This window comes from Camellia sinensis, chromosome 6, assembly GCF_055761805.1.
Source record: "Camellia sinensis isolate YWXY chromosome 6, ASM5576180v1, whole genome shotgun sequence".
In the NCBI taxonomy this organism is placed as follows: Eukaryota; Viridiplantae; Streptophyta; class Magnoliopsida; order Ericales; family Theaceae; genus Camellia; species Camellia sinensis.
The window spans coordinates 174,424,840-174,569,018 of record NC_138966.1 but is presented as its reverse complement, the minus strand read 5'-3'; the positions used below and the strand labels follow the sequence as shown (position 1 = coordinate 174,569,018).

The 144,179-nt window shown below is 38.8% G+C and overlaps 4 protein-coding genes, 1 long non-coding RNA gene and 1 pseudogene across 16 annotated transcripts; 4 read left to right on the top strand and 2 right to left on the bottom strand.

Moving 5' to 3' along the window:
- The first annotated feature begins 4,226 nt into the window (after positions 1-4,226).
- On the top strand, positions 4,227-6,939 carry LOC114274641 (glutathione S-transferase L3-like; annotated as a pseudogene). Its single transcript, XR_014333932.1, has 8 exons — positions 4,227-4,606; positions 4,788-4,848; positions 5,022-5,108; positions 5,750-5,848; positions 5,923-6,025; positions 6,107-6,183; positions 6,629-6,724; positions 6,880-6,939. The product of XR_014333932.1 is annotated as a glutathione S-transferase L3-like (transcript).
- A 550-nt stretch (positions 6,940-7,489) lies between these two features.
- On the top strand, positions 7,490-9,345 carry LOC145793055 (uncharacterized). The gene is made up of 3 exons (XR_014333555.1): positions 7,490-7,601; positions 8,616-8,670; positions 9,257-9,345. It is a non-coding gene; the product is annotated as an uncharacterized LOC145793055 (long non-coding RNA).
- A 31,613-nt stretch (positions 9,346-40,958) lies between these two features.
- Positions 40,959-97,615, top strand: LOC145793837 (uncharacterized). Its single transcript, XM_082876709.1, has 2 exons — positions 40,959-41,186; positions 97,418-97,615. The coding sequence occupies exons 1-2, from the start codon at positions 40,983-40,985 to the stop codon at positions 97,613-97,615; spliced, it is 402 nt and encodes a 133-aa protein (XP_082732835.1). The 5' UTR covers positions 40,959-40,982.
- Positions 97,616-105,532: 7,917 nt separating this feature from the next.
- Positions 105,533-121,400, top strand: LOC145793053 (uncharacterized). 10 transcript variants are annotated; one of them, XM_082875445.1, is made up of 18 exons: positions 105,533-106,068; positions 106,511-106,570; positions 106,691-106,769; positions 107,251-107,398; positions 108,129-108,252; positions 108,867-109,047; positions 109,439-109,459; positions 109,657-109,805; positions 111,939-112,034; positions 112,959-113,089; positions 113,183-113,306; positions 117,198-117,359; positions 118,570-118,643; positions 118,717-118,810; positions 119,580-119,716; positions 119,808-119,888; positions 120,429-120,534; positions 121,098-121,400. In XM_082875445.1, the coding sequence occupies exons 1-18, from the start codon at positions 105,958-105,960 to the stop codon at positions 121,167-121,169; spliced, it is 1,950 nt and encodes a 649-aa protein (XP_082731571.1). In that variant the 5' UTR covers positions 105,533-105,957; the 3' UTR covers positions 121,170-121,400. The 10 variants fall into 10 exon arrangements, with proteins under 10 accessions (XP_082731571.1, XP_082731570.1, XP_082731573.1 ...); XM_082875444.1 differs by having other exon boundaries at positions 109,439-109,558; XM_082875447.1 differs by having other exon boundaries at positions 105,719-106,068; positions 107,239-107,398.
- On the bottom strand, positions 113,970-114,855 carry LOC145792546 (uncharacterized protein At3g52155, chloroplastic-like; the record flags this gene model as incomplete). Its single annotated transcript, XM_082873211.1, has 4 exons — positions 113,970-114,187; positions 114,294-114,367; positions 114,415-114,694; positions 114,732-114,855. Coding segments are annotated over 4 exons (696 nt in total), but the record flags the coding sequence as incomplete, so codon positions are not given.
- Positions 121,401-122,939: 1,539 nt separating the features above from the next.
- LOC145793051 (heterogeneous nuclear ribonucleoprotein 1-like) lies at positions 122,940-127,842 on the bottom strand. Of its 2 annotated transcripts, XR_014333553.1 has the most exons (3): positions 127,291-127,765; positions 123,936-125,263; positions 122,940-123,423 (listed from the first exon to the last, which is right to left on the bottom strand). XR_014333553.1 is itself a non-coding variant. In XM_082875442.1 (2 exons), the coding sequence occupies exons 1-2, from the start codon at positions 127,510-127,512 to the stop codon at positions 124,061-124,063; spliced, it is 1,425 nt and encodes a 474-aa protein (XP_082731568.1). In that variant the 5' UTR covers positions 127,513-127,842; the 3' UTR covers positions 123,691-124,060. The 2 variants fall into 2 exon arrangements, 1 of the variants encoding a protein (XP_082731568.1); XM_082875442.1 differs by lacking the exon at positions 122,940-123,423 and having other exon boundaries at positions 123,691-125,263; positions 127,291-127,842.
- Positions 127,843-144,179: the final 16,337 nt, after the last annotated feature.

Below are 144,179 nucleotides of genomic sequence, written 5' to 3'. Positions count from 1 at the left end.
GTTGTTCGGTCGGGGTAGATCGGGCGCGCTTGGAGGGGCATGATGAAGAAGGTTGTTGAGAAGGGAGGGCCACAACGGCAGGCTGCGTTTGGCTTGGTAGCGGTACTTCGAGTCTGTTAGTCTCGATTAGAAGTGCCCTTACTCTGTTCCTCTTAGCCATTTCTTCTTCAGCAGTTAGGGGGATTAGTCTGATTTCTGGCAAGGTTGGGTCCGGTTCTGGGGCCTCCTCTAGCAGAAAGTCGGTCACTCTCGCTTTTCAGCGGCCGCTATATCTGTAGGTCGGCTCGAACTTTAGCAGCTTTGCCCAACTACGTTCTGGATACCGTAGTGCGGCGCGCAAAGTCGCTAGATTGGGGTAGCTGTATAGAGAATGGAGGTGGACAGAATCTGCGAAGAAAAAACAACTGTTAGTTCGGTTGAAAGATTGACAAACCGAAATATAAAATAGCACGCAAGAAAACCGAAGTAAATTTACCAAGTTCCCCTTTTTTCCAATTGATACGTCGGCCAGGAATCTGGGCTTGATGATCCTCAAAGTTCCCAGACACCCAGAAAAAATCGTCGTCGTTTAAGTCTTTATCCGGTGTATTCTTTATTATTTTCTCACGACGGCGACATATTCTGAGATAGTATACCCAGCCGTCTTCCTTCGAACCAATGGAGTATTGGTGAAAGATTTCGGCCAGACCAAGGTTGAGACCGGCTTGCCGGTTTAGTTCGACTATTCCCATTATTATGCGGTATGAATTGGTGGATAGTTGGGTAGGGCATAGTCTAGTTTGCCTAAGAAACTCGCAAATTAAAGGTTGGACTGGAAATCGTAGTCCGGTTTCAATAATTGACAAAAGGGTGAAGGGGACAAAGCCTTCATTGCCCCAAGGTATGACATCCTTTTCGGCTAAAATCAGGTGGACGTCATCAGGTATGTTGTAGTCTTTTCTGAATTCGGCTAGGCCGCCCGGAGTGTCTACTAGATACCTATACTTCCCCATTTATTGTATAATTTATGAATAAATTAAAGTTCGGTCCACAAGATTGTCTCAGTAGCTCGGTTGAGCATGCAGAGGAGTGCTTGGGCAACCTAAGTCTGCAAAGTAGAAAACAAAAGGGTTAAGCACAGATCATCGGACCGTGCTACAAAATAAAAGTACAAAAAATAGGAGCCCTACTTCGGCTATGTGGATGCTACAGGTTCTAACTCAGTTTCTGCAAACGTAATTTGTAGCTCGGTTTGAGCAGGGCTTTGCTAGTTTGGGCTCGGCAGGCGTCTAGACATCTCGGTTGAGGAAACGGTTCTGTTTGAACGGCTGATCGCCTAGGGGCAGCTTTCTAAGTTCCATCTAAAAAACTAAGAAAGCTGGTTTAGCCCCAAAGGCCTAGATCGGTTGGAGTTCATGTATCTCGATATGCTAAGTGCAAACCTAGTTCGGTTGGTTACCTCGGCTAAGGTCTATCAAGAAGTGGTTCGACTTATTCAAAGCTATTGGTGTAAACACAAGTGTTATTCCGGTTGTATGCTGACTAGACTTTTACCTAGCTTAAACAGTATCCTAGTTTGGTTGCATCATGATTTTGGATCAAAAACCTGTTTCCTACAGGATATTACATATACTCATGTGTTCTATGAAGTTTTTTCCATAAAAGTACAGAAGCAAAATAGAATGGACATATATGTTTCGCAAAAACATAGAAAGCAAAATACGAAAACAAACAGAGCAAGTAAGATGTACAATACTAACCAGAGGAGGGAGCAGGAACTGAAGATGGAAGCAAAAAGCAGCAGTTCACGAGCTCTTTCAGAAAAATGAAGAACAATGAAGAACTCGAAGGAAAGGAAGAAGATGGATGGCAAAAGTGGAGGGACTCTGGCCTCAGGGTTTGTTTTTGTTTGAAAGCCCAAAAATTGGGCAGGACTGTTCAAAAAACACGAAGTACGAAGACGGCGTGACAGCCGTCCTCAGTCAATCCGAGCGTGCCACGTGTGATTAGAATGGGAAGCGTTACAGTCGCTGTGATTGAAGAGATGTTTTGACCGGACAAGCAGAGCCCGGAGTGAAAGTAGCTCGGTTGGAAAGGCTAAAGGTTTTTTTTTAGCCCGGCTGGAAAGGCTTAAAAATTTCAGCTCGGCTGATAAATAGGTAATCCCTATCATGCTGTGCAGATGGAATTAAGGGGCAATTGAGAGGGTAATTTATGTGACAATTGGGCCGAGCTAGGTGATGGGCCGTTATGAGCCACAGTATAAAGGGCCGAAGTGAAATGGCCATGTAAGATACTCTGGTCGTGCGATATTTTGGAGTTAGTCCGGTCCTAAGGACGTGAAGCTAGACCGGTCCGGTAGAAGATCGAAGTTAGATCGGTCTAAAGGTTCCTTGGAATTAGACCGGTCTCGGAGTTACACCGGTCTCGAAATATTAGTTCGGTCTGACCACGCCTTGGGTTGTGCATAAGGAGCCGCTGTAAGAGCGATAAAAGGAAGAGTTAGTTCGGCTTACCCTTCGACTGTACATAAACATATTTACTTCGGTCATATTGGAGTTCGGCCATAATAAAACCATCTCATTTGGTTTAAGCAGTGAGGGGGGTGTTAAAGGATAAGCATTATCCTTCAGGAGTATGAATCATAGGAGGACTCTACATGGAGGAATAGAAGTCCTACTAGGATTGTGCCACACGAAACCTATAAAAACTCACAAACATCACCTTGGGAGAGGTAACACACAACTTTGCTTTTTGAATACACAGAGCTTTTGTCTATTTGTCAAGTTTACTGACTTAGGCATCGGAGAGGTTTCCGGCACACACCCGCCGGCTAGCTCACGTTTGTGTTTTTAGGTGATAAAGCGACGACGTACAGAGGAGAGTAGACTTGGTCAACAGGATTATACGAGAAGGTTTATTTCTTTTTCGTACACCATCCAAACTTTATCATCTTGCATGATTCTCTCTCACCGCCCTCTAAGAGAGAGATATATTTATTTTTAAAACCACTTTTTCACCACCTAATCCCCTTCTTTCTGTCTCTAACAAATATCCTTCACCACCCACAAAAACATCATCATAACGTCTATTCCATCATCATTGAATCCAGCAAGAAAATCATCTTTTTATCCCAAACCCCATCTGACCATAATATATTTTGCAGCGTTGCTGCAGACCTCTAATTAGAGGTGCAGCCGTACAGCTCTAGTGAGCTGTCAAGCAATTAAACAAAAAAAAAAAAAAAAAAAAACACAATGAAGTAAAAGACAAAAGAAGGGGAAGAAAAAGACAAATTAGAGCTCCATTAGTGGTCTTTTTTTAGAGGTCTGAATCATTTTTCTATATTTTATCATGTATAGTGTATATAAACTTTTATATATATATATATATATAAATTGAATTCAATCTTCTTCTTTTATTATTATTATTATTATTATTTTCCTTTTTTTTTATTTTCTAAAATATCAAAATTAGATTATACCAATTTATATAAACACACCTAAAAAATATATACAGACACATAAAATTATAAAATACTACAAATTAATAAAATATTAGTGATATAAAATAATTTGGCCAAAATGGGTGAGGTTTGGGATTAAAGTTCAATCTGATTTTCTATTGAGAAATTCAAAAAAAATGGCATATTCACTACAAGAATTTACACAATTGCCGACCACTTTTGCCAACCAAAAAAATTTTGGTCGCAAAAAAATGACATTTGCCGACCAAAAAACATTTCGTAGCTAAAAGTTGATACTATTACCGACTAAAGTACTTTTGTTGCAAAAAGGTGATTTTTTGCGACCAATTTAAAATATTAGTCGCTAAAAATGATGTCAGGAGGTGAAAAATTGGGCGGGAACAGTAAAATCTTTTAGCGACTAACACAATTTAGTCGCAGATATCAAAACGACGTCGTTTTGATATCGAAATGCACTGGTAGACAATGGCCGACCAAATTTTAGTCGTTATATGTTAAGATTCTGCGACCAAAAACAAATTTAGTCGCTAAAGGTGAAATATTTTTTTAGTGGGATATATATCACCGCCCCTGTTCTTGTTCTCTGTTTACAACCATTTGTTCAAACCTGTCACACAGATTCTACTTCACTACCAAGCCTCACCTCACCGCAGACCACCACCACCAGCACAGATCGCCACGACCACCGCCGCAGATCCCCACTGCCGTTGATGATCCTCCTCCGTCCTCCGCTGGTGCCTCTCTCTCTCTCTCCTAAACACCCACCGCCGTCGATGATCCTCCTCATCCACTAGTGCCTCTGCCGGATCCGAGAAGATCGTCGAAATCTAAATCAAATTTGAATCCTAGGCCGAGATCTAACCGTCGTGAGCGATCCACAGCGACGCAATGGCTTCCAAATCCTACGACAGGATCGCCGATATCTGCAACGACCTCATCTCTCTTCTTATCAAACCCTACACTTTCTCCTCCTCCTCCACTAGTGCCTTTGCCGGAAACCAAACAGAAGCTTGATATATCTGTGCATTTTTCGCTCCAAAATTTGTTTGTGCCTGTCTCCCGCAGATGTGTGCAAGAAGTTCTTCCACCTGCTCTTGATTCTACTTCAGACCCACTTGCAATCTTCGATGGGACGACAAGGTATAAGGTTCTGAATTAACGCACTTTCTTTTGGGTTATTTGATTTTGATTTTTTTTTTTTAGCATTTCCCAGTTGCATCTATGTGTTTGTTTCAATATACCCATTTGAAATTTTTGCTATTTTTTTGGACTTGTTCATGTAAAATTGATTTTGGGAATTTTTGAATTTCTTGATTTTCAGGCTATACATTTCCTACATATGCCCGTAAGCCCAACGTACGTGGATTACCCGAAACTGTAAGGTTGTTTTCTAAACTGTTCTTGCTCTGGCTTCTGCTTAATTTGCTCTCTCTCTCTCTCACACACACACACACACACACACACACACAGAGGTTAAGATTGTATATCATTTGAATAAAGTGTATTTGTTTTGGACACATTTTCATTTATTTGTTTTCTTTATTTTGGAAAACAGGGATTGCAAGAGAAGATAAAATTGGTTCCTATTGATCTACAAAACAGGCCAACTTGGTACAAGGAGAAAGTTTACCCGCCGAACAAGGTGAAATTATTCTAATGCAGTCTGTGCTTTATGGGTATTTCAATGAATGATGTACATGAAATTGTTCCAAATGGTTTTATATGATGCAAAATGAAATTCTCTGAAATGTCAAGTAGAAGAGTCAAAGTGAATTACAATAGAATGGCTCCATTGCTTGAATATTACAGATTTACAAAAACTTGATGGCTTAATTTTAAGTGAAACTTGTGAGAATTTAGAAATCTTACAACTCGGTTATGAGCCAAACAATGGATAGTTCTGACAAGAAGATGAAATTGAGATGAGACAAATAGGTAGCTAATAGTTGTGTCAGTATATAATACACACTAGCGGCGGGTGCACACACAATGCGGCGTGCAAAGATCTGTAGTTTATGATGAGTGCAAAGCTCTGTAGTTTATGATGAATAGAAACCGTCCATGTTTGAGGAGTTTTAAATATTTGAACGCGTTTGAATTTTCACATGACCATTCTCAAACTCATCAATTGTTGGGGGCATTTTTGGAAAATCAAAAGAGCGTGACAGAACTTTCATGTTCACACCAAATAACATGTACACATTATATAATATATAGATATATCACTTTCAGCCAATGTACCATTTTCTGTTCACGAATTTATAACTTAGTTATTTTGTGCAGGTGCCATCTTTGGAACACAATAATGAAGTCAAGGGAGAGAGTCTTGATTTAGTTAAATATATTGACAGTAACTTTGAAGGCCCTTCCCTCTTCCCCAATGTAATATTTTGAAATTCAATTTTTTTAACTCTTTTTCCATCCAGCGAAATCGAGCTCATACTCTGGGAATGCAGAATCCTGCCAAGAGACAATTTGGAGAGGAGTTACTGTCATACACAGACTCATTCAATAAAGGAGTGATTACTTCATTCAAGGCAGATGGAATGAATGATGCTGGTAAGTTGAACACATACTGATTTCAAGTTAGTTAAATATTGAAAATAACCATAGGTAAACAATAGTTGTATTCTGCAACAGATGCTTCATTTGATTACATTGAAACCGCACCCTCCAAATTTGACGATGGACCCTTTTTACTCGGCCAGTTCAGTATTGTAAGTGGAAACCTTATATTTGGTTTGTCCCCCCCCTTTTTTTTTTTCCCTCTCTCAACTACTTGTCTTTTCTTGGAGTTTTATCAAATACTGGTCTCAAGTCTTGTTGTCATCAAGGTTTTAGAGGTAGATCTGCAAAAGTTATGTCATTGAAGAGTATTTGTAATTGAAGAGTGACTGAAAGAAAAGTTATGTCATCCTTCATTCTTGATAAGATTAAGTTTTTAACGCTTTACCTTATTCTTTCTGTTGAGAATGTAGACAAATATGTTTTGGAATTCGAAGGTGTTCACAGTCTGACACCTTGTATCTGTTTCGGCACTTGTGTCTGTATCCACAAATTATAGGCTAACAGTTCTTTTTTTAGTATTCAAGTCGTCCGTTTTACTGTGGCAAAACTTCATTTGTTTATAATTTGTATGACCTTGCTATAGTTGATTTTCAGGTTCAAGCTGTCGCAAGGAATCATCATGTGCCACAAGTTCTACTTAGTGGATCCTTTGGTCATACAATAGTCATGGTAATGGAAATGTTTTATTGGGTCTGTTTATTAATTATAAACTTCAAAATTATTGTTTTCTTGCATTTTGCTTCTTTTTTTTTTCTTTTTTTTTTTGTGCGCGCTTGTGTATTCACTTTGCTAAGTTGCCTTGCCTCAGCATTATTTTGATTAAATATATGTTTATGTGATTGCAGAAGGATGGAAGGATACCTTTTCATACAGGATTTAAGTGTCAGCAGATGTTGAAACTGTAGCATGGGATCCACACACTGAGCATTCATTTGTGGTCTGTGTTTACACTGTATTTATCTTGAGCTATTTTCATTTTTTGTTTTCCAAGTATGCAAAGGACAGGGGATTTCATTTTAGAGTTTCAGTTGAGTTTGGTTTTGTTTAAGTAGTTTCAGTTGAGTTTGGTTTTGTTTTAGAGTTTTTAACTGATTTGAGTATATACGGATGGCAGGAATTTCTGTTGTGTTACCTTATTATTATGGTGTGTTCCCGTTGAGAGGTAAATTGCTTAATGTGAGGGAAGCAAGCCATAAACAGATCATGGAGAATGCTAAAATTAGAGCATCAAGCAGATTCTTGGACTTCAGCATGGAAAAACAGTATGACAGTGTGAAGACTTTGACATATGGTCATTTGAGGATCATGACTGATCAGGTTTAAAACATTTAACTTCTTGTTTTGTTTTTTCTTTTTGGTTTTATCTCTATGTTGATTCATTACTGAGTGTGGATGCATTTTAGTTTGTTTGCTGATGACTTGGTTAAAAGTTTCAATTTTTATGCATTCACAGGACCATGATGGATCACATATTAAAGGGCTGTTGATTAATTTTATTCATTCATTTTGGCCATCATTGCTAAAAATTCCTTCTTTCTTAGTTGAGTTTATTACACCGATTGTGAAGGTATGTACTCCCTGTCCAATCTTACTTTGCATGTTTTTTGTCTGGGTTTGAAGCAATTGTGATTAGTGTGTTATGATAGAAAAAGAGGAGACTTTCACCTACCTCCTCTGTGGTTTGGCAATTAGGCAAAAAACCCCTAAGGTTTGAGAAACCTACAATTACCATGATGGAAAGCTAATGGACCAATGGCAAAATGGTAGAAATATATGAAATAAAAAGAGAATAGAAAAAATATATGGTCTACGGTTGACAATTTCTAGTTTATGGTGGCTTGTGATGTTACGTAGTTGATGGTTGACAATTTTCTAGTCTTTGGTGCATGTATGTTTGGTATCATATGGTATATTTATAAGGTGGTAAGTGTCTTCCTTTTTTTTTTTATAAAAATTGTTCTGTAACATTGAATAAGCATGTATGTCAAATATTACATCACAAAAATAAGAACAGAATTAGGAGAAATGGGAAATTTATATATGGTTGGTTTTGCCTCACATTTACAACAAAAAATATTCTCACCATTGGCCTTATAGGCCAAGTGGTACCTGGGTGTTCTCCCAACCTTGATGTTTCGGGGCTCGGATGCTCAAGTTTCTTTCCTGTCTTGATTAGCCTAGAAAATGGGTAGGATCCTGTATTATTGATTATTTAGTTTATTAAAATTAGAAAAAAAATTATGATAAAAGGGGCCAGAAAAATGATGCATTTGGAAATATTTTTGGAGTTTTTTGGGAGTCATATCACCTCATTCAAGAGCTGCTGATATTCCCGATAAATGTCAAGTTGCAGGCCATTAGGAGTCCAATTTGTTATTGGTATTTAAAATTATCGTCTTCTTGCTTTGTGGTTTTTTGTGCCTTTATTTTTTTGTTGGTTGTACATTTGAATACCAATTTGAATCGTTCTTTTTCAGTTTCATTCTGTTGATTTGTTACTAGCTTTGCTCATTCGCTGACTCTATAGATAACAATCTTTAATGTATTCACAGGCATAGTATTTGGTGTCTCATTTTTGCAGAAATGTCGTTTGGGGAAGCAATCTTGCAAGGAGTTACCTGACAGCTCTAAAGATGGTATCAACCTTGTTCTCACTATAATGCTTAGTAGTTTGTACATTGCGTTATTGATAAACCATATGAAATTTAGCCCATCTACTACATTTGTATGTTGAATTTAAGGTGATCTTCAAATCAAGCTAATAAAAATAAGTTAGAACTACTTGAAAATTTAAATGCACACAAATGTGACAGCACAGAAATCCACCCAAAATTGGAAATGTCTAGGCATAAAATATGAAAATCTTTAGCATGGGGTACCTAAACTTGTACTTGGAACATGAAATTTCACGGAGGGGCTATGGAATTATTTGGTTTTCTTTTTCTGCATACAATCTTTTGACCTGTCATCTCCTCCAGTGCATAACCTGAGAACTTTTTGTCCTTTGGTATTAGGCATCCTTATTTCCATTAAGTTCATATATTGAAGGTCTGGTTTGGGGTGTGTGTGGTTTATGTGGGATATGAGGGAGCATATTGTTGAAGAGAGGGAGCAGATGAATATCTGATGCATCAGGGAGTGAAACGATGGAAGTTTCATGACATTAGTATTAGTAATTGAAATTCGTATTGATTCATTGCTATTGTGTAATTGGAATTACAGCGTCTTGCATTGCTGAGAGTCAAGACACTGGTTCATGTACAACATCATCGTCAAAACTAGCTCAAGATTTAAATGAGTATGTTACACACTTTTTCCTTCTTTTTTAATTTTTATTTTTAGCCAGTCTGAGACACATAAGCACTGAAGCCGAGCAGTACAGATTTAAACTAGCTCACTGTAATACCTGTATATAAACCTAAATTGACCTTTTGGTAACTAGTTTTGAGCTAAACAAAGCAGCACAGATATATTGTTGTCAATACGTGGTGATGACAAGTACCTAGAATGCTTCAATTTACAGTAGCTCTGTCCCCTGCCTTCGCAATTTTTATTTATTTATTTATTTTTTAATCTGGGCAAGATGTGTTTGAATTTCATGGCACATTGTTTTTCACATAATTTGATTAATCCATGAAAGCCTTGCCCCCCAAATCCCTTATTAGATCATGAAGAAAGCTGAAGTATTTTTATTTCTTTTCAAATTTGAGTATTGTGACATTGTTTGATTGAGCAAACCAAATAGGATATGCTGTGAATTGAACATTTGGGTTCATGCCTTGTCTTTCAGGAGGTAATGATACTTCTCACTCAGCTGAAGCTACAGCCCGCAGAGGATCAAGTAGTTTTGCTCGCCCTGACGTTGTATTGTGTTGTGTTGTTAATGAATGTGTTTGAATGTTAATGCTTCAATTTAGAGTTGTATTGTGTCGAATGTTAATGATTCAGTTAATTTGAATGATGCTTTAAAATTATAGGTTTATTATGGATTGAATGAATTATTAGGAATTACAGGTGTATTGTTTTCCTGTTTTGGCGACCAATTTATTAGTCGCGACAAATAAATAATTTTTTTTCTCAAAAAATGACAATTGCCGATCAAGAGTTTTGGTCGCAAAAAATACATCTATTGCCGACCAAAACAGCTCTTGGTCGTGGAAACTCACTTTTGCCGACCAAAAGTTTTGGTTGCGAAAAGTAACAAATGGCGACCAAAACCTTTTTTGGTCGTGGAATGTCACAATTGGCGATCAAAATTTTTTGGTCGCGGAATGTCACGATTGGCGACCAAAATTTTTGGCTGTTGAATGTGATAATTGGCGACCAAACTTTTTGGTCGGGAAAATTTCACTTTTCGCGACCAAAGTGTTTTAGCGACTAAATGAATTAATCGCGGTAATGATATATTTCGCGACCAAAAATTTGGTCTGCAAATCCGACTTTTCCTGACCAACCAAAATTTTGGTCGCGAATTACTTTTGCCGACCCTCAATTGGCGACCAAAGTAGCGACAAAAAAAATTGGTCGCGGATAACTTTTACCGACCAAAAATGGGCTTTTAGCGACCAATTTTTTGGTCGGCAAAAGAGTTAATTCTTGTAGTGATTCCAATTTTTATCATCGGGTGGTCAAAACAATGTGCCCAAGTCTTAGGGCCGGTCAAAATGGGGTGTCTACAGGGCCAAGAAAGAATTGGATTCCATTTAAGGGTGAGAACATAAGAAGAGTATAGTCTTGTAGATGCAAGAAGTACGACCATAACAACAAGACTTGTAAGGAGACATTGTCATGAAAGACGTTATTGTTTTGTAATAAAAGTATGAAAATAATGTAGTACTTTTGCAACAACAGTCCATTTTTAATGTGTTGTTGAATAGTTGTCTATCCAATTTACTGAGTTGCTGTGTAATTAATTTGACACTTTAATATATATTTTTTAATATTCTTGATTAGTTTCATATAAAAGAATTTGTAATGGACCTTGTTTAGTAGAAGTGAAGGTTTTGAGTAAAATTTTACTTTGAAAGACGATAAAATGTTATTGTAAAAAACAATATAGATTTAGTATGAGTTTTATTGTAAAACATATCCAACCTATATCAACATATGTGCCCTTTTTATTTTTAAACTTTAAAATGATATAACTTTTGATCTAGATGTCGGTTTTTAATAAAATTAGTATTTTAGAATCCTGTCATGAAGATCTATCAAACAAGATTCAGGTTACTATGAAATTTCTTAAAAAAAAAAAAAAACAAAGTACCATCGAAATTGACATAGACAGTAAAATTTTACTATCATTATCAAAGTAAGGCAAAATCGTAGCATCATTCAGAGTAAAATTTTACTCTGAATCAGAGTAAATTTTACTATGATTCAAATTAAAATTTTACTGTCGTTAAGCAAATCAGCAATCAAACTTTATTTTCGTTAACTAGAGTAAAATTTTACTGTTACAAAAACAGAGTGCATACTAGATAAAGGAATTATAGTCGAATTTTATTTTAGATTTATGAATAAATAAATAAAATAAAAAAAACTCTCAATTTTTCATTGTAATATCTCAATTTATCATTTTTTTAACATATGTGAGGTCATTTTATTTCAGATATAAAGTTATTGATCTCAAACATGAGTTCATAGGCATCAAATTTGAGATGGTGATAGTTGATGGTAAAAATAGTGGTCGCCGGCCAACGGTGAGGATGAGTGATGCTGACTGATGATAGAGATGGTGGAGGCGATTGTAACAACCCCGACCTCTGATTAATGTTAATCCATGAACTAGCAATTAAGGTGGAATTTTGAACTAAACTGCATGTGTGTGATGCATTGTCTGTGTCTATATTTGTTAGGCGTAAAAAGATCTGTTCACGTTTTAGTTTCGGCTTGCGAATTGAAGGCCTTATCGGCATCCGATTTTGAAATTGATTTAATATATGGGTTATGTGGAATTTATAGGATTTTATGGTAGGTTCAATTTAAAATTTGTTACGGAACGATTAAATAAGATTAATTTAATCTCACTTAATTGCCTATGACTTTAATTAAATGGGCACCATTCCTTTATGAGTCCACTCATCTCATTTCCTTGATTTCAAAGCACTTTAAGCCTATTCTAGGGGAAAAACGTGAAAGAGGAAAAATGTGAAAGAGGAAGAGTAGAGGGAGGTTGAGCTCAAATAAAGAATTGACTAGGAGATTGATGTCAATTTGAAGCTTTGGGTTAGGATCACACTTGAAAGCAACCTTAGGTAAGAACTATACTCTTAAACTTTGTATTTAAGACACTAAGTAAATGAACTCAAGAAAGTTAGGTGGTCAATTAAGCTAAGATTGGTGAATTAAAGCTCAATACATATATGCATGTGTAACTCATGGCATTTGAGGTTGTTTTCCTAAAGAATTCTTGCATCCATGTCATAATCCTAGCTTTGTTTTAGAAATTCTTCATGTTCTATGTCATATTGTCATAGTTGATCATGTTTTTGGGTTGAATATTGCATTTGGTCATGTTTTGGGGAACTTTGGTTCAAAGAATTGCATGCATGTTATGTTCATGAATTAATCTTGAGTTTCAAGTTGAATTTTGCTCAATTGGCATGCTTTTGGGCCACGATTTCTTGAATTAATGCTTTAAACATGTTGTTTTATGAGTCTCTACGTGTTTTACAAAGTTTTGGGCCCAGAAAATTGAGTTTGATGCCTTTGGGGTTGAATTTGAGCTTGGTGATCAAATCTGAAAATTTCAGAAATTTGATCCACACTCGAGCGGGGAATTTCACGCTCGAGCGTGAACTCTAAGTACATGCACTTCCGCTCGAGCGTCGAGGGTCACGCTCGAGCGTGAAATGCATATACCCAGAAGTTTGTGTGTTTTGCAGTCCCCTCGAGCGAGGGAATCCGCGCTCGAACGAGGGTCTGAGTCTCACGCTCGAGCAGGGGTCAAGCGTTCGTTGAGTGTGAAAAACATACAACCAGTACTTTTTCAAAGTTTGCAGTCCGCTCGAGTGGGGAAAGCGACGCTCGAGCAAAGTTTCATTGTCTGCATGTCCGCTCGAGCGAGGAAAACCATGCTCGAACGTGGACCTTATTTTCAGCAAGTTTTGAAAAATATTGTCCAATACAATTTGCATCCTCATTCCATCCTAGGCATTCCTAGACCATATTTAAGACTCCATAATGAGGATTAAAGGTTATAAACGCACTAAGAACAAACGAAATAAGTTATGTACATTTCTAACGTGTGTTTCAGGTGTGTATCTGTTATGTTTCATGTAAGTCACATGCCGTATACCGTTTGACTAGTCTACTCCGTTTGTCTGCCTCGAAGCCAACTGCGAGTAATAACTTAGTAAAGCTATGTTCAACCTTATTAATTTTTTGTATGATGAATTAAGATCTGTTTTCTGAAACTATATGTTCTGAATAATGAATGATTGTCCGGTTTCTGATATGTATTCGTGGCATCCTTAGCATCATGTGATATCTGTTAGCTGTTACCCGGTATCAGAGGTTCCATCATGGAACTTAATATGTCTGCAATCTGTTACCCATACCGGAGGCTCCATCATGGGGCTCTACATGTTTATTCTCTGTTACCCGGATCCAGAGGTTCCTTTATGGAACTAGTTATTCATAACCACCATGTGTCTGCATCTATTCTGTATCTGCTCTGTTAGCGCTAATGGATGTACCACGTATGCTTACGCAAGACTTATGACTTCTGTATATGATCTCGACAAGAATATGAATATGAATTTGTTATGAAAACGAATTATGATTTCTGAATCTGTATGGACTCATTCATTAAAACCCTTTACTCCGTTATTATTTACTGGGCTTTCGCTCACTGTTTATATTATGTATATAGGTGAGCCGATGCGTGATCAGGGTCAGAGTTGACGGCCCACGTTTCAGTTTTGTCGGCCAACCCTTGCGCCTCCCGTGGAGGTTCCTGATGAAGTTCGGTTTTGTGGCTGTTTTTGTAATCTATATTAGACTTACTGTTGTTAAGTTGTGGGCGAGATTCTTGTCTTGAACGCCTAAGTGTGTTGTATATATATATCATGTGTGTTGACTTCGCCCGTATTTTATAAAAGTTTCAAGCTTTACTGTCTCATCTACGTTATCACAGCTCATTGGACCTTGTCTATTTTGTATATTTGCTTCCGCAGCCCATATATATATGTTAATCTGTCATGAGGCTTCTGGTAATCCAAGGATTACTAGCCGGTTGCGATACTAAACCTAGAGGGGCGGGTTTGGGTCGTGACAGCGATGAAAAACCATCAACAGTGGAGTTGATAGGGAAGGAGGGAGGGAGAGAGAGAGAGAGAGAGAGAGAGAGATGTAAAAGAAAGAAAGCTTCTCTGACTTGTGATGGTTAATTCAGAAGTAACGACCGGTAGAAGATGATGAAATCATTCAATAACTTCGAAACATTCGACAATGGTACTTGAAAATCTCTCATTATGCTTCAATTGACAGTTTTTGAAGAAGGGTTTTCCAATTAAAGGTTTTGAACTTCGATAGTTTTCAAACAAAGAAAAAGAACAAAAAAGACAAACAGCTCAACTGCTTACTATTACCCATATATATGCAAGTGCATTCCTGTGTTTTCATCATATTTTTTAATTTGAGGGACTTTGATACCATTATTTTATTCTGTGGGCTTCACACAAAAAAAAGCCTAATGAGAGGAGCTTTTCACCAAAAATCTCGTAAATGAATACATAATAAGTTTTTTTTTTTTTTTTTAAATGATTCAATAAAAGTTAGGATTTTTTTTAAAAAAACTAAATAGTTAACTTTCCTTTTCAAATTTCTAAATGGATTAATTAACTTTCCTTTTGAAATGTGTAAATTAAGGTATAATAAGATTTTTTTTTTAATTTAAAAACTGATTAGTTAACTTTAAATTGATCAATTAACTTTCCTTTTGAAATGTGTAAATTAAGGCATAATAATTTTTTTTTAATAATTCAACAAAAGTTAGCCAATAGAAGATTTTTAATTATTTAAAAAATAAGATTTCTAGAAAAATAATATGAGAGTTTTGAGCTTCACAAGAGTCTTCTTATAAGAAATTCTATTTTCCTTAATACATAATATAAATATAAGATCAAAGGTACAAAATTATAAAACTTATTACAAATTACTTATTCCTATCTATAATTCATAATTTTTACAGGGTAATGAAGTTAGAATAATTAAAGATTATATTGCGTCATACTAAGACCGTGCCAATATATTTATCATACATGTACCAACAATGCTATATCAAGTAGATTGTGCATTGTACGTGACATTTGTATTAAATATAGATTGATCTAAAAAATGTCTATACTTTTTAGAAGGTAAAATATACATATATATTTATATAATAAAGCATGATGGTTTTTGAATTTGTCCAACACACATTTGTCCTACTAGGACATTTGAACGGTTCAGATCTATTCAATTTATAAAACAACGACTGAGATATATTTTTCAAAAGATATCCTACATGTACATTTTCTATTTCCCGCTTCTCTCCCTTACTTTTTCCTTTTCTCACCCATTCTTCTATGATCTCATCATCCCACATTCCTCTCTCTCTTTTTCCTTTTCTCACCCATTCTTCTATGATCTCATCATCCCACATTCCTCTCTTTTTTCGTTTTATTTTTTTATTTTCTCACGTTTTTATTTTTCTCTCTATTTGTTTTTATTTTTCCCTCTTTTTTGTTCACTTATTTTTTATTCATATTATATGGAAAAGTCTGCAATCCCAGAATTAGGAACCAAATTTTACTCTATTTAGTGGAGATTAAATTAATAAATTTTATAGTACACAAATTAAATGAATTTGAACAATTAATTATTATTTTTATTTATATTGACTACATGATGGACTTCATAAATTTAAATCTCAAATGAATCTTCAACATCTATATAATAAAGTAGGATGATTTTTGAATTTGTCCTACACACATTTGTCCTATTAGGACATTTGAATGGCTTAAATCTATTCAATTTATAAAACAAGAGCTAAGATATATTTTTCAAAAAATATCCTACATGTACATTTTCTATTTTCCCGTTTCTCTCTTACTTTTTCCTTTTCTCAACCATCCTTCTATGATCTCATCATCTCACCTTCCTTTCTCTTTTCTTTTTACTTTTTTTATTTTCTCCCATTTTTATTTTTCTCTCTATTTGTTTATTTGTTTATTTTCTCTTTTTTATTCAATATATTTTATACATATTTCCATACAATGTATGTATGTTCGTATGCCCATAATACACTAGGACATTACGGGCATACATACAATTTCTATATAATTATATAAACAAAAGCATTATTGTATGTTTGCCAGGTAAATCCATCCATCTAGCTATATATTGTATAAGTAGAAATGAATTTTCGTGAGGAATTTTATGAGAACTCCAAAATTTTATAATAAATTTGTGAATTTATCAAATTAAAAATTATATTTAAATAGTATTGAGATTACAGTTATATTCTAATCCTAACATTATTTATACTGTACCTTCAGACACGGGCATACGCTAGTATATATATAATACATACGTATAATATTTTTATTTTATAACATTTTATAAATACATAATATATATGTTATTCATCGATTATAATACTAACTATAATGTTGTCAATGCAGGAATGCAGATAGAAGACTTATAACAATTGAGATTCTAATTATAATATACTTTATTTATTTAATAAATTTTGAATAAATATAATTAATTTTTATTTTTACTACTTCAAATTATGAAATGTCAATATTTTCTTTCATAAATTTTATACTAACAATTTAAAAATATATTTAATATAATAATAAATAATTATTTTAAATCTCCTACATAACACACATGATACACCAAGTAATCGTTAACTACCGATTGATAATAACTATCTGTTGGGATGTGTAGACGTCCCCGAACGTCCCGGGAGAAAAATCCCGTTTTGTTCATTGGGGCTTACTACAGTTCGGACTTAATGTCACGGTCCTGTATCTAATCTCGTAGAGTGCAATGCAAGACCGATGAATCATCAAAGAGTCCAAATCCGGCAAATCGTTTTGAAAAGCTGATTTTTTAGAAAGAAGTGCCAAACATGGACTGCTTTACCAGATACAGAGTCGCCACCTAAATATTTTATTTTGGGAGAATTTAGGAAACCCTGACTCGTACCTAAGGCCATGTGTCCGTCATCACCAAAGTTGCCTCGGCTCGGGAACTTGGGTACAATTGGGGAAAGTCATTTCATGAGCATCCTAGCTCGTCCGATCAAAGATCGGCCACTACTAAACATGATATCGAGTTTTTGAAAACACATGTGCTCTTATTCCGGTTATTAACCTAGAATTACTATGTGATGCACACAACATACAAGTATAGACTAGATTGCCTAAGTTGGAACAAAGCATCGCATATCCGTTTGTTTTGAAAATGAATTGAAGTTTGCTACTCGCAAGTAGGCTAAAACACGGGTTTCGATGAATTATTCCAATTCAAGTAATCCAACCTTCACCCACAGGCATTCAGGCAGTTATATCACATAAGCACATAACCTCATGGTAAGCATGCTATCATGGCAGTCACTCACACACATGCAAGGGTGATAAAGCATAAATACTTACCGAGTACTCCAAGCCAAAACAGAAACTAGTTAGTAATCAATGCGTGATCCTAGTTCATGTTAAGACGGCTAATGCAACACATGCAAAATGCACCTAAGATAGGCTCGACTATTCTAAACATGGCATATGAAATGCAACAGATAGCATGTATTCAACTTGAAATTGAAATACAATGCAGTTAATATGATGCACTGAGCCCGGTGCATGCAAGACAGATGAATGGATGCAAACATGCGAACATATAGATGCTAATTATAGATGCTAATTGAAACATACCCTAAAAATAATCATCATAAGTAGGTAAATAAAAGGGAGAAAGACGTGGGGTTGAAAGACATACATCGAACGCACGCACACTTATTACAACGTTACCCTCCGCGGAGGATCCGAATAATACAAAACCAGATGAATAATGAACTACAGCTAATTATTACACAACATTAACTAATTAACAAACTAGCTAAGTAAGCATGTAAACTAAATGAATGTGACTGCCTCGGCTCTGTTTTGGATGATAATGGATGCATGCATTCTCGAGTCGCCTCGTCGAGAAATCCATCGCGATGCCTCGTCTCGCCTTTGTGTGCAATTTATTTCAGAAACTTGCACGAAGCTCCAAGAGGCTGAAACTCCACTCTGGGAAGTTGTGGGAGGGCTGCCGACCAGCCAATAACATGGGAGACCACTGCCGACCACCCCTTTGTGGTGGAGACCAAAAAGGGTGGTCGGCCTGCCAGAAAACCTGGTCGGCCGACCACTTTCTGCCCCTGGATTCTGGTTTTCTGCAACACAAAGCAATAGGGAAGCATGGTGTAGACACCCCATTTTTGACCGCCCTTAAGACTTGGACGCGACTGATGGTTTACATGGTGGAAAAAGGTGTGCAGGGGAAATGTTCAGTTTCTTCGGCAAGGAGAGAGTTAAATCTCAACTTCATATCCCTTTTTGGACCAAAACAATCTTGATCAAAATATTTTAGACCTTAAAACCCTCTCTTTCAAAAAATTTTTGAAATAAAGTTTTTACGATGTTCCGAGGCTCGCATTTTGTCAAATGTTGCGCTTTTCGGTAAACCGAGCAAGGACAAAGTGGAAATGAATGAAAGAGAGATGAAATCTTTGAAAAATATTTCAAAACACCTTGTCTAGGGATTTGGAGTTGAAGAAAAGAGGCGAAGAGAGACGAAAACTAGTTTGGGAGAGGTTCGGCATGAATCCGGGCAGGACCGAAACTGCGCGACTCCACCGAAACGGGCATAACTCTTTACACAGGAGGAATTTTGATGCGAGGTTGGTGCCATTGGAAATATAACTTTTGGGGCTTCAATGTGGCCACGTGGAAAACCAGAAAATCAGATGGCCGACCAGCTTTTTTGGTCAAAAGTGGTTCAGCATGAATCTGGGAAGGAGAGAAAACATTTGCGCGGTTTCACCGAAAGGGGCCTAACTCTTTGCAAAGGAGGAATTAAGATAAGAGACCACCACCGTTGGAAATTTTACTTCAGGGGCTTCATTTGTCACTCAAGAATCTCCTAAGGACAAATCCAGGTGGGGGAGATATGGTTGGTTGAAGTCCGGTTGGACCGAATCTGCGCGACTTCACCAAAACTGGCATAACTTTTTGCACAGGAGGAATTTTAATGCAAGGCTTGCGGCATTGGAAAGCTAACTTCAAGGGCTTCATGGAAGACCAGATTTAGGCCTTGAACCTTTTGAACCCTGGTCGGCCAACCAGGGTAAGTGGTCGGCCGACCACTTGAACTAGTCGGTAGCTACCCTTTGTTTTGTCTCTCTGAGTGTGTTCCAGCTGTGTTCCATTTGACCCACTGTCCGAGATTTGAGCCCTTTGTTTCTCTTCTTAAGCAAGCTTTGGTCCCTTTTCTTAGTTTGGAAGAGAAGTTTGACCCTTTGGCCAAGCTTCTTGAGGAAGCTTGACCCTTTTGGTTTAGCTTCCTCAAGAAGCTTGACCCTTTTGGTTAGCTTCCTTTAGAAGCTTGCACCCTTTACTTGAGGCTTCCTAAAGAAGCCAGGGCCTTTTGTCTTCTATAAGACAAGTTCTCAACTCCATTTTGCAAGGTGAGAAAAGATTTGGCTGGAGCATTGCATACTCCCGTCCATAACTCTCCATTCCAAGCTCAAAACACCGTTTTTCTTGGCCATTTACACTACACCTCTAAGCCTAACACCTCCAACATCCATTCCAGCACCTTGAAACTCATTTTTAGAGGTTCAAAGCTCACTTTCTTGGTCCAAGGTTGGCTGCATTGCTGTGCTACAAGGGTAAGTCCTCATTTCCCCCATTTTTGCATTATTTTGTTCTATACCTTAGCTCCATTTGAAAGCATTTTCGAGCCTTGGTGTAAACTAAAAATAGTCTTATTTTGAGCTCCTATTCATGTTTTTTTAAGAGTACTTTTCTGTTTGAGGTCTCCTACCCCCTTGTATGCTTTATCTCTCTTTTAGGGCTTATTTTGCATGATATATTAGCCTTATTTGTGAGCATTTTTGGACCTCAACCTAAACTGAATAAAGTTTTTTTTTGACCTCCTCTTTAAGTTTTATTGAGGTCACTTTTCTGTTTGGAGTCATTTTCTTCCTTGCATGCTTCATTTCCCCATGCTTTGAGCCATGCATGTGAGCATTTGCATTGGCCTTGTTTTGGACTCTTAGCCACTGAAATCCAATGGATTTTCAGTGGCCTTGATGTGTCTTTGAGCTCCAAAATCATAGAGGGGTGACCCTCTCACCCATCATTCTCTTTACTAGCATTGTTGGCCTTCCAAAGGGACTCTATTTTGCATGCATTGAAGTCATGTTTTAGGCCTCATTTTGTGGGTTTTAAGGTCTGCATAAGCTCTGTCAAGAGCCCATTTTGCCATAATTTATGTCTATGATGCATGTGTAGAGCAATCCCATTCAAGGCCTTTCAAAGGGACCTTTCTTTGCATGTTTCCGAGACTGATTTCAGGGCCTATTTGGTGGATTTTAGGGCTGTCATAACTCATTTCCAGAGGTGGTTTTTCCTTTTTGTTTGTTTATCATATAGGTGTAGAATACCCCCTTGCATGGCCTTCCAAAGGAGCCCCTCATTTTTGCATGCATAAACTGAGTTTCAACAGGTATTTGGGCATATTTTAGCATGAAATGCTTTTTTTTTTGGTTGGTTGGGTGAGCCTTCATATGCTTCATATAGTTGTAGAACAACTAATGGTTCACTAGCTTTTTTTTTGCATGCTTTATGGACCCTTGATGTTAGCACTTTTTGGCCATACATTGAACTGATAATGTGCTTATTTTGGACTACCCTAGTTCTGTTTTTAGGCCTCATGGTCGAATGATGTTTTTTTTGCATGCTTGTAGTTCAATACCCATGCTTAACTTTGAGTTTTGAGGTCCATTGCATGCATGTGCTGAGGTGTGTTCATGTTTTAAGGTCATTTTTCATCACATCTCAGAGCTAGTTTGAATGCCATATTGCCATGTTTTCATCTCTTTAAGTGTGCTTGAGAGTTGTGCGTGAATGCCTTGTTTACCGACCAATGAATGAGCTTCATTTATATGCATGTTAACCCATCATTTTCGGCCAATTTCCCACTATTTCAGACCTGCCTAGGGTCTGTTTGGGGTTAGTTTTGCCTTTGGTGGATTGCCTTGGGTACCCCTAGTGTAACACACTTCACTAGTTTCGGTTCCTGGGCCCCCCTAGCTTGCATAGTGTGCCATGTTTGCATGATTCGGGACCATTGTTTATCATGTTTCAGAGCTGTATCATATGTGTTTGTATGCTATCCTTCATCCCCTGTCATGCTTTGGTAGAGTGGCATTTGATGCCTTAGGTTCGGTCCTTGATATTCGTGCATGTGTGCACGCATTTCGGTTGTCTCATTTTCATCTAATGGCCACTGATGTGAGTGTGGCTGAGGTCCACTCATGTTGGTGTAAGTCCATTGTGCATTGTGTATGCCATTTCAATTCATAGCATTGTGTATGCTAGGCTGCATGTTACAGCATTGTGTATGCCATGTTACATCGAGCATTGTGTATGCCATTTCATAGCATTGCGTATGCTAGGTTGTATGTTAGTCGCATTGTGCATGCCGCCTTATTTGCATTATGTTTGGGATAGGAGTTAACCCAAGAACGAGAAACGAGGGACGTTTCGTACTCCGAGTGACAGAACGTGTCTCAATTCCTGGTCGCCGACACTCCGGATTACCCATGATGGAGTTTAGGTCTCGTTGTGTTTTTATGTGCATTCATTTCACATTGAGTCGTGCAATTCGACTCCTCGGCCATCATGCATCGAGATGCGTGATTGGTGGCACGAGGATCGATGACTACACTCCCTGAAGAGTTGTCATGCATACATGTGTGAAAATACTTTGCCATGCCCCTTTGTTGCTCTCTGTTGCAGCAAATCAGAAATCAGCAGCTTTCTGGAGCTTTGCACAATATTCCGAGAATAATTGCAAACAGAGGCAAACCGGGGCATCGCAACGGATTTCTGTGCAAGGCAACTCAAGCATACATCATTCATCATTCGGAACAGAGCTGAGGCAGTCCATGGATTTACGTGCTAATTTACCTGCTTTCCTAGATTAATTTGTTAATTAATTAGGATTTTGTATTTATTCGGACTGTACTATTTATTCGGACTATATATTATTTATTCGGACCTCCGAGCGAGGGCAATGTTGTAATAAGTGTGCGTGCGTGTGATGCATGTCTTCCAACCCCACGTCTTTCTCCCTTTTATTTACCAGCTTATGATAGTTAGATTAGGGCATGTTTCAATTAGCATACTTACGATAGCATGTTTGCATCATTCATCTGTCTTGCATGCACCGGGCTTGGCGCATCATACTAACTGCATTGTATTTCAATACCGAGTTGAATACATGTTATCCGTTGCATTTCATATGCCATGTTTAGAATGGCCGAGCCTATTGTAGTTGCATTTTTGCATGTGTTGCATTAGGCATTTCTGTATAGCTAGAATCATGCATAGATTTCTAACATAGCTTCTGTTTTGGCTTGGAGTACTCGGTAAGTATTTATGCTTTAGCATCCTTGCATGCGTGTGAGTGACTGCCATGACAGCATGCTTACCATGAGGCTATGTGCTTATGTGATATAACTGCCTGAATGCCTGTGGGTGAAGGTTGGGTTATTTGAATTAGAACAATTCATTAATTGTGAGTTTTTAAGCCCACTAGATAGTGGCAAAATCATGTTTTCTAAGCCCACCCGAGGGTGGCAAATCCACGTCTTAGCCTACTTGCGGGTAGCACCATCAAACCATTTTCAAATAAACAAACATGAAATGTTTTGTTCCAATTCAGGCGATCCAGTCTATACTTGTATGCTGTGCGCATCACATAGTAAATCTAGGCTAATAACCGGAATAAGAACGCATAATGTTTTCAAAACTAGATATCATGGTTAGTAGAGGTCGATCTTTGATCGGGCGAACAGGGGTGCTCACGAAGTGACCTTTCCCAATCGTACCCAAGTTCCCGAGCTGAGGCAACTTTGGTGATGACGGACACGTGGCCTTAGGCAACGAGTCAGGGTTTCCTAAATTTCTCCAAAATAAAATATTTAGGTGGCGACTCTGTATCTGGCAAAGCAGTCCATGTTTGGCACTTCTTTCAAAAAATCTGTTTTAAAAAACGATTTGCCGGATTTGGACTCTTTGATGATTTCATCGGTCTTGCATTGCACTCTGTGAGATTAGATACAGGACCGTGACACAAATCGAGTCCGAACTGTAGTGAGGCCCCGATGGCGCGTCTATAGTTTCTGGTGACTCTGTTGGGGATTTAGAGAACTTGACTTGAACTCATTATATCTTATTTTAATTACACTTATGTGTTTCTTTGCATTGCATTTGCATTGGTGCGCCTAGGACACCGTGTTTGCCGTATACTATTCCTGAACAGTTTGTCGGAGGCTCGCTTCGAGAAGCGTGCCATAAGGCTGACCGGTTGCGGGCTCCGCCACGACGGGAACATAAACCCCGATTTTTACCGGGGTACCCTTTTTGACCATTTGACCTAGTGCATATTCAGAACCCATAGTGACCATTTTAAGCTAGGACATGTTGCTTACCCGATTATAGATTGTTTGAAACCGCTGCGTGTGTAGTGAAACCCTAGCTCCTGACAAAATAGGACAGGGAAACCTTACCCCAACATAGGGGTGTTTTGGCTCTCACTTGTTTGCTATGTGCTGTTAGAGTGCGTCTCTACAGGAATGCATGTATTAGTTTGCAAGTTTGGGCATCAGGCCTGCGAGCACCAATTCAGTATTTTGGGAATCAGTTTTACCTGAGGGTATCAGTTCACAGACAGAATTTTGGGGTAGAATTCATCAAAGAGTGCAGTCATTCAGTTGTGCTCGTATCTGTTCTAGTGAAATCAGGATGAGATGCTCTCTATTTTCTCTTTTGCTAGGTAGTCCTAGAACCATAGCTTCAGAAGGCTCCGATATCTCCCGGGTACATTGGACTAGTGCTGATAGACTTTGCTAGATCAGAAATTCAGTTCAAGGGCAACCAGTTTTCCTTCTCCAGTGGTAAGGCAAAGGAGGGCTAGACAGGGTTTGTTTGTTCATCTGATCCGACAGTCACCAGTCACATCATCAGCAGACCCGTGATGGCACATGGTTCGGAAGAATTTGTGGCTATGATAGCAGCGTTAAATTAGGGAATTGCAATGCAGGATGAGACCAGTGCTAAAACGCAACGCCCATTTGGGGCATCTGCCTCGCATCCAGCTTCGGGACCCCAGCCGAACTTTGACCCACTTCTGCCAGCTGAAGATTTGTAGGGTCCAGATCCCCGAGAAAGGTTGACTCAAGCTCAAGTTTCCACACCCCTGGTGCAGCCTATTGAGAGGCTTCATCCCTCTGATGTCAATGAATTCAATCCGACTACAGTGAAAATTGCGAACCTTGAGAAGCAATTCAAAAGGGCACAGGGCCTTAACTCCGTTCACGACATTAAGGATGGGTCCACCGAGGTTGCCGTAAGGCTCCCAGTCGGGAGTACCAATGCTGACGGTAGCACTGTTTCCAAACCCGCTAAAGTCAACACAGTCGCCATAGCCGACCCTTTTGCCAAGGCCAGCCTACAAATAGCCAGCCCAACCCGAGCTCAGGGTAGATTTTTCACCCCCCCTCCATATTAGCCTAACCAGCGCATTAAAATTCCTGATGGAAAGAGGGCATCTCAAACCCCTTAATCCTCAACCTTTGCCAAACCCACTCCCTGCCAAACATAACCCCAGCAAATACTGTGTATATCATCAGCAGCGTGGCCATGGCACCGATGGTTGCTACCGCCTTCATCATGAGATCCAGAATCTCATTGACAACCGGACAATAGTTCCACCTCAAAACCCTAAGGACCAAGTACCTCGTCCACATCTCAACCTCAGCCATACACTGCCACCCACCTACAACCCCAGTATATGCAACCCGACCCATATACTCAAGCCCGAGATGTTTGTCCCGGAAAGCATGGGCTTAAGCACGATGGATGCACTTGAACCCTAATCATCTCAAACCCGTGAACCCGCTACTTCTGAGCTGGGGAGCATGATTGAAGATCTTCAGAGAACAATGGCAGATTTAACCTTTGAAGTTTTGGCTCCATCATCAACCACATCGCCTACCAGGGAGTTCATGTCAAAACGCTCCACAACCTTGGGACGGGCTGCGTTGGAAGAAGGCCAATCTCTTAGCAAAGTGGAGGCCAGTGATAAGAATAAGGCAGGGGCAAGCATTAGTCCCCATGAACACCTTTTGCGGGCTGTTGAGGCCTTGAAAGCCGAAGGGCTGAACAAACAACAAGTGCTCGTAGTTGTTGCAAAGACTGTGGATGACACTTTCGCCACTCAAGTTGGGGGTAGTATGAATCAAGGGGCAAGCCGAGACAAGGGATGTCGTACCAAAAATACCCTTTTCAGCTCCAATCCTACACTCGGAAGAGATCATCAAAAGTCAGCACCTGCCGACCCTTTCGCTGGTACATCCAACACAACCAGCTCACAACCTGCCAAATACCCACCTCGGGGCCAAAGGATGTTCACCCCATTGTACATGTCTCTATCAGCGGCCTTGAGGGTCCTGATTAGAAAGAGGGATCTGAAACCCCTGGAGCCGCGGCCACTGCCAGATAAACTTCCTCCCTCCCATGATCCGGCCAAGTACTGCACCTTTCATCAACAAACCGGTCATGGCACTGACAATTGCTTTCGTCTTCACCACGAAGTGCAAGATTTGATTGACAGCGGGGTCATTACCGCGCCGAGCTCTGCAAAGTCTATTGGCACTGGATTAGTGAACTTGGGGGATAATGTGATGTGATCGGGGGATGAACCACCTGCGGGCGGCGCTCAGTTTACTTCAGATATGGTGGATGGCATGCACTGTTTTGAGCACATTTGCGAATGTTGTTAATCTGTACTTTCTGACTTGGGTATTGGGTCAGTCTTGTTGTTTTGTTCAGAGTCAGTCTTTTCTTACTGAGTTAGTTGGGTCTGTCTTGTTGTACCAAGTCAGTCCTATTTTGTTAGAGTCGGGTGATTTCGGGGGTGTTACCTCGGATATCACTTGCTTGTTTTGTGTTTGTCTTTTCGTTTTCTTTTGAGTCTGTTTCTGCCTTGGAGCCAGTAATGCCAACAGATCTGAAATGAAACAGCAGTAATTTTCGCACTCTTGTGTTTGCTTCTACCGTGTGCTAGTTGTGTCGGGATTTGAATGAAATGGCAGTGCATTCCACCTGCTTTCTTGTGCCTTGAAATTATTGCATTGACCTAAGTTTTTCAAAACTTTTTTGAACACTGCGATGAAAACGAAGAGGAAGGAATTCCTCGGGTTTTGTAAAAATTTGATCAATTAAGAGAAAGAGAGGCATGCTAAGCCCTTAATGAACGAAATCATGCTTGTTAGTGTGAGTACTGGGAAGGATCCTGGCTTGATCCATATTGGTTCTACACTGTTTTCAGCGCGAGCGACTGGTCGCTTTCTTAAAAGATTTCAAAAAAATGTTTTGCGCAGTCCTGCGAAGACCTGTGTGGAATCGCTCTTGAGATTGTGCAGCCTAGGATCGCTCTTAGCCTCGAGACTTCACCCCTCTTGATTTCAAAACTTGAACTTGGATTCAAAATGTTCAACGGTCAACTACAATGTAAGACCTGTGTGGCCGGATCAAAAGCAGCCCGTGAATTAGCGGCGGCAAAATCAGATCAAGAAGCTTGAGAAGCTAGATCAGGAGCACCCCTCGAACTAGGGGCAAAAGAATTTCAAATGTGCTCGAAGAGTCAAAGATGAAGATCAGCGAGAATGCCAAATCCCAGAAGGGAGAAAAGGAGCAAGTATTGGTGAAGGACAACCAAGTTCCTATCCATAACACTAGGGGCAAATTCAGCCCCCCATTGGATGGACTCCTACATCATCAGCGAACAACAGCCATTGTCCTGGATTCAGATGGCTTCGAGATCTCAAAACCATTTGACATGAACCAAGCTACACTTTTACCCTTGAGAGGCTCGCTGGGCCAAAAACCCGAAAGGGCGACCCAGGCAAAAGTTAGAGCGAGAAAAAAAGAGAAAAGAAAAGAACAAAAGAGAAAAATGCAAAAAAAAAAAAAATGAAGAAAATGTAAAAAATGAAAAGAAAAAAAAAAGAAAAGAAGAAAAAAATGGAAAAAAGAAATGAAAAGAATTCAAAAAAAAAAAAGAAGAACAAAGCTCGCAAGGTTGAAAACCCGGAAGGGCGGCCTTGGCAAAAGTTAGAGCGCAAAAGGAGAGGTTAATACCCGAGTGTACCTTAACCCCGAACTACGTAAGGCTTGATTCCCATCTTTGGGATACGTAGGCAACTTCGTTCTGAAGTCCAGCCATAAAACACTTCAAATTCGACTGTGTCCATGCGATGGTTCTGGTCATCTTTGTCTTCTCTGTATCTAAGGATTTGGTTGTGTTCGTTACTCTAAGGACTGACTACAATGCGCTGTGGTGCCATTCAAACAAGGGGAAACTTTCTGTTGCCATGTAGTGTCCTTTAGGAAAGGGACAATTTTCCTTCGGATCTGAGGTTGTGCATCTCAAGAGTAGGTTCCGTGCTCGTTCAGCAGTGGCCATTTACGAAATAGTTTTTGAGAATTTTTACTGAGGTTGACTAATCTTCTCGAAAAGTATTCCATTTTTCAAAACTGGACCATTTCTTGGACCCAAAAAGGAAAATTTTCAGTGCTCATAGCCTGACTTGCATGATTTTAAATCAGAAAATTGAACAAGCATTAATCTAACTCTCATTTTGATCAAAATTGTTTTAGTAGAAAGCCAAAAACAAAAAATGGCCGAAATGATGAACTAGGGGCACAGTTGAGTCAGGTGTTCTGTCTTTTTCCCATTGTCAACATACTTGCCAGAAAGGGCACCATACTTGCCAAGAAGGGCACTCTACCTGCCAGAAAAGGCACAATTGAAGGCGACAACAAAAGGGCCGAAAAGCTCTCACATCCTCTGAGCAATGAGGTATCAAGCCAAGTGTGAAGCACTAAACTGGAATGGATCAAAATGTTCCACTTCCTCATCTGGACATATCTGATTGCGTCCAAACTCCCCGGCAGAGCATCGTCAGCCGATGTCAGCTGCAGATTCGCTACACACCCAGTTATAGTACAACCCCTCTGTGGGAGGCACTCACTAGCTGCGCATAGAAGAAAAAGGATCTAGCAGCATGCTAGGGGCAAGAGCCCGCAATTTCTTGTTCATCCATCAACCACCCAAGGGAGGGATAAAAAATAAGAGATTAAAGAATAGAGAGATGTGCGTTGAGAGAAAAAGTGAGAAAAGGGTTTTTTTAGAAAAACAGAGCCTGAGGGCTGAGTGATGTGAGAACCACAAGTGAGAAAGGGTGGGAAATAATACCCGGAGAAACTGGCTCCTCTTGTACTGAGAGGTCTCTCGTCTTTGTAACACGTCTGTGTGTCATGTCTTTTGTTTTGTTTGTCTTGATTCTTGCTTTGAGTCGTTCCGAGTGTGTCTCGATGTGTTTAGGTTGTTTACCTTTTTATTTTCCGTTATTGAGTCTTTTTCGCTGTATTCAGTTGTAGGCTCAATACCCGGTCGAGAACTCATTTCTCAATTTCAAAAAAAAAAAAATCATCTTGTGCTCAGAGTGCTGTGTCATTCTCCACATTTGTGCAAAACAGTATTTATTCTTTCATAAAACTACAGGGTCCACCCCCGATAAGTGTGAACAGTAAAACAAGGACCTATCTGAAGCTATGTGGGTTCCAGACTGCAAAACAAAAGAAAAAAAGGAAAAATCGAAGCATCTGAGTGTGCTTCAACTTCAGAAAACTCCGTGATTGTATTCCGGATGTACCTTTTCAAGCCTTGTCAATGCTCTGAAGTATGAGTGTGCCTCTACCTCAAGCGCAAGATCAAGCCTGCTTTAAAGTTATGCACCCTTCCACCCGTATTGTTCTGCATTCTTCCACTGGTACTGTCATGCACGCCTTTACTTGCGTTGTCACGCACACTCGTTGTATTTTCATGCACACCTTACTCACATTTATTTGCATCCTGTGTTATCTTCTACCATTTTTCCTTTTACGCTGAGCAGCGTTTGGGGTGGTTGTCCCCCAGACTTTCTCAGGTTGCGTTGTGCGCACACTTGAGCCGCTGTTTTTGGGCCTCCTCTCACGATTTCAGTGTGGTTTGAGTGTCCCGTTCCTTACGTGATTTCAGCGTGTTTGGAATTTATCCCAGGTTGCGTTGTAGACGCGTTGGGCGGGTTGTTAGACCTCCTTACGCGATTTCAGCGTGTTTGGAATTTATCTCAGGTTGCATTGTGTACGCACCTGGGCAGTTGTTTTCAGGCCTCCTCTCACGATTTTAGTGTGGTTTGAGTGTCCCGTTCCTTACGCGATTTCAGCGTGTTTGGAATTTATCCCAGGTTGCGTTGTAGACGCGCTGGGCGGATTGTTGGACCTCCTCTCAAGATTTCAGCGTGGTTTGAGTGTCCCGTTCCTTACGCGATTTTAGCGTGTTTGGAATTTATCTCAGGTTGCGTTGTGTATGCACCTGGGCAGTTGTTTTCAGGCCTCCTCTCACGATTTCAGCGTGGTTTGAGTGTCCCGTTCCTTACGCGATTTCAGCATGTTTGGAATTTATCCCAGGTTGCGTTGTAGACGCGCTGGGTGGGTTGTTGGACCTCCTCTCACGATTTCAGCGTAGTTTGAGTGTCCCGTTCCTTATGCGATTTCAGCGTCTTTGGAATTTATCTCAAGTTGCGTTGTGTACGCACCTGGGCGGTTGTTTTTAGGCCTTCTCTCACGATTTCAGCGTGGTTTGAGTGTCTCGTTCCTTACGCGATTTCAGCGTGTTTGGAATTTATCCCAGGTTGCGTTGTAGATGCGCTTGGCGGGTTGTTGGACCTCCTCTCACGATTTCAGCGTGGTTTGAGTGTCCCGTTCCTTACGTGATTTCAACGTGTTTGGAATTGATCTCAGGTTGTGTTGTGTACGTACCTGGGCGGTTATTTTCAGGCCTCCTCTCACGATTTCAGCGTAGTTTGAGTGTCCCGTTCCTTACGCGATTTCAGCGTGTTTGGAATTTATTCCAGGTTGCGTTGTAGACGCGCTGGGCGGGTTGTTAGACCTCATCTCACGATTTCAGCGTGGTTTGAGTGTCCCGTTCCTTACGCGATTTCAGCGTGTTTGGAATTTATCTCAGGTTGCGTTGTGTACGCACCTGGGCGGTTGTTTTCAAGCCTCCTCTCACGATTTCAGCGTGGTTTGAGTGTCCCGTTCCTTACGCGATTTCAGCGTGTTTGGAATTTATCCTAGGTTGCGTTGTAGACGCGCTGGGTGGATTGTTGGACCTTCTCTCACGATTTCAGCGTGGTTTGAGTGTCCCGTTCCTTACGCGATTCCAGCGTATTTGGAATTTATCGTGGGACGCGTGAAGCGCGAGCCCAAGCGGTTGTTTTTGCACCTCTTCTCACGATTTCAGCGTGGTTAGAGTGTTTTCTTACCTCACATGATTTCAGCTTGTTTGGAATTTGTTTACCTCTTCTCACGATTTCAGCGTGATTGGAGCCTTTCCTTCCTCACACAATTTTCAGCGTGTTTGGAATTTATCTTAAGTTACGTGGAACGCGCTGCTGATTGATTTTCTTTGTTCTGCCTCCACTCACGAGTCCAGCGTGGTTGGAGTATGTCATCCTTTGCATCTATTGTACTCTCTGTTGCATCGCATCTATTATCTATTGCATCACATCTGTTACATCCATTGCATCATATCTGTTTTATCGTTTGGTCTAGGAGACCTTAAATCCTCTAAAGGTGCAATTCCTTTGGTGTTTGTCGTGCCCGAACGACTTCCAATGGTCTGGTATAGCCACCTGCCTATGTTAGTGGTGAGTTCCTAGGAGACCAACTGAGACGGTGGAAACTAGAGTTCGAATGGCTCATGCCTAGAACGCAAAGGTTCGGGATTTCCGAGACTAAAGTCTGGTTTAAATACCCAGGGGTGTATCCTCGGCTTGAAATCTGTATGGCAACCCCATAGGTTGAGATAGCATGTGTATGCGCCTCAATTCTGGATACTGAGCCAACCTAGTATGTCACCCTGTTGGAGAATAGGAAAAGCTGCAACCATAGCCAGGGAGAAAAGTATTACTGTGGTTCAACTAAGAAGAAGATGAAGATTCCCACATCAGCTTGAGGTAGGATATTGCCGAGGTAAGTCATTGCCAATTGCCCCTGTAAGGTACCTCCCTTTTCCTAGCTATCACATTGCATTTTAGTTATTACAGTGCATTGCATAAATCCTGAATTTTCAAACCGGCTCCGCGTAGCGTATAAGTCTAATTTTCAAAACCGGCTTCGTGTAGCGTATAAGTCCAATTTTCAAATCTGGCTTCGCGTAGCGTATAAGTCCAATTACCAAACCGGCTTCGCGTAACGTATAAGTCCAATTTTTAAACCGGCTTCGCGTAGCGTATAAGTCCAATTATCAAAATCTTTCTGCATATCATTTTGCATCCTGCCCCTGAACTACGCTGGTTTGATTCCTTGCAGAAGGATACATAGGCAGCCTACGGGCGCAACCATTTATTTGTTTGTACTTTGTTTGTTTGTCCAAGTCCTCGGCCTTATCAAAAATCGGTCGTCTCTGGGCTTTGACATTCACTCCCGTCACTTCTTGACTTCCGAGTTCTGTCAAAGAGGGGCAACTGTAGACACCCCATTTTTGGCCGCCCTTAAGACTTGGATGCGACTGATGGTTTACATGGTGGAGAAAGGTGTGCAGGGAAAAGGTTAAGTTTCTTCGGTAAGGAGAGAGTTAAATCTCAACTTCATATCCTTTTTTGGACCAAAACAATCTTGATCAAAAGATTTTAGACCTTAAAACCCTCTCTTTCAAAACATTTTTGAAATAAAGTTTTTATGATGTTTCGAGGCTCGTATTTTGTCAAATGTTGCGCTTTTCGGTAAACCGAGCAAGGACAAAGTGGAAATGAATGAAAGAGAGATGAAATCTTTGAAAAATCTTTCAAAACACCTTGTCTAGGGGTTTGGAGTTGAAGAAAAGAGGAGAAGAGAGACGAAAACTAGTTTGTGAGAGGTTCGGCATGAATCCGGACAGGACCGAAACTGCGCGACTCCACCAAAACGGGCATAACGCTTTACACAGGAGAAATTTTGATGCGAGGTTGGTGCCATTGGAAAGATAACTTTTGGGGCTTCAATGTGGCCACATGAAAAACCAGAAAATCAGATGGCCGACCAGCTTTTTTGGTCAAAAGTGGTTCAGCATGAATCCGGGAAGGAGAGAAAACATCTGCGCGACTTCACCGAAACGGGCATAACTCTTTGCAAAGGAGGAATTAAGATATGAGGCCACCACCGTTGGAAAGCTTACTTCAGGGATTCATTTTTCACTCAAGAATCTCCTAAGGAAAAATCCAGGTGGGGGAGATATGGTTGGTTGAAGTCCGGTTGGACCAAATCTGCGCGGCTTCACCAAAACTGGCATAACTTTTTGCACAGGAGGAATTTTAATACAAGGCTTGCGGCATTGGAAAGCTAACTTCAAGGGATTCATCTATGACCAGATTTAGGCCTTGAAGATTTTGAACCCTGGTCGGCCGACCAGGGTAAGTGGTCGGCCGACCACTTGAACTGGTCGGCAGCTACCCTCTGTTTTGTCTCTCTGAGTATGTTCCAGCTATGCCAGCTGTGTTCCATTTGACCCACTGTCCGAGATTTGAGCTCTTTATTTCTCTTCTTAAGTAAGCTTTGGTCCCTTTTCTTCGTTTGGAAGAGAAGTTTGACCCTTTGGCCAAGTTTCTTGTTGGTCAAGCTAGAAGCTTGACCCTTTTGGTTAGCTTCCTTTAGAAACTTGCACCCTTTACTTGAGGCTTCCTAAACAAGTCATGGCCCTTTGTCTTCAATAAGACAAGTTCTCAACTCCATTTTGCAAGGTGAGAAAAGATTTGGCTAGAGCATTGCATACTCTCGTCCATAACTCTCCATTCCAAGCTCAAAACACCCTTTTTCTTGGCCATTTACACTACACCTCTAAGCCTAATACCTCCACCATCCATTCCAGCACCTTGGAACCCATTTTCAGAGGTTCAAAGGTCACTCTCTTGGTCCAGGGTTGGCTGCATTGCTGTGCTACAAGGGTAAGTCCTCATTTCCCTCATTTTTGCATTATTTTTCTCTATACCTTAGTTCCATTTGCAAGCATTTTCGAGCCTTGGTGTAAACTAAAAATAGTCTTATTTTGAGCTCCTCTTCATGTTTGTTTAAGAGTACTTTTCTGTTTGAGATCTCCTACCCCCTTGTATGCTTTATCTCTCTTTTAGGGCTTATTTTGCATGATATATGAGCCTTATTTGTGAGCATTTTTGGACCCCAACCTAAACTGAAGAAAGTTTTGTTTTGACCTCCTATTTAAGTTTGATTGAGGTCACCTTTCTTTTTGGAGTCATTTTCTTCCTTGCATGCTTCATTTCCCCATGCTTTGAGCCATGCATGTGAGCATTTGCATTGGCCTTGTTTTGGACTCTTAGCCACTGAAATCCAGTGGATTTTCACTGGCCTTGATGTGTCTTTGAGCTCCAAAATCATAGAGGGGTGACCCTCTCACCCCTCATTCTCTTTACTAGCATTGTTGGACTTCCAAAGGGACTCTATTTTGCATGCATTGAAGTCATGTTTTAGGCCTCATTTTGTGGGTTTTAAGGTCTACCTATGCTCTGTCAAGAGCCCATTTTGCCATAATTTATGTCTATGATGCATGTGTAGAGCAACCCCATTCAAGGCCTTTCAAAGGGACCTTTCTTTGCATGTTTCCGAGACTGATTTCAGGGCCTATTTGGTGGGTTTTAGGGCTGTTATAACTCATTTCCAGAGGTGGTTTTTTCCTTTTGTTTGTCTATCATATAGGTGTAGAATACCCCCTTGCATGGCCTTCCAAAGGAGCCCCTCATTTTTGCATGCATAAACTGAGTTTCAGTAGGTATTTGGCCATATTTTAGCATGAAATGCTTCTATTTTTGGTTGGTTGGGTGAGCCTTCATATGCTTCATATAGTTATAGAACAACTAATGGTTCACTAGCTTTTTTTTTGCATGCATTATCCCTTGATGTTAGCACTTTTTGGCCATACCTTGAACTGATAATGTGCTTATTTTGGACTACCCTAGCTCTGTTTTTAGGCCTCATGGTCGAATGATGTTTGTTTTGCATGCTTGTAGTTCAACACCCATGCTTAACTTTGAGTTTTGAGGTCCATTGCATGCATGTGCTGAGGTGTGTTCATGTTTTAAGGTCATTTTTCATCACATTTCAGAGCTGGTTTGAATGCCATATTGCCATGTTTTCATCTCTTTAAGTGTGCTTGAGAGTTGAGCGTAAATGCCTTGTTTACCGACCAATGAATGAGTTTCATTTTTATGCATGTTGAGCCATCATTTTAGGCCAATTTCCCACTGTTTCAGACCTTCCTAGGGTCTGTTTGGGGTTGGTTTTGCCTTTGGTGGATTGCCTTGGGTACCCCTAGTGTAACGCACTTCACTAGTTTCGGTACCCGGGGCCCCCCTAGCTTGCATAGTGTGCCATGTTTGCATGATTCAGGACCATTGTTTATCATGTTTCAGAGCTGTATCATATGTGTTTGTATGCCATCCTTCATCCCCCGTCATGCTTTGGTAGAGTGGCATTTGATGCCTTAGGTTCGGTCCTTGGTATTCGTGCATGTGTGCACGCATTTTGGTTGTCTCATTTTCATCTAATGGCCACTGATGTGAGTGTGGCTGAAGTCCACTCATGTTGTTGTAAGTCCATTGTGCATTGTGTATGCTATTTCAATTCATAGCTTTGCGTATGCTAGGTTGCATGTTAGAGCATTGTGTATGCCATGTTACATCGAGCATTGTGTATGCCATTTCATAGCATTGCGTATGCTAGGTTGTATGTTAGTCGCATTGTGCATGCCGCCTGATTTGCATTATGTTTGGGATAGGAGTTAACCCAAGAACGAGAAACGAGGGACGTTTCGTACTCCGAGTAACAGAACGTGTCTCAATTCCTGGTCGCCGACACTCCGGATTACCCATGATGGAGTTTAGGTCTCGTTGTGTTTTTATGTGCATTCATTTCACATTGAGTCGTGCAATTCGACTCCTCGGCCATCATGCATCGAGATGCGTGATTGGTGGCACGAGGATCGGGGACTACACTCCCTGAAGAGTAGTCATGCATACACATGTGAAAATACTTTGCCATGCCCCTTTGTTGCTCTCTGTTGCAGTAAATCAAAAATCAGCAGCTTTCTGGAGCTTTGCACAATATTCCAAGAACAATTGCAAACAGAGGCAAACCGGGACATCGCAACGGATTTCCGCGCAAGGCAACTCAAGCATGCATCATTCATCATTCGGAACAGAGCTGAGGTGGTCCATGGATTTGCGTGCTAATTTACCTGCTTTCCTAGATTAATTTGTTAATTAATTAGGATTTTGTATTTATTCGGACTGTACTATTTATTCGGACTGTGTATTATTTATTCGGACCCTCCAAGCGAGGGCAATGTTGTAATAAGTGTGCGTGCGTGTGATGCATGTCTTCCAACCCCACGTCTTTCTCCCTTTTATTTACCAGCTTATGATGGTTAGATTAGGGCATGTTTCAATTAGCATACTTATGATAGCATGTTTGCATCATTCATCTGTCTTGCATGCACTGGGCTCAGCGCATCATACTAATTGCATTGTATTTCAATACCGAGTTGAATACATGTTATCCGCTGCATTTCATATGCCATGTTTAGAATAGCCGAGCCTATTGTAGTTGCATTTTTGCATGTGTTGCATTAGGCATTTCTGTATAGCTAGTATCATGCATAGATTTCTAACATAGCTTCTGTTTTGGCTTGGAGTACTCGGTAAGTATTTATGCTTTAGCATCCTTGCATGCGTGTGAGTGACTGCCATGACAGCATGCTTACCATGAGGCTATGTGCTTATGTGATATAACTGCTTGAATGCTTGTGGGTGAAGGTTGGATTATTTGAATTGGAACAATTCATTAATTATGAGTTTTTAAGCCCACTAGACAGTGGCAAAATCATGTTTTCTAAGCCCACCCGAGGGTGGCAAATCCACGTCTTAGCCTACTTGCGGGTAGCACCATCAAACCATTTTCAAATAAACAAACATGAAATGTTTTGTTCCAATTCAGGCGATCCAGTCTATACTTGTATGCTGTGCGTATCACATAGTAAATCTAGGCTAATAATCGAAATAAGAACGCATAATGTTTTCAAAACTAGCTATCATGGTTAGTAGAAGCCGATCTTTGATCGGGCGAGCAGGGGTGCTCACGAAGTGACCTTTCCCAATCGTACCCAAGTTCCCGAGCCGAGGCAACTTTGGTGATGACGGACACGTGGCCTAAGGCAACGAGTCAGGGTTTCCTAAATTTCCCCAAAATAAAATATTTAGGTGGCGACTCTGTATCTGGCAAAGCAGTCCATATTTGACACTTCTTTCAAAAAATCTATTTTCAAAACGATTTGTCGGATTTGGGCTCTTGGATGATTTCATCGGTCTTGCATTGCACTCTGCGAGATTAGATACAGGACCGTGACACAAATCGAGTCCGAACTGTAGTGAGGCCCCAAGGGCGCGTCTACACATGGCAAGGTATTTTTAACAAGTCTGTGCTCGACCACTCTCCCCGTCATAGCATAGGCTCTAGGGAGTGTAACCCTCGATCCTTGGACCACCAATCACGTATCTCAATGCATGATGGCCAAGGAGTCGGATTGCACGACTTAATGTGAAATGAATGCACAAATAAACATATAAAGCCAACAACTCTATCATGGATAGTCAAGAGTGTCGGCGACCGGGAATCGAGGCACGTTTCATCGCTTGGAGTATGAAACGCTCATCGTTTCCCGTGTTTGGGCTAACTCCTATCCCAAACATGATGAAACAAGAATGGCATGCTCAATGCAACTTTTAGTATGCAATTCTAATGTAATGCAACTAAATGATACAAAGATGCAAGGAATGACATGTAAGCGTGCAAATGGCATACACAATGCTATGAACTACACATGGCATACTCAATGCACATGGACTAAACTATGGCATACGCAATGCACATGTGGAGACTAATAATGAAATGATTAAGGCATACACAATGCAATGGTCAATCATGTAACAACATGGACTAATATGGCATATGCAATGCAAGATGGACTTAAACCAAGATGGATGGGCCTCAGCCACATCCAAATCAGTGGCCAAACCTGATGAAATCAAAGCTATAAGACACACATAAGCATGCACAATGCAAAGGCTCGAACCTAAGGCATCAAATGCCACTCTACCAAAGCATGGAAAGGGATGAAATATGGCATGCAAACACACATTTTTCAGCTCTGAAATGATATGCAAGATGGTCCTGAATCATGCAAATATGTCACACAATGCATGCTAGATGGCCCGAATACCGAAACTAGTGAAGTGCGTTACATTAGAGGTATACAAAGCAATACAGAAATGGAAAAACTAGCCCCAAACAGACCCTAGGCAAGTCCAAGACAGTGGGAAAATGGCCTAAGATGATGGCTCAACATGCATAGAAATGAAGCTCATACTAAGACTCAAAATAAGACATGCAAGCACAACTCTTAAACATATTGAAGGAGTGATGAACATAAGAATATGGCAACCTTATATGCTCTGAAATATCATGCTTGATGATGCCAAAACATGTCAAGGGCCCAAACAACGCATGCTAGTGGACCCGATATGCAAAGCTAGTGAGCTTAAATTGAACTATGGCCATATACAACAATGCATGCATGACCCAAAACACTTCAAACAGAGCTAAGGCAGCCCAAAATATGGATAAAATTAGTTTGGATCATGGCCAAAAAATGCTAGGAAAGAGGGCCAAAATATCATGCAATACAAGCTAGTGAACCATGATTTACACTACAACCATATGAAGCACATGAGAGGTCACCAAACCAGTCAAAAACAGAATCAAGCCTTATCAAATGAAGCCCAAAAACCCACTGAAATATAGTCCATGCATGCAAGAATGATAGGCTCCTTTGATATGCTATGAAGAGGGTTATTCTACACATGCAAGAGGGACACCCAATACGACAAAACCACCTCTGGACAGAGGTTATGTAGGCCCTAAAACTCACTGGAAAGGGCCTGAAATGAGGCTAGGAAGCATGCAAGTATAGGCTCCTTTGTTAGGCCAAATATGCTAGAAAACAAAACAAGGGGTGAGAGGGTCACCCCTCTCTGATTTTGGTACTCAAATACACATAATAACCACTGAAAATCCGCTGGATTTTAGTGGTCAAAAGGGCCAACAAAGCTCAACACAAAGGCCCTAATGCATGGCTCAAAACAAAGGAAAATGAAGCATGCAAGGGGGTACATGACCCCCAACAAAAAAATGAACTTAAACAAACATGTAAAGGACCTCAAAATAAGACTTTTTTCAGTTTATGACAAAGCCCAAATATGCTTGCAAATAGAGCTAAGATATGGAGCAAAACAATGCCAAAAAGAGGGAAATAGAGTGTTACCTTTGTAGCCAAAAGAACCAACAGCTTTTGGACCAAAACAGCAAGCCTTCAACCTCTGAGAATGGGCTCCAAGATTCTTAGAGTGATGGTGGAGGTGTTAGGATAGGAGGTGGTGTGCAATGGTGCAAGAACTATGGACTTTTGGAGCTCAAATGTAGAGATATAGAGGGATGTATGTATCTTGCCTTAAGCCAAAAAATCTGAACCTTTGCACATGAGGGAGAGGGTCTCTCTTATAGAGGAACAAAAGTCCAAGCTTCTTCAAGAAGCTTGTCTAAAGGTCCAAGCTTCTTGAGAAAGCTATAGCAAAAAAGGTTAAGCTTCTTGAGGAAGCTAGAGCCAAAGGGTTAGGCTTCTTCAAGAAGCTAAAAAAGGTCAAGCTTCTCTTAGAAGCTTAGAGCAAAGGGCCAAGCTTCTTTAAGAAGCCAAAACAAGGTTGCCAATCCTCCATACATGTGAATGGAGGATGCAGTCTGTGCCCTCCAGCTGGCACACACTCATAGAGACAGAAAAGGGAGAAGTAGGCCGACCAGTTCAAGTGGTTGACTGACCACCTAGCCTAGTCGGCCGACCAGTTCAAAAGGGTCAAGTTGATGAATGGTGGTCAGCAGCCTCAATTGGTGGTCTCCTAATTCAATGCAAGCTAGTGGTGTGATGGGAGACCAGCAATTGTGGCTCAAAAGTCAGGGAGACCAGCTACCTGATAAGAAAAACCAGCCGGGGGAAAAAGTGGTCTCCAAGAAGAAAAGGTGGTCTCCCACCCTAGTACCACCCTCCAAACAATGAAAATAGGGTCCATGCCAAAAATGAACCAAGACGGAAGTTGTTAGGCACCGAAAGTGGCATGTGACCACAAAGGTGGTCTCCCGGGCCACAGCGTCCCTCTAGATAGAGGAAACAAGGTGTGTGCCAAAAACCGGAGCAAACGGAGAAAGTTAAGCGGTCCCAAACTGAGGCGCACGGCCGACGGCTCCGAAAACCGAAAACTGGTCTCCAAACGGGAACAGTGGTCTACGACCATGAAAAGTAGCCTACGGCCACTGAGAGATGGTCTACGAGACCTCTCCCTCCCTTCGGGAAGAGAAAACAAGACCTGGTTCGCAAATCGAGTCAAAGCACAAAAGGGTCCCGAGGTCCGGGAGTAAGGCTCTCAGTCGAGACTCCGTAATCTCAGAACGAGCACAACATGCGCAATCACCGAGCGCTTAATCGATGACGTTTGAGTCTTAAGGTCGGTCAAAATTGGGGTGTCTACAGGATGCTCTCAGTTCCCCATCCCTATTTCTATGTTAAGAAAGTCTTTTTGTATTTTTTTTTACGGCACTGCTGGGGACCCCAGTGGGGGTGACTCCCAGCACCCCCACCTCCACGTGGGGGGCTGTGCAAGCATGACTTAGAAAAAATAAATAAATAAAAAAATATTTCCACCAATCAAAATACAGTAGGGGTGGTGGGGGTCACCCCTACTAGGGATCCAATGCATTGGATTATTTTTAATATATGATAGGAATAAGTGATTTGAATTATAATTTTGTACCTTTGATTAGTTAACTTTAAATTGATCAATTAACTTTCCTTTTGAAATGTGTAAATTAAGGCATAATAATGTTTTTTTTAATAATTCAACAAAAGTTAGCCAATAGAAGATTTTTAATTATTTAAAAAATAAGATTTTTAGAAAAATAATATGAGGGTTTTGAGCTTCACAAGAGTCTTTTTATTAGAAACTCTATTTTCGTTAATATATAATATAAATATAAGATCAAAAGTACAAAATTATAAAACTCACTACAAATCACTTATTCCCATGTACCTATCTTATTCTTATCTTATCTATATATAGATATATGAAAGGATTGGATTTATGAGGACATAAGTTCCTGAAAGTGACACAAAAATGACTGTTTAACAAGAATAATCAAACATGTTCATGAAATTCCTTCTACTATGTGTAATATTATTGCTTTCTTTGATTTGCTTATTCACTGCATTTTCAAATTCAACTATAGTATCCACAAATGTCTCTCTCCTCCTGCTTTTGTAATAAGAGTACTACAATACTTTGTTCAGTTATGGATCTATATTTCCTCAAAGTCAATCCTTGTTCAAATTGCAAAGCCTAGGTGAATTTGGAGGAATTTGAAAAATGGAGAGGAAGGGAGGAATGTCGGCGAAGATGAGAGTGGCGGTGGTGGGGCCCGGAATAAGCGGGATGGCGGTGGCGACGAAGCTGGCCAAGGGGGGAGTGGAGGTGGTGGTGTACGAGAAGGAGGAATACTTGGGCGGCCATGCGAGGACGGTCACCGTCGACGGCGTGGACTTGGACCTGGGCTTCATGGTCTTTAACCGCGTAAGTCCACTGTGTACTAACTTATGACGAAGGAAAATGTTATAAATCTTAAATTTTTTACTAAATGAGTAATTAAATGTCTTATATAGGTGTGAAGTTCACAAAAGTATAGATTTCATACTCATTTGATATATTTAGTTATTTATTTAGTAAAAAATTTAATATCTCTAGTATTACTCTAAAATAAGTAGCAGTAAATACGGATGATGAGGAGAAGTTATTGGTTAGTTCAGGGTGGTGTCACGTATATATTAGGATTGATAATGAAGATGAAACTCACAATTTCAATTGAGTGATTAAAAAATATAAAAAAAATATTAATTTATAATTAGTCAAAAATATAATGAGGTGATACCTCAGACTAACCACTTATTTTTCAATGATGAGTGGTGCTTTTGTGATGATGAGTAGTGATGCTTTGTGACCTTTTTACTTTGCTGTAAATGTGATATGATATGCATGTATGGGTCCTCACTACGATCGGAAACGAATCTATTAGTAGGTGGTAAAATTGGCAAAGTAAAATGATTGGGCACACCGTGACCACCACCACCAGCATTCCCCTGTCACGTGTGGTGACACAAGCAAGCGGTGGTCTCACTATATAAAGTATTAGCGTATACCCGTGCCTGAAGGCACAATATAAATAATATTAAGATTATAATATAATTGTAATTGAAACATTATTTAAATTTAAAATTAAAATGTAATTATAAAAATATATTTAATAGAGAAATACAGTCTCAAAACTAAGTCACGCTCTCACTTTGTTTTTCTATTTCTCTCTTTAAATTGAAAAACACCCAACACCAATAAGAGGATGTCAAAACACTGTACAGAGAGAGCGAGGGAGAGAGAGCCGATGTCAAAACACCCACCCAAACCATTAAGATCTCAGTGTATAAGCTAAAGAGAAATACAGTTTCCAAACTAACTCACTCTCTCACTCTGTTTTTCTATCTCTCTTCAAATTGAAGAACACCCAAGACCAATGAGAGGATGTCAAAACACTGTATAGAGAGAGTGAGGGAGAGAGTGCCGATGTTAAAACACCCAAACCATTAAGATCTGTGTATAAGCTAAAGAGAAATAGTAAACTAAAGGGAATGATGTTTTCAAAAATGGTAATAGTGGTTTTTTGCAACAGTGATATAAAATATCTAGTGCAAGAGGAACCACTAAATTCTTGAAAACAACTCCAAAAAGACAGTCTAATTTTAACTCAAACTTGCTGGATTTGTAATAGCGAGAGATTCATGCCATGCTTCACATTTGACTATGAATTGGAATTTCTAATTGTTCCAACTTAGCAAGGCTATTTAGGAGTGTGCTAAACTATTGAAAGGGAAAGAGAGTTTTTCATGCCACAGTCAGGACAATGAAGTTACAATACTGACTCTTTACTTTTAAGTAGATGAGGTGCTCCCTTGCCAGGAGTAATGTTTGGGTTCGAGTCTTACCTGTTGTGTGATGCAACTTCCTAGGATAATATTTACATTATGTAATGGTTATTATAGCATTTTCCATCAAATTTTTAACAAAAATTATTTTTAAGATTAAATTAAAAAAACTTAAAATCTAAAAAATTAAAATAAAAAAATGATTAAACATAAATGAGTATAGTATAATTTATCCAAATATTTTTTTGTTGATTACTATTTAATTAGCAAAAATGGATGGTCATAATTCAATGGTCAAAAAAGGTTCCTTCCTCATTTATCCGATATCCCTCTATGTATTTTTTTCCACAATCCGTGTTCAATTTCCATGATCCATACTTCCCATACCAATTCCATTGAAAATTGGATCACCCATTGTTTTCAAAATAATATCATTATGGTGTAACTTACACTACAAGAAAAGAGGGTAAAAAACACGGAAGCATTTGCGACAGCGCGTTCCCCGTCGCAAAAAATGGTTTTTTGCGACGGCAAATTAAACCGTCGCAAAAAAGAGTTTTAACGACGGCATTTAACCATCCGTAATAAAACTACATGGGTAGGTAATAAAATGCGGAAGTATTAGCGACGGCATTTTTAACCGTCGCAAAAAAAAAAAATTTGAGACGACATAAGTTTGTTGTCGCAAATATTCGACAATTTGCGACGGCAAATGTTCGTCGCGATAAAAGGATTACCAAAACGGCGTGTTTTATTAATAATTATGTATCATTTGCGACGGTTTAAAACGTATTGTCGCAAAAAGTAAAAAAATTTCTTCCCCCTCGTCCCTTTCATCTTGCCGCTCTATCAGTTGGATCGAAATCCCTAATTGTTTGAAACAAAATTTTTTCCCCCAAAATCCCCAAACAAGCGACGAGCGACGAACGACGAAAGGCTAGCGGTGGTGCAGCGACGACGAGCGACGAACAGCGAGCAGGCTAGAGGTGGTGCGGTGGTCCGGCGACGACAACAACTACTTAGCGTATGCTCTCTCTCTCTCTCTCTCTCTCTCTCTCTTTGTCATTTGGGCCACCGATTTTTCAAATTCCCCAAAATTGTTTATGGATGGTTCATTGAACAACATTTTATGGATTGCATATTGAATTAAATATGGATATTTGTATACTTGCCGTGAAACTTATCTTTTTCACAAAATTGATTTCATGTTAGGATTCTCTCTTTCTATATATATATATATCCACTAGCAATTGTTTTTGCAATTTTACATTTAAATTTTTAAGTGGTTTGATGAATAAGGAAAATCTTTTAACAATTTTAGACTATTTGATTAATGATATGATACTGTTATTTAATAGACAGGACATTCTTGGGAAGAAAAAAATGACAATGTTCACAACTCAAAATTGAGAATATAATATAAATAATAAAATTATTAATGATATAATATCATCTACATTATTTAAGGTAGATGATGTTTTAGATATAATTCTCTCTTGAAACTTATGAAGGCAACTAATTAGTGGTAGTACTAATGAAAAAAAACCTCAAACTTTCTGGGGCCTGTTTTATTTTCTCTTATCTCCAAAACCAACAAGTAATCTATGTTTCTATCTAAAAAGAAGGATTCATTGTGCATGATCTGCTTATAACTTGGCTTTTTATTTTTGTGTTGTCTAGTCTCCTAGTCCTTGTCAAGAAAGGTAACAAGGTTCTGTTTACATTATTGCTTGGTACTCTTATCAGTCTGTGTGTTGGAAAACCTGACATTCATACTTCTTTTCTGAGAACTACAAACAACTATTTTGTGCAACTTTCACACTCAGTCATTGGAGCAAGTAAGCTCTCCGTGCAAGTTGGTTTGTGTTCTGGTTCCGTGTTTGTCGTTTTGATTGGTTATAGGTAGAGGGCAATGTGTGATAACTACAGGGTATGAAAAACATAATGATGTTATTTTATAAACAGATTATGGCCCAACAAATGATATAGCTGTTGATCGAATATGAGAAAATGTGATCTTTTTGATGTGGTGACCTAACCATTTTGATGAGGCTGATCAATGCGGCACACCACTGGCATTTATTTTTGAAAACAAGATGTCCATTGAGGCTTCACAATCAACAAGCAAATTTGGAGAATAGCTAAAGAGAAGAAATTCCTCAAAAAAAAAAAAAAAAAAATTATGTTACTTTTTTTGATAACCGAAAACGAATTTACATGTAGTTACTCTCCCTCATCTCTTATTTCACTTCTTCTTTAAAGAGTGAAGAACTTGAAAAAAAAATTAATAAAAAATGAATATATTTGAAATATAGAGAAAAATAGAAAGTATTGATAGAGATTATAGTTGGAAATAAGTTAATAACAAATCAAATGATTTAATAATCAAATAATTTACATGAGACATAGCTTTTGGAACACAAAATTCAATAATCAAATTCAATAATCAATAATCAAATCAAAATTCATTTGATTTGTAACACAAAATTCAATAATCAAATCAAATAACAACTTGTTTACATAGCTTTTGGAACACAAAATGATTTACATGAGACACATAGGTGGCTCCACTATTTGTTTCATCAACTCAAAAACAAAACATTAGTACAATTCCAAGTGTCTCAATAAAGAGAACAAAGACTGATAATTGTTCATGAGATTAAATGTGATCATTTAATAATTTCGAAATATTGCATAAGATTGTCTTTGTGGTGTTCAAAATAATAATATAGACAATAATGATCCATCTTTATTAAATAATTTTTGAGACACTATATGATTAGTGTGTTTTTGTATAACTCATCTATCAAGTTTATAAATATTGCCGCATAATATTATGGAATACTAATAATTTGGAGAATTCTACCATACACATCCATTTATCATATGCATCATTAGTTATGTCATTTTTTTTTTCTTTAGTTATGATGAATTATCTTCGTTAATTATGATATTATTTTAATTAAGACTTATAAGATCTTTAGTTGTGCCTCATGTGGTGTTTGGTTATGATTTATTTATTTTTTTAGTTATGACTCAGAAAGTATGAAATTATATCATTTTTTTCTTCAACTAATTGATCTCACGTGTTGTTGTATAAGTATTTCATTTTTTATGTTCTCCCATCAAATCGGTAAATAACTAACTAGGATAAGACCACCTACCTATTTGAGAAAAATTGGACGGATAGGTATCATGGTACATGAATACGTAGGTATTATATTTAGAGTTACTTTGATGAGATATTTTTGTGGATGTGTATAGATAATGGATAAGAGTTGGATTGATTTGCCAAATAGGATGTCGAGCGAATACATTAATGGGATTGATGAATTCCTTGTGTTTGCCTAACCCAATAGGGTTGAAGGTTCAATGATTAGTTGTCCGTGTAGGAAGTGTGAGAATCGATATCATCTTGTACGAGAGGGTGTACGAGAGCATCTGATTTTGAATGGTTTTTTTAAAAAATACAAACATTGGATTAATCATGGGGAATCTTACGTATCTCTGCATGGTAATCGAGAGAATGAAACATTAGCTAATTTAGACATTGGGGATGATATGATTGGAATGATACAAGGGGCTATGGGAAATCCACATGCCGGTACAAGTGTAGAGGGTAATGAACCACAGGGGCCTGATCCCTATCCATCTGAACCCCGGCTCGGTCCAAATGCAGAGACTGTAAAGTATTTCAAACTTCTTCAAGATGCACAAAGTGAATTGTATCCGGGTTGTCAGAAGTTCACATCTTTGTCATTCATTGTTCGACTTCTACATTTGAAGGTGCATAATCAGTGGACAGACAAGTATGTTGACATGTTGCTTGACTTATTGAATGAGGCGTTCCCGTTAGGTGTGAAACTCCCAGACTCATATTATAAAGCTCAAAAGGTCACAACAGATTTGGGCTTCACGTATGAGACGTGAGATGCATGTCCCAACAGTTGCATGTTGTTTCGAAACGAGGACGCCAATCTTGATAAATGTGTCATATGCAACAGTTCTAGATGAAAATCAAATGGTGATGGTGGTTCAAATGGTCCTAACAAATGTGGCAAACGAATAGCTGCAAAACAGATGAGGTATTTTCCTTTAAAGCCAAGGTTGCAGAGGTTGTTTATGTTATCCAAGACGGTTAAGTTAATGAGATGGCATGCAGAGGAACGAACTGATGATGGTGTCTTTAGGCATCCTGCTGACTCCCTTGCATGGAAAGATTTTTACTGTCGAAATATTGACTTTAGTAATGATTGCCGAAGTGTAAGGCTTGGCTGAGCATCTGATGGTTTTAACCCATTCAGGATGATAAACATAGTTCATAGCACTTGGCCTATTGTGCTCATTCCATACAACTTGCCACCATGGATGTGCATGAAGCAGCCATTTCTAATTTTATCCGTGCTTATTGACGGCCCGAAAGGACCTAGTGACAAGATTGATGTGTATATGCAACCGTTGATTGAGGAGTTGAAAGAACTATGGAATGAGGGTGTGTCAACATTTGATGCATCAACAAATCAAATGTTTCAAATGCATGCAGCTTTACTGTGGACAATTAGTGATTTTCCTACATACGCAAACTTATTAGGATGGAGCACTAAAGGCGAATATGCATGTCTTTGTTGCAATAAGGAAACTACATCGTGTTGGTTGAAGCATAGTAGGAAACAATCATACTTGGGTCATCGCAGATTTTTACCTACTGGCCATAAATTTCGAAAGGATAAAGTATCATTTGATGGTAGTCGGGAAGTCAGACTCAAACCAAAATTGTTGTCTGGAACTGAGATGTTACTACAATTAGAATCTGAGGGTATTTTAACCCAATACAAGAGAGATGACCTTAAGGAGAGGCATAGGAGACAGGTAGAGAAGGAGAAAGCTGGACATCGCACCCATAGTTGGAAGAAAAAAAGTATCTTTTATGAACTGCCATATTAGGAGCACAATCTAATAAGACATAACCTCGATGTGATGCATATAGAGAAGAATGTTTGTGACAATGTGTTGTGGACAATATTAGGGGTTGCAGGAAAGTCGAAGGATGGTGTTAATACTCGGCGTGATTTACAAGATATGAATATTAGAAAACCCCTACATTTGCAGTTAAGAGGGTCGAATAAAGCCTATTTACCACCAGCACAATTCACGATGACCAAGGATGAGAAAGATTTGTTCTTGAAAGTGTTGAAGGAAGTAAGAGTTCCCGACGGGTATTCATCCAATATATCACGTCGTGTGCACTCACATGATAGAAGTATTGAGGGTCTTAAGAGCCACGATGGTCATATTTTGATGCAACAACTTATCCCATTGGCTATTCGAAGATCGTTACCAAAGAATGTAATTGAACCCTTGATTGAATTGAGCAATTTCTTTAGACAATTATGTTCCAAAGTGAATCGTGCAACAGATTTGCAATATATTCAAGATCATATCCCAACAGACAGGTTCGATATAAATTAAATTGTTTGATAGTTCAATTTTCACACAACATTATGTATAAAATTCGAATATGATTAACACTTTATGCATTGACTATCATAGGTTCCTGATGCATCGAGTGGCCACCGGGCATTTAGGGAATCTGTAGAAGACGAGAATCCATATACACCACCACCAGAAGATCAAGTATAAAATGTATCTTTGCATTATAAGCTAAAATTTATCTTTGCATTCTTTACATTCTAAGTTAAGAGACTTATGGGAGAAGACGGGACTAAAATCAGGTTCCCAGATTGGGAGTTAGAGCCGGATTTAGAACGAAACTTGGCACACACGACCGCCTAGGCACGAGAGACTTGTGGGAGAAGACGAGACTCGAATTGGGTTACCGAAATAAGAGTTAGGGCCGGATTTCACTTTAGGCAAACTAGTTCCTTAAGAAACTTGAATTCAAGGTGTTAATGCCCCAAAATCACCAAACGGCGTTGGTTTATCACGAAACTTGGCACACACGACCGCCTAGGTACGAGAGACTTGTGAGAGAAGACGGGACTCCAATTGGGTTCCCGATTTTGGAGTTAGAGTCGGATTTCGGTCTAGGCAAACTAGTTCCTTAAGAAACTTGAATTCGAGGTGTTGACACCCCAAAATCACCAAACGCGTCGGTATAGCACAAAACTTGGCACACACAACCGCCTAGGCACGAGAGACTTGTAGGAGAAGACGGGGCACGAATCGGGTTCTTGGATTGGGAGTTAGGGCCGGATTTCACTTTAGGCAAACTAATTCCTTAAGAAACTTGAATTCGAGGTGTTAATGCCCCAAAATCACCAAACGGCGCCGGTTTATCACGAAACTTGGCACACACGACCGCCTAGGCACGAGAGACTTGTGAGAGAAGACGGGACTCCAATCGGGTTCCCGGTTTGGGAGTTAGAGTCGGATTTCGGTCTAGGCAAACTAGTTCTTTAAGAAACTTGAATTCGAGGTGTGGATGCCCCAAAATAACCAAACCGCGTCGGTTTAGCACGAAACTTGGCACACACGACCGCCTAGGCATGAGAGACTTGTGGGAGAAGACGGGGCTCAAATCAGGTTCCCAGATTGGGAGTTAGGGCCGGATTTCACTTTAGGCAAACTAATTCCTTAAGAAACTTGAATTCGAGGTGTTAATGCCCCAAAATCACCAAACGGCGTCGATTTATCACGAAACTTGGCACACACGACCGCCTAGGCACGAGAGACTTGTGAGAGAAGACGGGACTCCAATCGGGTTCTCGGTTTGGGAGTTAGAGTCGGATTTCGGTCTAGGTAAACTAGTTCTTTAAGAAACTTGAATTCGAGGTGTGGACGCCCCAAAATAACCAAACCGCGTTGGTTTAGCACGAAACTTGGCACACACGACCGCCTAGGCATGAGAGACTTATGGCAGAAGACGGGGCTCGAATCGGGTTCACGGATTGGGAGTTAGGGCCGGATTTCACTTTAGGCAAACTAATTCCTTAAGAAACTTGAATTCGAGGTGTTAATACCCCAAAATCACCAAACGGCGTCGGTTTATCACGAAACTTGGCACACACGACTGCCTAGGCACGAGAGACTTGTGAGAGAAGACGGGACTCCAATCGGGTTCCCAATTTGGGAGTTAGAGTCGGATTTCGATCTAGGAAAACTAGTTCCTTAAGAAACTTGAATTCGAGGTGTTAACGCCCCCAAATCACCAAACGGCGTCGGTTTAGCACGAAACTTGGCACACACAACCGCCTAGGCACGAGAGACTTGTGGGAGAAGACGGGGCTCAAATCGGGTTCCCGGATTGGGAGTTAGGGCCGGATTTCACTTTAGGCAAACTAGTTTCTTAAGAAACTTGAATTCGAGGTGTTAATGCCCCAAAATCACCAAACGGCATTGGTTTATCACGAAACTTGGTACACACGACCGCCTAGGCACGAGAGACTTGTGAGAGAAGACGGGACTCCAATCGGGTTCCCGGTTTGGGAGTTAGAGTCGGATATCGGTCTAGGCAAACTAGTTCCTTAAGAAACTTGAATTCGAGGTGTTAACGTCCCAAAATCACCAAACGGCGTCGGTTTAGCACCAAACTTGACACACACGACTGCCTAGGCACGAGAGACTTGTGAGAGAAGACAAGACTCCAATCAGGTTTCCGGTTTGGGAGTTAGGGCTGTATTTCTGTCTAGCCAAAATTATTTATTAAACTATCTTTGTAATTATATAGTAGTTAATTTTTTATGTTTTTCTGTAATTAAAATATTAACACCATTATATTGTCATTAATTATTTTTATTTTGTTATTTTCAGATATTTCCTGAGTAACAATTTGCTTCTTGTGGAATGCGGGAGTGTAAAGATTATGACCAATTTTTGTTTTTGTAACCCACGGAAGAATCAAGACGAAAACTTTTGGTTTTGATTTTGATTTACGTTATTTAAATTTGTGAACAACATTATGTATGTATTATGCGACGTTATGTAGTGGGATAATTTTTAGTGTTATGAATTTTTATTTATATATTGTTATAAATGAAACAACATTATGAATTTTTATTATATGCCAGCTTTTGTTTATGTATATATTTATATTATTATGTAATTATCGTTTTTTTTTAGTTATTTTTCATTTAATACAGGATTTGTTTCATATTTTTAATAATTTTAATACAATATATCTATATATATATATATATATTTTTTTTTGAGACAGCCGCACACACCATCTCAAAAAGTAAATTGAACCAGGGTTTTTTGCGACGGCACCTTTACTGTCGCAAAAGGTAAGGAATTGATTGAAAAGTAAGGCCTTTAGCGACGGTGTTATTGCCGTCGCCAAAGGTCCTTTAGCGACAGCTCAGGTGCTGTCTCAAATATATTTTTAGCGACAGCAAAATAGTGCCGTCTCAAAAAAAGTCAAATTTTCATCCGTTATTTGCGACAGTATTTTTCCGTCGCGAAAAAGGCATTTTGCCGTCTCAAAAAAAAGGCAACGGCGTTATGCCGTCACTAAAAGCCTTTTGCAACCCTCTTTGTTGCGACCCCCCACTTGCCGTCGCAAAAAACCTTTTGAAACGGCGTTTGGGGTATTTGCGACGACGTTTTGCCGTCACAAAAAATCAATTTTTTTGTAGTGTCACATTTTATTAATTTTAAATCAATTTCCATGATCCATACTTCCCATACCAATTCCATTGAAAATTGGATCGCCCATTGTTTTCAAAATAATAACATCATTATTGTGTGACTTATATTTTATTAATTTTAAATTTACATTGTACACTAAAATTTTGAAATATTTTCCAGGTTAAAAATTCTAGATTTATACCATTTCCATTACCAAAAAATTATTACTAATTTAGAAGAGAATTATTCTTGAAAACAATATTCTGCACCAATTTGGCAAGCAGTAAGGTTGCCTTATCCAATATTTTTTTAAGGGTTAATTTTTTTACATTTAATTTGGATTTTTTTGTTGGTGAATTTTTTTTTTTAAATTATATAAAATATTTTTACATTTTAAAACATGACTGCCAACCTAAAAGTTTTTAAGAATATTGAACCTAAACTTCCTTTATAAAACTTGGCAAAACAAAAAAAAAATTCCTTTATAAAAGTTTGTTAATATTTTATAAAAAGAGAATGAAGTATTGACATGTAACATTTACATAAAAAACCAAAATTCAAAATTTACACTTTTCTTTCCTCATTTTTGATAAATAACTTGGTTATAAAGACAAATGAACCCTAAAAATATACTTGAATAAAAATGAATATACCATAGAAAAGGAAACCAGAGATGGCAGAACACCAATTCTCATAAACACCCTAATACTATGGATACAAAATTGTGGGGATATATTTTCTGAGTACCAACACGTGGCAAGGTGACGCCGACGTGTCAGCCGAGGTGCCACGTGTCTTGGTCGTTGTGCCGAGGTCATCTCGGCTAGGCCGAGGTTGCCTCCGAAGATATCGGAATCCGAGATAAGCGGATAAGGGACAAGAGTCCTAGAATGAAGAGGGAACTCAACTTGGATATGGACAAGAGTCCTAGATTGGGAGAAGAATTCAGTTTGGGTAAAGATAAGACTCTTAGAGAGTTTATCCTAATCCCACTGGGAGTCCCAGATTAGCAGTAATCCTAAGTCCATTAGGGCTAGGCTCCTTTTGGGACTAGGATTGTACTGGCTATAAAAGAGAGGTACCCCTATGGGTCTAAGGTATGCTTTTGATACTCAAGCTTGTGAGTTTAGTACTTGATTTATCTTTGAGAGATATACTGACTTGATCGTCGGAGTGCCCCCGGGTGGTCGAAACCACCGCGGGATTCTTATATTTCTGTTACAGGTAAGACAGGGGCCATCTATTCTGCCAGTGCTCTCCAGCTGGTTACTAAGCGGGCAGTGTGGTCGAAAAATCACCCACACAATTTGGCGCCGTCTGTGGGAAAGAAAGAAGAATAGATGGCCAATGACGGATAGAAAGATCAGATTGGAGACAACGCTCCTACTGGGAGTCGGAGACCTATCGATCTCGACGTTGAAGGGGACAACCGCAACACAGAAACTCGTGACCAGAGTCACGGAGTGAAAGAAGCCGACCAGGAAGGTGACGCACCAAAGACAACAGATCGAAGCAACGAAGAAGACCTCCAGGTATGGAAGGATAGATACCTGCGGAGGAACGAAGACCCTTCCAGAAGGGATACAAAGACAGGGGGCATGAGCGCTCCCAAGGAGATAACATTCAAGTATAGAAGAACTCATCCTGAGTGAGCAGATCCCGGATTTCAGATCCTGGATCCCGAATCCGAGAAGACATGATCTCAGCCTAGACAAGTAGGCTCGAGAAGACGAGAGCTCAACCTAAGTGAGCAGACCCCGAATTCCAGATCCCGGATCCCAGAAGACATGATCTCGGCCTAGATGAGTAGGTCCGAGAAAAGAAGAGCTCAACCTGAGTGAGCAGATCCAAGATTCCAGAAAATAAAGATCTCGGCACCTGAGTCCGAGAAGAGAAGAGCACAATGAGCAGATCTCAGATCCCAGAAGATAAAAAGAAAACACACAAGATCAGACTAAAGTTGGCCAGAATTGAGAAGTATACTAGGGTCGAGGAGGACATGCCGAGAACAAAGGCGTCGGAACAAGAAAAGAGAAACGGCTCGCCGATGCGAGGCCGAAAATCAAACTCAGGTTGGAGCCAAGTAAGATCAATAGAGAAACCAAGGCCGATAACCTCGGCTTGAATTAAACCTCGGCGGCAAGGCTGAAGTTATATGTATGATGAGAACCCAAGTGGATTTTAAGTTCACACTAGGGGGGCAGAGAGCAGAAGAATGCGTTTACCACTTGTTGAAATTTGTAGCAATTTACAAGCTGGTTAAACCAATATGATGCTTAACCAAAGTTAAGCCGAGATGATACTTAACCGAAGTTAAGCCGAAATAATACTTAACCGAAGTTAAGCCCAGATAATGTTTAACCGAAGTTAAACCAAGACGATACTTAACCGAAGTTAAGCCGAGATGATGCTTAACCGAAGTTAAGCCCAGATGATGTTTAACTGAAGTTAAGCCGAGATAATGTTTAACCGAAGTTAAACCGAGACGATGCTTAACCGAAGTTAAGCCGAGATGATGCTTAATTGAAATTAAGCCGAGATGATTCCTTGTCTCCACTTGTTGAAATTTGTAGCAATTTACAAGTTGGAGTCAAGCTGATTCCTTGTCTTCACTTGTTGAAATTTGTAGCAATTTACAAGTTGGAGTCAAGCTGATTCCTTAATGCACTTGTTGAAATTTGTAGCAATTTACAAGTTGGAATTAAGCTGATTCCTTATCTTCACTTGTTGAAATTTGTAGCAATTTACAAGTTGGAGTTAAGCTGATTCCTTATCTTCACTTGTTGAAATTTGTAGCAATTTACAAGTTGGAGTTAAGCCGAGATTACTGTTTCTTTTCACTTGTTGAAATTTGTAGCAATTTACAAGTCGAAGTGAAGCCGAGGTTATTGCTAAACGCTTGTAGCAATCTACAGGTTGGTTAAACCGGAGAAGATGCTTAACACTTGTTGAAATTTGTAGCAATTTACAAGATAATGTTAAGCCGACATGTGATCATCTGTTGAAATTTGCAGCAACTTACAGGTTGAGTAAAAAGCTAAGTATGTTGTTTAAACACTTGTTGAAATTCGTAGCAATTTACAAATAGATTATTGTTTAACACTTGTTATGTTAATCCTTGTTGATCCCTGTTACAGTATATGTTAATCCTTGTTGAAATTTGTAGCAATTTACAAGTAGGCTAGACCGAGATCACCGTTTAAACACTTGTTGAAACTTGAGAAAAAGTTTGCAAAGTTAACATTGAGTAGTATATGTTTCACACTTGTTAGAATTTATGAAAAGTTTGCAGGTCAGTATCTTGCCGAAGTAAAAGTTTTGTAGCTATTATACCCGAGGTATGTAACCCCGAGAAGATTGCACAAAGGAGGCAAAGTATGGAAGGCATGCACAATATTCTAAGTATAGAATCTTGCAAGAGCAGTTAGAAGAAGATCAAAACAGAATTCGTCGTGATTGACACACCTTCACCTTATAACATCATCTTGGGAAGGCGATGGTTGCATGCAATGGGGGCAGTTCCCTCAACGTTGCATCAACTATTGCGGTTCTCCACAGAACATGGGATTGAAAGAGTCAGAGGGGATCAACTACAGGCGAAGAATTGCTCCATGGCAGCAATGAAAACTACCTGCAACATTCGGGAACCAGGGAAGGCAGAGATTGAAGACGAGGACATGAAGGTCCTAGATGATGTCGGCAAGGAGCCAGCCAAAAAGAGTGAAGAGACACTGAAGAAAATCCTCGTCCAAGAGGGCGACGAAGAGCGCTTCATTCAGAGAAGGAAAGTTGAATTAGACATTGAAGAACAAGGAGGCACATCGGCCATATGCAGAGCTTACATTATCTAAAGAACAAAAAGGTACAAGAGTACAAGCGACAAAAATAAGAAAAACTTCAAAAACTGAGATGATGCTTAACCGAAGTTAAGCCGAGATGATGTTTAACCGAAGTTAAACTGAGGTGATGTTTAACTGAAGTTAAACTGAGATGATACTTAACCGAAGTTAAACCGAAATGATGTTTAACACTTGTTGAAATTCTGAGAGAATTTACAAGCTAAAGAGTGCACAAAGTTAAATGTCGGCAAAAGATTCTCTAGAGTCAAACGTCGTTTTGATTAGAACCACTAAATGCACGCCAGAAGTGGTGACCAGAATTGTGAAAAGGAATAAACGCTTCAAGAAATAGCGATGATAGTTTGCAAAGGCCAAGAGAAAGAGGGTCTAAAGGGGGTGAATTAAATACCAGAAGTTTTAGTACATCGGCGAAAGAAGAACACATCAGGTCTGTGACTACGGCACGAAGCCAATTTCCCTAATGTGATCCTAAGTACAACTTACGTTCACATTAGGGGGCAGGGAGAAGGTGTAGGGGGAAGGAATGATAATTAAGGAGCAAGGAATGTTAACACTTGTTGAAATTTTTGAGCAAATTACAAAATGAGTTAACCGAAGATTATGAAGTCTACCACTTGTTGAAATTTGTAGCAATTTACAAGTTTGGTATAGCCGAGATAACACTGAAAGACGTTTCCAAGATATGATCAACCGAGATGACCAACTAGCTTGTTAAGAGCTGAGAAAGTTGGCAAGTACAAAAATGAAGACCTTAAAAAACTAGGGACTGAAAGCAAGAACGTCGGACTAATCTACTTCGACGGACGACAATGGTTCAGCCTCGGCAGTCAGTTGGAGGAGCTTCTCTACCGCTACCTCGGCATCAATTTTAAGAAGGAAGCAAACTACTCGGCATCAGCGGTAGGTTGTGTCTCACCCCCAGAAAACAGTTGGAAAGAACTTCTCAGCAGCCTTCTCAGCCACGAGCTCAGCATCAACCTCCTGAAGAGTTTGATCAAAGCTCTTCTTGGCGATTGGCACCTTGGAGTTTGAAGGCAAAGATTGAAAGCAAGAATCTGGAAAAAGACACAGAAAACAGAAACAAGAATATAATTCGTAATCAAGAATGGTGATGAAGCTATCAAGAAATCAAGACAAAAAGATTGCACAAGTGTGTCAAGCCAAGAACAGTGGTAGAAATCAACAGATGTGTGAACAGTGTGTATTCAAGAAGATGATTTGGAAATAACAGGTAAAACAAGCAATGGTGATTAACAATGAAGCAGAGCTTCTTGGAAAGCAACAAGAAATAAAACCAGGAGGAACAGTGGCTTACCAGAAAGAGGGAAGCCAAAATGAGAATTGCCGAAGTCTGACGACAATGACAGAATGACGTAAAGCTTCACCGGAGGAGAGAAACGAAGACAGTTGAAGAAGCTTGAAAGCTTGGAACAAATGACGGATTTAAGCAAAAGAGCTAGAAAGAGAAGAAGCCAGAGGATTAAATGAGAAAAGAAAAAAATAGTCAAGAAGACGACAAAGTTCAAGAATAAAGCCAAGTGCACAGGCGCTAAGTAAGTATGTGAAGAACAAGAAAGTAATGAACCAGACATGATGCTAGCAACAGAAAGCGGATATGACAAAGAACAGTTTCAGGCATTTTAGCAATAAGAAATCAAAAAATTGAAGACAGATGAGAACAGAAGGCCACAGATGGCAAATAAACAGATTCAAAGTAAATCAGAAGAGTTATGAAAGATTGAGCTTAATAAAAAAGTAAGAGTTTATGAACCTACAAAGTGAAGTGAACGCCGATATGAAAATCGCCGGAGTCAAATAGGTGACTGGAAATCGGGAACTCACCAGAGAGTGTGAGTGGAGCAGTCGCAAAGCTCTTGGAGTTTTCGAATTAATGGAACCAGAACCTCGGCTAGGAGGCGCTATTTCAAACAACTTGGAATGCATGAAACTTGATACTTGACACCAGTGGACAGCGAAGTCCAGGAAACTTTGAGGTCGGCAAGTTTGATCTCAGACAGAGGGGCACAGATGAACGAACAGTGTAGGTTCCATCACCTCAGAATGCCGAGGTAATAGAACCTAGGGGGCAGTTGTGGGGATATATTTTCTGAGTACCAACACGTGGCAAGGTGACGCCGACGTGTCAGCCGAGGTGCCACGTGTCTTGGTCGTTGTGCCGAGGTCATCTCGGCTAGGCCGAGGTTGCCTCCGAAGATATCGGAATCCGAGATAAGCGGATAAGGGACAAGAGTCCTAGAATGAAGAGGGAACTCAACTTGGATATGGACAAGAGTCCTAGATTGGGAGAAGAATTCAGTTTGGGTAAAGATAAGACTCTTAGAGAGTTTATCCTAATCCCACTGGGAGTCCCAGATTAGCAGTAATCCTAAGTCCATTAGGGCTAGGCTCCTTTTGGGACTAGGATTGTACTGGCTATAAAAGAGAGGCACCCCCATGGGTCTAAGGTATGCTTTTGATACTCAAGCTTGTGAGTTTAGTACTTGATTTATCTTTGAGAGATATACTGACTTGATCGTCGGAGTGCCCCCGGGTGGTCTAAACCACCGCGGGATTCTTATATTTCTGTTACAGGTAAGACAGGGGCCATCTATTCTGCCAGTGCTCTCCAGCTGGTTACTAAGCGGGCAGTGTGGTCGGAAAATCACCCACACAAAAATTATTTATACCTCTAGAACAAAGCCAACAAAGAATTTGATGCCCTTGAAGCTAAAAGGAGAGGCATTATTATCTCAAATCATTAAGAAAAAATATAATATTTGCAATCTATTAATCTCTTAAAAAATAAATATAACTTTTAAAGTTGTGTAAATTTTGAATTTATAAAAATCTACAAGTGAAATCAACAGGCAGAAACATCAAGCCAGAAAATGAGATGGAAAAAAAATCACAATTTCTAGAATAATCAACATTGATTGATTGAAATTATATTAGAATATTCCACAGGAAGAGAGGCCAAGAAGAATTAAAAAAAAAAAAAAAAAAAAACCCTAAAACTTTGGAAGAGAGAGATGAATATATATGCCTCCGGAACAAAGCCATCAAGAAATAGATCATCAGATCTCTGCCCTTGCAGCCGAAAGAAGTGGCAATTCAATTATACACACATAAAACAAACACATAAACATATATGAAGATATATTAGTGCTCTCTATCTCTCTCTCTCAGCATTTACGGAGAGAGAGAGAGAGAGCACATCGTCGTGTTCGTGCCTCATGAGCAGTTTCGGGAGCGAGGGTATGGAAGAAGAAGAACAGGGCTGGAGAGCAGCAGTTTTGGGAGTGAAGGTATGGAAGAAGAAGAACAGGGAAGAAGAGAGAGATAAAGAGGGAATGGGGTGGGTGAGAACAAAGAAGGGAGGAGATAAAGATAGAATAACAGAGTGATCTTGAAGATAGGATGGAGATGAGATGTGGGTGAGTAAGAAGTTTAGTGTTTGGGCGGGAAGTAAATTGATGTATATTTAAAGGGGCTCATCTCAGCTGTCTATCTAAATATAGAAATGAATCAGGACCATTAAAATGTCCTAATAGGACACTTGTCTCTAACATATTTTCAAAAACCTTTGTGCCTTATTATATAGATTGTTATTATTTCACCAGGGCCCCCCGTCCTCAAAGCGAGCATCTCGGATTCTCAAATTATGTCTAAAGAATAGAATTTTAAAATAATTTTAATTTTAAGTTAAGTTTTGTTAATTATTTTGATTTTAAGCAATGTCTGATTTATTAAAATAAAATTAAATAAAGTAATTGTTCTATCATGATATTTATTTTTAAATTTGATTTATTAAAAGATATTATAAATAAAATTATCATTCACTATTAAATTTAGTTTCATTTCAGTAAACCAAATACTGCATTTACGGTATTAGTAGTTTAAAAATGAAAGTTTAAACAAACAATTAGTGAATTATTTAAATAATGCCAAATGTATGAATTATTTATAGAATATAGTTTGATTATACGAGTTACAATTGTTTTTGAAGAAATAATTTTTTTAAGTTGAAATTAATCAAATTTTATAATTAATTTACTTCTTCAAGAAAAAATATAAATAAATTAATAGTATTAGCAATCGAAAATATTTAAAATTTATCTCAATAATTATGATTTACTTGAATAATTATGTATACTATATGCAACAAATTTATAGAAAGTACGAGAAAAAATTAAAATGAATTGAAGATTGTTACTATTTCACTAATATATATATTTTAAAATATGTATGAGAGTCGGGATCCCATCTTTTAAGTTCACTTTAGACATCTAAAAAGTTAGGGCCGGCCTGAGTGTCAATGTTCTATTTCTCAAATTGTAGAACTGAAATTGACTAGATTTATTAGTTACGTAGTTAATTTATATTTATATGAAAATAATAGATAAATATATTTTCAAAATTTTAGTAGCTGCTCATATATATATTTTTTTATATAAGAAATGTGATTTAATCAACATAATTTTTTATATTGATAAGCCTACTATTTTTTTATTATATATATTTTTAATTTCTAAACAAAAATAGTAAGTACTATGTTATTTATTAATATATGGGTAGTATTTGTGTCTCTGAATTAAAAATGATATAAAAATGAAATTATGTAAAATTACTCTTTGAAGAATTGATTAAAAAAAATCAGAGTCTTTAAATATTGTTATATATTTTTAAAGTAGTTTAATATATATTTATAATTACTTTTTTTATATCAAGATTAATATGTGATTTTTATTTTTATTTTTTTGCTTTATTTATGGTAAAATAAATAAATAAGAGAGAACTTAAGAGGAAAGTGGGTTTGGTTCTCAAAATTAAGCCTAAGGTTAAGTCAACTCACTTGGAGAACCAACCATATATATAACTAAAATTTATATATGTTTAAATGTGCGATAAAAAAAATATTTTTAAAAAATTAAGATGAAATTGTGATTCTAGTGCAAACTAACTTGATTTACTTGAATTGGGTTTCATTCGTTCCATATAAGATGAGTACTTTGGTTATGAGTCCAAAATTTTAAAATTAACCAATCTGACTTATGTTCACTCCTAGTATGAAATATAAAAGGTTTAAGTTTTTATTTTATACCTATTTTTGTAAAAATATAAGAGAAATTATATATATATATATATATATATTTACACACTCACATGGCACTCATACGAGTGAGCTTAAAAACAGTGTAAAAAATTAAATACACTTAGCATTGTTGAAAATATTATACAAATTAATAAAATTTACAATTTTTTTTCTACTTACATATAAAATTATAAAATTCATTTGTTTGTATTGGTATTGAAAATTCTTACTCTAACTTGATCTAAAGGAGATGTTAGAAAATGAACTCAACTCCATGAGTTGGAGCATAAAGACCCTCTCCATTATAAATATGAAACGGAGATAATTGGTATGTAAAACAAGTATAATGCAGCGGGTAAAAATATCAGATCATACTTTAAGTGATAGAACCTAAAACAAAGAATCTTGGAAGTAAATCACGTACTTCAAAATTGCAAACAACAAAGAGTGATACCATAATATGAGCATCACCCACACAAGTCACAGTGCAAAGACTGGATTGTTGATTAATGGGAAAGAGTCAGTATGGAAAAACATACGTTGTTTTCATTATCCCATATATCATATCAGATATATAGAATAAATATATCATCTATCCATATCAGTTGATATGATAAATATAGATATCATGAGTAGTTATCCAAATAAGTTTTGAATTCAAATTCAAACTTATATGGATAAGATTCAAAAGGTTCATGGGTCATGCCACATGGGCGCCCAATTTCTAACATCTCCCACTCGCACATGAGTTGGCATAACACTGTCACATCTCTATCTCAATCTCTCCAAAAAATGAACAATCTCATACTAGCCAATGCACTGTGCGGCCGCTGAGAACACCTGCATGTGGGAGCTCTATACTAGAAACCCCTTACCTTATGACATAGTCAAAAGTCATAAAATGGTACATAAATGAAAGTCATATCAATAATGACAGTAAGGAAACATGGATCCATTCTCTCACCTCATTATTCGATCACCAAGCACATATAGTATAAATACATGTTACGGTAGAGTAACTCTTCCAAAACAAAAGAGTGACGTCATACTCAATACACCGTACAGATCTTAGTCTAGTCGCTTTCTAGAGCCTAACCCGAATTCTTTATTTGCTCGCCTTCTAGGCGCCAAAAGAGATCTCGCATCTGGCTAATCATAACAGGCACAACATGGAAAGTGGGTACTAACATCCATGTTTGGTCCTTTACACGACATCATCTTGGTTGTAACCAAGGCGACATGCATAGTGGATAATTTAAGCCTCTCTTGGCTCCAAATAAAAATAAATCACTAGTCTCATCCTTACTCACTCCCAAGCGCCAATGGCGATTGCTCGTGTGAGTGAGCTAATCTTGCCAGCTGACATCATCATCTGCTAATCATTATGACACAAACCATAATAGTGTCAACATCCCACCATCTCACAAAAAATAAGTGATCGTTTTTTAAAAAAAATATGACCACAGCATATGCGCCTCACATGAAATGATTCAAGATCACTACCTCTTGCGCAATAACCTCTGTAAAGATATTTTGGTGACCAATTTGCGTTCATTCTAGATGCGCCCAACTAGCGCATTGAATCTTACAAGGGGCAAATTTATATACTACTAGTAAAACGTTCTATCCACAGTCTAATGAGCAAGGTCAATGTCTAAACAACTCAGTTGACCATTTACCAAAGATAACACTTATCATGCCGAATACGCCCACATAGCGTACTTTAGGCTCCCACAAAAAAAATAAAAAATAATCAAGGAATATAGGTCATCTGTTTCTTCCAAAGACAATCCGAGGATTCACTCAATAGCTAAGGCTCTGGCTTTTACCGATAGGTAAGTCAATGGGTTTGCAATTTTGCATCTAGAATCATTCTAGGATATTCCTTATGTAAGTCATCGAAGACAAATCGGGAATTCTCCCAAAACAATCCCTAAGGATCGTACATCCGAGCATATAAATTACATCACCCATGTCCATCATATCTAAAACAAAGGACCGCCCACCTTAGGTGGCGACTGTAGACACCCAATTTTTTACCGTCTTCAAGACTCGGTTGTGCTTGCAGGTACATCCAGACACAAGTTCGATTGCTCGTCGGGTATTCGAATTTTGTGGCGGAACGTCACAGGTTCAAGCTTTCCGGACCCTGTATCCTTTCCGCCCTATTCTTGGACCATGACTTGGTCCTTTCAGAATGTGCTTTTTAGTGCACTGCCGGCCACCTTTTGGCCCTGCCGGCCTTCACCTTGTTGTTGCCGGCCATTGATTGAGCCTGCTGGCCATCAATGAGCCACTGCCGGCCATCCCTGATGGCCGGCAACCCCCCTGTCTCAGCAGGTTTCACTCCAAATCTTTTGAGCCAGTCGGAATCCTTTTATCTGCCCATCATACACGTGCATGGAGCGATGAAGCTCTTGCCAAGCTTCTTGAAGAAGCTTTGCATTGTTTTTCTTCTATATAAGGAGAGAGCCTCTCTCCTAAGCAGAGGTTCAGCATTTTGAGAAGAAAAATCTCTCCCTCTCTCTATATTGTTGTTGATTTGTGCCTTGAACTCCATTTTCCTTGCACTTTCACACTACAACACTTAGAGATACACCACCACCATTGGATTGAGGTTCTTGGGAGAACTTCTTGAGCTTTGAAAGTGAGTTTTTGGCCCCTGAAGTTGTAGGTTTCGAAGTTGATCTTCAAGGGTAAGTTTCTTCCCCTTTTTAGCACTTTTTTTGTACCTCATTTTGGCCATACTTGCATACTGTTTTAGGCTTTTCTTTCAACTGAAAAAAGTATTTTATTTAAGTGCTTTTGAAGTTTTTTTAAGGTCTTTTGGTTATTGGGGGTCTTCAACCCTCTTGTTGGCCTTGTTTTGAGCCATGCCTTAAGGCCTCCGAGCTAGCCTTGGTTCGGCCTTCTAACCACTGAAATCCAATGGATTTTTAGTGGTAGGCATATGGTTTTGAGGCCTCAAATCAGAGGGGGTGGCCCTCTCTCTTTGTGTTTTTGTTTGCTTGCATTTTTAGCCTTCCAAAGGAGCATGCCTCTATGTATTTTTGAGGCTTGGTTCCGGCCCTTTTTTTGTGACTTTTAGGACCTGCCTTGTCTCTTTCCATGGCTGGTTTGGTCCCCCTTTGCATGCATCTTGTATGTGTAGTGTAATCCCATTTGTAGCTCATCAAAGTAGCATGTTTGCTTAGCTTGTGTTGAGTCCATTTCAATAGGTTTTTGGTGATGTTTTACCATGCCTTAGATCTGTTTTGGATTGGTTTTGTCACTCCATGCATGTGCAATACACTTGTAGTGTAAATCTCATAAACTAGCTTTATGTGCTTCTTGCTTTAGCATGTTATCCTAGCTTATGTTGAGTCCATTTCAGCATATATTTGGTCATCATTTGGCATGTCATGACTCTATCTTTTGCTGGTTTGGTCATATTTTTCATGCTCCATATGCTTGTAGAACAAATCTTGCTTACTAGCTTTATGTGCATGATGCTTTGACTCATCATCCTAGCATATTTTAGCTTTGCTCCAGCATGATTTTGTCCTTGTTTTGGGCTGTTCTTGGACTGTTTTAGGCTGCCATGGCCATATCACTCATGCTTTATATAGCTATAGTGTAAATGCTTAGGCTAGTCTTGGGTTTTGAGGCCCCTACCATGCCATACATTTGATGTTTGCATGCTTTGCCATCATTTTAAATGTTATTTCAATCCATAAAATGTAGTCACACACTTGTATTTGGCATGTTTTGAATGTCTTAAAGGCTTGGCTCTTTATGCCTCAAGAATGAACTTTTGTGCATGCCATTAAGCCTAAGCCTTTGGCTCATCATATCAGTGTATTTTTGGTCTTGTTATACCATGATGTAACTCTGTTTTATGTTTTCCAAGTCATGCCATGTTTGGTTTCAATGGGTGTAGTGCATTGCCTCTTTTGTAGCCTTGTATGCTCTATGTATTTGGCCTTGTGCTCTAGCCTATGTTGGCTAGCTTCGAGCTTATTTTTGGTCTTGTTTGGACTTGCCTTGGGACTATTTTAGGTTCCCTTAGCCCTTTGGGGCTTGCCTTGTATGGCCATGGCTTAAGTCCCTTTGCTAGTTTTGAGCTTTGAGCTTTCTAACATGCTATGCTTGCATTGTTTAGTTGATTTGGCATCAATTTACATGAGGTTTTAGAGCTTACCTTGTTGTCACATATCCATGCTTGTCACTCTTTAAGTGTGCTTAAGAGTTGCATCTTTGTGCCTTAATCCTTGAGCCAATTGGCATGCATGTTTACCTTGCATTTTCATGCTTTTCATACTATCAATTCATCATTATTGGCCACTGATTTGGGCCTATTTGAGAGCTGTCCATTTTGGTTTAAGTCCATCTTTACATGTTGTTGCATGCTTGTCTTGCATATTGTTGTATGCTTGCTTCATTATGCATGTTTGCATGTTTAGGATTATATGCCTATTGCATGACAGTTGCATTGCATCATGCTCATATACTTGTTGCATGCTTGAGTTATTGCATTGCATGTTTGCATACTTAAGTCATATTGCACGTTTGCCATGCTTGTGTTGCATTATTGTTTGGATTAAGTGTTAATCCAAGCACGAGAAACGAAGGACGTTTCATACTTCAAGTGATGAGACGTGTCTCAATTCTCGGTCGCCGACGCTCTTGATTATCCATGATAGAGTTTTAGGCATCTATGTGTTTATTTGTGCATTCATTTCATATTGATTTACACAAGTTGGATCTTTGGCCATCATGCATCGGGATGCGTGATTGATGGTCTTGGATCCGACTATGCCTCTCCCTTGATGTTTTGAGGTGATATGGGGTGGCATAGTGCGTACATACCCTTGGGAGACCCTCCATTTTCTCTATTTTGTGCTCTGCTACAGCTTGGTGTCCCAACACATCAGTGGCCAGCAGTCCCTCATCCTTGGCCGGCAGTGCTCACTCTTGGTCGGCAACATGGTCGGCAGTGGCTCCCCATGGCCGGCAGGCCACTGGTGCACTCCCCAGCATGTTTTTGGTAAGGTTCAGTAGGAATTCCTTCAGGACACCCTGCAGACAGAGCCTCTAGAGAGCAACCGGAGAGCTTACCAGGACAGGAACCGAGCATGCATGTTCACCTCCTTCAACTTGCCAAAGCAGCATTGTTTAAATTGCTTACTTGTTAGTTAGCATTTGGTTTTGTAATTAATTAATTTGTTAATTAATTAAGTTTTGTAATAATTAGTTGTAGCTAGTTATTCAATTCGGTTTTGTAATAATTAATTAGCTTGTTAGTTAGTTAATTAGCCAGCATGTATTATTTATTCGGACCCCCCGTCGAGAGGGCCAATTTTGTAATAAATGTGCGTGTGTGTGCATGTCTTCCAACCTCCATTTCTTTCTCTCTTTTACTTACCTGTTTTTGTTGGTTAGTTTTAGCTCATGTTTCAATTAGCATACTTATGCTTTGCATGTTTGCACCCATTCATCTGTCTAGCATCCTTATGTTTTGCGTGTTTGCATACATTCATCTATCTTGCATGCACCGGGCTCGGCGCATCATATTAACTGCATTGTATCTCAATTCCAATTTGAAGACTTGTATCAATTGTTGCATCTCATATGCCATTTTAGAATAGCTGAGCCTATTTCTAGTTGCATTTTGCATGTGCTGCATTAGCCATCTTAACATGAACTAGGATCATGCATTGATTACTAACTAGTTTCTGTTTTGGCTCGGAGTACTAGGTAAGCTTTTATGCTTTAGCATACTGCATGTGTGTTAATGTTTCCATGAAAGCATGCTTGCCATGAGGCTAACTGCTTATGTGTTTAACTGCCTGAATGCCTGTGGGTAAAGGTTGGATTACTTGAATTGGAACAATTCATCAAATCCATATTTTAGCCTACTTATGAGTAGCAAACTCCGAACCATTTTCCAAACAAACGGATATGCAATGCTTTGTTCCAAATTAGGCGATCTAGTCTATACTTGTTTTGCTGTGCGCATCACATAGAAATTCTAGCTAATTAACCGAAATAAGAGCGCATGTGTTTTCAAAAACAAGATATCATGTTTAGTAGTGGCCGATCTTTGATAGGGCGAGCGGGGGTGCTCATAGCTGACCTTCCCCAATCGTACCCAAGTTCCCGAGCCGAGGCAACTTTGGTAATGACGGACACGTGGCCTTAGGCACGAGTCAGGGTTTCCTAAATTCTCCCAAAATAAAATATTTAGGTGGCGACTCTATATCTGGAAAAGCAGTCCATGTTTGGCACTTCTTTCTTAAAAATCAGTTTCCCAAAACGATTTGCCGGATTTGGACTCTTTGGTGATTTATCGGTCTTCCATTACACTCTGCGAGACTAGATTCAGAACCGTGACATTTGAGTCCGAACTGTAGGCATGAGACCCAAGGGCGCGTCTACAGTTTCTGGCGACTCTGTTGGGGAGTTAGAGAGCTTGACTCGAACTCATGATATCTTATTTTGATAACACTTATGTGTTTCTTTGCATTGCATGTGCATTGGTGCGCCTAGGACACCGTGTTTGCCATATGCTATTCCTGAACAGTTTGCCGGAGGCTTGCTTCGAGAAGCATGCCATAAGGCTGACCGGTTGTGGGTTCTGCCACGACGGGAACACAAACCCCGATTTTACCGGGGCACCCTTTTTGACCATTCGACCTAGTGCATATTCGAAATCCATAGTGACTATTCCAAACTAGGACAGGTTGCTTACCCGATTGTAGGTTGTTTGAAACCGCTGTGTGCATAGTAAAACCCTAGCTCTTGACAAAATAGGACAGGGAAACCCTACCCCAACATAGGGGTGTTTTTGGCTCTCATTTGCTTGTTATATGCATTTAGAGTGTATCTCTACAAGGAACGCATATATCAGTTTGTAAGTCTGAGTATTAGGCCTACGGGTATCAGTATCAGTGTTTTGAGAATCAGTTATATCTGCGGGTATCAGATTCAGTTTCGGGGCAATGATTTGGGAACAGTGATCACTGGTTGAGGACAGTTCTTTCAGTTTGTGTGTGCCAACTGTGTGTTGTACTTATTTAAGCTGTTATGCTGTCCATTTTTTCTGTTCATTATTTCCTTATTATGCTTTATTTATCTTTTTGCAAGGTATTTTAACACCATTGATTCCAACCAGGCAGATATTCCCCAAGCACTCTGGGTAAGAGGTCGTAGACTTAATCGATCCAGGGATCTGATAGACGGGCAACCAGTGTACTACTCACTACCCCCGGTTACCAGACGGAGGGTAGTCAGGCAGAGAATATCAGTCCAGCAGTCAGTTCAGAGGGCTTTGTCTACCCCACCTGAGTACAGAAGAGATCAGAGTTCTATTTCTCTTGCAGAAAGGGAACATATACCGATTATTCAGATAGATCCGCGCAATATGGCAAGCTTAGAGGAGATGGTGCGTCACCTCCAAGAAAGCATGAAAACTATGCAGCAGGACGCTGCCCGTCAAGTAGAATCTACCAAATAACAGGCCGCGGTCGTGACCCAACAGGCAGAATTAATCGCTAGGCTACAGCAGCAAACTGGAGCATCTACTTCTCACCCTCCCCCACCAAGAGTTCCCATACTCGGGGAGACAACTAACGTCCAGGATGATACGGACATTTCAATCGGGCCGGCTCCGCCCCCAGTTTTACCCCAGCGGTCCAAAACACCCACCAACCTACCAGATTCTTCCTTTGAGTTTGAGACGGACCCCACATCACTGAAAGTAAGCAAGCTTGAAAAGCTGTTCAAGAAGTCTCAAGGGGCTCATTCCATTCCGGATATTGAGGATGGGTACACCGACTCGGCCGTGACGTTGCCGGACCGTTTTAAGATGCCACCTATTGACCGCTTTGACGGGTCAGGGGACCCTATGGTGCATTTGTGGCTGTTTTCAGACATTCTAAGGCCGATAGGCCTCTCTAGATTACAGAAACTTTCCTTGTTTGGCCAGACCTTGTCAGGTGTAGCGGCCATTTGGTATGCAAAATTGGAAGATTTCGTCAAGAGGAGTTGGGAGGAGATAGCTGAGGCCTACATAGCTCAATACTCATACAATACACAGATCGAGATTACGACCCGTGATCTTGAGACAACCAGGCAAGAGCCGAAGGAGAGTTTCTCCGATTTTGTAACCCGGTGAAGGACAAAGGCCTCGATGATGACCATCAGGCCAGTTGACAAAGATCAAATACGGATGGTTGTGCGCAACCTCCAACCCAAGCTTATGCAGAAGATGATTGTTCTCCCCCTCCCCACCTTTTCAGACCTACACGAGATAGGGGTACAGATCGAGAATGCTATGAAACAGGGTCTGATTGACCAAGACCAAGAGCAGCCCAAGAGGGCATTCAACCGCAGTACAAATGCAGGCACAAGCACTGCTGCTGCTGGCAGATCTCAGATGTGAGTATGGTTACCACCACCAATACCCCGAGAACCCTTGCAGCTACACCATCCACTGGCGCATCTGAAAGTAGCTCGCAAACAACCAAGTATTCCCCCCGAAGCCAAAGAACCTTCACTCCACTATACATGCCCTCGTCCAAAGCTCTGGGGGTTTTGATCAAGAAAGGGCACTTAAAGCCCCTAGAGTCGCGGCCACTACCAGGCAGACTCCCTACTTCCTATAACCCGACCAAGTACTACGCCTATCACTAGCAGCATGGTCATGATACCGACCAGTGCTTTCGATTACGTCATGAGATTCAGGATCTCATCAACAACAGGGTGATCATGCCCCCGGAAAAACCAAATGTCACAACCAACCCTCTCCCACCACACAACCAAGCTCTACCTCCCAAACCCATCAATTTCATCCAAACTGGGGTTGTGTCACACGACCCCAGCATATAAATCACACCTTCTCACTTACCCAAGCCGAAGGTGTTCATTCCTGACAGCACTGACTTGTGCATGTTGGACATCTCTCGAACCCAACCTGAGATGGTGGTGGTGATTGCCGGAGGTAGAATTGGGTCGACTATAGAGGTAGATCAGAATGATTATACGGAGCCTGAGGGGTCTGTGAGCTTCAAGTACAACCCGAGCGATTACATTACATCAGTAGGCCAGGCTAGGTTGAATGTGGAACTGCCAGTAGGGGCAGAGGTTTGTGTAGCACCAGAGGATGGACCTGATCAAGGGCTAGATGACCTAGCAGATCTGGAAGAAGACCTTGTGAACCTACAGTTCTTTGAAGAACAGGATTCAGGGGACGTGGCAGTCAATTGGTTTGATGGGTCAGCAGAAACTACTGGATGGCTTGACGACCAACCAGATATTGAGGAACAAACTCAGTTAGAACAGAGTTCGCCAGGGACGAAGCCATCAACAGTGACCGGAAGGGCCGAGAATCAGAATGCACCGCCGGAGAGCACCGGTGATAATAATTTTTCTCGGGACCAGAGCATTTCGAATATAGAAGACATTGAACAGCAAGCTGCACTGAGACAATTCGAGCGAGAAAGGACCAAGGATTCTAAAAGAGTCAGGAAAGCCAAAGCCCCTGAGGGGACAGAACGTGTTGTGAGCACAGGAACGGAAAGTACTGTGGGTACAGGAATAGTTATAACATAGCCAGACAGGTGCATGTCGGTTACCGATGGCATGTGGTGGAAAGATGACGACCTAAGTCTTGCCCACACAGATGAAGACTGGGGACAAAGCCAGCCAAATGATACCTGGTATATGGGTGAAGTAGACCACATGACTAAAAGTGGGCGGTATTTTAAGCTCCCGCATTTAGATCAACCAGAAGTGTCCGGGAAGGACAAGGAGGTAAAAAAACAAAAAGAGAAATTACTCGAAGAAGAGGCTGTGCTGAAACAGCTGAAGAAGATACAGGCAGACATCTCTATTTGGGGACTACTTATGGCTTCACGAGTTCATAGACAGGCTGTCCTTTTGGCAATGGACAAGGCCAAACTCTCAATAGACACCACGCCTGAACAGCTGGTAGGGCTGGTCTTTCCAGGAGGAGCTTCCCTGACGTTGACCTTTTCTGACAAGGAACTATCGCCTGAGGGCTCAGATCACAATAAACTACTCTACATCTCCATGGAATGTAGGAACAAATGGATATCGGTGGTTCTTGTCGACACAAGATCCGCCATCAACGTGTGCCCGTTAAGGACAGCATACGCAATCGGGTTGAAGCCCGCAGACTTTGTGCCAACCACCAAAGTGATAAGGGCATACGACAATACGAGTAGAGAGGTGAAGGGGACTGTGCAGATTCAAACCCAGGTTGGTCCAGGACAACACGATATTGATTTTCATGTCTTGGACGTTCCCGCAACCTTTAATCTACTCCTAGGGCAGCCGTGGCTGCACCAGGTGAAAGCAGTCTCTTCCACGCTACACCAGATGTTAAAATATTCCCACGGGAAGGAGGTAGCTATTGTTTTTGGAAATTCATCAATTCATCTGCCACCAGAGGTGTCCACGCCGATTTTGGAAATCGAGCATGGCACGGAGGATGTGTTCCTATCAGGATTCACCTTAGCCGAGGCCCAGGTCGTTCAGAACATCTTAACTATTGATGAGGGATTGTATGTCAGCGCATAGTCAGTGTACCTCATGAACAAACTCCAGCACATCCCCGGGATGGGACTATGAAGGAGTGGCCAGAAAGGCATTGCAGTATCGGCCGAAGTGCTGCACAACCCACATACCTTTGGCTTAGGCTATCTGCCTACCAAAGAGGACTGGGTAAGGAAAGACAAAGAAATGGCTGGAAGAGCCAGAGCCAAGCAGACCGGGAAGCATTTTGATTTGATACATCGGCCTATTTAGGGCACCCTGAACGGACGCTTTGTCCGGGAGGGGGAAGACTTTCCCTTCTGTGGTTTCCCAGAGCCATGGTTGAACGTAAAAAAGAGGCGCATGCCGGGATTTGAAATCTTCTTCGACTTGCAGTTATCCGAGGATGATGTCGCCAAGCATGAGTGTTTGGGGGATGATCTTTCAGTGTCCATAATCACGAATGAAACGGCTGCGAGCCGACCTTCAAACATTTTGGATGCATCCGTCGCACCCTCCCTCGTCTGGCAGTACGAGGAGGGATTCTTATCGAGCAGCACTGGGTCAGGTAGTGAGCCGGAATCTGATTCCACCGAGTCCGTAGGGTCAAAATCAGGTTCCAGTTCATCTAAGTCTGAGTCCGATATTCTTGGGGGTGATAACCCAGATGCCACAGTCCTGTCTAGGTCGCCTTTTTCTTTCTCTTTTGAGTCTGTTGTAACAGAAGAATCGGATGGACTGGATGAAGTGATTAATGAGAATGGAATAGCTATGGCTTCTGAGTACTTTTCTGTGCCTTTGATTTATTGTATTAATCAGGACTTTCAAAATTTTGATGAAAACGACGAGGAAGAAATTCCTCTGGTTTTGAAATATTTGCTTGAACAAGAGCAGGAGAGGTTTGTAAAACCGCTAGTTGATGAAATCACTCAAATTAACATTGGTACTGAAAAGGACTCGCAGCTGGTCCAGATCGGGTCCACATTGTCTTCGGAGGAGCGCGAGCGCTTAGTCGCTTTATTAAAAGATTTCAAAGATGTTTTCGCGTGGTCCTACGAAGACATGCCTGGAATCGATCCTGAGATTGTACAGCACCGGATCCTTCTCGACCCAGAGGCCCGACCTGTCAAGCAGAAGCTCAGAAGGATCTGCCCAGATTGGACTATCAAGATCAAAGAAGAGGTCACCAAGCAAATTGATACAGGGTTCCTGCTGGTATCTGAATACCCAACTTGGTTGGCCAACATCGTTCCGGTGCCGAAGAAGGATGGCAGGATCCAGGTATGTGTGGACTTCAGAGATTTGAATAAAGCTAGTCTGAAGGACAACTTTCCTCTCCCGCATATCGATGAGTTAGTGGATTTTACTGTTGGGCACGCATTGCTCTCATTCATGGATGGCTTCTCAGGCTAAAATCAGATTGTCATGGCACCCGAAGACCGGGAGAAGACTGCTTTTACTACCCCTTAGGGGACCTATTGTTATAGGGTAATGCCATTTGGGTTGAAGAATGCTGGAGCTACATATCAACGGGCTGCGACCACGATATTACACAACATGATCCACAAAGAGGTTGAGGTGTACGCGGATGACATGATTGTCAAGTCCAAAGAAAGAGAGGGCCACTATACCGCCTTGTAAAAGTTCTTCCAAAGGATCAGAGAATTCCGGTTGCGGCTGAATCCTCAAAAATGTACGTTTGGTGTTACAGCAGGGAAAATGCTGGGGTTCTTGATCACGCAAAGGGGCATCAAAGTTAACCCTTCCAAAATCAAGGCCATCTTAGAAATGCCACCACCAAGGACTGAAAAGGAGGTGCGAGGCTTTCTGGGTAAAGTGCAATTCATAAGATGGTTTATCTCAAAATTAACCTTGACTTGTGAACCACTCTTTGGTCTCCTGAAGAAAGGAACGAAGTTCCAATGGGACAGCCGATGCCAAGCTGCTTTTGAACAGATTAAGCAATACCTACAGAACCCACCTGTGTTGTCACCGCCTGAGCCGGGGAAACCGTTGATTTTGTATCTTTCAATGACTGAGACTACAATGGGCTGCATACTTGCACAAGAGTCTGAGGACAAAGTGAAGAGAGCTATTTGCTATCTGAGCAAGAAAATGCTGGAATACGAGACCCGATACACTCCGCTGGAAAAGGCTTGTCTGGCCTTGGTATGGGCTACCAGGAAGCTGCGGCACTACCTGTTAGCTCACTCTGTAATGTTAGTTTCAAGATTAGATCTCATCAAATATCTCTTCGAGAAACCAGCACTTACGAGTAGGCTAACTCGTTGGTTGCTTTTGCTTTCTGAATTCGATCTGAAGTATGTGACGCGCAAGTTAGTAAAGGGAAGAGCGGTAGCGGAGTTCCTTGCCAATCACCCAGTTAAAGGAGATGAAGCAGTTGAGTACCTATTCCCAGACAAGGCCATTTTGCACATCGAAGAAGAATTTTGGACGATGTACTTTGACGGAGCATCAAACCAATACGGGTATGGGATAGGAGTGTTGCTGATAGCACCCGATAATTCCCGTATACCCCTAGCATTCAAACTCCGGTTCAAAGTCTCGAACAACGAAGCAGAATATGAGGCATGCATTGCTGGTTTAGAAGCTGCCCTGGAACTAGGGGCAAAATGGTTGGACGTCATTGGGGACTCGAACCTTGTTGTATCTCAAGCTAAGGGAGATTGGAAAGTCAAAGAAGAAAAGATGAGAATTTACCACCAAACCTTGGACTTGTTGATTTCTTAGTTTGAGAAGCTGAACTTCGCTCATCTGTTAAGAGAGAACAACAGGTTCGTAGATTCACTAGCAACTCCATCTTTCATGATAGACATCCCTTTTGGAGTCCGGATGCGTCCGATCATCATTGACCAGAAATTTGTGCCGGCCTACGAACTGATTGCTGTGATAGAAGAGGTTCAAGATGAGAACCCCTAGTATTACAACGTTTGGAACTTCTTGGAGAAAGAAGCATATCCACCAGGGGCAAACGCCAAAGACAAGAGGGCAATACGAAGAATTGCTGCTCGGTTCATCGTCTGCGAGGGTAAACTGTACAAGAGAGGTCATCTCGGAACGCATAAATTGTGTGTTGATGCTGAAGAATCGAAGCGCCGGATGGAGGCCATCCATGGAGGAGAGTGCGGAGCGCACATAAATGGGGTGATGCTAGCCCAGAAGATCCTTAGACAAGGTTACTACTGGTCCGCCATGGAGAAGGATTGTATTGGTTTTGTCCGGCAATGCCACAAATGTCAAATCCATGCAAATCGCAAGAACATTCCGCCGTCTAAACTGTACAACATGACCTCGCCATGGTCGTTTTCAGTATGAGGGATTGATGTGATCGGAGCTGTCACTCCAAAGGGTCCAATGGGCATGAGTTTATTTTGGTGGCGATAGACTATTTTACAAAGTGGGTTGAGGCCCAATCTTATGCGGTGTTGAAGGCTTCACATGTCGCAAAGTTCATCAGGAACAACATCATCTGTCGCTACGGGGTCCCAAATGAGATCATTTCAGATAATGGTTCCCACTTCAAGAAGGAGGTGATCAACCTGTTGGAGAAATACAATGTGGCGTTTCATAAGTCGTCCACGTATCGGCCGCAGACCAACCGAGCAGTTGAGGCCGCCAACAAGAATATCAAACACATTTTGCAGAAAATGGTGGAAACCTACCAGGACTAGCCGGATAAGTTGCCATTTGCTCTGTGGGGCTGCCGGACTTCAATTCGGACTTCTACTAGAGCGACTACGTATTCCTTGGTCTACGGAATGGAGGCTGTTCTACCTATCGAAATTGAGGTTTCGTCATTGCGAGTACTGTCTGAGTGTCAGATAGCTGAGGCAGATTAACAGCAGAGCAGGTTCGATGAACTAATGTTGTTTGATGAGAGAAGGCTGAAAGCACTGTACCATGTTCAGGGTTATCAACGAAGAATCGCCAGGGCTTTCAACAAGAAGGTTAAGTCCACGAATTTGAAAGAAGGGGATTTAGTGCTCAAAGACAACCAAGCTCCCATTCATGACCCTAGGGGCAAGTTCAGACCCAATTGGACTGACCCTTACATCATCAAGTCTAACTGGTCGGGTGAAGCTGTAGTTCTGATGGACCTAGATGGCCTAGAGTTCTCCCAACCGATCAACATGGACAAGTTGAAGAAATATTTTCCCTGAGTGGCTCACTAGACCGAAAACTCAAAAGGGCGACCTAGACAAAAGTTAGAGCACAAAAATTTTGAAATTATAAAAACCGAGCTCGCAAGGTTGAAAACCCGTAAAGGGCGACCTTCGCAAAAGTTAGAGCGCAAAAGGAGAGAGTAAATACACGAGTGAACCCAAGCCGAACTACATAAGGCTTGATTCCCATCTTTGGGATACGTAGGCAACTTCATCCCGAAGTCCAGCCATAAACACTTCCTCGATCAACTTTGTCCATATGATCATGTTTGGTCATCTTCGTCTATTCTGCATTCAAGAGCTCGGTTGTGATCTCCAGTGCAGTGCTATTCAGACTAGGGGCAACTTTCCAGTTGCCAGGATCCGGGAATGTGCATCTCAGCGACAGATCTCAAACATGTCCAATTTTGATCCACATCGAAAATGGTTTTGAAAAGTTTTAATAAAAGTTGATTTTGCTCAAATTAATCTTTTTACAACTTAGATCATTTTTGGACCCAAACGGAAAACTTTCAGTACCCACAACCTTCAATTTCATTGATTTCAATACAGAGTTCTCCTACTCTTGAGTACAAACCAAAGTTACTTTTTATTACATTCATAAAGAAAACTTGAAAGCTCTGATTAAAGCAAATAAATTCGGGGCATAAGTCAGGTGTTCCTGCCTCCCCTCCCAGAGCTTGTGGAAGCCTCTGACGCCAAAGTGGGCCCTACCTGTGCCTCTTCATTGAGCCAATCTAGGCATTCATCAGAAGGGGTGCAGCTGAAAATGGGAGCAGGAGCCAGAAGCTCTCTTGTCCTCCAGGCTGTGGCATACCGAGCTAGCTGCATGCCTCGGTCAGAAATATAGCAGGATACTCTATCCCCTCGTCCGGGCAAGTCTGATCATGTCCAAACTGACGCCGGAATCGGAATGGAAAATAGAACACACAGTATGTCAGGCCAACCAATTGGATCCCGAGCTGACGGGTCATGCTATAACTCATCGCCGGTAGATTGAGCCAAGGGCAGTGCTAAGCAATGTCAGTAACAGATAAATTGCACATCCAGTTGAACCACCATCCCTCATCAGGAGCATCGACTAGATGTTGCCGGAAGAAATAGCTGCGAGCTGAATATGTGGGGCAGAAGTCCACAACCTTCAATTTGTCCATTAACCATATCTGGGGAGGGATTGAAAAATGAGAGATTAAAGAATAGAGAGGTGTACGTTGAGAGAAAACTAAGAAAAGGGTTTTGAGAGAAAAATCGAGCCTGAGGGCCGAGTGATGTGAGAAACATATGTGAGAAAGGGTGGGAAACATACCTGTAACAGTAGTGGACTCCCTGCCAATCTAGCCGTCTCCCGGTGATGAAAGGCGTCCAAACCTGTCAACGTCTCAGCAAGCGCCATGGCAATGCAGTTTTTGCCCTCCCTCAAGCCCTCAGCAACTTCAATCAAATGAGTGCTAAACCCACCGGAGCCTGGGGCAAGTAAGAAATGAGACAACATGCATAAGCAAAGCCCGTGTCGCCGATAACCCTGCCAATGATGGTCGCCGCGGTCACTGGCATCAGAAAACTGACAAACCAAGCTCGAAATGTCTAACTCTCTATCATGAATCAATGATCGAGCATCATGCAAAGTGAGCCCACACATCCGCCCCAATGCTTGGATGTGGCCGAAGCGGAATTGTGGCAAGATTTCCTCATCGCGCTCGGATTCCATTAAAACTTGAAAGTCTTCAAAAGTGGGACATATCTTTTGCCCGCCAAAGCTAAAGACGTGTGTCACCGGATTCCAAAACCTTGCTGCGGCATGAAGAAACAGAAAACACAGCGAGGTGCGACTCAACCTGAATAGTGCACTTATGCCAAAACTCTAGAAATTAAGCTTTTCTGAGCCATCTAAGTTGGCAATCCAATTTGAGAGGTTTTGAGCAAGGAATGCTTCCATTTGGTGCAAATTTGAGCTGAAATGAAAAGAATCCCAAAGCTGGAACTCATGTAGAAGATAAGGCAGTGAGTGAAGGACGGATGTCGCCGTTTCGGAGAGTCTGCCATTGATGGCCGACAGTGGCTCATCAGTGGCCGATAGTGGCACACTGATAGTCGGCAGGCCTTCCTATATGGCCGGCAGTCTCTCCCTCATGCTCACTGGCCTTCTTGGTGAAAACCCAGTTGTTGGTTGCAGAGAAGTCCTATTACCTAGGTCTTTTAAGGTCTTGTTTTGTCCTATTGGACTCTGTCGTGTCTCGTTTAAGACGTATTAGTTTCCTTTTGTGTCAGGTTGTAATCATCTTCCTTTCATTTATCAAGTTGCCGTAATTTGCTTATCGAGTTGTAAACTTGTTAAGGCTTTGTTTTCCTTATCGAGTTGTTTGGTTTTCAAAACAAAAGTTCGATCTTATTTACATTGTTGTGTAAAATGATGTGATGCGATGCATAGAATATACAAATGAAACACTTTTTCAACAAAATGCTGTTTTTATTCCATCATAGATTCTTTTTACAAAAGAGCATAGTTTCAAAAAGTAAATCTGCCTGACGCAGTACAATGTACAAAACTACTAGCAAAAAGAAAAATAAAGTAAAAAAGAAGAGCAACGTCTAGATCAGCAAAATGTTTGGATCGGCGCCAATCGCCTCAAGACTGAAAGGTCCTCCTCGTCCTCTTCCTCAACCGAGAGGACTCTGGAACATCGCCACCATCAGCACCTGACTCTGAACTCGAGCCATCCCCAACTCCATCTTCATCCTGAGATGACTCTGACCTTGGACTCACTGCCTCCTCGTCAAACTTGGGGAGGTACGGAAGGACCCGCTCCTGCTTCTACTGAGGTACCGGATGGGCCTGGCATCAAGAAAGGAATCTGAAAAAAGGGTAATTCACCAAAATGCATCAGTAATCAAGATGTATCAGATGCCAAGAATAATGTGCTGTGAGCAGTGAATGATTTGCAGTAAATGTGTACCATGAGCGGTGTATGGGAACGATGTATCGGATCAGTGTAGTGTGCGACTGTGCAAATGATGGCGTGTCGAGAAAAGACTGTGTGGCATGAAGTGTAGTTTGAAAGAACTCATCGGAATACTATAAATACTGAGCAGGTCCAGGCTCGTCTGCAGCATCCCCATCACCGAAGCCATCATCTCCAGAGACTGACGAGTGTACTCAATGGGAGCCTGCAGAAATGTTGAAGTCATTAGTATTTTGCGGGATATCCACTGAAATGAAATGACTGTGCAAAATGAAAAGTATAGCACATACCGGGGTCGAGCCGTAAACTCCGACAAGCTCATGACCAGCTGGAGAAGGAGCGAAGAGAATCTGATAAGTCTCTCCAGCCCGCCCTCGACATATCATAGTAGCGGACAGCACGGGCCATGCAGTCCCCTGCCTCCCCTTTGGACCTCTCCTCCTACGAGACCTGGTCACTCTGCATCTCCCTCTCGCAGTTGGAGCCCTCGCTCCCTCTCCTCCTCACATACCGGACAGAGGAGGCATCAGATGTGTCTAAATAAAGGTCGCATAGTCGCCCTCTGTGCGGAAGTACTCCATCTTTAGTCCTACCACGAACTAAATCACTTGGTCAGCGGATAACCTGTGTGTCTCCCTCATCGATGGTGGAGGTGCCATCGGCACAAATGGAGCAGGCACTCCCAAAGTTTGACGCACGACATGCTCACTCAAAAACCAGGCACGACAGATCGGGCCCTCGAAGAGAATGTGGAACTGAGACATGGTCCGAGCAGTATGGTACTGATCTCGGAGTCCTCACGGGATCGCATCCCATGGCTGCCATGTAATCTAAGAAAAGAAAACCGATAAGATAACCAGTCGTCAAATAACTAATCAAGATGCATCGGATTAATTAAAATAGTCTTATTGCAGACTTACCTCATGCGCTGTGATCGTGTCGAAAAACTGCCGGAAGAACATGAAGCTCTCTCGGGTCCTATGACGGAGTTGGCTGTCGTATACATCAGAAAATGGGATTGTCGCTGGGGTCTCCTCCACAGGTTTCGGAGCAAGTGTCAGGAAGTATGCGTACACCCACAGCTGTGAGAGAGATATGATCAGTACAGTGTATGAACAGATTGCAGAAAACAAAACGCAATACAATGAATAAAGGTTGCAAGCCTAGAGCAAATATTTGATTGTGTGTGTGCAGTGTATGGTATGTAGTGTACAGCATGTATGGCGTACAGAAAATGCAAAGCAAAAAGCATACAGTGCAAGTGCTGAACAAAACAGAAACAACAAATGTTGAGTAAAGCAATAAAAATAGGAAACTAGGTTGTGTACCTCCCAAGCCCGCCAGTAGCCGCCAATCAACCTCCCACACATCCGAGAGGTGGAGCTTATGTATCCATAAAGAGTGGTAAGGCCGGCTGCGCCCCAGTCATAGAAACCAACCCGCTAGAGCACCACCAGAGCGCCCAGGAAGTATAAACCTATGGTATTCCACGTGTTTGAAAACAAGGTGGTACCAAAAATGAATAAGAGGAAGCCCCTAGCGTACTGCTCTACCTTCTCATCAGTATCGGGATCCTCCCTTTTGTAATGCTCCTCGAACCAAGAGTATCTAACCATGCCTGCTCGAAATATCGGTGGACCTGCTCCAAGCAATGTGTCCCATGCAGCCACCCACTCTCCCATGTCGGGATCAAGGGGAATCGGATCACCTCCTACGCCCAGGCCGGTGATCATGACAAAGTCGAGAGGAGTCATGGTCATCTCTCCCGCCATGGAGAAATGGAAAGAGTTGGTGGTGTCCCACCACCTCTCTACAAGAGCCCCTGGGATAGGGCGACTCGCCGTAACCCGTGTCAAGCTGCAGCAAAATACGCCAAAGTCGGTCCCGTTGATGATCCGGTGGACCCTCGAGGGAAACACATCGTACCAATCCCAAGCGGTCGTAGCACCATAACCCCTGAAGGAGCGCGATCCATCCTGTAACAGTAAATACAGTTCAAATTAGATCGGTAGTGTATTGAAAATACAGTTCAAATCAGATCAGCAGTGTATCGAAAATACAGTTCAAGACAGATCAGCGATGTATTGAAAATACAGTTGCGTGCAAATCAGTGGTGTATCGAAGATACAGTTGAATTCTGAATAGTGACGCCTGAGGTGCGCTCGTATACAGTACATATAGGGCAGTGATACACGAAGTACAGTTCAATGCAGAGCAATAATGTATGAAATACAGTCAGGTCAAAGCATGCGATGCGATCAGATCGAAACAGTGCAAGAAATACAAATACTTGAAAGTAATACTGCAGAAAAGCAGAGTTCATACCTCTACAGCAATGGCCGACAAGTGAGACATCGGCTCCCTCAACAAGAGGTCGTCTGGCACGCCCTTATCAAAATCAGTAAAAGTGTGGATGCCTCCCGCCACCGGTATGACGTGAGTCCCCATATGATACCTCGCGGGGTCGAATGGACGTATGCTCAATGGTAAAGGCTGAGGCTCGACCTCTGGCTCAGCCGCAAAGTCTGCCGCCAACTCTACTGGAGGAAGTGTAGGGAAGCCCTCATCATGTGGGACATCGTCAGCCATCTGAGATAGATGCAAAATGAGCCAATGAGCAAAATGGTGGAGTTTTGAACAAACCAAACCCTAAGAGAGAGAAAGTTCAAATAAAGTTGAAAACCCGTGAAGAGTGAACTAACCTCGAAAGAAATCCGAGGGAAATGATCCTCGAATGGGGGAAATGATGAAAGACACCTCAGATGCAACTTCTGATCAGTTCAAATCGAAGAAAACCAAGAGGTTTTAATAATTCAAGATTGTTTAGGGTCTTGGGAAATGCGTAGAACGCGCAAATCTATAGAGAAGGCACACCTAGAGGGCAAGGAAAATGTTTTCTATGCAAGGGTTTATGAGGAAATGGGTTAATTTGGGGCCTATTTAAAGACCCATGGCCGAAAAGACCACTTTGCCTGAATCTGCCACCGATGGCCGGCAGGGGCACATCGATGGCCGGCACAACTCCATCGATGGCCGGCAATGGCTAATGATGGCCGGCAGCAGCCGGCGGCTCTCCCTGATGGCCAGCGATCCTCCACCAGCTTCCTCTGCCTATTTGATCTTGGTATGTGTCCCTGGGTTCCAACAATCTCGAGAAATGCTCAAAATTTGATTCAAAACGCCTTTGTGAAAACCCGGGAATCATGTCCTCACTATACGGTGGTCGTCGCCCATCAACGCACACAAGGTGTATCCTTTTTAACGCATCACAAACCTTCCGGGAAGTAAAACCGGAAGTCCCCTTTTAAGATGTCTTCATTAAGCATGTTTGTTTTTTGTTGTTGCCACCTTACATTCGCTTATTAAAATTAAACACCCATTCTTTATATTTGCATTGTCTTGCATCTAGTTCATATTTGCATTGTCTTGCATCTTCTTTATATTTGCATTGTCTTGCATCTAGTTCATATTTCCATTGTCTTGCATCTAGTTCATATTTGCATTGCCTTCCATCTAGTTTATATTTGCATTGTCTTGCATCTAGTTCATATTTGCATTGTCTTGCATCTAGTTCATATTTGCATTGCCTTTCATCTAGTTTATATTTGCATTGTCTTGCATTTAGTACATATTTGCATTGTCTTGCATCTAGTTCATATTTGCGTTGTCTTGCATCTAGTTTATATTTGCATTGCCTTGCATCTAGTTTATATTTGCATTGTCTTGCATCCCATCAAATTTGCATTGTCTTGCATCTCATCAAATCGGCATTGTTTTGCATTTCATCAAATCTGCATTGTTTTGCATCTCATTAAACTTGCATTGTTTTGCATCTCATTAAACTTGCATTGTTTTACATCTCATCAAACCTGCATTGTTTTGCATCTCGCTTTACCTCCTTATTTTAACTTGCGCTGTTACGCAAGTTATGTGCGCTGTTATGCACTTATTATTTTAACTTACGTTGTTACGCAGGTTATATGCGCTGTTATGTACTTCTTATTTTAACTTGCGCTGTTACGCAGGTTATGTGCGCTGTTACGCACTTCTTATTTTAACTTGCCCTGTTACGCAGGTTATGTGCGCTATTACGCACCTTCTTATCTTAACTTGCGCTGTTATGTAGGTTATGTGCGCTGTTACACACTCATTTTTTTTAACTTGCGCTGTTACTCAAGTTATGTGCGCTGTTACGCACTTCTTATTTTAACTTGCGCTGTTACGCAGGTTGTGTGTGCTGTTACGCACTTATTATCTTAACTTGCGCTGTTACGCAGGTTATGTGCGCTGTTACGCACTCATTTTCTCAACTTGCGCTATTACGCATGTTTTATCTCATTAACCTGCGCTGTTACGCATATATCTCTACTTGCGCTGTTACGCATGTCTTACTTGCGCTGTTACGCACTTCATCTATCTTGCACTGTCACGCATGTTACTTACATTGCTATGCACATCTATCCTGCGCTGTTACGCATATCTACTTCTTTAACTTGCGCTGTCACGCATGTTTTATTTGTTTTACTTGCGCTATTACGCATGTTTAACTTGTCTTACTTGTGCTGTCACGCATGTCTACTTCTTTAACTTACGCTGTCACGCATGCTTTGTTTCTTTTAACTTGCGCTGTCACGCATGTTTTATTACTTACTTGCGCTGTTACGCATGTTTTGCTTGCGTTGTTACGCATGTTTTACTTGTTCTATTTGCGCTGTTACGCATGTTTTATTACTTACTTGCGCTGTTACGCATGTTTCGCTTGCCCTGTTACGCACTTTTCTATATTTTGCGCTGTTACGCATACTATCTTTACTTGCGCTGTTACGCACACACCACTATCCCGCGCTGTCATGCACTTCCCTTTAACTTGCGCTGTTACGCATGTTTTATTTGCGCTGTCACGCACTTTTCACTTGCATTGTTATGCATGTTTTTAACGATATTATACCTGTTGAGTCTCTTTCTTTTACAGGCACGATATTATATGTACGGTTCATTTGAAGCTGACGCGACCAGACGAACCGGACGGTATTGTATTCACTCCGTGTGAGACGTGGTGAGAATTACATAATTTTTTTACATTCTTTCTGTTGAAATATGTAGGACTGTTATTCATTCGCTTAAAATGTTGCATTTATTTTTCGTAATTGCTTCATTATAGTTTTGCTTTGCATAATCATAAGTTATGCTATTGCATTGTGCATGTCATTTGCATTTTTCCCCAGCCTATGGGCGCATCTCTGCATGCTCATATTGAATGTCTGCCTGAGTCTTCGGCCTTGTTAAAAATGGGTCGTCTCTGGGCTTTGACACTCACTCCCGTCACGTTGTGACTTTCGAGTTCTGTCAAAGAGGGGCAACTGTAGACACCCCATTTTTGACCGTCCTCAAAACTCGGTTGTGCTTGTAGGTACATCCAGACACAAGTTCGATTGCTCGTCGAGTATTCGACTTTTGCGACGGAACGTCACAGGTTCAAGCTTTCCGGACCCTATATCCTTTCTGCCCCATTCTTGGACCATGACTTGGTCCTTTCAGAATGTGCTTTTTGGTGCACTGCCGGCCTTCACTTTGTTACTGTCAGCCATTGATTAAGCCTGCCGGCCATCAATGAGCCACTGCTGGCCATCTCTGATGGCCAGCAACCCCCCTGTCTCAGCAGGTTTCACTCCAGATCTTTTGAGCCAGCTGGAAGCTCTTGCCAAGCTTCTTGAAGAAGCTTTGCATTTCTTTTCTTCTATATAAGGAGAGAGCCTCTCTGCTTAGCAGAGGTTCAGCATTTTGAGAAAAAAAATCTCTCCCTCTCTCTATATTGTTGTTGATTTGTGCCTTGAACTCCATTTTCCTTGCACTTTCACACTACAACACTTAGAGATACACCACCACCATTGGATTGAGGTTCTTGGGAGAACTTCTTGAGCTCTGAAAGTGAGTTTTTGGCCCCTGAAGTTGCTGGTTTCGAAGTTGATCTTCAAGGGAAAGTTTCTTCCCATTTCTAGTACTTTTTTTGTACCTCATTTTGGCCATAGTTGCATACTGTTTTAGGCCTTTCTTTCAACTGAAAAAGTCTTGTATTTAAGTGTTTTTGAAGTTTTTTTCAGGTCTTTTGGCTGTTGGGGGTCTTCAACCCTCTTGTTGGCCTTGTTTGGCCTTGTTTTGAGCCATGCCTTAAGGCCTCCGAGCTAGCCTTGGTTCGGCCTTCTAACCACTGAAATCCAGTGGATTTTCAATGATAGGCATGTGGTTTTGAGGCCTCAAATCAGAGGGGGCGGCCCCCTCTCTTTGTGTTTTTGTTTGCTTGCATTTTTGGCCTTCCAAAGGAGCATACCTCTATGTATTTTTTAGGCTTGGTTCTGGCCCTTTTTTGTGACTTTTAGGACATGCCTTGGCTCTATCTATGGCTGGTTTGGTCCCCCTTTGCATGCATCTTGTATGTGTAGTATAATCTCATTTGTAGCTTATCAAAGTAGCATGTTTGCATAGCTTGTGTTGAGTCCATTTCAGTAGGTTTTTGGTGATGTTTTACCATGCCTTAGATCTTTTTGGGTTGGTTTTGTCACTCCATGCATGTGCAATACACTTGTAGTGTAAATCTCATAAACTAGCTTTATATGCTTCTTGCTTTAGCATGTTATCCTAGCTTATGTTAAGTCCATTTCATCATATATTTGGTCATCATTTGGCATGTCATGACTCTATCTTTTGCTGGTTTGGTCATATTTTGCATGCTCCATATGCTTGTAGAACAAATCTTGCTTACTAGCTTTATGTGCATAATGCTTCGACTCATCATTCTAGCATATTTTATCTTTGCTCCAGCATGATTTTGTCCTTGTTTTGGGCTATTCTTAGACTATTTTGGGCTGCCATGGCCATATCACTCATGCTTTGTATAGCTATAGTGTAAATGCTTAGGCTAGTCTTGGGTTTTGAAGCCCCTACCATGCCATACATTTGATGTTTGCATGCTTTGCCATCATTTTAAATGTTATTTCAGTCCATGAAATGTAGTTACACACTTATATTTGGCATGTTTTGAATGTCTTTGAGGCTTGGCTCTTTATGCCTCAAGAATGAACTTTTGTGCATGCCATTAAGCCTAAGCCTTTGGCTCATCATATCAGTGCATTTTTGGTCTTGTTATACCATGATGTAACTTTGTTTTATGTTGTCCAAGTCATGCCATGTTTGGTTTCAATGGGTGTAGTGCATTGCCTCTTTTGTAGCCTTGCATGCTCCATGTATTTGGCCTTGTGCTCTAGCCTATGTTGGCTAGCTTCGAGCTTATTTTTGGTCTTGTTTGGACCTACCTTGGGATTGTTTTAGGTTTTCTTAGCCCTTTGGGGCTTGCCTTGTACGGCCATGGCTTAAGTCCCTTTGCTAGTTTTGAGTTTTGAGCTTTGAGCTTTCTAACATTCTATGCTTGCATTGTTTAGTTGATTTGGCATCAATTTACATGAAGTTTCAGAGCTTACCTTGTTGTCACATATCCATGCTTGTCACTCTTTAAGTGTGCTTAAGAGTTGCATCTTTGTGCCTTAATCCTTGAGCCAATTGGCATGCATGTTTGCCTTGCCTTTTCATGCTTTTCATACTATCAATTCATCATTATTGGCCACTGATTTGGGCCTATTCGAGAGCTGTCCATTTTGGTTTAAGTCCATATTTGCATGTTGTTGCATGCTTTTCTTGCATATTGTTGTATGCTTGCTTCATTATGCATGTTTGCATGTTTAGGATTGTATGCCTATTGCATGACAGTTGCATTGCATTATGCTCATATATTTGTTGCATGCTTGAGTTATTGCATTGCATGCTTGCATGCTTAAGTCATATTGCACGTTTTCCATGCTTGTGTTACATTATTGTTTGGATTAAGTGTTAATCTGAGCACGAAAATCGAGGGACGTTTCATACTTCAAGTGATGAGACGTGTCTTAATTCTCGGTCGCCGACGCTCTTGATTATCCATGATAGAGTTTTAGGCATTTATGTGTTTATTTGTGCATTCATTTCATATTGATTTGCATAAGTTGGATCTTTGGCCATCATGCATCGGGATGCGTGATTGATGGTCTTGGATCCGACTATGCCTCTCCCTTGATGTTTTGAGGTGATATGGGGTGGCATAGTGCGTACATACCCTTGAGAGACCCTCCATTTTCCCTATTTTGTGCTCTGCTGCAACTTGGTGTCCCAACACATCAGTGGCCGGCAGTGCCTTGCAGATGGCCGGCAGTCCCTCATCCTTGGCCGGCAGTGCTCACTCTTGGTCGGCAGCATGGTCCGCTGTGGCTCCCTATGGCCGACAGGCCACTGGTGCACTCCCCAGCATGTTTTTGGTAAGGTTCAGCAGGAATTCCTTCAGGACACCCTGCAGACAGAGCCTCTAGAGAGCAACCGGAGAGCTTGCCGGGACAAGAACCGAGCATGCATGTTCACCTCCTTCAACTTGCCAAAGTAGCATTGTTTAAATTGCTTACTTGTTAGTTAGCATTTGGTTTTGTAATTAATTAATTTGTTAATTAATTAAGTTTTGTAATAATTAGTTGTAGCTAGTTATTCAATTCGGTTTTGTAATAATTAATTAGCTTGTTAGTTAGTTAATTAGCCGGCATGTATTATTTATTCGGACCCCCCGTCGAGAGGGCCAATTTTATAATAAGTGTGCGTGCGTATGTGCATGTCTTCCAACCTCCATTTCTTTCTCCCTTTTACTTACCTACTTTTGTTGGTTAGTTTTAGGTCATATTTCAATTAGCATACTTATGCTTTGCATGTTTGCACCCATTCATCTGTCTAGTATCCTTATGCTTTGCATGTTTGCATACATTCATCTATCTTGCATGCACTGGGCTCGGCGCATCACACTAACTGCATTGTATCTCAATTCCAATTTGAATACATGTATCAATTGTTGCATCTCATATGTCATTTTAGAATAGCCGAGCCTATTTCTAGTTGTATTTTGCATGTGCTGCATTAGCCATCTTAACATGAACTTGGATCATGCATTGATTACTAACTAGTTTCTGTTTTGGCTCGGAGTACTAGATAAGCTTTTATGCTTTAGCATACTGCATGTGTGTTAATGTTGCCATGAAAGTATGCTTGCCATGAGGCTAACTGCTTATGTGTTTAACTGCCTGAATGCCTGTGGGTGAAGGTTGGATTACTTGAATTGGAACAATTCATCAAATCCATATTTTAGCCTACTTACGATTAGCAAACTCCGAACCATTTTCCAAACAAACAGATATGCAATGCTTTGTTCCAAATTAGGCGATCTAGTCTATACTTGTTTTGCTGTGCGCATCACATAGTAATTCTAGCTAATTAACCGGAATAAGAGCGCATGTGTTTTCAAAAACAAGATATCATGTTTAGTAGTGGCCAATCTTTGATCGGGCGAGCAGGGGTGCTCATAGCTGACCTTCCTCAATCGTACCCAAGTTCCCGAGCTGAGGCAACTTTGGTGATGACGGACACATGGCCTTAGGCATGAGTCAGGGTTTCTTAAATTCCCCTAAAATAAAATATTTAGGTGGCGACTCTGTATCTGGCAAAGTAATCCATGTTTGGCACTTCTTTCTTAAAAATCAATTTTTCAAAACGATTTGCCGGATTTGGACTCTTTGGTGATTTATCGGTCTTCCATTGCACTCTACGAGACTAGATTCAGAACCGTGACATTTGATTCCGAACTGTAGGCATGAGGCCCAAGGGCGCGTCCACAGCGACAACCTTATAAATTCCTGGCTCATAATGACTAAGTAAGGAAAAACTTATTTTGGACCATTGATCATGCCTCAGTGGTCTTCATCGATCATCGTTGGCCTATCATGGCTCGACGAAATCTAAGAACCACTATTTGGATAACTACTTTAGGCTATAAAAGATTTATTGGAACTAGCAACCTTTTTGCGCTCCTAACTTTTCACCATAAAAGCAAAAGGTAAATCCCTATTAATCTACTTATCCAATTCTTCAATGAGAAGTTGGGTCACAACGTCCACAAATCAATGTTCCAAACTTATGTCAATCATAGCCTAAGTCGAAATAACCTCACTCCCCAGGAGGAAGTCTTCTCATGGTCTACACTTTTCTCAATGGTGCGACTTTTCGGTATCTAGCGAGCCTTATGCCTCAACAATGACCATCCAAATCACGCATAACTTTAGAACAGTTTCGTGTCATAATGGAAAGTTAACCAAATTATAGAAATGGTTAATCCTCAAAGACTTTGTCTTAAACTGCGCAACATTAATCCACTTTCTAAAAACAGGGGACTAAAGCCTTTGGCATTATCCTAGGCTCTTTATCATCTTGCAGAGCAATCATAAATGTTTCTCTCTCAATCACCCAATGATAATGTGGAAAATTTTCACATTCGCTACCACGCAACTAAGAATGTAAAGTATTCTTCTCTAATAGAGTAATCCATTAGTAGGCACATCACTCCCACTATCCCTAGGATATTGGAAATTTCTTTCCATTGTCAACTAGGCTACATAAAGCGCTCTGCTTAGAATTCTCTATCTTATAGAGTTCCAAAACTCTATTCACGTCACCTTTACTAAGAAAACTTTATGTGACTTAGTTACATTATCACAAAGCTGTTTACCTATATGCACATGACCCAAAGGGTTTACATGACAGCATATAATAATGCGCCACATGACCCTAAGTGTTTACAAGACAGCATGCAATAATGCGCCATAGAACCCTAGGTCTTAACTTCGCAACCTTATGAGAAGTAAAATAACGATAAGCTGCTTGATGGTTACAAATCGCCCACAAATGGCTCTCTGCTAATCCATTACTTAAATGGAGTGTAAAATCTGATATGGAGGGCACTTAGTTAGGGATATAGGCAACAAACTAAAGTGCAATTCCCAATTGGGAAACATTTTGCACCATCATCCACCTAACATTAACAATACTTAATTCCTTATCTCTACTACACTCTTGTGTTGTTGAGTATTAGGAATAATCAATTTTCTAAGCATCCATTTCTCTTCATAGAGTTTTCTAAAAAATAACTCAAATAAATACTCGCCACCTTAGTCAAAACTAAAAGCACAAAAGTTCTTATCTAATTGATCTCGACCTCATATGTGTAATGTCAAAAAATCATTTCAAAACTTTTTGACTTATGGGAGATCAAATAGTCTTGACTCAGATGCGTATCGTAATCTATAAATGTGTCGAGATTGAGGCTTAGCTATCATATCCTTACACATATCTAGTCACAAATATCATAGTGGACTAAATGCGCCAATACAAATGACCTTCTACGACTTTCCTACTTACTTGTGCGCAACCATTGCGAACAAAGTTACACATTCATATGAGAGCAGGATGTCACAAGCGAGTGGGCCCGAAAGGGCCTACTCAAACCATCCATGTCATCTTCTCATTAATGTGATTAAGTATAACAAACCACCGGTTTATGTCCGATGTCATAAACCAATTCCAATCATTCTGATGTGTGAGTTCTCGAAGACAAGTTTTAAAAAATTTAGGCCCAACTAGGTAATGACTCACAACTTATTCATATTCATTAGATCATAAAAGGATGTCATGGAGATATCAAGTGCGCCTAAGTCGCAAATTTAACTAGTAAGTTCTAATCCCCTGCACCTTCAAGTCAATTCTATTTTCTATACACTTTAATGTATCTAGTTAAAAGATGACGATACTCCTCTTGCCATCTCTATTAAGCTATCAATCTATGACAGCTCCTGAAGTAACTTAAGCGCGAATTAGGCTAAAGAGTCTAATTCAACACAATGCTCTCACAAGCGATGCATCAAATTCTTAGAGTCATAACAACCTTGTCGACCTCGACCTTTTCATCATTATGCTGTAACGTTTGCGCTTAGTGGTAAACGTTATTCAAAAAATGTTAGCCTAGCTAAGGAAACATATAAAGAAGCCCCTCATCATGTTTCACACTCAAGTGTGGAAACAGTAAGTGTCCAGACTTAGACAAATTGGCAATGCTAATAGATTTTGCACCCACTTGGCGCCAATCTTTTCACTTAGTGTTAATAGATTTTGCTGCTACTAAGCACTAATCTTTTAACTTCAAGTGATACTTTAATGCACACTATTATAGTGCATGAAATTTTGCTCCATCCACTATCAACAGTTGGATAGAGAGCAAAACATTGCTCATACTAGCTACTCATCTTACACTTAATGACTAATTCATTTAAGCTCGCATTTCTTGGATGACGTGACTCTTGAATGTTACTTCATCCAATGATGTAACATCATTACAAGTCAAATTACAAAGTCAATCCGCTCAGCTCAATAGTCAAGGTCATACACAGATTTATTGAGGGCTTACTAATTTCATAACTCCAAAACTTGCCAACCAAAACTACGTAGCGTGCCGCTAACCATGGCGCACTCATTAGTTTTTATTGTGCCAAACAAGGCAACAAAGCCACGGCGACTTTGAGTCATGTTTCCTTTGGTTCAATTAAGGTCTGACCTAAAGTCTCCAAGACTTTTGCTCATCTGAAGAATACGATTACATTGTTCACATTTGAACATCTCTACTAAGTCTAGGTCAACCAAATTAACTTCCATACGCTAAGTCAATGTAGAGAGAAATTCGCATTGGGATTAATTTGATTAGCATAATATAATTTTGCCGCAAAAATCTAAATTAAATAGTGACAATATTACACAAGTCCCAAGATCGAAAATCCGCTATGCTCGTAATCATCTCTTGCGCCACAGGTGACAATTATCCAAAATTTAATTTAATTTATGCGCAAAATATTAGTTTTCAGGAGTAAATCTACAAAGATTTCTCTCAACCGAACAACCTCCCACTGACTATGGTATGTCTAAAAGTATGATAAAATATTCTAATTCCATACAATAGCATCATAATGTAGATTCAAAATCAACTCATACTATGTTACAATTAATAGTGAAATTTAGACAAATAAAAAATTAATTATGCTATTTGAATCACAACATATTTGAAATCCTAGGAAAAAAAATAACAATATGCTGTATTTAATATTCAAATTATGCCATAACAGAAAGTATACCACTTCTAAATTTTTTCTGAAATTTTCTGGTATTTTCTGAAATTTTAAATAATTGATAAACACACATAAAATCATAAATAAATATTCCAGAATATAGAAAAATGCAACAATTATACCAGTAAATAGTAAACCATTACAGTAATCTATCTTAAAAATTTCAGCCCAGAAATAATGAAAATAATGAAAATAATGAAAATAATGAAAATAAAATCATAAATAAAAATTTCATGCAACCTCAGAAGCATTTAAAAGCAGAAATAATGAATTATTATTTCAGGAAAAATATTTTTTATTTTCATAAAATTTTGAAAATTTTACAGTAGATAAAAAAATATAATTCTGAGTATAACAGTACTAACCACGCTTAAAACAAAGCTATAACGAATCACTTATGACCATTTAAAGCAATTTTGAACTTTTAAAACAAACAAACAGAACCTTATACCCAGCTGCCAAACCAGCCAAGCCGGCGCAGAAAACGGCGCGGCTCGACTCGGCGAGCGGCTCAGTGCACAGCTCACACGTGGCAGCGCACGTGGCGCGGTTCGAAGCGGCGGGCTAACGCGCGCATGGAAGGGCGCAAGTCACGCACGTGGAAGACACAGACAGCACGTGGGAAGCGCGCCTGACGTGTGGCAGCGCGTGCCACCACTGACGGCGTCATCTAGCACGTGAGGCTCACGCGTCGTCTTCCAGGGTATTTTCTAGTCTAATTTTGGTACTTCCGGACTCTATTTTTCAAATTAAAAACATTTGTGGTCTCTTAAAAAACATTTAATGAACATAAAAATGAGGTGTTTTGCACTCTCAATCTAACGAGAGTGGAAGTACAGAAACCATGCACTTCATCTTCCTCCTTTATTAATTTTCATGCATATAATGTGTATATATTTATAAAAAATTATACACATGATTTAAAAAATAAGCACGAAAATACTCATATTGGCTTTGATACCAATGTAAAACAAGTATAACGCAGCGAGTAAAAATATCAGATCATACCTTAAGTGATAGAACCTAAAGCGAAGAATCTTGTAGGTAAATCACGTGCTTCAAAATTGCGAACAACAAACTCTCAGCAGTGGAGTGATACCATAATATGAGCATCACCTACACAAGTCACAGTGCAAAGGTTGAATTGTTGATTAATGGGAGAGATTCAATATGGGAAAACATACGTTGTTTTCATTATCCCATATCTCATATATCATATCAGATATATAGGATAAATATATCATCTATCTATATCAGTTGATATGATAGATATAGATATCATGAGTGATTATCCAAATAAGTTTTGAATTCAAATTCAAACTTATATGGATAAGGTTCAAAAGGTTCATGGGCCATGCCACATGGGCGCCAAATTTCTAACATTGGTATATCAATTGCCAGTACATTAATTGGTATATCAATTGATATATATATATAGTATTATTTTTTTATAATAAATGTATAATTATTTTCAATTTATTAAAGTGTTAATGAGCACTTAAAACTTAAATTAAAAATATGAAATCATTTTCCTATCATATTTGGTGGTCAAGGATAGTAACCCAACCCTAAGGGATTGGCTTAGTGGGTGCAACTTAAGACTTAAGAGATACTCCTTTTATATTTTAGGTTTAACTCCCACTAGGTACTGTGTCCTTGAGGTCATACCCACGAGCTCTACCCAAGATTTGCCCAATCCAAATGGAATTGGGGCTTTTGCATGAGTTTTGAAATTAGTTGAGTTGCGTGTAAGTTAAATGAAACATCCGGTCATAAAAAAAAGAAAAAGAAAAAGCAAACAAATAAATTAATACATAATGAATAAACTAAGTGCTTTTGAACCATTTGAAATCATATTTTATGGTTACTAATGTTGCATTGCATAAACTAACTTGTTTTAGCAACTTAATTATTGATGCATGATTAGTAGCTTTTGTGGTGTCTAAGATGTCATCAACTAATTAAACTAACATTCTATATGTCCTAAACATGTTGTTTGCTTCTCAAACTTATGGATTATATAGATATGTAAACTCTATAATATATTGGGAAAAGAATATAGATTTCTATATAGGAGGTTCACTTCACTCCAATTATTGGGTCCCAAATTAGTAGTCCAATGATGTTCAAAGCCTAAGATTCTTTAAATTTTAACTATATTTTTTTTAGAGACTAGTCTTTCAGTCTACTAAAGTGTATCTCGTGAATAGACTTCACATGTGTATGTTTAATGATTTATTTTGTTTATTTTTTAAGTTATTGTATAAATTATTTATAAAAAATTAAATTAAAGTAATAAATTTTTTTTTTTTATAATAAATAGCAAGCATATTATGGATGCCAAGCGAATTGTCCATTAAATAATTTTAAACATTGGGATACAAAACCAACGGGACCTCTTCTCTGGGTGAGAAGTTATTCGTTGGTTTTAGATATAATCATGCGGTGCTACAGATGTATTTTAATTGGTAGTAAAAATAAAATTTATAATTTTATATTAAATGTTTGAAGAATATGAAAAATATAAGAATTTATGATTAATATAAAGTATCATCACGTGGTGCGAACCAACCAATGACTTTCTCTCTGGTTTGTGTTAGATTTGTGCGAATTAGATGTGGGGTTGAACTTTTTTTTTGGGTAGGTAGATGTGGGGTTGAACTTAGTAGCATATTATGGATTCCAATCGAATTGTCCATTTGTTTTTTTTAAGATGAAAAATATTAAAATAACTTTTTAAACAGTTATTAAAATATATATAAAAATATAAATATTTTAATATTTTTATTTTTGTTATTAACATGAGCTTTTTATTTATTTATTTATTTATTTCAAACACCCCTTTTAAAAATATTTTTGCTTTTTGGTTGGAAAACTGGGTCCTAAAATCATTAGGGTCATTCTAATTGATAAGGGAGTTTATTCCTTTCCTTATTAATCAGTACTTGAATTCCCTATTATTTAAATGTAAGTGACTGTTTAAGTGGATCTATTAGCTTTTCTCAATTTGATTTGTAAACAGTGGCGACGCCAAGAATTTAAATCAAATGGGACACTTATTAATTATATATTTGCTTAAAAAAAGAAAAAAGAAATTCAAAATCCAGGGACACATGACTCCCCTATACCCTGGTTAACTCCGCCCCTGTTTGTAAAGTGAATCCTAAAAAACTTACATGGAAGTGCTCCGGGTATAAAAAAAATTAAAAAAAAAAAAAATCACTTTGCTTGGTTCCTGTTTTCAAAAAACATTTTTTAGAAAATTCTACTTTCTTGTTTTCTGTATTTTTTTTGTTTTTATTGAATTTTTTTAATATTTTAAGCAATTTTTTTTTTACTTTTTAGACATACCTAACATAAATATACTTAAAAAGTAAAAAATTTGTGAAAAAAACCTTTTAAAATTTCATTAAATACCAAAAATACAAAAAAAAATACGAGAATTCAGTACATTTTTTGTATTTTTATGTATTTATTAATTTTTTAAAATATTTTTTCACAAATTTTTTACTTTTTAGATACATCTAAGTAAGATGAATCTAAAAAAGTAAAAAAAATGTTTAAAATTTTAAAAATATTCACTAAAAATAAAAAAATACGAAAATCAAAAAACTCAATTTTTAAAAAACTTAATCCAAAAAACTCAAGAAGAGTTTGGGGCTTTTTTGGCTATTTTAGTCACAAAAGACAAAATAGGCTATTTTAGCCACAAAAAACAAAACATCACATCCAACCCATAATCATTACACTCTTCTCTCACAAAAAAAATCAAAAAAGTCAAAAAGCCAAAAAACCCTTCCCAAACCAAGTTTTTTAGCCCAGGCTAAAATAGCCAAAAAAACCAAAAAGCCAAAAAGTCAACCTATTTTCCAAACGGAGGCTAAATGGGTCCTAAAGTTCACGTGTGTTGCAATGCGAATGGTGACCACCGCACCCCACGTTGCCTGCTTATTTTTTTGAAAAATGCTTGGGAGCACTAATTAGTGCTCCCACTAATTAGGTGGCAGTGGGTCCCGTCATTAATGATGTGATGTTTTGGTCTTGGAGTTATGAAAAATGCTTGGGAGCACTAATTAGTGCTCCCACTAATTAGGTGGCAGTGGGTTCCGCCATTAATGATGTGATGTTTTGGTCTTGGAGTTGTATTTTTTTTTTTTTTTTACTTTTTTAATGCATTAGTGCTATTAGTGGTGATGTTTTTAGTGGGATGAATCATTGTTGTATTTTTTTAGGGTAAATTATAAACCCACCAAATTATAAATTATTTCTTATAATTTTAAAAATTATATTATATTTTTTAAAGTTTTTAATTTCATAATAAATAGGTCTTTTTATTAATAAATCATCAAGTTAATTCACAATTTTTAATAATGTTAAAATTTTGTTTCAATTAATATTTTAGATAATCTTATTATTGTATAGGTGAACAGTTAGAATTTCACTTTTTCAATTAATTCAGTTAAATAAAAAATTTTGACAGTGAGGTATTTATAATTTTTCAAATCTCAAGAAATAATTTGTATTTTAAACAACCTCTGAAGGTGTATTTATAATTTACCCTTTTTATATAAACAACAAAAATACATGGTACATGCATTTAAAAAATATATATACATGGTACGTTATTAGAGGGGCGGATAAAGATGGCAAGAGGGGGTGGTTGATAGGAAAGGGAAAAACTTTTTTCTCAAAATAAGGGAAAATATAATTTTTTTTATTTATTAAAAAATTGTAAATTTTAAAAAACATATTGCATACTTTGAAAACTATTTACGTTTATAATTTTTAAATTTTTGAAAACAAAATAGAAATAGTAAGAGTATGTTTGATAATGTTTACGTTTACATTTTTCTGTTTGTTTATATTTATAAAAAAATTAAAAATTAATATTTTTAAGCTATGCTTGGAATATAGATTTGGGTATGTATTTAAAAAAATAAGTAGATTGTAAATGAAATATAATTCATTTCACATTTTCTTTTTTAAATTTCTACTCAAATTCATACTTTAAACAAAGTCGGAAGATAAAATACACTTTGCCCTCTTAAATTTTAACATTTTCTCACTCTGTCACTTAACAATGATACCTCAAAAACCACATGTACTTTGGATGGAAAAAGAAAAAAAGAGAGCAGAATTCAGTTTGTTTGATTCTAGTTTTCAGAAAATTTTATTTTTTATTTTTCATATTTTAATATTTTCAATGAATTTTTTTTAATATTTAAAGCAATTTTTATTTTTATTTTTAGACACACCTAACATAAATACACTTCAAAAGTATAATATTTGTGAAAAAAATCTTTAAAAAATACACTATATACCAAAAACTACAAAAAAAAATGAAAATTCAGTACATTTTCGTATTTTTGTATATTTATTAATTTTTTAAAATATTTTTTCACAAATATTTTACTATTTAGATATATCTAAGTAAGGTGTATCTAACAAAGTTTTTAAAAAAAAATTGCTTAAAATTTTAAAAATATTCACTAAAAACAAAAACAAAAAAACACGAAAAACAAAAAATTCAATATTCAGAAAATTGAAACCAAGCACACTGATTAGCATTCTCATGGTTTTTTGCATGACAATTATTATTGATGATGTTATTCAACTCATGGCTTAGGAAATATATATAATTGGGTGCAGTGTTATTAAAGGTGCGCCTAGCCCAAGTCCCATTCAGACCCAAGGTTTGCGCCTTGTAATGTTTCAGGTTAGGCGACTTCGATAAGGCACACGATTGGTCCAAGGAGCAGTAAGGCCCAAGTCTTCAGGGCTTTTTTTTTTATATTTTTGTTTTAATTAGATTTGCTTAAAATCTGACCATTGATTTAAGATGATGAGCTACAAAAGATCTCTATTCTTATTACACATGCCAATACGTTGGGCATTCAACCATAAATCAATGATAAAAGAAAAATTAGCCTTAATTCCTGATCTCCGAAGAATACTTTACTATACTACATGCCTTCATTATCCAGTCTAGCAAATTCAAAAATTCTTCTTCACGTTGTTGTCTTTTATCTTCCCTTCTCATCTTACGCTTCTGTCTCATTCTGTTCTATTCTCTTCTCTTCTTCTTGTCTATGTTATTGTATTCTCTACGTTGCTATCTTCTTCTTCACGTGACTGTGATGATGTTGCCTTCTTCTTCGTCCATCTTCTTATGCTTATTCTCCGGTCTTCTTTTCTTTCTTATCATTCTTTAGACTGATTTTTTTTTTCCCCTTTTCTTATTCTTCTTCTCCCCTCTCATTTTATTAATGTTTTATGTTAAATTTTAAAATATTGTTCATTTGTCTATATTAACATAGTAATATTTGTTGGTATGTATATTTGTAAATGTTTAAGATTTCATTTTGCTTATGTTGAATCCTAAATTGTTTAGTTATATTAAATTATATACTTTTTTTTACGTACAAGGTGCGCCTCACTTCGGTGAAGCTTGCTTCTCACCTTGTGCATTGAGCCTAGGCCCTAGGAGACCTCAGCGCCTTGGTGGGCCTATCGCCTTTAATAACATTGATTGGGTGAATTGGACAGGTAACATATCCAAACATGATGGAGTTCTTTGAGAGTCTTGGAGTTGACATGGAGGTTTCTGACATGTCCTTTGCAGTGAGCTTAGACAAAGGCCATGGCTACAAGTGGGGGAGTCGAACTGGTTTGTCAAGTTTGTTTGCACAGAAGAATAATGCTTTGAATCCATACTTCTGTTGGAACAATCTTCTGTGTAAATAAAATAACTTAAAACAATTCAAACAAAATAAAATAAACTTACAAAAATTATTTTGTTGAACCGAATCAATAATTAAAGACCAAGTCAAGTGTGTGACACTCTGTCCTTAAGACAGATTCGCCCCGCTACGGTGCTTACGGTTGAGTGGCATCTATCTCCCAGGATACAATGATCTTCACAAACTTGTAGTAGCACTCCACACAAATTTGTACAACGAACTAAAACCTTGTATTCTTATACTCTCTTTATTTTAATTCTAAAACTAGAATGTAGAGAAATGCAAACAAAAATAGTTTGGACAGCAAATAGAAAGAAATTTCAAACTGAATATTTTCAGATCTGAACACTACTGGAATAGTAGGTATATATAGGCAAGAAATCTGACCCGAAAAAGTACTTTGAGGAAGTGAACATGTGTGAATTGAATTTGTACAGATGCAATCTATTTCAAACACATTCTGCCGTTGCACATGGAATAGTTTTCTTTCCAAACAATTTGAAAAGTAGTCAATGCACATGGAACCGTTTGAACTTTATTATTTAAACTATTAGGAATATATATATATATATATATTAAACTATTCGAATAGTTTAATAAATAAAGGAAGAGGTACAAATTTTAGGAAATCACTTAGGAACCCAAAATTTGAATTTATAATTAAATTAAATTCCCACAATTACAAACTTTAGGAAACCACTTAGGAACCCAAAATTTGAATTTAGAATTAAATTAAATTCCCACAATAATTTTTATTGAAAAAATTCAAATGAATTTTATCTAAAAAATTAATGTTAGACCTGAAAACGACATTAACTTTCCATTCACTCATAAATGGTTTTGACGTACTGTCTTCACCGTGTGACTTGCCACGTGGCAAAGAACACTTCACCTCTTTGGACCCGCCCCAAAAGATGTTCGAGGCCCACTCAATTTTGGGCTAAAAAATATGCCTATATTAAACCATTTTTCCAACAATCCCCCACATGAATGGAATTTGACGGAGAGAAAATGCAACAACATGATATAAATACAGAGAGTACAGAAATTGAAAATATTTTGCAAAGGATAAGTAGCTTTTGGCTTTGAACCTTCCCATGTGAGACACTATCGGATTTACTAGCTAACCAGTGAACGTGATGTCTTAAATTGTTCAGTCGTTTGTGTAAACCAAGGCAATAGAACTCACACAGTATATTCCCAGACACAGTTTAGTTCTCACTATTGTGTTTATTTTGGCCCTGAACAACCTGGTCTTCATAAGTGCTCTAGAGAATTGTAGCCCTTCACAAATCTCACAGAACTGGCCCAGTTCACACTCACATAGGTGATGCTTATGAAGAGTATCCTGCCATACTCCACTAGGTTTACCTAAATATAAGAATCATTAAAATTTTACTTAACCTTAAATGCTGCAGTCATCACTATTTCATCATAGAAATGAGTAGGAGTTTGACTCTCCAGTGATCCTTCTGAGTCAATCACAACTCGGTTGTCCCTTTGAACCTAGATCTTGGGATCTCCAGCCAACTAGGTTGGGTTGTCGTTGTGATAACTCTTATTTAATAGGCTTAAGTCCCATTCCCCTCGATGAATTCTCAACTAACTCTCTTGCTAACCCTTTAGTTAGTGGATCCGCTATGTTGTCTTTAGACTTAACATATTCTATGGAAATAATTCCATTAGAGAGTAGTTGTCTTACGGTGTTATGTCGACTACGAATGTGTCATGACTTATCGTTATACATATGACTATGTGCTCTACCAATTGCTGATTGACTATCACAATGTATGCATATAGCAGGCACCGATTTTGGCCAAATTGGAATATCTTCGAGGAAATGGCGAAGCCATTCTGCCTCTTCCCCTACTTTATCTAAAGCTATGAATTCTGATTTCATAGTAGACCTAGCAATACAAGTCTGTTTGGAAGATTTCTAAGATACAGCCGCCCCACCAAGAGTAAAGACATATCCACTGGTGGACTTCGAGTCTCTAGTATTCGATATCCAATTTGCATCACAGTATCCTTCAAGTACTGCTGGATGTCTAGTATAATTCAACCCAATATTACGAGTAAATCGGAGATACCTTAGAACCCTTATAATTGCTTTCCAGTGTTCTACTCCCGGATTACTCGTATACCTACTTAATTTACTTACTGCATAAGCTATATCCGGGCGAGTGCAGTTCATCAAGTACATTACGCTTCCAATAATTTGGGCATACTCTAATTGAGAAATACTTTCATGTACATTCTTAGAAAGATACAAATTAACATCTACAAGTGTTCTAGCAAGATGATCATCATCTTTGCTAAATTTCTCAAGTATTTTCTCAATGTAATGAGATTGTGACAAAGCATATCCTTCTGATGTTTTGGTAATTTTCATACCAAAAATTACATCAGCAATGCCCATGTCCTTCATATCAAAATGTTTATTCAACATTTTCTTAGTAGTTTTAATCATGTCATTATTACTACTTATGATGAACATATCATCTACATAAAGACATACAATGACATAACCTTTGTCAGTATTTTTAATATAAACACATTTGTCACACTCATTAATTTTAAATCCATTTGACATTATTGCCTTGTCAAATTTCTCATGCCATTGCTTTGGCGCTTGTTTTAAACCATGTAATGATTTAACCAATTTACACACTTTCTTTTCTTTTCCTGGAACAGAAAAACCTTTTGGTTGTTCCATGTAAATTTCTTCATTTAACTCACCATTTAAGAAAGCGGTTTTCATATCCATTTGATGAATTTTTAGATTGTATAGAGATGCAATGTCAATTAGCATTCTAATGGATGTTATTCTAGTAACCGGTGAGTATGTGTCAAAGTAATCAAGACTTTCTTTTTGTCTAAATCCTTTGACCACAAGTCTTGCTTTGTATTTGTCAATTGATCCATCCGCTTTCAATTTTCTTTTGAAAATCCATTTGTACCCAAGAGGTTTACAACCTGGTGACAAATCCACCAATTCCCAAGTATGATTTTGTAAGATGGATTTAACTTCACTGTTGACAGCTTCTTTCCATAAAGGAGCTTCAAGACTGGACATAGCCTCTTTAAAAGTTAAAGGCTCATTTTCTAACAAAAATGTTAGGAAATCCGGACCAAAAGATTCTGAGGTTCTAGCACGTTTACTACGCCTAGGTTCTTCTTCCTCATTTTGATCTAACTCTTGTTCTTGATCATTTTCTTGATCCTGACTAGTAATAGCATCATGAGATCTTTTATTGTTACTAGTTTCCTGTCTAGTCTTATTTGGAAATACATGTTCAAAGAATAATGCATTCCTTGACTCAATAATAGTATTTACACGCATTTTGGTATGTTCTGATTTATGAATCAAAAACCGATATGCACTACTATTCTTAGCATAACCAATGAAAATGCAATCAATGGTCTTAGAACCTATCTTAGTCTTTTTTAGGACTAGGAATAGCCATTTTAACCAAACACCCCCACACTTTTAAGTATTTGTAAGATGGTATTCTTCCATGCCACAATTCATAAGGTGTTTGATTTATTTTCTTTCGGGGTACTTTATTTAAAATATAATTAGCAGAAAGTATTGCTTCTCCCCACAAGTTCTGAGGTAATCCAGAACTGATTAACATGGCATTCATCATTTCTTTTAAAGTCCTATTTTTCCTTTCAGCAATTTCATTTTGCTAAGGTGAGTAAGGAGCGGTGGTTTGATGAATTATTCCATATTCTTTGCAAAATTCACCAAAAGGTGATTCATATTCACTACCTCTATCACTTCTAAGTTTCTTGATTTTCTTACCAAGTTGATTTTCAACTTTATTCTTATATTGAATGAAAGTTTCCAAAGTTTCATCCTTGATTCGAATTAAATAAACATAACTATATCTAGTATAGTCAACTATAAAAGTGATTACATACTTTTTTCCCACCTCTGGTTTGAATTGATTTAAAATCACAAATGTCACTATGAATTAATTCAAGTGGTTCCGTACTTCTTTCAATTGAATGAAAAGGAGTTTTAGATAATTTTGCCTCAACACAAATTTCACATTTATGATTTGAATCAATGTCAAATTTAGGTAAACATTTCATATTAATTAATCTACGCAAAGATCCATAATTAACATGTCCTAGTCTACCATGCTATAAATTTGAAGACTCAAGTAAGTAAGAAGAAAATGTAGTATTATTAATAACTGAGGGTACAACGGTCATTACATTTAACTTGAAAGAGCCATCAGACATGTAACCTTTTCCTACATACATCCCATTTTTAGTAAGTACAAATTTATCACTCTCAAATACTAGCCTAAACCCATTCTTACTCAACAAAGATCCGGAAACAAAATTCTTGCGAATGTCCGGTACATGCAGCACATTGTTGAGAGTGAGTTCCTTTCTTGATGTCATCTTGAGTACAATCTTTCCTTGTCCTTCAACTTCGGAAGTTAAGGAGTTGCCCATAAAAAGTTGTTCACCATTGTCCATCCACCATTCTTTAGGATTTCCGATAAGATTTGCCTCAGAAACAACTTCAGAAAGATTGATGTCTTCGACACCATTGGAAATATTGTCCACTTCGGTCATATGGGCTTGAGCAGGCTTCTTGCTTGTTCTTCTTTTGCTTCTGCCTTTGCTACGGCAATCTTTGGCCCGATGTCCCTCTTTGTCACAAATGTAATATTTGCCATTAAACTTGTACTTTTTATTATCCCCCCCTTTAGAGGCTTGTGATGAACTTTCTTCAGAAGACTTTCGTTTCTTGGTTTTTGAAGCATGTTCCACCACATTTGCCTTAGACTCCATAGGATGCTTACCAGCCCGCTTTTCAGAATTACGGTTGTCCTCCTCAATCCTCAAACGCACAATTAATTCGTCCATAGAAATTTCTTTACGCTTGTGTTTGAAGTAGTTCTTGAATTCCTTCCAGCCTTTTGGTAATTTTTCAATTAAGGCTGCAACTTGGAAGGATTCACTGAGAGACATGCCTTCTGCGTGAATGTCATGCAGAATGAGTTGGAAATCTTGAGCTTGGTTGATCACAGTTTTTGAATCAACCATTTCAAAATCCAAGAATCTGCCAACCACAAATTTCTTTGAGCCGGCCTCTTCCGTTTTGTACTTTTTCTCCAAAAACTCCCAAAGTTCCTTTGCTGTCTTGATAGGACTGTAAACGTTGTATAATGTGTTATCAAGTCCATTCAAGATGTAATTCCGGCAAAGGAAATCGACATGTTTCCAAGTATCAACCGTAGCAACCACTTGCCGGTCGGTTTCATCCTCTTTCAGGATAGGAGCATCTTCACGGAGGAAACGAGCTAGGTTCAAAGTTGTAAGATAGAACAACATTTTATGTTGCCATCTTTTAAAGTTAGTTCCTGAGAATTTCTCTGGCTTTTCACCGTGATTTACCGATACTGTTACAACAGGAGAGGGGGTTGGCGTCATTGCAGCCACCACAATAGTATTTGTTTGGGCATTAGTTTCAGTAGCCATCAATTTTAATTTATAAAACAAAATTATAATTAAAATTTACACTACACAGAAAATTAAACCAAATTCACAGAGTTAAATTCTGTAAAAATAAAAGAAACAAGAATGTAACTTTTATTTTCCAATTAATTTAGAAATAAAATAAAATTTTAATCAACCAAATTAATTCCACACAGGAAATTAAATTTTGTAAAATAAAAGAAATAAGAAAATGATTTTTATTTTTCAATTAATTTGGAAATAAAATAAATTTTTATTCAACCAAATTAATTCCACACAGGAAATTAAATTCTGTAAAAATAAAAGAAATAAGAAAATAACTTTTATTTTTTAATTAATTTGGAAATACAATAAAATTATATTTAACCAAATTAATTCCACACAGAAAATTAATTTCTGTAACACTTCAATAATTAAAATACTAAAACAGAATTTTAAGTAATGAAAACTCAGAAAATAATTTCTAAAACCCAAAATTAATTTCTGAAAAAAATTCACAAAAATATATTCTGAATTGTTAATGACACCAGTATCGTACTACTAATTGTCAAAGAAAATAGACAGCATATTACTACTATTTGTCAAATAGCATATAATCACTATTTGTTTTTCCAACCAGAATATTATTTTGTTAATCCACAGAAAATAATTTTCTTAAAAGAAGAAAGAGAAAAGGAAACAAACGAAAAAATTCTGTAAATAGAATAAATTTGATTCTGTCTTAAGATTGTTGGAACAATCTTCTGTGTAAATAAAATAACTTAAAACAATTCAAACAAAATAAAATAAACTTACAGAAATTATTTTGTTGAACCGAATCAATAATTAAAGACCAAGTCGAGTGTGTGACACTCTATCCTTAAAACAGATTCACCCCGCTACGATGCTTACGGTTGAGTGGCGTCTATCTCTCAGGATACAATGATCTTCACAAACTTGTAGTAGCACTCCACACAAATTTATACGGCGAACTAAAACCTTGTGTTCTTATACTTTCTTTATTTTAATTCTAAAACTAGAATGCAGAGAAATGCAAACAAAAATAGTTTGGACAGCAAATAAAAAGAAATTTCAGACTGAATATTTTCGGATCTGAACACTGCTGGAATAGTAGGTATATATAGGCAAGAAATCTGACCCGAAAAGATACTTTGAGGAAGTGAACAGGTGTGAATTGAATTTGTACAGATGCAATCTGTTTCAAACACATTCTGCTGTTGCACATGGAATAGTTTTCTTTCCAAACAATTTGAAAAGTAGCCGTTGCACATGAAACAGTTTGAACTTTATTATTTAAACTATTAGGAATATATATATATATATATATATTAAACTATTTGAATATATACATATATATATATATATATTAAACTATTCGAATAGTTTAATAAATAAAGGAAGAGGTACAAATTTTAAGAAATCACTTAGGAACCCAAATTTTGAATTTAGAATTAAATTAAATTCTCACAATTACAAACATTAGGAAACCACTTAGAAACCCAAAATTTGAATTTAGAATTAAATTAAATTTCCACAATAATTTTTATTGAAAAAATTCAAATGAATTTTATCTAAAAAATTAATGTTAGACCCGAAAACGACGTTAACTTCCCATTCACTTATAAATGGTTTTGACGTACCGTCTTCACCGTGTGACTTGCCACGTGGCAAGGAACACTTCACCTCTTTGGACCAGCCCCAAAAGATGTTTGAGGCCCACTCAATTTTGGGCTAAAAAATATGCCTATATTAAACTATTTTTCCAACACTTCTGACAAATGGTTCGAGAAATTCTCAAGTTCAAGGATGATGTATCGAGGTAATTATGATATATAGCTTGCTTGTATATGTATAAATGATTTCGAAGATATATATATATTTGGATAAATTATGTCCGTTGTTTCTGTAGTTTGTTTTGGAACAAAAATGCTACATATTCCTAATATCAACTGCTCACGGTGAGATGTGAACCTCATATACATATAATTTTTATACCTTTTTAAGTAGTCGATAATTTAATTTATATAATTTTTTAGTCTCTAGAAGGATTCTTATAAGGCTTCATTTTCTTATAATTATATCATTTTAACCTTTGAAAATTTGGAATACATACCTATGATTAGAAGTGCATTAGTATATGGAGACAAAATTTGAAATAGAAGATTCTGTCTTATCTAAAAAAAAATTATACAAAATTATTTATGCAAATATTATGACAACGGTATTTTTGATATGAAGAAACTTGTTGATGGCCCATAAAAAATAAAAATAAAAATAAAAATAAAAAAAGCATGTTGATGGAATTTTTTTAATATACATTTTGAAAAGAATATAAATTAATAAATCTTATATATATATATATACACATATATTATATAACTCTATTGAGGCTTCATTTGAGAGTTAAGAAGCTAATAGACTGAAATTTTTGGTAAGAAATAAAATTTTCAAGATTCTTTTAATAAAACAAAAAAAAATTAACTGAGAAGTTTGCTATAGCCAAACGAAATTTAAGTAAATTTGATTTATAATCTAATGTTTTATTATTATATGACTCGTCAACTAATGAAAAAATATAAATATTATTAATTTGTATAATATTTTTAATCGGTAAATGCATTTTGATCTTTGCCGAGCTTTCTCTATTCAGAAATTTGAAAATTTTGAAGTGGATCAACTCCAAAATTTTTGAAAGTTTTTATTTGGGAATATGATGCCTTTTTTTTATTTTTTTTATTTTAATGATAAGGTGTTCGGATAATTTATGCGCACCTGGCTAATCCCTTAAATCCTACCATTGCAGGTACCTTGAAGAACTTGAAAGCAACCCCAACATCGATCGCGATGAGACACTGGGCAGTATGTGCTTCAATCTGGTCCTGCCCTGCAGAAGGAGTAATGAGCTTTTCTGCATACTCTGTTCTTTCATTTTGTCGCAATCACTATTTGCTTCAGGTACATTTGCTTTTCTCTACACCCAAAAATCTCCCATTGTATTCTCAAATAGGTCAAACTTGAACACTGTTTAAAGCTGGTTAAGTTTTCAAGTTAAATTTGAACAAACTACTACTTGATTTGATAAATTTGTATGCATTATAAAAAAATCAAGTTACTTGAGCTCAGCTTGTTATTGGTTTGATTAAAACTCATTTGAAATCAATTAAAAAGATAAACAAACCAAGTTTGAACATAATTTGAAGCTTGTTTAGGTAAACAAGTCAAACTTGAACAATAACTATTCAGTTCGACTCGGCTCCTTTATGAACCTGAGGAGAATAGGATTTTGGGTAGAGAGGATCCCGGGCTCCATGCGGGATGTTTGATTCATGTGTAGAATGAATTTTTTCATGTCTCCGTATTTGAAGTGTTTCTTAAGTTTGTTCTAATCTGCCCACAGCTCTTTGGCCATCCTCAGTGGCTTACTGTCAGATGGCGTTCACATGATTCTGTTAATAAGGTGATTTCAGTACTTTCAAAATACCTCAAATATACTTTTCTCCAAGTAATGCTACGTATGCTAAGGTTCTTAGTGAAAACCACATGTTGCTTGTTACTGATGTTAAAGGGCAAATAACAGGTTAGAGAACAGTTGGAGAGTAGAGGTTGTCAAATAAGAACCGGCTGTGGGCTACATTCTGTTTCAACAATTGATGATGGTGAGTAACATAATTATGATCTTTATTTTTATTTCTTTTCCTATATTGATGCCTTTTTCAGAATAATTTACTTAAGGCAATATTATGTAATATAACTGACATGATTTTAGGAATTCGTATCAGTGTGCAGTTAACATTAAAATTCTAGTATCCCCCCCTCTACTGAAGTAACATGACATGAATGAGGATATATTTTGAAATGCCCTCAGTACTTGAGAAATGTGAGAAACTTTATGAAAAGCTATTGGCGTTAATTCAATCTCGTGGTTGAGAATATAAAAGACCATGCTTCAGTTTCCATGCCATTGTAAAACAAGAGATCTAATAGTAGTGGGAACTATTTTGTGGCTAAAAGAAACAATTGTTGCATTGTAGCTGTAAAGAGTGAATGCAGAAAAGAGTTTTAGCAGGTTTAATATACAATTTATCTGTCAGAGTTGTGATGAAATTCTAATTGTAAATGTGAAAGGAATTTGATCAGGTTGCCTCATAACCTGTGAAGATGGTTCACAAGAAACATACAATGGATGCATAATGGCCATCCATGCTCCAGATGCTCTGAAAATGTTGGGAAAACAAGCAACATATGATGAAATGAGGATACTTGGTGCTTTTCAATATGTCTATAGGTACTGCCTTTACTTTCCTTGTCAATTTTGTATTAGATCTTTCTAAAATTAATATAATGCACACCTACCTCTTAGCTTAAAAAAACAAAGACACATATGCTGAATAACTCTTTTATCTTTCTTTCTGTTTAATAGTAAACAATGAAGAAATAAGTCTGTGCTTACCTCATATACTGCTTGTTTATGCCATGTATGAGGTGGGAAAAGGGCTAATGTTATCATAATTTGCATCTCCTTTAGTGAAGTTGGATCAAGGCAAGATATTAACTCAAGGTTCATAGACTGACTGGTATTTTCTTCCTTTCAAAGAATAAATAGTAAGAGAAGAAAAGAACAGAGATAAGAGTTAAGAGTTAAGAGTAAAAAGAACAGGAGGATAGGATAAGAGAAGCGGAAGAATTGTAGATGTGTGTATTTGAGAGAGAGAGTTATTAACAATGCCTTCCAAATAAATTCTTTTTTAGATTATCTTGATGCATAAGAATCCTATGATTGCCACCTTTGGAATTAGGATATTTGTAGTCTTCATTTTGACTGGAATATATAAGGACTATAATGTCCACCAATTTGAAAGGTTGGTACTAGAGGATAACACTTTTATGATGTTTTGGCTTGATTGGTTTTATTTTCCTTTTGGGTTCTGTTAAGTGAGCATTGAAAATGATGCTAGAGTTCTCCCTTAGTTTATCATCTCAAAATGCACAAACATTCTTTCAACTCTTTATGGCAGTGATGTTTTTCTTCATCGTGACAAAAATTTAATGCCCAAAAACCCAGCAGCATGGAGTGCATGGAATTTTCTTGGAACTATGGATAACAAAGTATGTGTGACATATTGGCTCAATGTGCTCCAAGTTTGTAACACATTCTCCTTCTCCTCATGTGAACTGGAGTTGTTTTTATATTTTCATCAGTACATGACATTAGAATGTGGTGATGCCGCAATGCTGATATGTTGCAGAGCAGCTAATATGCTAAAGATTTTTTGATCCACCATAATATGTATTTAAGCTAGTCATAGTCTCAGTCATTACCCAAAAAATAAATGGACAGGCATCTAAATTTCTACTTCAACAACAAATGAAGCGAACTCCAAAACAGAATGAGGAACACCTTAAATCACTGTTTTAAAAATATGAATACAACATAGAGCAACAAATTACTTGCAAGGTGGATCAACTGTATACCACAAACATATGTGCATTCTCTGACATGAATCTGGTGCTTAACGGGAAACAGCAAAGTCCAATCCTTAAAATGAAACATCACCTCATATTACTTTTGACTTGTAGAACAAGCATAAAATGCTGACCAAAATTGCATAATAAATGGCCTCATCATTAGCAGTACAAAAAATGGAGTCATTACATAATCACAGCTTTAATAAAATTGTCATTGTCTCCCAAACCAAGAGCTCTTTTCTGAAATTAATATGTTCATTCGTTCCATAATGTTTCTTGACATGCAGAATCTTGGTGAGACAGGGCTACCTTATCTGGTAACTCTAAATCCATCACATACCCCAGAACATACACTGCTCAAGTGGTCAACCGGCCATCCATTCCCATCAGTTGCTGCATCAAAAGCATCATTTGAGCTTGATCACATTCAAGGGAAAAGAGGAATATGGTTCTGCGGAGCATACCAAGGTGAGTTTCTTTCATTGTTCGGAGAAAGATACTGTGAATCAATTTTTTTTTTTTTTTTTCATCAGATAAAATTCACATCAAAACTCAATTTTCCAGATAAAATTGAATACAACAAGAAAATGAAACATATATTTTTTATGTTATAGTACACTTGCAATCTCCAGGAAGTATCCTTGTTTTCAATTAAGTGATGCAATATACTTCAGTATGTTTTGCAAGAGAAACAATGCTTTGATTCTTTAAGCTGTCATTGCAATTTACTTTTAATTGTAAAAGCCATAGTATTTTTACCACTTTTAGAAAAACCTAGTAGCTTGTGTTGTTTTGAGGCATGTTAAACAGCATTTAGCATAGTGACTGATTTGTGCATTTTGTATCACATTTCTTTCAGGCTACGGCGGATGGACTAAAGGTAACATTCATATACATATAGCAACGATTTCAAAGGAAACTTTCGTTTGCTCTTCCATGTTGAATAATAAACAGAGAACTATTGCCCAAAAGAAAAATGGTAGCTAATCTATTAAGTGTTTTCAAAATATTTTTTTAATATGTTGATTTATTTATTGGTATTATGCGACTGACAATTGACTTATTTATTTTTTGCAGGCTGGCCTAGTTGCTGCACATGGTATGCTTGGAAAAAGTTGTGCTGTTTTGAACAGCCCCAAACATATGGTACCTTCTTTGATAGAAACAGGAGCTCGCCTTTTTGTTACCAGGTTCCTTGGACAATACATCTCTACTGGTTGTTTAATGTGAGTTCACTCTGACACAGGGCCGGCCTGAGGTGAGGCCACTAAGGCCGTCACCTCGGGCCCCCAATTTTGAACAAAATTTAGGGCCCCCAATTAGGAGAGTGTATCTTGTTGTGTTATTTCATAATTCTTTTAATATTAGTTTAATTTATTTATTTTCATGTTGTTGTATGGTATTATTTTGATTCATATCCAATTGATATTTAATGTGAAAACTTTTATTTTTAGTTAAAAATAACTTAGCAAGTGTATGAAGAGATTAAAATTTTTCCCATAAGTTGAATATTATAAGATTTATTTCTACTAAATGAAATTATTCATAGAATGTTTGATTTTATTTCAATTGCATTTTTCTAATTAAAAAAATTGTACCTTATTACTATATATTTTTTATTTGATTGATTCTAAAATAGGTAACAAAAAAATACATATCTTAAATGAAAAAAAGATATTAGCATTAATTATTATTTTACATATTTTTTTATTCAGTTAAATGGAGTTAAATAAAAGATTAAAAAAATATCATGGCATCCCTTAGTGAACATTAAAATATATAATTAATAAGTCATATGATTGAGTCGTGTCATACTTAGATTCATGTTAAAAAATAGTCAACCCTAACTTACTAATTTTATATATTGCTTGAGTTGTGTCGAAAATTCTCATCCTTACCCCCAATTAATTTTAGTTCTTATAGCATTGGTAAGCTAAAAAATAAATATTCGATTCAACTAATTGAAGTTCAACTATTATATATATATATATATTTGTTATCTAAATTTTGTTAAATTGTAATGCAATAGAAATAAATTTTTATCCTTTTTGTTTTATCCAAATAAATTTTTTTTTTAAGATAATGATACATGAAGGGCCCAATTTAAAAAATTCGCCTTAGACCTCTAATAACTCAGGGCCGGCCCTGCTCTGGTAATATACGTAAACTTCTTTATATTATTTTTTTTATGTAGTTTTTCAAAAAAAAAATTTCTTATTGAAATGATATGTGCGCGTGCAACGCCTAAGCTCATCTTGTCATTTTTTTACCTATTTCTATATCGTTCTAGGTTAGTTATATTTTTCATTTGGGCACGGTGAGAATTAATGGAATGCTTGAGGTGCTTCCTATTTTTTCTGTCAATTGTATATCCTTTTATCAACAATCTGGAGCAGAAGCATATGTCTAGATGTTGTTATCACGTGATTGCAGCTTAATATACTAATTTAAATGTTGACTTGGATGCATGTTATTTTTGCAGTATGTTTTACTTTGTTTAATGACAATCTTTTTTGAGCTTATATAGTGTCACATATTTATGTGATTGTGTGTAAACAAACACAGTTTGATGCTAATAGACACCAACATGTTTGATATTTTGTTTTGGATTTGTCCTCAATTATAAGTGCCTTTAATACACTCAATTAACACACCACGAAGTCCTATGCTTGTTGATGTCACCAGACCCCCCTGCAACAGTTAATACATGCACTTGCTCCTCCAACCTAGGTTATCATTGTTCCAAGAGAGAGTTTGGTCACTCTTGAGGAGGTGTTTTGATAGTATAGATACTTAAAGTTTGATGTCTTAAAGCTCATGATTTTTAAAGCAGTGGTTCTTAACATTTTACTTCGTTCTTTACTTTTTGTCCTCTGTAACTATGAAACAAATTGCATCATAGTAACTGCTGGCTATCATTGGTCTGACCATGCTATCTTGTTCAATTCTTTATTTCTACGTGTTCCCAAATCTAGTTTCCTTTGTCTTAGTGTAGTCACTTGCCAATCTCAATATTGAAATGTTTGTTTGAATTCTATCATTAAAAAAATAAAATTTAATGGACATATATCAATTCGATATCATTTTTGGTACCATAGTTTATTGGAGGAAGGAGGTACAATTTTCACCTTTGAAGGAACCAGAAAGAAATGTCTTCTTAAAGTTTCTCTGACAGTTCACAATCCCCAGTTTTACTGGAAGGCATGAATCCTTTCTTTTCGTTAAACATTTCTTTTAATAGGGTAGGTTCACATGTTATATATCATTGAAGTAGAACAGACCAAGAATAGGATTGTTGATTAACTTTTACCCAGATTTCTGTGATACACAAGTTTCTTGGGTGGAATTTCTTTTGACAGGTTGCTACAAATGCTGATTTAGGCCTTGCAGATGCATATATTAATGGGGATTTTTCTGTGGTTGATAAACATGAAGGTCTTCAAAACCTATTTATGGTAAGCCAGAATCTTAATTCATTTCAGGTGTCTAGTATTGGTGTTTGCCTTGCTGAACTCTTCTGCAGATTTTTATTGCCAACCTATGAAGCACGGATACTTCAAAAAGGGTGACGTATCCGTATCGGATACTCGCGGATACGTATCGGATACTTCTTAATTAATTTTTTATTAATTTTGAAGTATCGGATACTCGAAGTTACATATTACTTATAATATTTTGTTTAGTTCTTTCATAAGAGGAATATAGTGAGAGCTTAAGTAATAGAATTTGTCAAATTGATGTATCCTTGTTGTCTCTCTCACTTCTCTCTCGCTTTCTCACTCTCTCACGTTTCTTCTCTCTGCTCTCATTTTTTTTTTTGGTGTTGGCATGTAAGGATGATGTTTAATTTGCATTTGCATTTACTTTTGCTTTTAGTTTTGGATGTTTTATGAATGTTTGAGCACTTTTAGGTTAATAGGAATCCCTCTCTTTATTTATTAATTTACTTTAAGTTTTATTTTCATGCATATTACATTATTAAAATCACAAAAAAAAAAAAAAAATTATGAATGTATCCCCACTGTACCCGTATCATACTTTTTCAAATTTTGACATATCGCCATATCCACATCCCCATATCACCATATTCGTATCCATGCTTCCTAGGCTATCATTGATGACTTAAAAAAGTATATTTGTTGAAATTTTTATTTAAGAATGGTTTTTTGGCTTTGGCTTTAGCTAAGGTCTTGTGATATTCACTGATGAAGGGGGACAAGTTAAACCTATTGACCTTGAAGGCTCTTAGTTTTGTAGGAATTTTTCTTCTTTATCAAGTTGTTTTTTCCTTTAAGTTTTATTTTTATGCATACTGCATTACTAAAAATTGTTAAAATAATATTTTTTACTAACGTATCCCCGCCGTACCCGTATCCTAGTTTTTCAAATTTTGTCGTATCGCCGTATCGTATCGTATCCGTATCCGTATCCCGTATCCGTATCCGTATCCGTGCTTCCTAGTTGCCAACAGAGATTTAAAGACGTCTGTCTCAAGGTTTAATAACAAAAGGTAAATTTTGTTCCATAGACTAGATATAATGTGATGCACCGCTTGCAGTAATCTCGTAAATTTCAGTAGTTGTATTTTTTATTTTGGATTTAGGGGCTGGTGGACACCATTGCTTTTCACCGCTTGTATTGCATCTGCAAAATATTTCTTTCAGCATGTGTCACGGCAAAATACTGTTACACAAGCTCGCAGGAATATCTCTCGTCATTATGATCTGGTATGATATATTATTGATGTTTTTAATTGATCTGTTTCAACGAAGTTTATTGCATTGAATTTCCTACCAATTTTCACTGTAATTGTATGAACATGGATGGAACCACATTGAGATGCAGATTGCTTGTCTATGAAGACTTGAAAGTGGCACAGTTGAGAAAAATCTCTCTTCTGATTGATAAAGTGAGGCTAGGCTTATCTATAGAAGTTGCTTCAATTTCCATGTTAATTTATCTATTTAACATATTTTTCTAATACTGTTAGAGTTTACCTACACCTACCACCACCTACTACCACACCTACTACACCTACCACCAATTTACCCTCACCTACTCCTCACCTACTACCCAAACCCTCTCCTATATAATGAGCCACTCACCATTTGTAATAGACACAATTAACACATCAATCAATAATACATACAATTTATCTCTATCAATATTTTTTACATGGTATCAGAGCTATAAGATTTAGGCCTATACTCCTTTCTTTCCGGCGGGCAGCCGGCCGGCAACGTTGCCTTCGCTGCCCTCGCTGCCCGCGGGAGTTTTTCAACACATATCACAAACACATACCTTCTCTCCCGCTGTTTGATTCGGAATTCGCCGAAGCGTCACATATTGATCCACAAACACTTCGCCACACTCTTTGACAGAACAACTCATCACTCCCCAAAAGCCCCAATTTCACTTCCTTTTTTGAAACCCATTTCGTCAATACCAGTCTCGCAACTGCCTCTCAGTATCCCATTTACGGCGCTGGTGCTGGTGGGATGATGACAGCGGCAGCAGCGGCAGCAGCGGCAGCTGCGTTCTACCCATATCTGAATTTCGGAGAAGGGACTAATGGAACAGGTGAAGGAGGAGGAGGAGCTGCCACCAACTACACGACAGCGGCAGCTGGGCAAGGGTATGGTGTGCAGTACCCACACCACCTCTTTCAGTACTCAGCAGCAGCAGCAGCCATGAACTCAACTGGTGGCCCATACAGGTCTTCAGCTCTATGGAGGTGCCTGAGAACATTGAGGCTGCCTCCTCCCATCCTCTGTTATGTCCCATACACCTATTAACTGGAACTCCAAACAAGCTGTTACAGTCAGCAGAACTCACATAACTGTAAGTATCTCGTCCCTTGAAAATTTACAGATGGCATGTTGAAGGTGCTCAGCTGTCTGTCCATCCATTGCTGCAATTGAATAAAAGCTCGAAATGAAATGTACCTCAGCTTCCAAAAATCCTCTCACTTGCTCTTGCATAGTTTTAAGTGTTTCCTTTGTTCGCACTGCATCACTGGACAAAATAAGCTCAGGAATCCAACCCAACTGCTGGAGCTTGTGTGAAACTGCAATAGCATCAGCTTGTCCCGCTTTACTCAAAGGGCGATCATGATCTTTGCAAGATAAAGAAGGAAGCAGGTATCAAGAAGCCTCGCAATGAACGATCATCCCATGAACTCTTCGCATGACGAAGCAGGATTAGGCGGCAAGCAACAGACTCCGAACGAGCCTCCTCTGAAGTTTGAGCTTCGGCGACGGTGGTCGTCTCAATTACGAGAGATCGAGCGGATCGTGTTCGAGGGGAAAGAATAGGGAAGAAGAGGGTCGGCGAGGAGGAGTAGGATAATGTTTTTTTTTTTTTTTCATCTCTCTTTCCTTCTCTCACTCTCTCTGCAGCTTTGACAAAAACAAATAAAATAACAATAACAATAAAATACAATAAACAATACCCACACTGATATGCACACTGCTCCACCTGCTTTTGAAAATAAAACAAAAGGAAATGAGTGGAGTTGGTTGAGGTGGACACCCTTGTTCTGTGGATAGCCTCAGGCACTCTCTCTCTCTCCACTCAAGGACACCCACTAGCCTCACCCACTACTTTGTCACTTTTCCAACCTATCTTCTGTTACCTTTTGCACTCTCCTGACCGATTCCCTCATCCCAAACGCTTTCTACCTTAATATATTATTATTCTTATTCTTATTATTATTATTATTCTTATTAAAAAAAAATAATAATAATAATAAAAAATAAAAAATAAAAAATAAAAAAATAATTTCCAAACAACATTGCTGTTTTTCACCAATTCGTGTGATAAAGATTTACACACTAAACTTTACCTTCTTTTATTCCTCTCAGAGATCAACCCCGATCACAATTTTACACAAAAAAAAAAAAAAAAAACAAAACAAAAAAAAAAAACAAACAAATCACAACAACAGCAGCTTTGTTTTCTTTTCTGCAGACGGCCACCCACCGACCTACTCTGCCGCCGGTCTCTTCTTTTTGCCTCCGTCCTGGACGGCCCTTGACGGTGCTGCCTCCGTGTTTTCCACGCCGCCCAGCACGTTCACACCCCCATACTCCTCCACTGCAGCATATGGCGGCCCTCCAAATCGGAACATCACAGTGGCCTTCCGCTTCAGCTCCTTGTTTTCTGTCCTTAGCACGCTTATCTCTGCTCGCGCATCCTTATACATGCGTTGGAGCAGAGCCAGCTGGGAGTTTAAATGCTGCACCTCATTTGTCCTACTCTGCAGCCGGTTCGACAAGTTTGTGACCGCCGTCATGCTTTCCACACATGCCTTCAGAGTATACTGATTGGCCTCCACATCCGACTGCACTGCCATTCTTTGCTCCACCGACCGCATCGGAAAGTTCAACGGAGCAAACTCCGGGGCGCTTGGTTGAGTTTCCAGTGCCACCGCACCAGTTCTCTCTCTCGTTGACTCGTTGAGGTCGGGAAAGAGGGTGAGCAGTCCACGGGAAGACGAGGACGAGGCCATTTTCTGGGCAACAGAGTGTTACAGAATATCTCTCGCAACAGAGTGTTACAGACTCTCTCTCTCAGCACAACGAAGAGTTTTTCAGACTCTCTCTCAGCACAACGAAGTTTTTTTTTCAGAGGTTTTTTGCAGCTTTTCTCTGCCTCAGCCTCAGCATCAACCTTGGTTAAATAGCCAAGGCAGCCACGCGCATCGCGCGCCTCTTGCCACCAGCCGACAACCGGGCACGCAAGCCAAGGCGCCCACGTGCCTCGCCATCATGTCCGGCACACCTTTTGATGAATTGGGCACGCCTTTTGATGGCACGCCTTTTGACAAAATTGGGCACACCTTTTGAGGGTGCAACTTTTTCAAGGGTCCGACAAGACTCTGTAAACTGTCCCGACATAGATTCCGGTTAGTTTCTACAAGGGTCCGACAAGACTCTGTAAACTGTCCCGACATTGTTTCCGGTTAATTTCTACAAGGGTCCGACAAGACTCTGTAAACTGTCCCGACATAGATTCCGGTTAGTTTCTACAAGGGTCCGACAAGACTCTGTAAACTGTCCCGACATTGATTTCGGTTAGTTTCTACAAGGGTCCAGCAAGACTCCGTAAACTGTCACAACATCTGTCACAACATTGTCTGCTACAACGGTCCGACATGACCCCATAAACTGTCTTCTACAACGGTCCGACATGACCCCATAAACTGTCTTCTACATCGGTCTGACACGACCACACAGTGTCTGCTACAACGGTCCGACATGACCCCGTAAACTGTCTGCTACAACGGTCTGACACGACCATACAGTGTCTCCTATCCTTTTTTATTTTTATGTATTTTCTTGTTTTGTTCCTCTCTTCAAACTCAAGTTGGTTAGTTTCTATCCTCCTTGAGTTTGCGGGGGGCTGTTAGAGTTTACCTACACCTACCACCACCTACTACCACACCTACTACACCTACCACCAATTTACCCTCACCTACTCCTCACCTACTACCCAAACCCTCTCCTATATAATGAGCCACTCACCATTTGTAATAGACACAATTAACACATCAATCAATAATACATACAATTTATCTCTATCAATATTTTTTACACCTTGATATCTGCCCAACCTAGGCGAGAATTAATAAGGAACATGAAGTTCTTGAGATTGGGTGTGGTTGGGGAAGCTTAGCTATTGAAGTTGTCAAGAGGACTGGGTGCAAATATACTGGCATCACCCTATCTGAGGAGCAACTGAGATTTGCAGAAATGAAAGTGAAGGAAGCTGGCCTTCAGGTAATTAGAATTTTCCATGTCACAATTTGGGTGCACTTTGCAAGTAAATATTTGCTTCTGAAGCATAAAAGAAGTTGTGTTAAACAAAACAAACCTTTTCTATTAGTTTAACCAGCAATGCTGGCTACATGTGAATGAAAACAGAAGGCTAATAATTATAAATGATGTGCTAAGATTTTCTTCATATTCCTTACTCTTTTGACTCCTTAACATTACACCTTATTATTGCAGATAAGCTATCAAATCCCAATCAATAATTTCATAATTCATTTGAAAGAGTTTAAAGAATTTCATCAAGGTGTTATTGTTTGTATTACATCTGTGGCAAAGGGATTTCTGCATCTAGTATTTATGGATGCTCAAGGAGTTGATATTTTAAAGAGGAATAGAACAAGGAATAATAGGAGAAAAGCATACAGGGAAAGTGAAATTCTAGTCCTAGAATAAAATTTATTTATATCACTATCAAGTAAGACTAAAATAATAATAATAACATTACTGCCTCTAATCTATGTTATTCCTCAATGCTTTGCTTTCCCTCAAGTTAGGGCATAGATATCTCTCACCCCTTGCCAGAAGGAATAAATTTTCGATTGCTACTTTGGGCATTGAAGTTACAATTATATGATACAGGACAATATTTACTTTTGCATGTAGGAGATAGAAATGATAGAGCTTCAAGAAATTAGAATTCGCTCTCATTTATATATAGGAAGGACTAGTCAAGACTTCAATTTCACTAATGATGATGAGGTCGTCAACTGTTTTACTTTTTTTTCACTAGAAGCTTGGACATGTAGTTGTGGCCAAACTCAATATTGGAGCTGTTAAGAGTTGTAAACAAACCTTCATTGACCCCATTACTAGATGAAGTGATGAACTCCCTTGAGATGGTCAGAATCCTAGCCTTCAGCATAGACAATCATCTGGCAGGTTACGTTTTCATTCAAACCTAAACCGATGTGAATAGAGCCAACTGACGATCCACCATGTCCACCTCCATTAACCAAAGTTTGTAAGATTTCTTCAATTGGAGTGTGAGAAGACTAATAAGTTTACATATCTAAACATCTTCAGTTTTTTTTTATTTTTTGTAAAGATTTTTAGCACTCCTAAGAAATGTATTCATCTCTCTGGCTGATCAGCAATACACCTTCTCCACTTATAATCTCACTAGTCTCTTACTATGCCAAATCAATTTCACTGCCAGGACCACATAAGATTTCTTCTTTGTGACTACCGCCAATTGTCTGATACCTACAAATATGACAGAATTATATCTTCGTGAGTTTCTTCATTTCAAAATTACATCAGATTATAATAAACCCGTGTTGACCTCATTGATTATCATATACAGTGAGATGATAGAAGCTGTTGGCCACGAATACATGGAAGGGTTTTTTGGTTGTTGTGATTCAGTATTGGCAGAAGATGGTATTCTCGTTCTACAGGTAATGATACTAAAAAAGAAAAACTGAGAATTGTATGCCAGAACCAAAATTCTCTTTATCTTGAAGTTTTCTTTGTATTTCTCTTGTTTGTTCCTTTTGCTCTCATGTTGTTGTCGTCATATTCTTTTGGTCGTTCCTTTTGTTTTGTGTTGGAATTGATCTATAAGAGACCTCTTCCATGCAATACTTCTAATCATTAATTGGGAAAATTTGTTAATCTCTTGGTTGCACTGGAAAAATTTAGTGCTGTTCATAGTGAGTGACAAACCAAATCTCCATATTCTCTGGTGAGTACACTTGCTTCCATATGGAACAAGTGACTTAATCAATTTGAGTTGAGATAAAGTTAAGCCTTGGAAATAAATCACTTGAATCTGGTAAATAGCTGAACTAAAAATTGCAGATAGATTTTCCAAACAATGTCACATCCTGACAGGGTATATATTGACAGATGATGAAAATTGAATCAGACTACTGTCTTTCAAAAAGGATTTAAAAGGAGTCGACTTTGCTCTTGATAGCATTTAAACATTTTATCTTTTCTTTCCACTTGTTTAAAACAAAGACCATTTTATGCTGAACTCATTTTGTTTTAAAATAATGATTATTGGATATCTCAGTATTAGGTTATTATCCTCTGCATCCAATGATAGCAAACAATAACATTAACTTCCAAATGTTCATAACTAACTCTAGAAATTACAATAGAAAATTTTTGGCTAACATTCAGTCTTTTGCTAACAGTTAAGAGTGGTTGATTTTTTCTTAGTTCACATCAATACCAGATGAGCGGTATGATGAGTACAGGCGAAGCTCAGATTTTATAAAGGAATATATTTTTCCCGGTGGATACCTACCTTCATTAAGTAGAATAACATCAGCAATGGACGCTTCATCCAGGCTCTGGTAAAAGCAAATGTCGTGTTCATAATTCTATAGTTGGCTGTCAATTTTATTCAACTTCATTTTTAAAAATATCCAAGTGCTTTAATTGCAGTGTTGAGCACCTGGAAAACATAGGGATACATTACCACCAGACACTCAGATGTTGGAGGGAAAACTTCCTGGAGAACCAGAGGTAAGAGAAACACTATAAGTAACACTAGACATAATACACAACCCTGTAAAGTTTACCACCTGAATTCTTCATTGTAAAAAGTAAAAGATATTAATACCACTACATGTGCAGCAAATCAAGAGGTAACCTAAGGACTTGAAAAGTCACTTATATTAGTGTTTCTACAAGCAAGAGTATATCCATGAACAAGCTATGGGTAATAGAGTCAGTTACAATACTTTATTATGCTTATGGATGTATAACCTTCATACATAAGGCTTATATTTATAACAAACCTTATATTGTTTTGAGTATAAAATCGAATAGTATATAATGTCGATCAGAGAAGTCTGGCTATGATCAAATGGGTATGAATTTGTTATAAATAAAAAGAACAGAAATACAAATTCTTCCATCTTTCTGCCTCAAATTTCCGGATCTCTTCAAAGTCTGCTGCTTTTTATCGCTATAATTAACTTTAATCTGCTATATATATGAATGATTTCCAAGTCCTTGACAAATTCTATACATTGATGCTTAAGCATTTATTTGTGTTCTCAGCAAAATCATCGCATTGGGATTCAATGAAAAGTTCATCCGGACATGGGAGTATTGTTTTGATTATTGTGCAGCTGGTTTCAAAACCTGCACACTCAGAAACTACCAGGTATTACTCTAGCCCATGCCAAACTGTTATTTGTTGCTCCATTCTTTTTAAGGTTACTGAAGCCGCCATGAATTGTCTCCTAATAACCATTTCACTGTATTGTAGTAGCATATGCATTATGCATTAAAAGTTGGTTCTGCAAAATGATATTATTCAAGGTAATTAACAAATGAGGCTGCTTATCTTCTATAGATTATAAAATGCCTTCCTTTCCCCCCTTTTTTGTTAAGAGCAAAGAAAAGAAAGAAGAAAAAGATGGGGATCATGAGCTTATGAGAAGCATGATGCAAATAAACAATAAGTGGTTAAACTTTCATTGGACTCATTCATAGCAGAACTTCTCCCGAGCAGTAGATTTTGAATTGGGTTTTTAGGCATCAGAAACAATTTAGTTAGTTTTCTACAGAATTCATTGTTTCTCACCAGTTGAATGATTTTATGGATATGCTGTCTTTTCAAAGAAACCAAACACGACGTTTTGAACACTTCATTCTATGAACTCAATTCAAACATATGGTGCTAATGCTAAAGAAAAGTATTTGAATTCCTTCCCTCCAATGTAGGTTGTGTTCTCACGTTCTGGCAATGTCTCTACATTCGGCAATGCATACAATGGCGTGCCTTCTGCTTATTGATTGTCTTCCACAGAGATCAAACCATTGTCTTCAACTAGTTGATTGCTTCCTCCGAAGATAGACCAGACCTATTCAAGCCTAGTGGTTCATTTATTTCTCATTCTTGATTTCTTTCATTTGTTGCGAGACCACTTGAATGACTTATAACAAATTACATTGCATGATTTTTAATGCTGAATCTTCAAATTTAGATTGGCATGTGATCAATGTGAAATGAGTTTGTTCTATTAATACGTTTCTTCTTCTTTCTTTCTTTCTTTCTTTCTCTCTCCTCTTTTTTTTTTTTTTTTTGGGATAAATTGGTTCTTTTAATACATTGGCAACATTGATTTTTAAGATTGACAGGTTAGGGGAACACACATTTTCTTGCAAGGCAGATGTTGAGACCCCAGAATTTTCTGACAGTTAGCAAATGTTGAATGTAATTTTCACAACTTTACAATCAAATATAAAAATTCAAATTTTAAATTTTTTCCTTCAAAAGTCTTTGTTTAATTTCACCAAAATTCTTTGTTTAATTTCACCAAAATTCCGACTTTCAACAATTGTTAGCCAATTAAAAAAAAAAATTTCTACAATTGGTCTAAATTCAAGTTTTTGCAAAATTTTTTTATCACAAAGACCTAAAATGCTGATGAATATAACATTATTGAATTTCATAATTTCTTGTCATTTAGTGCCTAGCAATTAAGTTTCGGAGATCGTACTGTGCACAAGACACAACAGCTACTGTTGTGTTTAAAGTGAAACTGTTATTAACCACGTTTTATCCACACTACAACTATTAACAGATTACTAAATCTGATTCGAAAACAACAAATTTTGAAAGCACTTTCAGATAGTCCTAAAAATAATTTGGAAGTCAATTTTTGAAACAGATTTAGGGTTGCAGTTGTATGGGGGTGCACAACAACCACTGTTGTGCAATTAAATAGGCTCATTTTGGGACTCATTTCGATAATTCGAACTGTTTAAATTTTTTTTAGATAAAAGAATACATGAAGTAAAACATATTTGTAAAATATCAAGTTAATTAAATATCATTTACCCATTCATTCACTCACATTTGTATCTGCAAAAATAAATAACAATTGTGATTTAAAATATTAAAATGAATGTAAATATGAATAGACGAAAGAGTAAATGATATCCAATTAAAGTGATTTTTTACAAGTATAGTCTTTTAGGAACAATGGTAAAAAGCCAACTTTTTAACTATTTAACTTTTTTAGCCAAAAACACTAACTTTTTTACCCAAAACAACCCAGCTTTTTGCCAAAAAAGCCATCAAAAAAATCAAAAAGCAAAAAAGTCAACTTTTTACCAACTTCCCAAAACATCTATACATTGTGAACTGTTCAAATTATCAAAATGGACCCTAAAATAGGCCCATTTAACTACACAACAGTGACTGCTATGCACCCCGCACAGCAGCCACCCCAAATCCGAAAACATATTGACAATAACAAGCCAGCATACAAACAATTAATATCCTTGTGGCTGATATAACTTGGACCCCAAAAAAAAATTTAATTCAAGGAAGAAAAACATATAACTACATTTTCACAGAGAGAATTTCTAGTGGCAAGAATGCGATAGTCGAGGCCCATTTAGACGAATCCAAAAACAATGTAATATTGACTGAATCCAAAAAATTGCAACCGTCAAAGATTATTAGCATACTGGGAAGCAAATCACTTATCCACAAGAGACATCAAAATTCTTATCTATTGATATTTGATATCCTATTAGTATTGAAAAAAAAAAGTATAAAAGAGAACAACAAACACAATTTAATTGTATAAATATTGCTGATTTTCTGTCAAAACTCTCAACACAAAATGACAATTCATTGGCACGTCAACCAGTGAACTAAAGACTACTCTCAGACAATTTTGATGTTCAAACCAATACTCATTGCTAATCTAAAGAACTAATAAGCAGCCTAACTGACTAGAATCAAATTGAAATTGTGAAGTGTGAAATCTGTCCAACTGCTCTAGTCAAACATACCACAAGTTTTGTTCAGCTTTGGAAAATCCTTCAGCTCACCACAACCTGAATGAAGATTGTGAGATTCCATACTCGAATATGAATGAATGCGCCAACATGACCTGGCTTTCCACATGACCAATCTCAGGAGTTTACCAGCCAACTCCACGTCCCCTTCCACGATAAACACAACCACTAGGAAGTTCGTGTTCAGCTATGAGTGGACACTTGACTCCACTTTAGAACTTGAGCATCTCTCCTCCTGTACAAGACAAAGGGCAAATACAGGGGGAAATGATTATGCCATTTTCAAAGTTCAACTACTTACCACTACAGTTATGGCTACCAACCCAAGTAGCCATATTCCTACAGTAAGAATCTTCACTATATCTTGCAGTTCTACCTTGTGATACCAAAGAAAATGGAATGGCATACTACAAACAAACTATCATCAAACGCATATCTATGACCCTGCCTATCAACTAAATTCTGCTAATGGCCCAAGATCAAATATGCTAATTCCACATCATTAACAAAATACTTAACTGCATCAAACCATATGAAAGTTCAATATAAGCTATTATAGCTTAAACACTAGGATAGGTAAAAAGCTCCAGATCAGCTAATAGCACAACTATAAGCACACTGAAATTTAAACTACACTCGAGCAATTACTAAAGAAGAGACAATTCTACTCCTCAAAAGTAAAACAAAAACTAGTCATTATACGCTAGCAAAATAGACTGCAAACTACTGGGAGTCAAGCAATCCAACCAGTCCCAATGCATGCATGACGTCGAACGAGAGTCACCCCTTCAGCCAGATAAATTGGGAAAGCATTGACAGCATGTCCTCACAGCAAAGAAGACTGAATCCCAAACATAATGAAATCATCAAAATTACTGTTGTTGAGCCTGTCGAGTTGCGGCACCACCATACCCACCACCATATCCACCTTGCCCACCATGAGGACCATTTGCCTGAGCCCCATAGCTTCCAGAAGTCTGAGAGGGATCGGACCTCCAGCCTTGATTTCCGTACCCTGAATTCCCATTGGCATCACCATAGCTACCTCCCATGTAGCCCCCACTGCTGCCTTGCAGCTCTCCCCCACCGGCACCACCACCAGCGGAAGCGTTGCTATTTGGGACACTCCCAGCACGACCTCCGACAGCACCATATGCAGCTTGATTTCCGTAAGACCCATCAGCTCCACCATACCCACCGTAACCATAGCCTTGGTTCCCATACCCAGCAGCACCAGCTGGAGATTGACCTGTGGGTGCTGAACCAGGACCACCACCGCTAGCATTAGCACCACCCCAAGGAGCAGCATTTCCATAGCCCACAGCACCATAGCCAGAGGGAGCCTGAGAGCTCCATGAACTTCGTGAGGCACCTGGTGGACCACTTCCGTAACCAGCGTTAGGGCCATTTGGGTTACCATAGGCTGCAGCAGCAGGACCGCCATAACCTGTATTGGCACCACCATAACTGCCGTAACCACCATAACCCATGCTGTTATTAGCAGCACCATACCCATAACCAGGAGCACCATACCCTGAAGAACCATAAGGCGGAAACCCACCGCCACCAGTATTTTGAGACTGCATATATCTGTTTGAATCCATTCGACCATCATAAGAACCTGAATTGCCACCAGAAGCACCATAACCCTGATAACCTCCACCACTAGTACCACCACCTGAACCACCACCCATGGAACGGCCACCGCCACCACCACCAACGTTGGCATCTTTAGGAAGAGCACGCTTCACTTCCACCTGTTTACCATTTAAATCATGAAAGGTCTTATGTAAAACCCTGTCGACAGCATCCTCACTATCAAAGGAAATAAATCCAAATCCACGAGGCCGCTGGGTTTGCTGATCATACATGACTACTACATCAGTTACACTACCATAAGTTTCAAAATACTGACGAAAACCTTCCTCAGTCAAAGTAGGTGGCAAGCCTCCAACAAATATTTTCTTGGTCCTATAATTTCCGCCACTTCCAAAGCTTCTGCTATTGTTAGTGTTTCCAGTCCTAGTGGAGGAAATTTGTTGTTCCTCTCTTGATAAGGCCCTCTTAGCCTCAACCTGAATAATCAAAGCCATTAGTTATAACACAAAATGGATAACAAAAGGAAGAATCTGGGAAAGCCCAAGTATGCTCACATGCAACTTCAAACACACCTAAAGAGAGCAAAACTTTACAGGTGGTACTAATGTAAATTTTATTATAAAAACAAAATGAAATCAGACAAAAAGGAGGGAGATATTTTCATGTAGTCATTTCAAATAGCAGACTCACAAAACCACATTTTAATCCAATACCCAAAGTATCAAAAAGTTAACCAGAAAGGGAAAAAAATGGGTAACATGTCAACACATATATAAGGTCAATCACACTCCCAAAAAAATAAAAATCTAAATGGCTTGTACCATAAATGTTGGCGCCTCAGCTGTCGGCCAACATGCACAAATGTGAAGTTGATGGTGAACTCGTTAATGTATGCAACGGTGGTGTTTGGGAAGTTTGAGACTTGGGTTTTTTTTATTTTTTCACAAAAAGACAAAACTTTTTGCAAAACCAAAAAAAACACATCCAAACAAAATATCACATCCAAACCCATAATCATTTTACTTTTTCTCTCACAAACATCACATCCAACCACAAAAAAACCCAACTATCTTCCCAAACACAAAAAAAAATTTCTCCAATAATATCCTACAACTAAAAAAACCTACATAAAAACCCACTTCCCAAACACCCAATATGCACACATATGAATAGACATATCAACAATAACATAGCAATCACAGAATTTAAGATAATTCTACATGATTATACCCATATACTCGCACAAAGATGACTATGTTTGGTAAAGATATGGTGACAGAAAATTATAATCCTTCAGTCCAATCTACCATTGAAAATTAGAACATTAGTGTCATATCATATCTTCCCAGAGCAACACTGGGGGAAATTACACACCAGAATCCCTCTGTTTCATCAAAAACCTAACATGCCTAATAAAATTTGGACCCTTCGAGAATTAAGTATCTTTTGAGATTTTCTTTGTAGGCCTTAGGCCTTAGGTTGAGCCACCTCTGCTTCAAACAATCGAGTCATTTCTCCAATATTCCTCTGTTGTTTCTGTTTCATTCAATAGCTTAGGGAAAACCCATAATGCAATTTATGTCATTAAAGTCCCATGATGAAAGTTCTAAGCTACAAGTGGAATTTACAATGTAGCAAAAAAACTCCCAAAAAAACTAAATAAGTAGATGAACATAAACTGTAGAGCAAAACATTATTCCCAAATTCTCTATAACAAAACTTCCTCCACCTTGAATCAAAACTCACCTCTATACAATTTGATATTTGTTCAAGAGAACACAAATAAAAATTCAAGATAGAGCCAACAACTAGTAAACATGAACTCAATAATCAACAATGGGTAGTAAAACACTAATTATTAATTCACAAAAATAAAATGGCAAATAAAACCTGATCTAAAATTCAAATTAACCGAATCTACTAAAGTTGCAATAGTAAAACACAACAAATGACCTGGACCTCTTAATACCGAACAAGATAAAATCAAAACAAGCACAACATTATAAAAAAAAGTATTTAATAAGTGGAAAGAGAAAAACCAACAAACATGAGTGTGGCTTCGCCACAGAACTCTAACAAAGCAAAACATTCAGAAAAACCAATAAACCTATGAATCTACAAACCTATCCATTTATCTACGATCAACTCAACCATCAATAACCAACATAAGGCTTTTCAAACAATAAAAAAATACAAAATCCCTATCCATCTGTTTATGATTAACTAAACCATCAATAACAACACAAAACTGTTCAAACAACAAAAGAAATACAAAATCCCAGAATCCTAAAGCATAATTACATACAAAGAAATGAAATGCCCTACCAAGCAAATGCCTTCACAACACCACAAAACCAAACAAGCACAACAAAAAAACACAACCAATAAAACAAATCTAATGGTGAATACCCAACAAAAATCGCATTGAAGTAGCAAAAACCCAGAAATGAAAAAGAAAAGAAAAGCAATCTAATCTAATGGTGAAATGGAGGTGGAATCTCACCGTTCTGCCGTCGATTACATGTTTTTCTTGAAGAACCCTATCAAGAACAGAAGGATCTGCAAAGACGACGAAGCCAAAACCTCTGGGTCTGCCAGTGGTCTTGTCCTTCATGATAACGGTCTGCAATACCTCACCATAGATCCCGAAATAGTCGTTAAGTTTCTCCTCAGTCGTCTCCCACGAAATTCCACCGATGAAGAGCTTCCCCTGATCTGAATCCATCACTTTCTCTCTCTAAAAATGTTGCAGCCAAGAGAGAGAGAAGGCAAATGTTGGGCGTAGACAGTGAGGGTTTGTGGCGAAGACGCCGACTAGGTTTGGAGAGAGAGAGAGAGAGAGAGAGAGAGGATGGGTCAACTTTAGAGGGAAGTGAGAGAGAGAGGGGGTGTGTGGGGGGAAAGTAATGTGAATGGACGGACGAGATTGGATGGGTTGGGACTATATAGATATTTTGATATTTAGAGCGGTGGCTGACGGCTGTGATTTGATGTCAGCATTTTCATACTATAAAACAGACAAGGGCATTAGATACCATAATTCATGTATTTTGGAGTTTTTACCATTGTACCACCATAGATATTTTTGTATTTTCCATCTAAAATGTAGATGGATGTTTCTTTTGGGATGTTGCTAAAAAAAAGTTAATTTTTTGATTTTTTAATTTTTTTAATTAAAAAAGTTAATTTTTTTATTCAAAACAATTTAGGGCTTGTTTGGTTTGTTGTTGGGAGAGTAGTTTTTGAAAATTGTTTTAGGGAGAGAGTTTAGAAATTTTTTTTGTTTGTTTGATTGTGTATTTTGAAAGTAATTATAGAGTTTGAGAGTTTGTAATGATTTGAAGTTTTGTTATAATTGAGTAGATATGTGTGAGAAAAAAAGTGATTGAGAATGAGAGAGGAGAGAGAAAAAGTGATTGATTGATAGGTAAGAGAGAGAAAGTGATTTTGAAAATTGTTTTGGAAAATTTACAAACCAAACAAATTTTCTAAAATTTTTTTTCCAAAATCACTCTAGAAATTCAAACCAAACATACTCTTAGTTTTTTTGTCAAAAAAGTTACTAAAAAAATCAAAAAGTCAACTTTTTACCAACTTCTCAAAACACCACTAACACTTATCTAATTTTTTTTTGGACCATCTACTTCTTTAAACTCTCACCTAACTAAATAACGGATGATTATTCCGTATTTTCGAAGTGTGAACACGTGGTGTTCCATAAAATTTTGATTAGTGGAGATAGATAGAGGCCCACAATTTATGTTAGGGATGAGGGCACAAAATGAGACTAAGTAATTGGTGATTGGCTTAGAATATGACCACATAAAATTTCGGGAGTATTGTATAATTTCCCCTAAATAACTCCCCTCTATTTTCTTTTTGAACTCCCACTTTAATTTCAACTATACTCCTTTTCTTTTGGACCCAACTTTTCATCTTTCTTTTTCGCCAACAACTCTCATTGCCGACACCCTTCACCCATTAGCGCCACCACCTTGTCGCTGCAACTGACCCCCCGACTCCCTCCACCCACCAACACTACCATCATCATTGCATCACAAACCTAGCTCTTCCTTTCTCGCTGTCGTTCTTGTTCTTCAATTTACAGCCTAGTGCTTCAATTTACAATATGAAGCTAAATCCTAATCCAACTAGTTTTTTTGAGATCAAACATGTATATATATATGATAAACCCATTTGACATAACTAGACCCATAGATTTAACCATCTCAGGATTGCAAAAATGAAAAAATAGAGAAAAAGGTCAAGAAAGAGAACGATTTGTTTAGAAACAGAGCTAAAAACATTGATTAACATTCAAAACTTCCAAAGCAATACCAAACTGGAATGTATCAATTAAAATTATGAACCAACTTACAAATAGATTTACATGATTTCAAGACAAATCCATAGGATTTCAAGACAAATAGAGTCGAAGTCACTGGTTTTGTATGAGTACATCAAGTCGTTGGTCTTGCTAGAGTAGTTCGGTCACTGGTCTTGTCCGAGTCGGTTACCGTTAGAAAGAGACAATAAAAGGAGAGAAATAATTGAGTCGATGAGAAAGTAGATCAGTCATCATTGTCCACCACTGGGAAGAGAGAGAAGGAGAAGAGAGAAAAAACATAGCAAAAGAGCAATAATTTAGTTTCAAGATTGAAGCCATGAAGATTCAACCCAAATGCTACCGATTGTCCTTTATACGAAGAAGAAGAATGAGGAAGAGGGTTAACGGTAGTGCTGCGATGATGGCAGTGGTTGTGGGTGACAGCGGTGTTGTGATGACGACAACCGGCGTTGGGAGTGAAGCCGGAGGTAATTGAATTAGGGTTAGGATTTGGAAAATTAGGGATAGAGAGCTACGCTATGTGTTGGATTGAGTGATTTGGAGAGAAAATAAAATAAATGGAGAGATATGTATTTCTCTTACTTTTTTGGATAACTTAAGTGGAAAGAAATGGGAAGAAATTGAGAGAAACTCATTTATCTTATAAGCCTCATTTTCAATCTTCCCAAAAGTGGAGAGATTGAGAGAGAAAAGAAACCAATATTTTCATAATACCAATTTTGTCCCTATAAAAATAAAAGAAATAAAATGATTGAAAATATAAAAAGGTTATTTTGGTAATATAACATAAAATAATTTCTTTTATTTTTTCTTAATGAAACCCAACCAAACAAGAATGAGAGAAATCACAATCATTTCATTTTTTTTTTTCCTTATCTAAACAAAAAGAAGAGAAATCACAATCATTTCATTTCATTTCTTTCCTTTTATAACTTAAGTAATCATTTCATTTCTTTTCTCTCCTACGTTCCCAAACATAGTGTTAGTAAATAAGGGTAGAAATAGAATTTGATCTTGGGACAAAATTGGAATTAAAAAATGAAAAATGAAGGGTGCCTCTATTTACACACCACATTTGGTCTCAAGGAACACCACTACTTAGTTTACACATTTAATAATTTGAAAAAACATACAGCTTGTTTGGTTCTGATTTTCAAAAAATTTTACTTTTTTATTTTTTGTATTTTAATGTTTTCAATGAATTTTTTTAATGTTTTAACAATATTTTTTTTTAATTTTTAGATACATCTAACATAAATACACTTAAAGAGTATAATATTTGTGAAAAATATTTTTAAAAATTAAAAAATACACAAAAATACGAAAATTGTACTGAATTTTCATATATTTCTTTTTTATATTTTTGGTATTTAGTGTATTTTTTAAAGATTTTTTCATAAAATATTATACTTTTTTAAGTGTATTTATGTTAGGCGTGTCTAAAAATTAAAAAAAAAATTGTTTTAAACATTAAAAAAATTCATTGAAAACATTAAAATACAAAAAATAAAAAAGTAAAATTTTCTGAAAACCAGAACCAAACAAACTGTATGTTTTTTCAAATTATTAAAGGTGTGAACTAAGTAGTGGCATGCCTTAAGACCAAATATGGTATGTAAATAGAGACACCCAAAAATGAAGGGTCCAAATAAATTAGATAGATATAAATAGTAACCCTAAAAAAATAAGCGTTTTTTTTTTTGATTGCTAAATTAGATTTACCTCTCTTTAAATCTTTATTAAAAAAAATACAGTAAGTTTTATAATTTACATTGAACTTTTATCAATAATTTATTGATTCTATAGATAAAATCTTTTACATTGAAATATATATATATATATATATATATAAAGATTTATATTTCCTTGTTAATCTTTGTGTGTTCATTCTATTTATATTATTTTCAATCTCTTTAACTTTAATGAAAGAGAAATCAGTGTAATTATAACAAAATTATAGGGTCACTTGTATTTTCTCTAAACTATGAGAGAAACTTTTCCATACCGTATGCACCTTGTTGATTTTTCTTTCTTTCTTTTTTAAATAATAATCATTACGTATTTTTATAACAAATGTTACCCAATCTCTTAGTAGAGTTATATCAATTTGTAATTTAAAAATGAAATTACACATTTTTTAATTAATGTTATGTAATGTTATCTATTTTGTGGTTCAAAAATATTTTGGTGAAAAAATATGTAAAATTAATAAAAATAAATGCATAACACTATTATAGAAATGTGTCATTTCATTTTTAAATCACGAATTATTGTAATTCAATAATAAATTTACGTAATATTTACCATAAAATATATAATATTTACCAAAAAAATATGTAACAATGTGCATTGATACAAGGTTTTTCTTTATTTTTAGTGGGTAAAATTAACCTTACTCTCTTCATGTATATATATATTATTAAAAATAGTGTTTTTTTTTTATATATATATTTAGGTGGCACATTAAATGAGTTTATTTTTTTCAAAGAAAACCACGTTAGCATGTATTTTCTTAATTATTATTGGCTATATGCTTTGTACAAACCTATTGCAACCTAACGCGTGGATCATAAAGAGCAATTTGGAAAATCAGTAAAGGTTTCCAATCATCAACAAACGCTTGGCAACTTATAGCAGTGACAATGGATCCGCGAGATATGGGAACAGTCAAGATACCTAGGGTCACGTGGCCAAACGGTTACTTACAATTTAAATTCAAATTCAGGAAAGAAGCCCAACCGTGGGAGTGGAATACTGGAAGCAAACTATTCAAAACCATACTCAGTGATCATAGAGATCACTTCAACAGTTATCACCTACTTCGACGATTATCAGCCACTTCGACGGTCATCTTCAGAGCTTATAAATAGAGGCAAGTGCTGATAATGCAGAGGACCCAGAACCAGATCCAGAAATCAGTTATTTACTTTATAATTTTCCAGTCCTTTAGATTTCAGTCTTTTACTTTCCTGTGTTGCATTTCAAATTTCTAGGAGTAATTCTAGATTAGTCTGTTGCTTTAATTCCATTCAAAACTGTGAAAGTGTGAAGGTATAGTTATAAACTCTTGTTTACTTAATGAAGTTTGATTTTTGATATTGTTTAGTTGTCTTTTACTTTGATCAGTCTTCTTAATTTTCTTTTCAAAATTAAGCCACCAGTAGAAGTCCTCTTCACTGAGACTAAAAGAATTTTGAAGCAATCATCTAACTAATTGGTTGGCATTTAATAATCTTTGTAAGGATTTATTGATCTTTACTAGCATGCTCGAATTATATTTCTAACCTTCGAAAGTTAAAAAAGCCAACAATTACATACACAAATCCAAACATAATTTAAATTATACTAACTTTATCTATTTTATATGGACTCTATTTGACAAATATTTCATTTTCATAAAATTTTCATTGTAAATTGAGATAAATCACAAATTCAATACTGTAGACGTCCCTGAACGTCCCGGGAGGGAAATCCCGTTTTGTTCATTTGGGGCTCACTACAGTTCAGGACTCAAATGCCACGATCCTGTATCTAATCTCGCAGAGTGCAATGCAAGATCGATGAATCATCAAAGAGTCCAAATTCGGCAAATCGTTTTTGAAAATAGATTTTTTTTTTTTTTTAAGAAGTGCCAAACATGGACTGCTTTGCCAGATACAGAGTCGCCACCTAAATATTTTATTTTGGAGAATTTAGGAAACCCTGACTTGTGTGCCTAAGGCCACGTGTCCGTCATCACCAAAGTTGTCTCGGCTCGGGAACTTAGATACGATTGGGGAAGGTCACTTCGTGAGCACCCCCGTTCGCCCGATCAAAAATCGGTCTCTACTAACCATGATATCTAGTTTTGAAAACATTATGTGTTTCATTTTAGTTATTAGCTTAGATTTACTATGTGATGCGCACAGCATACAAGTATAGACTAGATCGCCTGAATTGGAACAAAACATTTCATGTTTGTTTTTGAAAGCGGTTTGCTACTCGCAAGTAGGCTAAAAATGCAGATTGTGCCACCCTCGGGTGGGCTTAGAAAAGATGATTTTGCCACTAGCTAGTGGGCTTAAAACTCACAGTCAATGCATTATTCCAATTCAGATAATCCTACCTTCACCTACAGGCATTCAGGCAGGTATATCACATAAGCACATAGCCTCATGGTAAGCATGCTATCATGGCAGTCACTCACACACATGCAAGGATGTTGAAACATGAACACTTACCGAGTACTCCAAGCCAAAACAAAAGCTATGTTAGAAATCCATGCATGATCCTAACTATACAGAAATGCCTAATGCGACACATGCAAAATGCAACTATAGTAGGCTCGACTATTCTAAGGATGACATGTGAAATGCTATAACTAACAAGTATTCAACTTGGAATTGAAATACAATGCAGTTAGTATGATGCGCTGAGCCTGGTGCATGCAAGACAGATGAATGAATGCAAACATGTGAGAATAAGTATGCTAATTGAAACATGCCCTAATATAACCATCATAAGCTGGTAAATAAAAGGGAGAAAGACGTGGGGTTGGAAGACATACATCACATACACGCACACTTATTACAATATTGCCCCCCCCTCGAGGGGTCCGATTAAATAATACAGTCCGAATAAATAACTGCTACAGCTAATTATTACACAACATTAACTAATTAACAAACTAGCTAAGTAAGCATGTAAACTACATGAATGTGACTGCCTCGACTCTGTTTTGGGTGACGATGGATGCATGCATGCTCGAGTCGCCTCGTCGGGAAATTCCATCGCGATGTTTCGCCTCGCCTTTGTTTGCAATTGATCTCAAAAACTTGCACAAAGCTCCAGAAGGCTGAAACTCCACCTTGGGAAGGCTGCCGACCAGATATTGGCTTGGGAAACACCTGCCGACCACCTTTTGTGGTGGAAACCAAAAAATGTGGTCGGCCTGCCAGGAAACCTGGTCGGCCGACCACTTTCTGCCCTTGGATTCTAGTTTTTTCTGCAACAAAGGCAAGAGGGAGAGAAAGCAAGGTATTTTAACATATGTGTGCAAGACCACTCTCCTCGTCCTTGCACAAGCTCAAGGGAGTGTAGACCTCGATCCTCGTACCACCAATCACGTATCTCGAAGCATGATGACCGAGGAGTCGAATTGCACGACTCAATGGAATGAATGCAAGTATGAACACATAAAGCCAAAATTTTTATCATAGGTAATCAAGAATGCCGACGACCGAGGATCGAGGCACATTTCATCACTTGGAGTATGAAACGTCCCTCGTTTCCCGTGTTTGGACTAACTCCTACTCCAAACACAATGCAATATGCATGATACGCACAAATGCAACTAGCATGCAATCCTAATGCAATGCGACCTAACCATGCAAACATGCAAGGATGAGATGCAAACATGCTACTAGCATACACAATGCTATAAACTATATGGCATACACAATGCGACTAATAAACCTAGCATACGCAATTGTAGACACCCCATTTTTGACCGACCTTGAGACTCAGACATCACCAGTTGAGCTCTCGGTGATATTGCATATTGTGCTCGTTTAGAAGTTTCAGAGTCTCGGCTGCGAGCTTGTCTCCGGACTTCCGGACTCTTTTGTGCTTTGCCTCGGTTTGCGAACCAGGCTCCGTTTTCTCTGTTTTCTCTTCCCAAAGGGAGGGAGAGGTCTCGTAGATCATCTCTCAGTGGCCGTAGGCTACGTTTCGTGGTCGTAGGCCGTTTTGCCCGTTTGGAGTCCGGTTTCCGATTTTTCGGAGCCGTTGGTTGTGTGCCTCGGTTCGGGACCGTTTAACCACCTCCGTTTGCTCCATTTTTTGGCATGCATCTTGTTTACTCCCTTTTGAGGGACACTGCGGTCCGAGAGACCAACTTTGTGGTCGGACACAACTTCCGGTGCCTAACAGCCCACTTTCGGGGCCCCGAACTGCGTGTTTTGGCTCCCGAACCTTCATTCTACATTTTTGGGCTCCGACCCGAACTTGAGATAGTCATATTTTGAGGTCCTTTTCATGTTTGATTAAGGACCTTTTGCTGTTTGAGATCTCCTCCTATCACTTGCTTCTTTAACGCTCTTTTAGGCCTATTTTTGCACGGTATTTTAGGCTTACTTGTGAGCTGTTTCGGACTTGGTCATAAACTACAAAGTGTCTTGTTTTGAGCCCCTCTTCAACTTTGTTGAAGGGCTCTCGGCCATTTGGATCCAGTAGCTACCACATGCCCTTATATCCCACTTTTTGGCCTTTTTGGGGGGGAAACTTGAATTGTTTCCCCCCCCCCTTTTTCCCCCTCTTTTCCAACTCTTTTGCTTATAAAACCAGCAGCTCCCAGCTGTGTTGGAGGGTTAGAAAATTTTGGTTTTGAGCTCTCTCATAAACATTGTTTAAGGGCCCTAATCTGTTTGGGGTCAGCAGCTGTGAGTTGCTTCTTTATCTCACATTTAGGGCTATTTTTGCATGCTAGTTTTGCCCTATTTGTGTTTGCTGTTTGGCTTCGCTTAGAACTGTAAACATGCTTTTTTTGGGGTTGCCTTGAATCTGTCTTCACATGTCATGATCAAATAATGCATGCTTGCTGTAGCTACAAGTCATTTCATGAGCTTAATCTTGCATTTCGGGACCATTTCATGCATCGGGTGCCATATTCCTATGATTCGGGGCTGTTTTGGGTCATGTTTTGCTGCTGAAACTTTCATGTTTGAATGCCATTTTTCATGCCTTGCCATGTCTTATTAGAGTGGCATTTGGTGCCTTATGGTCGGTCTTCGGTTTGCGTGCATGCGTGCACGCATCTCGAGTTGTCTCATTTTCATCTAATGGCCTCCTATGTGAGTGTGGCTGAGGCCCACTTGTGTTGGTGTAAGCCCATGTTGCATTGTGTATGCCATCTCATTTCATAGCATTGCGTATGCTAGATTGTATGTTAACGCATTGTGTATGCCATGTTACCTCGTGCATCGTGTATGCCATTTCATAGCATTGTGCATGCTAGGTTGTATATTAGTTGCATTCATGCATCTCATGCATATTGCATCGTGTTCGGGATAGGAGTTAGCCCGGGCACGGGAAACGAGGTACGTTTCGTACTCCGAGTGACGGAACGTATCTCAAATTCCAAGTCACCGACACTCCGGATTATCCGTGATGGAGTTATGTTTTTGTTTTGTTTTCATGTGCATTCATTCTATATTAAGTAATGCAAATTGACTCCTCGGCCATCATGCATCGATATGCGTGATTGGTGGCACGAGGATCGAGGCATGCATACATTTGTGAAAATACATTGCTATGCCCCTTTCCTGCTCTCTGTTGCAGCAAATCAAGAATTGGCAACCTTCCGGAGCTTGGCGCGCTTTTCGAGGATAATTGTAAAACAGAGGCTAATCGGGGCATCCCAGTGGATTTCCGCGCAAGGCAGCCTAAACATACATCATTCATCAGAATCAAGGCAGTCCCTGGCTTGCACGCCAGTTTTACAGCTTTCTTAGTTAATTTGTAACTTAATTAGGAATTTGTACATTATTTGGATTGTATTATTTGGACTGTAATATTCTTTTATTCGGGACTGTATATTTATTCGGACCCTCTGTGCGAGGGCATAATTATAATAAGTGTGGGTGAGTGTGATGTATGTCTTCCAACCCCACGTCTTTCTTCCCTTTTATTTACCTACTTATGATGGTTAGATTAGGCCATATTTCAATTAGCATACAGTGTGATAGCATGTTTGCATTCATTCATTTGTCTTGCATGCACCGGGCTCGGCGCATCATACTAACTGCATTTGTATTTCAATTCCAAGTTGAATACATGTTAGCTGTAGCATTCCATAGGTCATGTTTAGAATAGCCGAGCTTGCTATAGTTGCATCTTTGCATGTGTTGTATTAGGTAATACTGTGTATCTAGGATCATACATGGATTTCTAATGAGTTTCTGTTTTGGCTTGGAGTACTCGGTGAGTTTTTATGCTTTAGCATCCTTGCATGCGTGTGAGTGACTGCCATGAATAGCATGCTTACTATGAGGCTATTTGCTTATGTGATATAACTGCTTGAATGCCTGTGGGTGGAGGTTGGGTTATTTGGATTGGAACAATTCATCAACTGTTTGTTTTAAGCCCACTAGATAGTGGCAAAACCATCTTTTCTAAGCCCATCCGAGGGTGACAAAATTTACATTTTAAGCCTACCTGCGGGTAGCAAACCATCTTTCAAAAGAAAACAAACAAACATGAAATGTTTTGTTCCAATTCAGGCGACCCGGTCTATACTTGTATGTTGTGCGCATCACATCGTAAAACTAGGCTAATAACCGGAATAAGAGCACACAAAGTTTTCAAAACTAGATATCATGGTTAGTAGAGGCCGATCTTTGATCGGGCGAGCAGGGGTGCTCACGAAGTGACCTTCCCCAATCGTACCCAAGTTCCCGAGCCGAGGCAACTTTGGTGATGACGGACACGTGGCCTTAGGCAAACGAGTCAGGGTTTCCTAAATTTCCCACAAAACAAAATATTTAGGTGGCGAATCTGTATCTGGCAAAGCAGTCCATGTTTGGCACTTCTTTTCTAAAAATCTGTTTTCTCAAAACGATTTGCCGGATTTGAACTCTTTGGTTCAGATTAAGAACCGTGACAATTTTAGAGTCCTGAGCTGTAATGACCCCAAATGAACAGAACGGGAGCTCGTTCCTCCCGGGGCGTTCGGGGACGTCTACAATTTCTGGCGACTCCACTGGGGATTCAGAGAACTTGACTCGAACTCATGATATCTTTTTTTGACTACACTTATGTGTTTCTTTGCATTGCATGTGCATTGGTGCGCTTAGGACACCATGTTTGCCATCTGCTATTCCTGAACGGTTTGCCGGAGGCTTGTCTTGTCAAGGCATGACCAGAAAGCTGACCGGTTGTGGGCTCTGCCAGTATGGGAACACAAACCCCGGTTTTACCGGGGCACCCTTTTTGACCATTCGACCTAGTGCATATTCGGATCCATAGTGACCATTCTAAACTAGGACAGGTTGCTTACCCGTTTATAGGTTGTTTGAAACCGCTGCGTGCGTAGTGAAACCCTAGCTCCTGACAAAATAGGACAGGGAAAACCCTACCCCTACATAGGGGTGTTTTGGCTCTCACTTATCTGCTATGTGCTTTTAGAGTACGTCTCTATAGGAATGCATGTATCAGTTTACAAGTTTGGGCATCAGGCCTGCGGGCACCAGTTCAGCATCTTGGGATTCGGTTTACCAAAGGGTATCAGATTTGAGGCAGAATTCAGTAGAGGGCACAGTCATCCTGCTACACTTGTATCTGTTTTGGTGAAGTTAAGCTGAGATGCTGCATGTTTTCTCTTTTGCTAGGTGGTCTGGGAACCATAGCTTCAGAAGGCTCCGATATCCCCCGAGGTTCATCGAACTTGTGCTGATAGACTTTGTTAGGTCAGAGATTCAATTCAAGGGCAATCAGTGTTCCTCCGCCAGAGGCAGGGTAAAAAGGGCCAGTCAGGCACAAATCACCAGTTCAACGGTTACCAGATTAGTGGCCCTTATCCACCCCACCAATGAACAGTCAGGTTGAGATCTCAATTTCTACTGCAGGGATAGATACCAGTCAGTTAGATGGATCAGCAGAACACATCAGGGATGGAGGCAATGATGCGTCAACTTCAAGAAAGTATGAAACTCATGCAGCAAGACGCTGCCCGTCAGGCGGAATTTGCCAAACAGCAGGCTGCGATCATGGCCCAGCAAGCTGAGCTAATCACCAGGCTGCAACAGCAAAACGGAGCATCTGCTTCGCATCAGGCTCCTCCCCCACCAGGAGCTCCAGCGCCTGGGGAGACACCAAATGTTCGGGAAGGTACGGACATTCCGATGGGACCGGCTCCGCCCTCAATCCTACCCCAATTATCCAAAACACCCACCAACCCGCCGGATTCTCCCTTTGAGTCCGAGGTGGACCCCACAGCATTGAAGGTGAGCAAGCTTGAAAAGCTATTCAAGAAATCTCAGGGTGCCAAGTCCATCCTGGACATTGAGGATGGGTATACCGATGCGGTCGTGACGCTGCCAGACCGCTTTAAAATGCCACATATCGATCGCTTTGACGGGTCCGGGGATCCCATGGTGCACTTACGACTGTTTTCAGACATATTAAGGCCGATGGGCCTCACCAGGCTGCAAAAACTTTCATTATTCGGCCGGACCCTGTCAGGTGTGGCCGCTATCTGGTATGCAAAATTAGAAGACGATGTCAAACGGAACTGGGATGAGATGGCCGAGGCCTTCGTTGCGCAGTACTCCTATAACACGCAAATCGAGGTCACAACCCGTGATCTTGAGACAACAAGGCAAGAGCCTAAGGAGAGTTTTTCTGATTTCGTAGCCCGCTGGAGAGCCAAGGCTTCTATGATGACCCTGAGGCCTACTGACAAGGACCAGATCAGGATGATTGTGCGCAATCTCCAGCCAAAACTGATGCAAAAGATGATTGTACTCCCCTTCCCTACCTTTTCAAACCTACATGAGATGGGAGTACAGATCGAGGACGCTATGAGGCAAGGCCTTCTTGACCAGGAGAAAGAGCAGCCCAGGAGGGCATTTTCCCGCAGTTCAAATGCGACCACCAGTGGTGATGCAGCGGCAAGATCTTCGGATGTGGGCATGGTTACCACCGCCGTATCAAAAACAGCTACCTCATTCACCGGTGCGTCCGGAAGTAGCTCACAAGAAACCAAATACCCGCCTCGAGTCAAGAGGGTTTTTACCCCACTTCATATGCCTTTGTCAAAAGCTCTAGAGGTCTTAATCTGGAAAGGGCATCTGAAACCGATGGAACAACGCCCCCTACCCAATCCTATCCCTGCAAAACATGATCAGACTAAGTACTGCGCCTACCATCAACAAACCGGTCATGACACCGACAGTTGCTTTCGTCTGCGCCATGATGTACAAGATCTGTTTGACAACGGGGTCATTGTCGCACCAGGTCCTGCAAAGTCTATCGGCACTTGATTAGTGAACTTGTGGGGGGATAATATGATCTGATCAGAGGTTGAACCACCTGCGGGCGGCACTCAGTTTACTCCAGATGTGGCGTGGGGCACGCACTGTTTTGATCATTTGCGAATGATGGTTTTTGTAGCTTCTGACTTGGGTGTTGGGTCAGTCTTGTTGTTTTGTTTTTGAGTCTGTCTTTTGTTTTGAGTCTGTCTCTTTTGTTTTGGGTTTGTCTTGTTATATCGAGTCAGTCCTGTTGTATAGGAGTCGGGTGATCCCGGGGGCGTTACCTCGGATATCACTATTTTGTTTTGTGTCTGTCTTTTCGCTTCCTTTTGAGTCTGTTTCTGCCGGGGAGCCCGTAACACCAGAAGATTTGAATGAAACAGCAGTGGTTTTTCATGCTTTTGTGCTTGTTTTTGCCGTGTGCCAGTTGTACCAGAAATTCCAAATGAGATGGCAGTATTTGACTAAAGAACTCTGTCTTTTCTGTGCCTTGAAATCATTGTATCAACCTAAGTTTTTCGAAACTTTTTTTAAACACTGCGGTGAAAACGAAGAGGAAGGAATTCCTCGGGATTTGCAAAACTTTGATCATTTGAGAGAAAGAGAAGTATGCTAAGCCCTTAATGAATGAAATCATGCTTGTTAGCGTGAGTACTGGGAAGGATCCTGGCTTGATCCAGATTGGTTCTACACTGTCTTCAGCACGAGCGACTAGTCGCTTTCTTAAAAGATTTCAAAAAATGTTTTGCGCGGTCCTGCGAAGACCTGTATAGAATCGCTCTTGAGATTGTGCAGCTTAGGATCGCTCTCAGCCTCGAGACTTGAGCCCTGCTTTCAAACCTTGACCTTGGATTCAGAGTGTTCAACAGTCAACCGCGATATGAGGCCTGTGCGGCTAGATTTCAAACAGCCCTCGAACAAGAGGCACCAAAGTCAGATCAAGAAGATCAGACCTCATCAGAAGAAGCTGGCGAAGCTAGAACAGAAACACCCCTCGAACTAGGGGGGAAAATGTCCGATGTGCTCGAAGAGCCGAAGATGGATCCTTTTGCAAATTGATACAACAGCCACTCTCTTGGATACGGATGGCTTCGAGATCCTAAAACCATTTGGCATGGACTTGTTACACTTTTACCCTTGAGAGGCTCGCTGGGCCGAAAACCCGGAAGGGCGGCCCAGGCAAAAGTTAGAGCAAGAAAAGAAGAAAGAGAACAAAAAAAAGAGAAAAGAACAAAAGAACAGAAAAGAAAGATGCAAAGAAAAGAACAAAAAAAAAGAAAATCAAAAAAGAAATGAAATGAAAAGAAAAGAACACAAAAATTGAAAAGAAGAAAAACAAAGCTCGCAAGGTCGAAAACCCGCAACGGGCGCCTTGGCAAAAGTTAGAGCCTAAAAAGGAGAGGTTAATACCCGAGTGTACCTTAACCCCGAACTACATAAGGCTTGATTCCCATCTTTGGGATACATAGGCAACTTCATTCTGAAGTCCAGCCGTAAAACAAACCGATTGTGTCCATATAATGGTTTTGATCATCTTTGCCTTCTCTGTATCCGAGAGTCTAGTTGTATTCGTCGTTCTGAGGACTGACTACAATGCGCTGCGGTGCTGTCCAAACAAGGGGCAACTTTCCGTTGCCATTCAAAACGCCGCAGTGTCATTTCAAACAAGGGGCAACTTTTCGTTGCCATGCAGTGTCCTTTAGACAAGGGGCAATTTTCCATTGCTATGGATCCGAGGTTGTGCATCTCAAGAGTAGGTTCCGTGCTCGTTGAGCAGTGGTCGTTTGCAAAATAGTTTTTGAGAATTTTTACTAAGGTTGACTAATCTTCTCGAAAAGTACTCCATTTTTCAAAAACTAGACCATTTCTTGGACCCAAAAAAGGAAAACTCTCAGTGCTCATAACCTAACTTGCATGATTTTAAATCAGAAAATCGAACGAGCGCGTTAATCTAACTCTTATGTTGGTAGAAAGCAAAAACAAAAAATGGTCAAAATGATGAACTAGGGGCACAGTTGAGTCAGGTGTTCTGTCTTTTTTCCTTTGTCAAAATACTTGCCAGAAAGGGCACTCTACTTGTCAGAAAGGGCACCGTATTCGCCAGAAAAGGGCACAACAAAGGGCAGAAAGCTCTCACATCCTCCAGGCAACGAGGTATCAAGCAAAGTGCGAAGCACGAACTAGAATGGGGCAAGATATTCCACTTCCTCATCTGGACAGGTCTAACCACGTCCAAACTCCCCGACAGAGCATCATCAACCGATGTTAGCTGCAGATTTGCTACACATCCTGTTGTAGCACAACCCCTCTGAGAGAGGAACTCACTAGCTGCGCGCAGGAAAAGAAGAATCTAGCAGAATGCTAGGGGCACGAGCCCACAGTTTGCTGTTCATCCATCAACCACCCAGGGGAGGGATGAAAAATGAGAGAATGAAGAATAGAGAGATGTGCGATGAGAGAAAAAGTGAGAAAAGGGCTTTTTAAGAAAAATAGAGCTTGAGGGCCGAGTGATGTGAGGATCACAAATGAGAGAGGGTGGGGAACAATACCCGGTGAAACAGGCTCCCTGTGCACGTCTGTGTGTCGTGTCTTTTGTTTTGTTTGCCTCGATTCTTGCTTTGAGTCGTTCCGAGCGTGTCTCGATGTGTTTAGATTGTTTTATTTTGTTTTTCCTTTGTTGAGTGGCGTTTAGGTTGCGTGCCTTTTATTTCTGTGTTGAGTTGTCTTGCTGAGTTCTGTCGTAGGCTCGATACCCGGTCAAAAGCTCATTTATCAATTCCAAAATAAAATCGTTTTGCGCTCCGAGTGCCGTGCCGTTCTCCACATCTGTGCAGAAAAAAGATTCGTTCTTTCGTAAAACCACAGGGTTCAACCCAGGTCACGTCAGAACAGTAAAACCAGGACCCGTCTAAAGCTATATGAGTTCCAGACTGCAAAGCAAAAGCAAAAGAGGAAAATGTTGGGTATCTGAGTTTGTTTCAACTTCAGTAAGTTCCAGGACTACATTCCGTGTGTACCTCTTCAGGTCTTGCCAATGCTCCGAAGTATGAATGTACCTTTACCTCAAGCTCAAGATCAAGTCTGCTTCAAGCTAGAATAGGCAATCAGAAGTGCTCTCCCTGAGTACCATTCCCTGCCAGAGGCATCTTGGCTATGTTCGCAATGAGTTCCTAGGAGACCAACTGCGACGGTGGAAATTAGAGTTCGAATGGCTGATGCCTAGAACGTAAAGGTTCGGGATTTCCGGGACTAAAGTCTGGTTTAAATACCCAGAGGCGCGTTCTCGGCTTGAAATCTATATGGAAGCCCCATAGGTTGAGATAGCGTGTATGCACCTCAATTCTGGATACTGAACCAACCTAGTCTGTCACCCCGTTGGAGAATAGGGAAAGTTGTGAATATGATCAGGAAGAAAGGCAACATCCAAAGTGTTCTACATGAAGAATCCTTGTCAGTATTTCAGAGCCTTTGTACTGTGAGTTGAAGGTAAGTGTTCGAAGAGCACGAAGGGGAGATCCCCGTCAGAGTAAAGCGGTTCATCGCCACTCACCCATGAGGTGCTTTCTAAAAGCGCCGCTACGCTTGTTTATTGCGTTCCTTAAACATCATGCATTGTATTGCATTGTACCTATCAGGTTTCCTTCCCATTCATGCACGATATTGTATGTATGGTTCATTCAAAGAAGTTCCGTTTAAGATCATTTCTTTAGTGTATCTATCACACTTTCTGCATTTACTTTTGTGTATCTATCACACACACTCTCATTTTGTGTATCTACCATGCGCATATTCACTTTTGTGTATCTATCACATACATTCTCGTTTTGTGTATCAATCACACTTCTTTCACTTTTGTGTATCTATCACACGCATTCTCATTTAGTGTATCGATCACACCTCACTTTGTGTATCTATCACACACATTCTCATCTATCACACATATTCTCATCACACACACCCACATTTAGTATATCAATCATACTCTGTTCACATAGTGCATCTATCACACTTTGTGTTCATTTTTAGTATATCAAT

Excerpts from the sequence above, each read along its gene's own strand:
- LOC145793837 (XM_082876709.1), top strand. The coding sequence starts at position 40,983 with ATGGAGAGGAAGGGAGGAATGTCGGCGAAGATGAGAGTGGCGGTGGTG. Across the intron at positions 41,187-97,417 it reads GCTTCATGGTCTTTAACCGC|GTAACATATCCAAACATGAT; the intron begins GTAAGTCCACTG and ends TGAATTGGACAG.
- LOC145793053 (XM_082875444.1), top strand. The coding sequence starts at position 105,958 with ATGAGACACTGGGCAGTATGTGCTTCAATCTGGTCCTGCCCTGCAGAA. Across the intron at positions 107,399-108,128 it reads GCTTTTCAATATGTCTATAG|TGATGTTTTTCTTCATCGTG; the intron begins GTACTGCCTTTA and ends TCTTTATGGCAG. Across the intron at positions 113,307-117,197 it reads TCTCTCGTCATTATGATCTG|GCGAGAATTAATAAGGAACA; the intron begins GTATGATATATT and ends TGCCCAACCTAG.
- LOC145793051 (XM_082875442.1), bottom strand. The coding sequence starts at position 127,512 with ATGGATTCAGATCAGGGGAAGCTCTTCATCGGTGGAATTTCGTGGGAG. Across the intron at positions 125,264-127,290 it reads ATGTAATCGACGGCAGAACG|GTTGAGGCTAAGAGGGCCTT; the intron begins GTGAGATTCCAC and ends TTGATTATTCAG.